The sequence below is a fragment of the Rosa chinensis genome, chromosome 5 (genome assembly GCF_002994745.2).
Source record: "Rosa chinensis cultivar Old Blush chromosome 5, RchiOBHm-V2, whole genome shotgun sequence".
Lineage (NCBI taxonomy): Eukaryota > Viridiplantae > Streptophyta > Magnoliopsida > Rosales > Rosaceae > Rosa > Rosa chinensis.
The window spans coordinates 67,511,519-67,640,036 of NC_037092.1; the positions used below are offsets into that span (position 1 = coordinate 67,511,519).

Here is a 128,518-nt window from a genome sequence, read left to right on the forward strand (position 1 = left end):
GGAATTGGCTTCGCGGCCGCTCGCTTTCGCTCGCGGCCACTTGCTTATCGGTCGCTTGCTCATAGTTTCGCTCGCTGCCATTTCTTTCGCGGCCACTCGCTTGCGGCCAGTCTTCGCGGTCGTCTGCTTTCGCTCATTTCCTTGCGAGCGCTCGCTTCACCGCTGATGTCCTCGCGACCATCTCGCTTAGCGGCCATCTGCTCGCGGCCCTCGCGCCCCTCGCGGCCGCTTGCTTTCGCTCGCGGCCAGTTGCTCGCCCTTGGCGGTCGCTGATACGCCGCACTCTCTTTTTGTATTTTCTTCTCTCTTTTTTTTTTATTTTTTTTTATTTTTTTATTTTTTTATTTTTTATTTTTTTTTTTAACTAAAAGAAAGATGCAAACTAAAAAATTAGAAGCAAATAAAGAGGCTATCATCAGTGCGTTTGGCTAACCTCTAGAAGGCCACGGGGGAGGCCATCTATGCCTCACTCCAAGCTCCGATGCATCAAAATTTATGGCATGAAAATCCCTCTCGCGGGAGCTTGGAAGAAAATAACAAAGATACTTCGCGTCGAAAACTTGGAAGAAATTTGGCTCGTAGAAGGAGTAGTATTGCCCCCCAAGTATCTTTGTTGGTTGACGAAGCATGATCTTCAATTGCAATTTTGGAGATGACGTTGTCCCAAGATCGGCTTTGTCGCCAACTACCATGTCATAAAACATGGTGTCTTTAGAATAAGCCACAGATTGGCTATTGTATTTGACCACTTGTTCAAGGCATTTGAACCGCTGCATATGATTTTTGGAACCAATAATTAAATTATAATTATCATCATATTCATCATAGATTGGCTCTGTGTCAAGACTGCACTTGGGGTCACCGAATCCTTCTTTACAAATCTCAAAGCCACTGACTGGCCTTGAAACATATATGAAGATCTTCAAATTGAATTGATTAATAAAGCCACAGATTGGCTTCTCAAGACCAAAACATAATTGATAATCAAGTTGGCCATGATTGTGATCACTCTTACCATGACGTCCAGCAACAAGACCAAAGCAAGATTGATGATGATAAGGTGGACCATGCTTTAATTGATAATTATGTTGATCATGCTCTTGACCCTTTGCATGGCCATGACGTCCAGCAACCATATAACAACTTAATTCATAATTAAGTTGATTGTGGCTTTGATTACCTTGGTCATGATGACGTTCAGGAGCAAGGCCATAATTAAATTGATCATACAGCTGCTTCTGGTTATTAGGGGGGTGAACCTGGACAATATCATGCCCCCCATGCATCTGATCAATAGCCACGTATTTGGCTTGATCAGTGGAGAAATCATATATTTGTTCTGAGACAATTATATTGTCAGAGGAACAATCTTGTTGACCATCTTCTCCATGCAAAGCCTCTATGTAAGGCTGTGATTCACCAGTGAGATCCTTAGGTTGATTGCCACCTATAGGCAATTCAGTCTCAAAAACCACCTCTTTGCATGCAGGTTCTAATTTGCTTTGATGTGAACTGACCTGAGTAGCCAAGATGGAATCTTCCTTGCGCGAGGTCGCGAACTCCGATGAGGTATGATTGTTTTGGCTCGCGATGGCGTTCAAAATTGTCTTATGACGCTCATCCTGTTTAGCAGCGATGGTTATAGCTTGCGCCTTCAAGGCACCCTCTGTTCGTGTAACCTGCTGCCTGGTACTCTCCGCGTATAGAGTCATACGCTGCTCAAACTCGCGGCGGAGCCTTTCTGATTTTGCAGTTTCTCTGGCAAGATCCACGTCCATCTTCTTGCGATGGTTCTCGACATTCTCCATAAGGATCGCGAGTGTCTCCTCGAAGGTCGCTCCTTCCGGGATAGGCTTCGAAACAAAAGCCTCTTCTGTTGTAATGTCGTCATTGGTGGCAACATTGGCCATATTTTCACTAAAGGAATCTCCTTTGGTAAAGATTTTCCTCTGGCATCCCAATGATGGTGAATACAAAAGACTCTAGCTTGGTCCCACTGGGCGTGCCAAAATGTTTGGCTCCAAAACCAGCTGGTGTGCAAACAGTCTCTTTTGGGCGAGTGGTTGCGCAGGCGTGCCAGCACCGCGGGGTGCAGTCGTTGGGGTAGTCCCGTGACCTGACTTCTTTTCAAGCGCTGTGGACGAGGAGAGCACCAACCTCGTCACAGGGTTCTTTTCTTGCCTTCCGGAGAAGGACTTCTTGCCTTACGCGGGTAAGGGCTTTGGTTGTGGTCTCTTTGCGTTCACTGAATCGATACTCAACTTGAAAGCCGAGCAGAGCAATCACTGGGAAGTTTGAGAGGAACACGGGTTTGCTAAAGCGTGACTTTAGCTTCGCTGGGTGCGAGGGCGTTACCCTTGCTTCGCTGGAAGTAACAGTGGCGGTTGTGCTCGCAGTCGGCTCCTGGGAAGACTGGGACTGGAAGTACGGTCGCCGGGTTGAACTGGTGATGCTGACAGTCGGCTCGCGAGGAGACTAGGACTGGCGGGCGGTCACCGGGTTTCAACGAGGTTGAGGGTTTGCTCCGGGGAGGCTTTGTAATCGCTGGGATTGATTGATTTGAGAGAGGTCCCTTTCTGTATCGTCTTCAGCCCCTATATATAGGCTACTGCAGATTCTCCTTCCAAATATGAATGGAATACTATATTTTAGGCCACAGTTATTGGCCTTGAATCAAATCAAAACTCTTAATAGTTTTGATAACTATCGTAGATAATAATTAATAATTATCCGCCTCTGTCGCCGCTAGAATATAGGCAAGGGTTAATTGCATCTTAGAGTCTCAGACGTAATCTTCCTCTTGGATGCAGTGGTAGGATATGTATTAATTATATGTATATATTCTCGCGAGGACTCTTCGCGAGCACTCATATTTCCATGCAATAGACTTTAATTGCACACACACAAATATATGTCACACACGTCAGCCACGTATTGGCTTTTTCCATGCATGTAACAATTATATATATATATATATATATATATATATATTCCTTGAAGCATGATTGCATGCAATTATCTCTCCCACGTCCAGCCATCCTCCATTCAAGCTTAGCTGGTGGCCCACCTTGACTTCTTCCTTAATTGATCAACCAAAGACCATAATTACATGGGAAATATATATATATATCTTCAGCTGCACAACATTGATTCCTTAATCAATAAGAGCCTCTGCTTTTACGTTTACAACCTCCCCCTTGCTCAATTTTGGTAAGCAAACCAACTATCCTTAATTATCAAATATATGATAATTAATGGTATATTAAGGAATATTCAGATTTGCTTCAAAATCGCTTGGCCTCCAAGTAGGCTTTATTTATGTTCTAAACAATATATTCCGAGCTTCTAGAAAATATATTGCTTGGGCCACGGATATTGGCCCGGATTTCGTCGAGTCCCTCTTATCGGGAAAAAATGTTATTTTGGGCTCAAACAGTCTCCATGTACCTTTTGAGCTCAAAGTGGAAGTGATTTTGACTTGCAGATTTCCAGGGTTAATTAACTACATGCCATCTACCACAAGTCTCCGAGAAGAGGCATGGAAAAGGGAAAGGGAAATACAACTATTTGCAGGCTATCAAGGACACAGATAAGTAAGGAAATCAAGGAATTCTGTGAAGCATACTTGGGACCAGGGCTTGTCCCTGTCAGCAGTGTAGGTGTAACAAGCGCGCCATATTTTGAAATCTCACCAAATTTGAGTTCTAAAGTGAACGTTCAAAGAGATTATAAAGAGACAGAGATTATATTACTATTCGATCAATATTTAAGAGATTCTTTTTTCTTGTACATCTAAACGATCTCACGTCGGAACGGAAAATTCTAATTTACCTACTTGTATGTTATTCATACATTTACATATATGACAACAAATTTGTTATCATTATGGCAACATGAGTTATTTTTTGGGTAATCTTAGTTCTGTTTGAAGTTTGTGAATAATTGATTGTTAATGTTGTAAACTTGCAATTTTGGCCTATTAGATGTAAATAGTGTTAACGGAGGCTCTAGGCTTAACTTCAACTAAACAAACACTCCATTGAGCAAGAAATGCTCTTGCATGCTAAAGAGACGAAGGGAACCAAAGACTCAGCCACTACTAAACTCCACTAGTCGGCACCTGGAGAAGGGGATCGAAGATCTCATAACCGATCGATAAGCTGCCTAGGCCTGGGCTCGGGTCGGGTCGGGCCCGAAATTTGGTGAAACCGAGACCGAGCCCGAAACAATCGGTTCGGGCCGGTTCGGGCTTTTTCAAAAGTGAAACCCGATAGAAACCGATCCCAAACTGGCCGGTTCGGTCTTTGGGCTTTTTGGGCCCAAATTCCCAGCTTTATCTGCAAGTTCAATAATGTGCAAAATATACCCAAAATTCGGTAAGAGGTGAGGTTTGAACCGCCGACCTCTAACACGAAAGTATTACTCCCAACCACTAGAGTACAAGATGCTCTTGACATTGTGGCTGCAAAGTTTATATTTATTTTCTCCTAGGCTGCTTTTCTTGGTTGCGGAGACCAAGAAAGTGGAGACAACTTTCTTTTCTTTCCTTTCTTTTCTTTTCTTCTCCTCCCTTCCACCCGTCCTTTCTTTTCTTCTTCTCCTTGGTAGTTGCAGCAACTTGTCTTTTGTTTAATGCTTGGGAGGCAGCTTTTCTTGGTGGTGGGAGACAACTGACAACTTTTCTTTTCTTTTCTTTTCTTCTCCTCCACTTCCACCCGGTCCTTTCTTTTCTTAGCTGCAGCAATTCCCATTATGTAGTTTCTATTTACCATATATTCATCAAATCAACACCATAGATCATCCTCACCGAAAACCCATAATCCCCAGATTCTTTCTTCAGTTCCTTCCTCTTCCTCGTCTTTCATCAACTGCAAAATACTCTCATCTTTCTTCTAGTTCATTCTTCATCAATCTACTTCGATCTACTGCAATCTCAAGCTCAAGAGGCCATCAAGAAAAGCCGGGGCAGCATGGGAGAGAAGAGGAGTGAGGATGAGATTGATGATCCTAAGCTTAAAGAGTTTTTGCAGGTGATCCAACCTAGGATAGCAGAAGAGAGAGCAGAGGAAGAAGGGGAATGAAGAAAGAGCAGAGCAGAAGGATGATTCAGTCCGTATCGGTCTTTCGGTCCCAAAAAATATCAAGCCCGAGACCGACCCGATAAATTGTAATTCGGGTCGGGCTTTGCACCGAACCGGAATTTTCCAATACAAAACCGAACCGAATCGGGCTTTTTTGATCGGTTCGGGCCGGGTTCTCGGGTTTTCGGGTCCACACGCCCAGCCCTAAAGCTGCCCATAAAATTGGAAAATTAACGTCGGCATTCCAATACAGCTTGAGGCTTTGGTACGTTGGAGTAAATTGGGGCCAAGTCTTCGATAGTTCGATCACCTCATCCTCGTTAGTGTGGTCCTTAAATAACGCGCCTCGATCAATTCAAGTCAAGTGGTGTTGTCTGCAACCTGGCCCATCTCTGCGCTAGAGAGCAAGAGACGGTGGAGACCAAAGAGCAAGACATTGAGTCTCAATCCCTCCTACTTACCACAGCATCCCTTCACAATACCATCACCAGTTCACCACCTTCCGGTAGTTAATCACCAAACACATCAATCACAGTGAATCTGGATGCTTACGTTGTTTCATTTAGGAGGGTCAAATTTATAACACGTACAATCTTTTGTCAAAATAATAAATAAACAAATAACACATATTTCAAATCATGTTACTATATATATATATATATATGTCAGTATAAGAAAATTTAAGTGTAATATTTCTTGTACTAATGCGGAAATTGAAAGACCCTTAAATCATTTTAAATCAATTTTGGGTTTTGAGATGAACGCTAGATATACAAAAAAAATATGTGTTACTCCGATTTAGCATATCAACAAAGAATCTTAAATATACACATATGGACATAATGCCATTATGGGCATATATGATCAATAAGGTAAGAAAACCGTTGAAAATATTTATCTTAATTGGATATATGTAGTGTATTAATAGTGTAAAATATTATTGCATTCCATTAAAATTCAAGAATAATTAAGACTAATTAAGATAAATTTGTATTAAATTTTGAAAACTAAGACTAATTAAGACTTTTTGAAAAATTGAGAAGGGTCAATTTTATTTCATTCCATTAAGATTCATAGATAATTAAGACTAATTAATTAAAGATTTTTCAAAAATTGAGAAGGGTCAATTGACCCTTCTCACCCTAGGCTAGCTACGCCCATCTTTGCACGTGTCCTTTTGGATCCAACCTTTTGTTATCTGATTTGTTAGAACTTAGTCATCTCAAAAGTCTCTTAATTAACAGTGTATAATATAACCACGTGGTGTGGTGTGTTGATCGAGCTGCCTAGTTTGGAACCCCCAGGTCTAGAGTTCGAATCACAGCTCCATCCCGTGGCCAGCAGATTTGAGGGACCTGGGTTAGTTAAAACACCCAATAGTTCGTGCGTCTGCGGTGCAGTGATTAGTTTGGCCATGCTGGGATACATTGCATGGGTGTGTGTGTTGGTTCTATTGACGTCTTCCACTAAAAAAAAAATAGTGTATAATATATATTTATTGTGGAGTGTTCTTCTTTTCCTTTGTCTTTGAAAGTAAAGATTGGGCTGTAAGATGTGGACATAGTCACATACATTAATCACCTAGAGCAACTGTATATGATTACTTGTGAATGGAATAACCGAGATTGCATTAGATTCTTACCCTGTTGTAATAAGGAATTGTAGCTGTATGATAGGAGCACAAAGTGTGACGTTTTTAATATATATTTTCTCTCATTTGGCTAAGTTATTCTCTTAAAATTACTAGTTATAACATAATTTCTGTTTTTATGTACTTCATGGTCAAAAATGGTGAAAGGAGGTAAAAAAGAGCAGAAATGAGAGTAAAATAAGGACAAGTCATTTTAGAAACTTTCCTATTTCATTTTAGGAAATATTTCCTATTTTGTTTTAGGGAACTTTATTTGAACTTTCCTATTAAAGAGAGAATTTAGGAGTCCATCAAATTAAGAACTCTTGAGTGATGAATTCTAGGAAAACTTAAAAGAAAAATCAGGAAGAATTCAAGGAGATAAAAGGGAGTGTTTATAATCAATATTTATTCTTGATTATCTTATTTTCTATTGATTATAAACACCAATTAAATTCTGATTTTTCTTGATTTTAGGAGTTCATTATGTGCACAATTGGAAGAAGAAATTAGTGCAATTCAAAGGAGAAGAATAAGGGATGTATCTGGTCATTATTCAAGGAATATAGAATGAGTCATTAAGGGGAAAAAAGATCAGAAAAATCAAGGCTTTGTCATGAGAAAATCAAGCAAATTTGGAGAAGAAATCACCTCTAGATGATTGGCCATGATTGCATCACAAGAGAGGAGAATTCCACTATAAATAGCAGCCATTCTCTACTCCAAAATCATCACTTCTTCATACAAAATTCAGTTCATTAGCTTAGCTCTCTTCTCTCCAAAACCCTCTCCAAATATTCAGAAAAATCCTCTTGTCGTGAAGAGCTTTAGGACTTCTCCAAGGCTGTTCGTGTTCTTGAAGGCTAAGCCTTGTGTTCTCTTGATGTTCTCCAAGCTTCCTTGAAGATCAAAAAGTGTAATCCATGGCCCTTATTTCTGTTTTCGTACTCTTTAGTATTGAATTTCAGATTTTGATTATGAACTTTGTTATTGGAGTTGGATTTTTGTTAAGAATGAGTTTATGTTAGTAATTTTCAGATTCATTTCTTTATGTTCTTAAGTTGTTTATGATATCTTTATAATCTAATTTGGTGCCATCCTTTTATATCTTTAAGCATATGATTTTGGTTGAATAATGATGTTAATCTGCAGGTTAATAAAGCCAAATTTGTATTCTGATTCACCTAATCGTTTTAGGGCAGAAATTAAAGTGGTAAAGGCTATGTACAATGGTCGAGATTATATGCTACATGTTTGTGCGTTTGTAACTTCTTATGGTGCATACATGTTTGAATTCAGAATTCTAACTGCACTTAATGATTCATATTTAATGTTGACGGATGCTCTTCAGTATTAACGTGATGTTTTATATGAAGTATTTTAAGTTATGGACTTTTCCTAACTTAGTTGATTAAAGAAGAATTAAAGTGGTATTCGATCTCTTCAGACTTGTACTTTGAATTCATTTCTGATATTTAGTGTTGGCACGATTTTAGGTTGTATAGATTGAAACAACTCGTTGCATGTTGATATGGTTTGAAAATTCTGATTTGAGTGTGAGGAAGTCGATCACATGTATATAATTATCTCTTTGTTTTATTTCGTAGGAACTTAGAAACCAAAAGTTGAATCCCCCCTTTTATGGTTGTTTCTTGTGTAAATTTGTAGATAAATGTTTCTTGTGTAAATTTGTAGATAAATACTTATTAATACTTGTTTTAATAATTACTAATTTAAATTGACCCATCTTTGCAGGAATACCATCAATCCCTGGTTAGAACGATCCCTACTTGCTTATATACTAACGAATGACAACAGGGTTTTAAACTGAGTGCCTATTTTGGCCAAATCACTGTATCCTTATTATTTAGGGAACTTGATATACTTGTGGATCAAGTAATATATTGGTTCAAGATAGACGAATCAATTACTTGATATATTAGGATTCGTTAATGGGAAGAATTCTGATATCTTGCCTATAGTTTGGTCCCAGCATTCTCTAGACACGAGCAGGGGCGGATCCATTCATAGACTAGGACGGGCTTGAGCCCGTCCGAGATTTTGAGGCCCAAAAAAAAAATCATATGTATGTTTTTTTTTTTTTTTTTTTCATTGGGGTTTGTCCAGCCCACTGTCACTCTCTCGGAGTCTCCGTCTCATCGAGGCATCGCTACCACACTACGAAGTACGAACTCTCAGAGAGCTCATCGAGACTAGGCGACGCCGTGACAGAGTGAACGGACAGTCCCGGACTCTCACTCATCCAGACTAGGCGACGGACTCTCACTCATCCAGACTAGGCGACTGACTCTCACTAGGTGAGTAGGCGACGAACTCTCAGGCGACGGACTCTCACTCCTCTAGCCGTCTGTGGCTCAGCCAGCTCTCTCGACTCCACTCATCGACTACGGATCTACCGATCTACGGCCTATTCGAAGCCCCTGCCACTAGACTTCGTCCGTTCGTCGTCTCCAACTCTCCATCTCCGAGACTCCGAGTCTCCGACTACACCAGGTAGGCAGGTACTCTTTCTTTTTCGCTCGCTATCTAATTCTGAATCTAGACATCTAGTTCCTCTTAATCAAACCGATTCGTTACTGATTTGATTCAGTAAAATTGGGGATTTTGTTGAAATTAGGGCTCTGATTTATGGAGGATTGCATGCTGGCTGCTGTAGTCAAATTAGGTCTGTGAATCAGTGAATGTGTCAACTGGAGGATTGCCAACCGGTTCTCCCTTCTCCACTTCTCTCAGAGTCAGAGAGTCAGAGATCAACTGATGAAGATGAACTGATCAAGGAGGTAGGAGCTGCTTTGTTTAATTTTGTAAGTTCAATTTTGTTTAATACTTTAATTGAATCAATCCAATTTGGGGCAATTTATAGGGTTAAGAATTGGCTAGATTGATGTGAAATACTGAAATTCAATTTCGTAGGTTGTATTGGATATTTGGATTGAACATTGAAGCTTTTGTGGATTGAACTCATTGAAGAATGAAGGTTGCAGACTGGAAATGAGGAAATCAAGTAGGCTGTGGGCTGATTCGGGGTTTCGTTGTTTTAATTTCTTGTTCATTACATTCATGTGTGCATCTATGTATGATGTTGTGCTGTTGTGCAGGATGGAAGTACTTCTGGACTCCATTATTAGAGTAGCTACAATCTAACGCTTATTGCTTTCCAAGGTACTTTTTTTCTTTTCTTTTGATTGTGCATTTGTGCATATAAAATTGTGGCTTAGATTGTGGCTTTTGTTTTTGTTAAATTAGTTATTATGAAAAGTAGTTAATTCAAAGTTAATTTATTAATTTATAGGTGTTAATGTCTAAAAGTTCGGCGGTAGCTGAACCTTCGTTAACGCTGATTCGACGGGCGGTCGGTACCTGCAATGTTCTCAAAGCTTTCGCTATCTGTCAAATAAATTACACTGGGACGTCAGAGGGAGACCGCGTTGGGCGGTCTTCAACTCTCCGATGCCTAAGTTAGTCCATGTATTTATGTTGACAGAGTAACAATAGGTAAATATTGAATGCTTAATTAATGAGGAGAGAGGAGAGAACCTTTTATGGGTGAGGAAGAGGTTGACCTTCTCTTTGTTTTCGATGTGGGACTGATATGCTTCAGTTCCCCTTTTCAGAAGCCTCTGATGCCATCTTAGCGCGGCGCGTGGCGGCGCGTCGGCGGCGATCTGGATGTGGTCCGACGTTGAGGCTGTAGCCCGTCTGGCAGTGTGTTTGCATGTCATTCCTTTGGTTGGAATTAGTACCTTTGGCGGTACAATGAGCGTGGCCCATTATAGCTAATTATGCTTGCAAATGTACATGTATGTACAAGTCCCCCAAGTCCCCAGTCAAGGAGGGCAATCTTGGTTGGGGAGTTGTTCGGCGGTTTGAAGCGTTTTCTTCCGCTAGACTTTGCAAGAGCATAATTAGCGTCAGTGCGTTGTCAACCGTTGGTTTTACTGAGCAAACGCTTTATACCCTTTCGGGTGGGCCCATGCTGGGCCCCCAGGGAGTCCCCCACTCCCCGGCGAAGATAGACCTCCGGATGGTCGGCAAATTGTTTGTTGAGGGGGAGCTGCACGGAGCAGAGGGTGTTGGGTAGCGAGCCCAATGTTTAGCACCCAAATGACGGGGGTCAACGTGCCTGATCAGGGCCGTCGTAGACTGTTGACTAGTCCCCGTGTCCCGTAGGGACGGTCTGACTGTAACGCCACGTGGCGGTCGTTGTCAGAGTGAGGCGTGGCCTCGGGATTAGCCGTTTGGCGGGTATCCCCCAGCTAAATGTAGCAGGAAGCAGCGTCCGGTAGACGTGCCTGGCGGTATTTTGTTTGAACGACGTTGCGTTGAACAAAGCACGCAGTTTGCAAGTTGAAAAGGGGGTTCCGCCAGAGGTGTATAGCGGAAGACACCCCGCTTGCAGGATGGCTAGGGAGAAGTTCTGCTGGCGGGGTTTCGCTCAGCGGAGACTTCGTCACTTGGAGGGTGACAAAGGAGAAGTTCCGCTGGCGGGGTTTCGCTCAGCGGAGACTTCGTTAGTTGGAAGATGACAAGGGAGAAGTTCCGCTGGCGGGGCTTCGCTCAGCGGAGACTTCGTCACTTGGAGGATGACAAGGGAGAAGTTCCGCTGGCGGGGTTTCGCTCAGCGGAGACCTCGTCAGTTGGAGGATGACAAGGGAGAAGTTCCGCTGGCGGGGTTTCGCTCAGCGGAGACTTCGTCACTTGGAGGATGACAAGGGAGAAGTTCCGTTGGCGAGGTTTATCTCAGCGGAGACCTCGTCACTTGGAGGATGACAAGGGAGAAGTTCCGTTGGCGGGGTTTCGCTCAGCGGAGACTTCGTCACTTGGAGGATGACTAGGGAGAAGTTCCGCTGGCAGGGTTTAGCTCAGCGGAGACTTCGTCACTTGGAGGATGACAAGGGAGAAGTTCCGCTGGCGAGGTTTCGCTCAGCGGAACTTCGTCACTTGGAGGATGACAAGGGAGAAGTTCCGCTGGCAGGGTTTCGCTCAGCGGAGACTTCGTCACTTGGAGGATGACAAGGGAGAAGTTCCGCTGGAGGGGTTTCGCTCAGCGGAGACCTCGTCACTTGGAGGATGACAAGGGAGAAGTTCCGCTGGCGGGGTTTCGCTCAGCGGAGACTTTGGACGGTTGGTGAAGTCATCCCAGTGGTTACTTCCACCAGACGCTTCGTCTGGTGGTGGTTGACACGTGTCCAACCCGCAGGGGGTTAGCGTGCGGAGGCTTGTCCCCTAAGCCTGGCTGTCTTCTCGCCATAAATAATAGTAATTATGGATTTCGCAATCGAAGCGACGCCTCGATTAATCCGGGTAGTAAGTGGAGGTCTGTGACACGTGTATGGCTGTCGTGTGATGTCGTTTTTTAGCGGACGGCGGAGAACGCGCTGATGTTGACATAAAAGGGGGGGAAACCCAGCGAGATTTGACACTTTGGTAAAAGCTTCAAACTCACAGTCGTGTTCTTCTCGCTCTGCTTGTCCGAGACTGAAGAAAGAGGTTGCCGGAGCTTGGAGATACCGTTCCCGGAGAAACGACGATAGCACCCCCCTAAGATTACTGTGCACCATCGTATCGTAGGCTTCATCACCGAGGTTGGTATCCGGATTTCCTTTTTCCTGTTTCATTGGATCTATTATTTTCTGGGTTTTGTTGTTTTTGTCTTTCTGGGATGATTCCTGTTTTTCTTTGGCGTGTTCTGAGGTGTAAAATGAGATTTAGGGGGGGTTGGATTATGGTGGTTGGCAAAGAGTTGGTGTTTAGGGATTTGTTAGATGGTCGAATCTGGGTTGAGTGCGTTTGTTCCTACTTTGGGATTTTCTGGGTTTTGCTCTTGATGCCCTTGGCTATAACTGATGTAAGAATAGGCTAGATCTGTGTTTGTGCTAACTGGTGTGGGTTTTAGGGTTTGGGATGGCTAACGTCATAGAGATTTCGAGCAGTGAGGATTCCGGGTCCAACGTGTCGTTCAGCGCGGCGAATAGGATTTTTATTGATTCGTTGCGTCCGTCTGCCCATGCAGGAACCTCACTGCCAGAACCGCTAGAGGTTGAGCCGCTACAGACCATACCTTGGGAAGTAGCTATGGGTCGTGGTCCGCGTCCAGAGAGCTCTAGGGCGGGTGAGGCCGCTGCTGCCAAAGCTAGGCGCGACGAGCGTTTGGCGAGCAATAGTGCTGCCAGCGGCTCCGCTGGGGAAGAAGAAGCAGCGGGGTAGAATGCTGAGTCAGCGTGGTTCCTCCAGGATGGCACCGCCGTCGACGAGGCAGGAGGGCTGATGAACGTCGCCACTGTCACTCGAATGAAGCAGACGTTCCGGTTGCCGGGCTCGGTGAAGCTGCGCCCGCCGACGGCGGATGAGAAGGCGTCGATTCTCCCAGTGGGATTTGCGGCCGTGCATGAGGCGATATTCCGCCAAGGAGTGACACTCCCGCTGGTGCCAAATCTCCAAATCCTGGTGTGCGAATTTGGCCTTGCCTTCGGTCAGATTTGCCCCAACATGTGGCGGTTGATGTTGGCAATGAACTCACTGTGGCGGTTGTCCGGGTGCGAGGGGCCTACTGTGGCGGAAGTGCTTCACTTCTACGAGCTGGTGTACGTGAAGCGCCGAGGTTGCAGAGGGCAAGTGAACCTGAGCCGCCGTCAGGGAGCGCCCAAACTGATCGAGAATCTAAGGGACTCAATGTCCTACTGGCGGGGGACCTTCTGCGTCGCCACAGAGGGTTGGGAGTATCACGCCAGGTCGAACGAGGAAGGGCCGACATTTAAGATTAAGTCGGAGTTCCAACCCATCCGAGGTTAGTAACCGGTTTCCGCTGAATGTAGTTGGCGAGTTCATGTATTTGCAGACTTGTATTCTTACTAAAGATTACTGTGTTTGTGCAGCGGGACTGATGTATACTCTAACGAGCGAAGAGGAGTGTCGCGTAGCGAGGATCAGAGGTTGCTGGCGGAACCGCAATTTGTTGGACTTCCGACTTCTGACCGGTTGGGAGTTACTGGTCGAACAACGGCTAACTCGCTCCGTTGGTGAGAAATCTCCGCCATACCGTTTTTTTTTTGTAATAAGTGATCCGGACTGACGGGTTTTTTTAATATTTTTCCCACAGACGGCGGCAATGTTAATGTCTAAAAGTTCGGCGGTAGCTGAACCTTCGTTAACGCTGATCCGACGGGCGGGTCGGTACCTGCGATGTTCTCAAAGCTTTCGCTATCTATCAAATAAAATACACTGGGACGTCAGAGGGAGACCGTGTTGGGCGGTCTTCAACTCTCCGATGCCTAAGTTAGTCCATGTATTTATGTTGACAGAGTAACAATAGGTAAATATTGAATGCTTAATTAATGAGGAGAGAGGAGAGAACCTTTTATGGGTGAGGAAGAGGTTGACCTTCTCTTTGTTTTCGATGTGGGACTGATATGCTTCAGTTCCCCTTTTCAGAAGCCTCTGATGCCATCTTGGCGCGGGGCGTGGCGGCGCTTCAGCAACGATCTGGAGGTGGTCCGACGTTGAGGCTGTATCCCGTCTGGCAGTGTGTCTGCATGTCATTCCTTTGGTTGGAATTAGTACCTTTGGCGGTACAATGAGCGTGGCCCATTATAGCTAATTATGCTTGCCATTATAGCTAATTATGCTTGCAAATGTACATGTATGTATAATAGGTGTTAGAGACTTAGAGTAAAATGTCAAATCATTAAGAATAAACTTAGAAACAAGATGGAAGATGAGTTTCTTGGTGATTGTATGGTCCTTCACATTGAGAAGGAATATGCTAAATCTATTGACAATGAATCGGTGATCAAAGACTTTGAAGCTTGTGGAACTCGTAGAGTTAGATTTAGTTAGTTTAGGCTCTTGTATTGCATTGCACGTTTATTTGTTGTTGATTTTATTTTTTAGTTTTCTATAGATATACATTTGAGGGGTAAGGCTCACTACGTCCCCCCCTGACTAGGTGTACCTTTTTTTTAAAATTAATAAAATTCTCTCGCACCGTCGAGATTCTCCATAATATATATATATATATATATATAATTTTTTTTTTTGTTTAAGAAATCCAGCCCGTCCAAAGTTCCAATCCTGGATCCGCCATTGGACACGAGCATTGAGGAATTCAGCCCCATTAAGTGTAAACTCAGACTTAGAGCAACAGTAGAAGATCAACCTTGCGTCAATAGCCTTCGACTCCTTTTCAGCATCAGGTATGTCCCCTATTCTAATTAATATACACACACACTAGTTAACATGCCTTTAGTCTTGTGTTTATATACATGTGAATGTGCTATATTAGTGATTACTCAGAATTGATTCACATGTGCTATAATAGCCACTTTACATGTTTATAAACCACTATGGAAAATTAGGGGGCAGATCCGTGGCATCACAAATTATAGTTTTAATTATACTTCAATTACCAACCATTAGATTAAAAGATTATCAATGGATGAGATTAGTGATAAAGAATAAATCATTACCTATTATTTTTCTTTTCTTTTCTTTTATTTTATTTTTAATTAATTAATCAAATCTATTTATTATGACTTAATAAAAATCAATAATTGCTATTCTGATTTGGAATACAATTAAGGAATCAAATCTTTCAATTGTTTTCATATTGAAACTCATCTACTTCTTAGAAAAGAAAAAGAAATCGATCAGATGAGGCCTTTGACGAAGCATGATGAAAACTGATTGAATTCTCTACCTCTTTCTCACCTTTTCCTCATCAAGATGACAGAGCAAAATCAAGATTCATCATATTTTCAGTGCATATCTCCAGTATATTACCCTTAATTCTTTTATTTTTCTTTCTATTTGCTCTAAATATTGTATAGTTCATGCCATTTGTTGATGATAAACATCAAGTCTCATGATTTCTAGTTGACGTTGTGTGAAATTCTTTCATGTTCATTTAGTTTGTTAAAGTTTTCATTTGTTTTCATAATCACTACACATCATAGTATTTTTTATTCTAGATATGTGGGTTCTACATGATCATGATTGTTATGAGCATGATTATTATGCTATTCGAACTCAATCTTCAGTTAAGACGAGATCACATTCGAATGATGTGACTAGTTGCCAATTCTTTTGTGCACATCAGGGAAAATATGTCTGGAACAAAAAGATAAATGAGGAGTGGAAAAAAAACCATCACGGATACTTCATTGAGGACTAATGTGGTTTAATGTTTTTGTAGGGATGGTTAAGATCTTTGGAAGTGACCAAAGTTGCTTGAAGAGTCTACTGATTGATTTTGTAGCTGCATCCCTATTTAACTTTTAAAGTTGAAGATCAAGTGGTTTTGAAGTTGTATCAGTTCTGAAAATATTGGGATGAAACTAAAAAGCCGGGGGGGGGGGGGGGGGGGGGGGGGGGTGGTGGTAAATAGATTTTCCCTATAGAAACCACAACTTTTCCTTAATTCAAAAAACTCCAGCAAGAAACGTTAAAGGATTGAAACACAGATATGAATCCTTGAATATAGCAGTGTAGATAAAGTGCATAAAAGAAAGGTAAACACAATCACATATCAATCAAGAGACACCAGAATTGTTTGCGCAGTAAAAACCTCAAAATGAGGAAAACAACTGCGGGACCTTAACTCTCTAAAGCCCTAGTGAAAACCAATTCACTTAATGGAAAGATACGAGTTCTCTTACAAACAACCAATAGCACTGACCTTGGCTATACTTACTAGACATTTTAGAAGGTTGTATGATCACGTCTTCGTAAATCTTCTCCACTGATGAACTGCTCTTACTGGTAGGATTGACAGGTACTTACCTCGACCTTCAATCTTCTTTGCACATCAACAGCTCTAACTGACCTCGAGAGTACTTGATATGCAGTATATGATTGATAAATGAAAAAGTGTTTGACTCAACAATCTACTACATGGAACAAGTAGATTATTGATACGATTTGAAGCACATCACTATTCAAAGATGAATGAAGCCTTTTCTAAATCACGATGGATGAACACAATCTTTTTCACGTCAAAAAGGCCTACAAAATGAACGCATTTTCTTTTTAGTTTATAATATGCAGACTCCCCTAAAAACTTGGACAATAAAGACACCAAAACCTAATTGACTCCTTATATGGAAGGGACATATCGTAAAAAGATATTATACAAATAAACATGATTTTATCCCTAATAAAAAAAGATAGACTTAACTGAACAAATCATGTAGAATAAATATCCTTTTACAACTTAATGACTGATAGCAATAATGCACAAAAGATCTCCGAACTAAAGAAATTGAACACAGACCAACTCACATATTCTGACCTAATCAGGATTGCAACACATTCATCAATCCCAGTATGCATAAAGACACAAAACGTATGAGATGCATATACAATTACCTATAAAGTATCTTGAGGAGTCAGCTAAAGCATTGAGTGCATTGAGTTTTTTTCTTTTTATTTGACTAGGTCTTCACTCCAATGATTGGCACACTTCTAACTTAGACCTAAGACCCTAGGTTTTGTATTAGGAATGCCAATATACAATAAAATCTATACTAACAAGTTCATTGTCATTGTAACTCATTTGAACAATTAGCTTCAACTGGTTTTTTTTTTTTCCTTCTAAGACTTTGTATGACTTTTTATGGAAGCAATTTCAATTGATTTTGACGATCATTGATGTAGGCGTATGTTGATGAAATAACTAATTTTGGTAATTATTGATACGACCAAACAATGTGCACATAGTGCTTTCTTTATGGGTTTGCAGAGGAAATAGGGTGAAAAGGTTCAGGGTCAGCAGTTCGATATATGAGGGACTATTGATGATGAGTTCAAGCAGTCCTTTGTTATGTACAATTTTTTGAAACCTGGGATGGAAGTTTATGTTTCTCACGTTTGTAGAAGGCAACTTCCTTCTTATGTGTTTCCTGATGGTTGTAACCACCTAGAGCTGTGACCCTGCAACATGATAATGAAGTTAGTTCGACGGGTTCTAGTGAGAGACACCTGAAGACGAAGAATGATTTAGTGGGGTTCCTCAATCAGATTTCATCATGCTTCATCAAAGGCCTCATCTGATTGATTTCTTTTTCTTTTCTGAGCAGTAGATGAGTTTCAATAGGAAAACAATTGAAAGATTTGATTCCTTAATTGTATTCTAAATCAGAATAGCAATTATTGATTTTTATTAAGTCATAATAAATAGATTTGATTAATTAATTAAAAAGAAAAGAAAAATAATGGGTAATGATTTATTCTTTATGACTAATCTCATCCATTGATAATCTTTTAATCTAATGGTTGGTAATTGAAGTATGATTTTAACTATAATTTGTGATGCCACAGATCTGCCCCCAGAAAATTATTCATGTTAAATTATTGGGTGCGGCTATTGCCACCCTACCATTTTCTTTGTTCACCATACTTGTTCATTACACCCTACATTTTAATTTCAATTATTAAATTTACTTATTTAACCCATTTCTCTTTCCAAGAATATCTTTTAGAAAATAAATATTTTTAATGAAAATCTCTCATTTAATTTATACTCATAAAAAAATTAAAATTTATTAAAGTTTCCTAATAAAATCATAATATGATTTTACTCCCATTTTTTTAATTTTTCTTTCAATTTCAATGTTTTTGTTTTATATTTTTTTTATCAGGAATTTCAATGTTCTCTATTTCAATCCATGTAAAAAGATTAGTAAATTTGCAACTAGGATCAATGAATAAGAGATTGATTTTTTTTTCTTCGTGTTTTAAATTTTTACTTTCAGTGTTCACAAAGAATATTTCAAAGATTTTGATGAAGTTAAAGATAAGGGATTTTGTCCATTTACCCAATTTCTAGGGATTTTTTTCCCACTTACCCCATTAAGTTTTTTTAATTCTCTCTTACCCAATACACTCTAAGGGAGTCTTCCCTAATACCTTTTTTTTTGTTTTTAATTTTTTTTTAATACCATTTTACCCTCACCCTCTTGTTACTTAGAGAGAGAGAGAAAAAATAGAAGAGAGAGAAACCATGGGAGACTTCGTCGGAGCCCGTCACCGGCCGCCGGAATCCGGTCACCGGTCGCCGGATTCCGGCCAACTTTCGCCGGAATCCGGTCACCGGTAGCCGGATTCCGGCCAACTTTCGCCGGAATCCGGTCACCGGTCGCCGGATTTCGGTCACCTACTGCCGCCCACCGGATTTTGCTGAAAATCTCACCGGAAAGTTTTTTTTGCCCCCAATAGACATCTATTGCCCCCTAGTAGATGGGCAATAAACCTCTATTGCCCCCAATAGACGTCTATTGCCCCCCAATAGACGTCTATTACCCTCCAATAGACGACTATCAGCCATGTATTGCCCCCCAATAGACGACTATCAACCATGTATTGCCCCCCAATAGAAGCCTATTGCCCCCCAATAGGACTTTCAGTTGCCAAAATGGGAACTAATCTCCCTAAATTTAGACAAATAAAACTTTGATTATTGAAAAAAAACAAGGAGATTACATCAATTCAAAACGTCTATTACCCCCCAATAGCCGTCTATTGCCCCCCAATAGACGTCTATTGCCCCAATAGTCTATTGCCCCCCAATAGACGACTATTAGTCATGTATTGCCCCCCAGTAGACCTCTATTGCCCCCCAATAGACGACTATCAGCCATGTATTGCCCCCCAATAGAAGCCTATTGCCCCCCAATAGGACTTTCAGTTGCCGAAATGTGAACTAATCTTTCTAAAATTAGACAAATAAAACTTTGATTCAAGAAAAAAATGAAGAGATTATATAAATGTAAAACGTCTATTGCACTCCAATAGACGCGTATTGCCCTCCGATAGACGTTTAAAACTTAATTTTCTTTCCTCAGGTTCCGTTACTTAAAAAAAAAAAAAAAAAAAAAAAAAAAAAAAAAAAAACTGATATGGGCACCCCCACACATCTTCTTCTCCCCCCCCTCCCTCGCCGGTTGCAGACCTGGGACCGGAACCCTAAGTGCTTCGTCGTCTTCAGGCGATGCTTTGCATTGGATTGCCAGAACCCCTAGCGCCGAGCACAGCCAGCAGTTCAAGTTTTCGAGCCTCGTCAGAATCGAACTGGGCTCGGAGTAGCACCGCCAGCAATTCACGTTCTCGAGCCTCGAAGTTGATTGAATCGAAGAGGCTCTGAGTTGATTGAATCGAATAGGGCTCGGAGTTGATTGAGTTGAACGGGGCGTCCATTCCGGCGAAATTGGACGAATCAGAGTCGTCTTGCTGCTTCGCGATTCGAGTCGATTCTTCCCGGTGAGGGAGTGACGGCGTCGGAGACCGTGGCGATGTGGTCGGTGAATACCGGCGTCATACCAGGTAGAGAGAGAAGGAGGGGAGAGAAGAGAGAGAGAGAGAGGAAGTCACCGGCAGAAAGCGAGGGAGGAGAGAGAGAGACAGAGAAGAGATAGCCGGCATAGAGAGTGGGAGAGGAGAGAGAGATGGCAGTATGTAATTTTTAAATTTCTGGAGCCCAAAATCGTCATTTAACTGTTAAATTGGGTTAGTGGGAACAAAATTCTCTTGGTGGTGTAAGTGGGCTAATTTTAGCCTATTTTGGTGCTATGGGTCAAGATCCCTAAAGATAATGGTTTTGTGAATTGAATAACGAATTAACGATGTTAACGATGAGGAAGCAACAAAAAGACAAAAAAATAGTAATAAATTCAAATTTGGGTTGAGAAGATAAAGATTAATATTATCCAATGAGAATTAAGTAGTATTTGTATTTAATTAATTACTTATATATTTATTTTTTCTTACATATTTAGATTTTAGAAAATTAGTGTACTTATTAGTCATTTTGCACTTAGATAATATAGTCTTTCAATAATTCAAATATTCGTAGGGTGAACTAAGAAGATGGTAAGGTGGCAATAGCCGCACCATAAATTATTTTGTATAAACTTAAAACCTTTTCATAACACCCAAAAAAAGGGAACTGTTTCGAGAAGCAAGCTAAAGCCTACCTTTGGTTATTCTGACCTCACACACACACATAAACCCAAGATCCATACCTGGCCTGTTAATCCAATAACAAAATAAAACTAATTTGACCAATGTTTTACAACAATGGTCATTAGTTTTGCTGGTATGCACCTTGGAGTTCATCAAGTCCCAATTTGGGGATTCTTTGATTTTACAATTTTAATGAATATTGTCTATGTATGCCTATATGTTTAGATGTAGAATTGGCAACTGATTGTTGCCTGCACTCTGTGAGCATCAATTTCAATTCTTTTATTTTTTCTCCCTGTGATTTTTGATGTTTACAATATGAGGACAATCAGTTGATTGATTTAATAGCTGAATATGATTAAGGAACCTAAATTTATAATATCAAATGATACTTTGATCTATGACTTATTGGGAAGGCTAAGGGAGAGGGAGCTGTAACACTTTTTCTTTAGTTTTCTTAGTGAGTCATTCAGTATGAACAAATTAAGACTTGTATTCTGTGTTTTAGAGCTATGATTGTAGCTTCTACAGAAGGTCTCTTCCTTACATAGTTTTAAGACACAGAAATAGCACATTGCAAATTGGGTGACATATATTCAGATATAAGAATTTCTTTTTCTGCCATTTTAGGTGATGATTGATTTTTATATACCAATGTGTTATCAGGTTTGGCATTGTGATTCAGCTATGCCATGATTTCTGCTCATATGCGATACTTGGCATGTTTTCAACTAAATGTATTATGGGGCTTTGATGCAATTATGTTTCTTGCATTGTGTTTGATTTATTTTGCTCAATTTTGATTATTGTTTTGTATTGGTATTTTCTGTGTTTGCTTGAATGCTGAAACCTATTCATAAAACTTGAAACAGAAAACACTTATTGAGCAGCTTAATCTTTAATCATAAAACTTTTGTTTGTATAAAACTCACACAAAATTGTAATGATTCCTATAGGTTCTCTTCCTTGTAGCTTCATCAACATACAACCATTGACTGGCTCCAACTACAAGAGATGGAAAGCAGACATACAGATTTATTTGTGTATTCATCATTTAGACTTGCCTGTGTATAAGGATCCTCCTGCAAGTCTTACCATAGATCATACCAGCGAAGAGATAAAATACCATGATGAGTGACACATGCTTAATAGGGTTTGCAAAAACATCATCAAAAGAACAATGTCAGAAACAATCAGGGGTAGCATTGAGAAAAAAGAGCAAGCTACAGAGTTTCTAGTTTCAATCGGTGAGAGGTTCACAGAAAGTGACAAAGCCCAAATTGCTACATTGTTAAACAAATTAATGAATATTAAATACACCGGGTCTAGGATAGTAAGAGATCATATTTTATAGTTCGTAGATTATGCAGCCAAGCTGAAGTAATGATATTGTTTTTAATTAAATGTACAATACCCTTGCATGTTTTGCATACATTATTCCAAAAATCAATCAATATGGAATGAGGATTCTACAATATTTGATCAAGCAACATGAAGTTTGAACGAGATCTGGCTACAAATTGATGATATGAATATTAGTAATTACTAATGAGAAGAAGTTAAAATCTCAACTGAGTTCTCCAACTATCTCTAATACTTTGACGACAGAGGGGACAGCGATTAGACTTAGCTAAACACTTCTGGAGGCATTCACGATGAAAAGTGTGTTGACACTTATCTAGCATTGCACACTTGTTTGCGTCCTGGAACTCCTCCAAGAAAATAGCACAGCCGCCGCCATGATATTTGAAATTCATATAGCCTGAGGACCGCTTGGCACTGGCATTGCCCTGCACCTGTTTTTTCAGTAGTTGTGTAAGTTTCGTCATCTTCGCCGAACAAAATGGGCATAAATCTTTTAACGACTCATATACGTAGCTCTGAAATACAGTCACGCAAAATAATTGAAGCCAATAGGTTCTTGTTATATTTGGACCACAAGTAAGTAACAACAAAGTATTGGGAACTTGATTATACATTTTATTAATCCTTGTGCGAAGTAGAGTAGTATAGGTTTGCAGGCGATAGAGTCCAAGTCCAGGCCTGCAGCGACATTGTATTAATCCTTGTATGAATATGATGGTGGTAATAAGCTAGGGGTCCGTAGACTATGAGATAGAGCAACAACACCTCAAAATAGCTGATCCTAAGTTGATCGAATTTTTCTGCAACAATAATCTCAAGCGCCCAAGCCATGACCAATGATCAAATTTTTTCTAGCATTCAAGTTTCAATTGCGTTAGGGCCAGATGGTATTGCGTTCTTATATATACCAGAACAAGGGAAAGTTAAAGCCTAAGAGGAATAGCAAAACCAAACACAATACTGATAAGGATTTTCATTAACAAATCAGGTTTAAGCCATCAGAGGCCCGAAAGCAACACGGCGATCTATACTGGTTCACTCAATGGATGTGATTAAGTTACAATTTCGGAGCCAGCGAGGATATTCCAATTGAAGAAACTTAGAGGTGGACGTTTATGAACAAACCCTAAACTAACCACTCCTATCTATCACTCTCTTGAATTCGAGTAGAGAAGACGAAAACAACACTCTTCTTTACATGAAGCTCTCCCGCTTTTCTTCGAAGCATGGCGTCGGCATTTGCAGATGTTGTGTGGCTGGTTCTGGATACCGTCTAGGCATAAACACATCATGTGGGTCCTCAGGAATACCGTCTAGACTTCAGGATTATTGAATGCAATTGGTTTGAACCTGAAATTTGATCCATAATGAGGAGTTCAGCCTTTGGGACTTTGATGTCACCTCACCTTGTTTACTTTCGGTTTCGGTTAAGTTAGGTATTGCTTGCTTCATATCTCTGTGATGACTTGAGGCTGTGAGACCTTTGATAGATAAAATCTCCTGATTTAGACCGGTGTGAGTTTTAGACAAAGATAGAATGATAGATCTCTAGGACGAGTGACATTTAGACAAAGATCGAATGATAATTCTACAAAGGATATGCAAAAATATTAGAAACTGCAATGAATGAATATCAAAATATGAAACAAATCAAGAGGAAATTAGGAACATGATGCTTTGGGTTTGTGAATATGTCATGCTTCGATGTATAATAGAAGGTTGAAGGCTTGAGAAACAAGTTTTGTAATGAACTTACGCTGTCTTTGCTCCCTTCCTCCTCATTAGATGATGGTCAAATAGGTTTCACATACACATCTTGTGTCGCAATTTGTTGCGACACAAGATGTGGTATTTTGAGATAAAATAACGTTGTCAACAGTGTATAGCCAGTGCAGCTCCATTTTAGATGCCAATGCCTTGCACATTCTTATGAATCTGATAATTGGAATGCATTTGATTCTGTTTCGTTAAGATAATGAGTTTTTCTATTGGAACCTCCAAATCTACTCACTTGACCTCTATGCTTTTTACACTTCTTATCAAATTTTCAAATACTAAATTTACTGACTAAACCTCACTAAACTTCCTCAAATAACCTCACTCATATAATTTGCAAACAAATTATTATCTTTAAAATAAAAAATTTATTCATTTCAATGATTTAATCACTCTACAAATCTTAACTAAATATACATTTCTTAATCAAACTTGAGTTTCAAAAATTAATGTCTAATCAATAAGAAAATGTCATGAACTATTCTGTTTTTTTTAATTTTTTTTCTATTTTAGCTGTGCAAAAAAATATATGAAGAAATCATTTGTTTTTATTCTCAAAAAAAAAAAAAGCATTTGTCTTTTAATGTTTTTTTTTGTTTTTGCTGTATTTTTTGTACCACATGATTAATTATTTAATTTTTTTATTTTTTTTTACAAATATAATGGATTGACTTAGATTTAGGTCATAAATCATAAGAGGATTTATTTTATTTTTCCCTCACCAATATGCGTTCAACATTTCTTCGAAAAAAAAAAAAAAGGTGTTCAACATATATATCATATATTTTTATGTCACATGATCTTAATCATATTTTTAGTTCTTGTTAAATATATATGAATGCTTTAATGAGTATGTATTGAAATTGGAAAATGAAAATAGATAAGGAAAATAATAGGAAATACAATCTAATATTATTCAATTGGAAAGTCCACATAAAATAAATATAATATTTTTTGGTATAATTATTGTCTTTAATTGTCATTTTATAGTAGGTTATATATGTCATTTAATAATTCATAATAGAGTGAGGTCAAGTGAGCAGATTTGGAGGTCCCAATAAAAACTCTCTAAGATAATCTGTGTTCCTATGTGAGAAGCTACATGTAATGTTTTTCTTCTGGTTCCGTGAAGAATAAGAAATTACTAGGGATAGTGAATATCTTTTTCAACATGCCCTTGAATAAGAAGACGGTAATTCTGTAAGAAAATAAGAACCAGATACAAAACGAAAGCTCTATTTTTTCCTTCTTGAGTATAGAATGGTCTACCATCATGATATTATTTTAAAGATAACAATGGATAAGTATCATCGTAAGAAAGAAACAAAAGCACCTAATGAAAACTTCATAGATTGCAGTTGTAGATGCAGAGCAAAGGTGACTTCTATGTATATAAAAGTGATCTTTTTTTTTTTGAAACGATAAAAGTGATCTTAGAGTTTAAGTAATTTGTTATAGCAAAGATACATGCAATATAACCTATTCAAAAAAAAAACAAACAAAGATACATGCAATATAAAAGTGAACGTAAAGTGGTAATTGTTATATCAAAGATATATGCACTCTAAAAAGTCAAATCAACAACAAAGAAACCACCATGATATGTATTGTACATGTCATCAACAAGTTGTTATGCTAACTATCACAGTGACCCTAGTGAACCGAGAATTAGAATCCATCACCTACAGGCTACAGCGCAACATTACAACATACTAAAAGAGTAGCAATCTTTCCAGAGAAATAAGGTTCAACAAAACATTACATACTAATTAAAGATAAAAGAGTAGCAATCGTTTGAGGGATATAAGGTTCAACAGGACATTGGAGTTATCTTTAATTCGACTTTGAAGTAATCAATCATCCTGTGGGATATCCTCGGCTAAAGCAAGAGCATTCCTCAAAACACTAAAAGTTTTGTTAGACTAACAAGAGAAGAAAAGGATTAACTCATGATTACACACAGTACGCATAATCACGCACACACACACAGATCATGTATATAATATGTGTGTGTGTGTGTGTAGAGTGAGAGGGATCATACGGCATCTGTCTTAGAGACTCTTCTTCATAATTTTGTCCTCACAAACATCCTGACGCTCACGTATGATACTACTTTCTCCCTTACCTAGACATTCATAATTTATAAGAAAAAAAATTTCAGTACAAAGTACAAACAGTGTGGCCCAGTATCATTTGGTTTAATGACATAGTTCTCCTATTCATAAGTGGGAGTCATGAGTTCGACTCACAATAAATTAATTGTTGTTTATGAGTTGTTTTTTTTATAGTAGAAGATGTCATCCATTAGACTCACAATAAATTAATTGTTGTACATGAGTTACTTTTTTTTTTTAGTAGAAGATGTCATCCATTATGCAGCTCAGCAAGTAGTACAAAAACGATCCCCCTTATGAGGGTGATAGAAAGAACCGTTCTGTAAAAACTACTACAAAACCAACTCTAACTAAAAAAGCAAACCAAATTAGTAATCTCCTAGTACACCCACTTTCTAAGATTAAGCCCAAACAAAGAAAAGTAGAGCCCCGAGGAATAAGAACAACGCCCCGAATAATCAAGGCCTAACGGGGCCTCTCTTTACTTTGTGATCTTTTCTCAAAAAAAAAAAACATAATCAAATTCCCCTTAAACAAAAGAGGAATAATGACCAAATAAAAACTAAAAAACAAAAGGCCCAAAAACCACTTGTGAGCCCAATAAGCCCATGTTGTTGTATATGAGTTATTTATTTGATAAAAAAAAGTACAAAACAGTGTGAGAGATGGCTGACTTGAACATTTGCTGATCAAATTTGTCATAAAGCCTCGGTGCTTTGCAACTTCAGACTTGATGAGATTCTCACGCTGCACATACATACAGAATAATATAAACAAAAAACCATAACAGCCAATCACATTGAACGAGCAGAAATTGATTTGATCGAAGATTTTTCACAAACCTCTTTGGAGCTCTCCGCAAGCAACTTGGTAAAAGTTCCTTTAGCAGCGGAGTAATACAAAAGCTTCTATCAGTACACATTCTTCAACAACAAGTAAAGAAAACAGACAAACACTCCGACTTTGAATTTACCTATCCTTATGCACTTCACTCTTCATCTCATCGATCAAATACTTCACTTCAACTATCATACTGTACACAAAGGCATAACTAGTAACTAAGAATATGATTAATTACAAAATATCCCCCAAACTATGAGGCTATTTTCATTTTTATACCGAACTATCAAATTTTGATATTTGCATACCTTATGTTTCATTTCGTTAGCATTTTGATACCTGACCACTAACCTCATTAAAATATGCTGATATTTAAGGACATTTTCGTCAATTCATCATCTTCGTAATCAAAATTAAAACTTCCTCATTGAATTATGTTATTAAAACTAAATGTTTAATTGGGATTGTTTCTGGGGTTGCTCAAACCCAAGAACGCTCGTTTGCTGATGCACACCAAGATCAATGGGTTGTTGTGATTGAATTGTTTCTTATTGGCTTCTAGTCATTTAGTTATTTTAGTTTTGGTCTTTTTTTTTTTTTTTGCTTAACATATTTATTCCAAAAATATATATATATACACCAATTGTTGGAGTCATTTTTCATCCATAATAATATATGTTCACATAATATAGTGTATTATAATTTTAGTGTTTGTTCAAAAAAAAATTTGTTAAAGTAAATGTCAAAAATCATAAATTCAATGAAGCTACTGAAATGCCTTTGAATTTTAACGGTGTTAGTGGTCACATTATCAAAATGTTAACGAAAGAAAAACTTAAGGTATGTAAATGCAAAAGTTTGATGGTTGAGTATGAAAACAAAAATAGCCTCATAGTTCGGGGGCTATTTTATAATCAATCCCTAAGAATAGTGTAGTAATTTAGAAATCCCTAACTAAAATCCATAAAAGCCATGACCAATTTCATGAAAATCTAAGAAACATTTGAAAATTTGAAGTAATAAAATTATCAGCTTAATATCATGACTGTTTGATATGCAGATCAATCGGCAAAGGAATTACTACTCAAAGGCTCAGAGCTAGGGATTTGGTCGAATCCTCACCTGGAAATAGTCTCTTCCTTGTTCGACTTCTTATAAATTTATTGCAACACAGACTTGATAAATCCATTGATATACCTACATTTCAATTCGCAAATCTCATACGACCATTGCTAAATCCACCAACACCAACCAAAATACGAACGAAAATTAAAGAAAAACAAACATGCCGCAGGGTATGGCAATCATGATGAACAATCTGAAACAGAGCTCAGTGTAGGAGGTTTCTCTGAGCCAGGGAATGGCAGAGTCGTTTGCCCATTCCAGAAAAAGCTTCATGTGACAAGACCCACCCCGAACTCCACCCTGGAATCCGAAGTGGCCCTGCGGGACCCACCTTTAAAGGAGATTTACCAAAAATTTCGGCATAACCTCCCTTAAAAATGGTTAACCCAAAAACCTGCGGAAAACCAAAATTCACTTCTAATTATCCAACCACAACTCCTGGAGCCACCCTGCTCCCAAATTCAAACAATCATCCCAAAGCTAATATCATCATACATAATCTCTAAAGGGTACAAGTTACTACAATCACCAAAGTTAGGTCATCGACCTCAAATATAATACATATAAGTTGGGTCACATATCCCTTAGTAATCAGAGCATTCTAGGAATATAAATAGACAAGGAATACAGTAGGTTAACCAGGTAACCTACAGAAGGTGATGGCGGAAGCAGGTGCGGTCACTATGGCTCACACTCGTACACCGAGCAACAACACTGCAATCTGGGCATTTGAAACCGAAGGGCCCAGGGAAAAGTATATAAAAACGTTAGCGTGAGTGGACAAAAATAAATAATTGAAAGAAAAAGGGTTTTATACTTTTCCACAATTATCTCAATAAAACTCCCGATGCATGCAATAAGAAAAAAAAGACCGACTAGCCCCGCTAGTCAAGAACAACAACAAAAGAACATGGGGAAAATGGGTTCACCATACGGGAATGGAGCCCCTCAGGCTCAACCTACCCTCGACTGCCACTCACACATAGATTGTGCGAGGAGGAGAACTAATAACCTCAACTTCCATTCACACATAGATTGTGTGAGGAGGAGAATATCACCTCGACTACCACCCACGTGAGGAGGAGAAAGCTACCTCACTGCCACTCACAAACACAAAGTAAGTGAGGAGGAGACCTATTCACATGACCCGCGTATGGTGAGGAAGGAGATCGTCCAAAGCCAGTAAATCTGTATAATTTCCCCACTTATCTCACGAAATAAGAATCCAAGTGTATAAAGACGTGACCCCGCACGCCAAGATCATCTCAAGTTCCAATATAAGTAGGGTATAAAGACGTATAAAGTTTTGCTTCCTCGAATTCTTATTTCGTAAATCTCATAAAAAGCTCAAAGAGCTGAATATAAATATAAAATCAATAGTATAAATTCCCGAATCCGCATAAAACAAAAATCCTCACATCGAGCATAACGAATCTTAATTCAAAAGTTCAAACCAATAAGTCATTCAATAATCCAAACCAAAATAAAATGCTCGATAAATAAGTTGATAAATCGATAAACTCAAGATTTGCGGAATATAATTTGCATGCATCAATTAAAATCAAAGGTCCACTCACTATAAGTGGTCAATCCTGACGTCGCTCGTGATTCTCCTCGTATGGAGACTCCTCTCGTCCTGTACGAATAACAATCATAAATATATATATAATCCACAAGACGGAATTTTAATTTCACGATACTTAATTGGAAATTCAAAACATCCCCCTTCCTAACATCCGACTCCTCAACCCTCTGCAATATCCATCCTTAATGCTCCAACATTAATCTGTCATTGATGCAATACCTAGAGTGAATTCGAAAGGAATCCGGCGATCGAATTCACGATAATCAATAATTAATCATTTAAACTCAATTTGTAAATCCTCCAATTTCCACCAAACTTCATGCATTACATTCTACAATCATTATAGGGTATATAGGATTAAAACGACAATTAAAACACAAGTCTACGCGCCACCACACGCTACCTACAGCCCACGCGCCGGTGGCGACCTTCTCCGATGACCACCAAATTCCGGCAACAACATCATCTCAACAGACCCAAACAACTTCTCAACTACAACATTGATCAATTTTACCTCTAAGTGGCCGAATCGAGCTGGTGAAGGAAAGCCCCGAAGCTCCAAGAACCCTAGAATGGAAAATTGTCAATTCGGCTTCTACAATGAAAATTGGAACGAACCACCTTAGGGAAAATAATCACCATCAAAAACCGTACCTTCGATGGGAATATGGCGGCCGGAGGTGGCCGGAATGGCCGGAAATCGGCAAAATCCCAAAACTGCAACCGGGGAGGAATTTCCTTCGATCCGAGCTTTTCCGGCCAAATCGTCCAAAGATACCTCCACAGACGTGACCGGGGGAAGAAACCGAGCTTAGGGGTGGCCGGAAGAGGAAGAAATCGAAGGGGAAGAAATTCGGCCGAGAGGGGAGGAAGAGTCGGGGAGAGAGAGAGAGAGAGAGGGGGGGGGGGGGTGGGTTTCCGGTTTTGGAAACCTACCCTGGTAAGTTTCTATTTTTATCCAAAAATTACCATGAACAGTAATTTTCGTAATTCACTCATAACTTTTGCATACGAACTTCGATTTTTACGTACCACATATGCACGCGCTCGGTTTAACGCCCTCTACAACTTTCATGAAGGAAATTTTCTCAAATTATTAACTCACAAAAAGTCAATTTTTAACCACCCCCTAAACGTTAAAATTATAACCGCGAACGGTAACCAAAAAGATTTTCATGCAACTCAGTAAAAAGGGTATCTCAGATATAGGGTGTAACATCATGAATTTGGACATTTTTGCGGGCGATAGGGGTTCAGTTTCTCACTCTACTTCTTTATTGAGGCTGCTGAGAGTGTATAACAGAAACATTGGTCTTTTTGGTTATTTTATTAAGAATGCCCAAAATTGTCCCTTCTTTGAAATACCGGAGGAAGTAAAATGTTTAAAGCATTAAGGGCAAGATAGTAAAGTTATAGTCTTATAGAGTAAGACAACAAAAGATAAAATTTTTGTAATACCCTCTAATTATTAAAGTTTATCCAAATTAAAATGACTAAATGTGAAGATTTGGCCATTGTTATTAGGAAATATCTTAGTAATAAAACTTCAGAAATTTTATTCACACTTCTTTATTCACTTTATACATACACGCCCATAATATTTGGAAAATTTTTAAATATTGTTTTACCCTTTAACAAAAATGGCGTTTGGTTTGATTAAAAAAAATATGTGTATGACTAGGAGTGAAAAAGAGGCTAGCTAGGTCAAGAACACTTACCGACAAAGAAATTACTTTGCTAGTAAGATATGAAAAGGAACTGTGATGGTCACATTATTTTACAGGCCTCTTACATCAAGAAATATGAATGTTACGGTTTTTTTTCTTAAATTTTCCAAAGAAGAACGCGCCTCATAAGAGGAGAGAAAAAAGAACAGAGGATAGTGAGTTTGATCTCTCCCGGTCGAACAATGCCAGCGCTCCTGCCGTTGCGTTCTGGTCTGAGAGAGGATAGTGGTTTGGGATAGAGGCTTGGTTCTTTGGTAGAGGAGTGGTCCAGGATGGAGAATGGTTATTTGATCTCGGAATGGATAGATCGATTTGATATGTTCTTCTCAGATCGTGGGCGAGGAGAGGCGCCGGAGTGTGACTTGTTGGCAATGGGTTCTGGCGTCATTGATGCAACCGAAATCTAGGTAGTGTCTGGTATTTCGATCTCATGGTATAGACGAGCCCTGAGGGAGTCTGTTTCTTCTTAGGATACGCTCTCGGACATCAGCCGGATTTTGGGGCAGTCTACGACTTGGCCAGGCGGTGCAGCAGCGTAGGGATGCGGCGCAACTATGCAAGGCAGAGTGCGCTGGCAGCAAGTTTGGTTTGTAACGCTGGGTCCTTGGGAGGAGTGGTGGTTGGGTCGGGCATTTGCTTTAGGGTCTTGCTGGTTTTTGTTGCTAGTTCTTTATTGTTTAGTTGTTTTTTTACCATTATTGTTTTGTTGTAAATAAGTCTCTGTCATGTTTCAGTAGGACACAGTGGGCTTTGTGCAGGTCTATGCACCTGTGTGCCTTGTCTGCTCTAGGTAAGGGGCAAGTTCCTTGCATTGGCAAACAGTTGCAACTTCCTGGTAGCAGTAATGTGTCTGCTCTAGGTAGGTGGTGAGTTCCTTGTTTGGTCAAATGGTCACAGCCTCCTAGTGGCATGGTGAAACTAAGTGTCGTCGGTATTCTCCGACAACAACATAGTAGGAAAGCTGTGCGATTTGTAATTATGCTACATTGTAATCGAATTAAATATTGAGATATCTTTCCGTTATGTCACCGCTATGTCAAAGCAAATAGAGTAGACAGTAGAGCACTCTTTGTTAGTTGGTGCTTGTTAGAATACATGTATTTTGTAGAGATTCTTGATACCATTTTGGGACATACTCCATATGCTTATTGTAATTAGGGGTTTAGGCTTAATGTCCTCCCCCTTGTATTCGACAGTTTCATTAATTAAGACTTGAGGGCAACCGCACTAGCCTCTATTCAAAAAAAGAAATATGAATGTTACAGATAGATAGCGTTGCCTCAAATCGGCTGCATAAACAAAATGAAAGAAAATTGAAGTATATCAATAGTGCCAAAGAATAAATCAATGGGTTACAAAATTCTTGGGGACATGTTTTGATCAGGTTCAGAGGTTATATATAGAATATTAGAATGAGTAGCTAAACTTCTATCATCAGCATTTAGGAAGATCCAGTGGTGGAGGAAGCAACTTTTGATTGGGAAGCTCTCCATCTAAGACTACCCAAGCCATCTTCAAGCCCCAGCTAGTGTGAATTTCCAAGTGGCAATGCATGAACCAGACACCTATATATTCACACACCATCCTTTAATTTCGTACTCATGAAAATCAACATAAATAAAAATGGGTCCCTTGATTCACAAGTAACGACATATGAACAATATGATTCAAAGAGTTTATGCTTGACTATTTTAATAAATTTACTATATTTCCAATAAAAATGGTTAATGCGCGCGTGATCTTATTATAGTTCTTTGCTAGCTATATATATACCTGGTGGATAATAAATATATGATCTAGGCTATTACTGATTACATCTCTTATAAAGCTAAGTCACACTAGATTCACCTAATATATCAGAGGACCTCTAGCCGGTTATAAGGATCTCTTCAGTTATTTAAACAAACCCGCCTGATTATCCCCAACTTCTTTTGACACAAACCAAGAAATTAATGTTGATCATGGCCTAGATAGCTTCATATATAAATACATAATGAATTAAAGGAACTTCTCTATCGGTTTATAATGTTTTTACCTGGGTTATCTGCTAGAAACCGAATGGCAACCCACCCACCAGAGGGCACACTCACCGTGTTTCTTTCAACGGGGTCAACCAGATTGAACTTCCTAGGGTCATAATTCTGGTCAAAGTTGCCAAACCCTTGACCAACAACAAAGAAGTTGAATCCATGAAGATGAAGAGGATGGCTTTCAGCACCAAGAATACTAGTGTCTTGCAGCACCAACTCCACACTAGTGTTAAACGGAAGCACCATAAGTTTTGTACCATTGCTCACATTAGTATTGTTCAGCTGGGCCCCTGTGTAATTAAATGGAATTGAAGGGCTGATCGGAAAGTCAGGGGAATAAACTCCCTTTGATTGGCCAGAAAAGTGGGATTGGAGTAAGGCAGTGTTTGGCATAGTAAAAGAAACGTTGTTGATTGAAGCAGCAAACATGGTTCCATTGGGTCCTTGGCAGGTTTGGTTTTTGTGCTGCTGCTGGCTACATGGGTTGGTTCCAAGTCCTATTGTGAAGAACAAACGCTTGTCAACTTTCTGCGGGACGTTCGCTGGGAACTCTGGAGTGTTTAAGCTGCGGAGTTTGCTGGCGAACTTTGTTGCAAACGATGTGTCGTTTAGAGCTGGGAGAATTGGTTTGTGGAGCGGAAGTTTGTTCAATGGGAGGATTGAGTGAAGTGTAGTAGTTTCGTACTCTAGAATGGCAGCAACAGTGGAGTTGTCAAAGGTGCCTAGACCAGTCACGTATGGCCTTGCGGTCATGAGAAATGTGGCATTTGGGAAGTTAGGCTTGGTTTTGAGGAGAACATTTGTAGTTTGTCCCGGGGCAATGAGAATGGTGTTGGTGTCGAAGGGCTTAACATAAACAGCGTCTGTTTCGACTACTTTGAGGGTATGATTTGCAATGCTGAAGAAAAGTTCGTCGTTCAGTGCTGCATTGATCAAGCGCAGAAGGTATGTCTTCCCAACTACTTGAACCTTAAGCTTGAATGTATCTGCATAAAGACTCATATATACAAAATGATCAACATTTCTCTTTAAGATCACATACCATTATATTTGCGGTATTTTTTTTATTGAAATTTTGTCAATCTTTTGTCAATTCTATATACTGTTTTTGCTTTCTCCTTGGAGTCTGGTTTTTGTAATCTTTTTCTTTGTTCAATAAATTTGTTTCCAGTTAAAAAAAAAATTAATCGTTCATCAATTGATGTGATAATGTATCTTTGTAGAATTGGACTCACTATACTTTTATAATTAACATAATACGTTATTTGATGAGCAAAATTTAGTAATTACGTACATTTTACGAGCAATTTAGGAAAAAAAAAAACACTTAAAATTTGAAACAGTTTGTTAGATGATTTTCATACCTTTGGCAGAGCAGTTATACAAAGGTCCTGGGAGGCCATTAATCGTATAAGCATCAGAAACATTTGGTCCTCCCCCAGTCTGCAGGGCCTGGTTTATGACTGCTTCAGGATCCACATTCCACCATTCTCCTGTAGTTTTAAACATTGCATGCTTATATACTTTGGTAGTTGGTAGTATAGACTATAGAACAGTTTTGTCATTTTGTAGCATAGACCAGTAAAATATAATGATAGATCATTTTGAAATATTGCTTGGCTCGTCATGTACATGTTAAAAGTCCTTCATTCTAACTAGTTAGGAAGTAGGAACTCAAACGCGAAATGTAATTTGTCACTGATTAATATGAAATTCGTCGTCCCATATACAAATTATAGTTTATCACTTACCAAAGATGATGGGAACTTCCTTGTAGGGTTTGGTAAATGGATAAGGAACACCACGCTTGGGAAGAATGATTAAGGGGCCATAGGTGGTTGATCTTAGCCATGAAATGTGAGCATGCCACCAAAGCGTGCCTCTTTGGCCTATAATGGTAAAGTTATACACATAATTGTTGCCGGTTTGCATCGGGCATTGAGTAATGTATGCCGGACCATCGGCCCACCCGGTTTGAAGCTGTCGAATCCCATGCCTACCGATTGAATATATTGACCAGTTAGTCAACACTCACTCTGTTAAATGCATGCATGACTAGTATAATTTAACGAAAAACACTATACATATATTCTTAGATAAGGTATATGGAGGGTGTGGTTATGAAACTTGACATAAGAATTTTTTTTTTTTTTTTAATATAATAATATAGATTGTCATTCATTACCAATGGATGGAGATATTGCTTTGAACATGGTTAACCACTTTAATGAGGAGGTGATCACCCTCCCTAGCAACAATTCGAGGCCCAGGAAATTGTCCGTTTACGGTTACAATGCTCTTGGTGTGGCACAGCCTTGTCACATTTTGCAGTTGGATCTATAAAGTCAATTCACATTGTTAAGAAAGAAGACTAATGAACTAAGAAAAAAAAAAGTGCATATGAAAAGTAAATTTCACATTCATAACAAGAATTGGCTCCATCTGATGATGATTTTAATAGCCAACACATAGCTGGTAATTAAGACTGTCTCTTGAAGCAAATTAACTGTTTAACATAGATAAAGCATATATGAATGCAAGTCTGTGACGTGAAATACACATACATCAAATTTGTAGTGCCTTGTTATGCTTGCAAGAGTTTGCTGATGAGGAATGAGACCCAATGTGATGAAAAAGAGAACAAAGTGCCTAACAAGTGAAAGAAGAGCAACACCCATTTTCCTTCTCTATTTTTTTGTTCTTCTTGCAGAGAAGAGAGCTGTGATGCTGCTCCAATTAAGTGTGTGTTGAAAAGGAGGATTTGGCTTATGTTTATATAGAGGTGAGGAAAGAGTTTAGTCGATTAGATACAAGTTTGAAGTAGCTTATAGAGGAGAAACATAGCAGCTTAAGAAGATTGAGCAATATGTTCAATAAGCTAGCTATTTTATTAATCAGGAAGGACGCAGTTGTTTGAACAAATTTGGAGTGGTGTCGAAGACAATCATACTATTGACCTCCCAGCCTTACAAATCCATGAGAAAAGGGAAAATCCGCAAAAATGGATACTCAACTATTTCCATGCTGTCAAGGACATAATTATGTGAAGCGTTGTCAGGACCATGGCTTGTCCCTGTCAGCAGTGTTGGTGCAACAAGCCGTACTTTGAAATTTCACCAAATTTCAATTCTCATTGTAAAGGTTGTAAGGAATTATATTTTTTTTGGAGCGAAGTTGACATGTTAGATTATTCAGTTGCGTTTGTTCTAATTAGTTTCTCTGATACTATTCATTAGACACTTTATACAAATTTACTAAAGTGGGCTTGATTAGGTTGACTTGCACCTTTAGATCCACCGATAACTACAATCAATATATGGCACTCTCGAATTCCCTGATATTTACATGATGGGCTGTTGTATATATCGCACGTTCTCTAACGCCCTATACCGTATGTATGAATCACGTAACTATACGTTAGTTCTACTATATATGATAAACTAATAACTAGTATGTTAATAGTGTCGAAAAGTTTAAATCCGCCTTCTCCAAAATAAAAGTTGAATAACAAAAAATATATCAAGATAGGAGATATCTAAACACTGAGTCAGGCTACTAGGGTTTTACTTTTCAAGTACCGAAATGCACCTTTCTCAGCCGTTAAACTTGTTAGTGGTGACAAATTAAGCAAATTAGGGGTTGCTTTCAAGATGTGGTAATTCTCAATCAAGTTTGTCTGGTATGTTCTAGCGTTGATGCAATAATCGTAAGAATGAAACTAAAGAGATTGATCTTGTAGTTGCACCAGCTAATTGTTAAATCTCCCCCATGGAGATGTCTGCCAACTTCAATTTTCAGGAATATAATATACCTAAAGCTTTCCTTGTGGAGGGTGGAGAGGGGAGACTTCATAAATATAAGCCAGAAATGAAAGTTAATTCCGAGTAATTGCGGAGTTCGGTGGGTTTTTCAAATTGAATAGCCTGACTCGTTTAATGAAATGTAATCTCCATGTTTTTTCTTTTCTCTTTCTTTAAATCTCCACATTACTCATCAGTAAAATTTAATTCCGTAATCTTCACGATATTAGTTAGACCAGCTAGTCAATAGACCACGTAGAGTTCAAATATATCTATGTTTTTGGTTGAATGCAGTACCAAATCAGAAACATAAAATACTAGAAATTTCTGAATTAATAGATGATCATCTTCATTGCTTTTGGGCTCCCAAATTAACTGATTTTTTATTCTCAAAAAAAAAAAATTAACTAACTTTTTTTGAGACCGCAAGGAGTCATGAGCTGATTAACATAGAACAGTATAGCACAACTAAGCATGAGTATTCCACAAAATATATACATAGGGAATATGTAGCCCACTACCATTTGGTCTAGTGGCATAAGTCTCTATTTTGTAAATGGGAGGTTGTGAGTTTAACTCACAAGACTAATTGTTGATATGATAAAAAAAAATATATAGGGTCATATGCCTTCTCTTTTTACTGGTTATATGTTGGTTAAAAAAAAAAAATTAAAGTTGTATGCTTTATGAGATTTGAAACAGATCATCGTTATATACGACATTCAACTAAGATACATCACACCTAGAGAAAATGTTACCGAGTGTTGATAACATTTGTGAGTGCTAGCGTCAATGGCATTTACAAATGTTACTGCTAGTCAATAATATCATTCGAGCAGAATGAGCGAAGCAATTTGATGATTAGCAAAAAAACAAAGAACATGCTTGCACGCGCCCTAAACCCAGAGTCCGGCTTCTGTGCAAGTGCGCTTGTCTGGAGAAGCACGACGTCTGGGAGGGCCACCGGCTTTTCCCTAGTTTCATGGTCTACTACCAGACGGGTGGTTTTCATCATGGGGCTCGGGGATGTTTGTTGCTACTTGAAGAGGCCTTGTTGAATAAGTGAGCATGAATACCGTCAAATAATCGGACCTAATCTATGTATCGCTGTGGTTTACCACAAACTCTTTATCTACGTACCCATAGATAGTAGATGGAGGATATGTAATGGTCTTTTTTGGCCTGAGTATTAATATATCAACATGATATTATTTCAAAACTAATATCATCCAAGGAGGAATAAATATTTCCACAATTTTTTGGTCAATGATAACCTAAATAATAATAATAACAAAATGCCACGGGAAATTGGTGCAAAGGGATATGATCTTATTATATGGTTTCCACCTAAAGAAGGGTGAATGGTCTCTTTTCTGTGCTACGTAGCTGCATATTTCATACCTACGTTTCCCTTTTGAATCCCAGATGGTGCTAAGCATGGAAGTTGCTATAGCTTGGTCAACATCAGGTCTACTCATGCATGAAAGCACATAAAATCTTAACAGGAAATATTCAAATATTTGACTTGAAAAGAAAGGAGGCTACCTGAAGAAAATTAAATTTGATTGTCTTTCACATTACTCTAAATAGTTGTTCTATCTAACAACTAGAACTTAGATATAGAGCCATGTATATCTGAAGCTTAGCTAGCTTCTGGTTTGTCCTACGTACTCTTTAAACCATGTCGATATCGTTTTCTGTCAATTACCTAAACAACGAAACAGACCCTTTCCTCATCACCCCTAGCTAGCCTGTATATATATATATACGCAATCCACAAGCTTTGATCAACACAAACTGAAAGAAAAGAGCAACGTACTTCAATTTCCACAGAGAGAGAGAGAGAGTAAAATGGGTGTCTCTATTTTTTCATTGCAAGCGTTTTTCAGGCTCTTTCTCTTCTCTTTCATAACTTTGTGTCTCAGTTCTGAGCCTGCAGTTGCAAGCATTACCAGGCACTACAAGTTTGAAGTATGTGTTCTATTCTTTAATTTGTTTTTGAATTTTTTTTTTCTTGCCTTTCCTTAGCTAACATCGTTATTGTTGATTTTCAAAGATCAAACTGCAAAATATCACAAGGTTGTGCCATACAAAGAGCGTTGTAACAGTTAATGGGCAGTTTCCCGGACCTCGGATTGTAGCAAGGGAGGGCGATAATCTCCTTATTAAAGTGGTTAATCATGTCCACAACAACATCTCCATCCATTGGTAAATATATGAAGACGTTCTCTACTTCAATTTTAAAACCTTATATGTGTGTCATATTTATTGATTACATTCCTCATCATATCTATTACGAAAATGAGATTCATCTGCAGAGACAGTAATTAATTTAAACTAGTAAAAGATATGACTAAATGGTGATTGGTAACTATATATATTTTACAAATAATTTAATTATGACGTTAAGTTCATGACTTAATTTGAAAGTGAGTTGGATTGACTTGAATTAGGCATGGGATTCGACAACTTCGATCCGGGTGGGCCGATGGGCCGGCATATGTGACCCAATGTCCTATACAAACAGGTAACAGTTATGTGTATAACTACACGATTGTAGGACAAAGAGGCACCCTTTGGTGGCATGCTCATATTTCATGGCTCAGATCAACTGTCTACGGTCCTCTAATCATTCTTCCAAAGCGTGGTGTTCCTTACCCATTTATCAAGCCCTACAAGGAAGTACCCATCGTCTTTGGTATGTAATTGGCTATAAAAAGTTAAATAGAGGGACGAGAAATGAACTATTTACCTGTCAAAAAATCATTAGTTATTTTAATTACTAACAAATATTACCTGCAATGCTTCAATTTACAGGAGAGTGGTGGAATGCAGATCCTGAAGCAGTCATAAACCAGGCACTACAAACTGGTGGAGGCCCAAATGTCTCAGACGCCTATACCATTAATGGACTGCCAGGACCATTGTATAACTGTTCTGCCAAAGGTATAAAAATTGGTCATCTCAAAATTTGTTTCTATGTTTTATGGAAAGGCTCGTCATATTCATATCATGTGTCTTTATATTCATATCGAAGTGAAACTACGTGACATCGATCATTTGTTGCACAAAATTCGGTAAAAAAATTTAGTGGGCCGTAAAAATATATTGTACTTTAGATTAATGGATTCTCTTTGCAGATACTTTCAAGCTGAAGGTTCAAGCTGGGAAAACATACCTTCTTCGCCTAATCAACGCAGCACTAAATGACGAGCTCTTCTTCAGCATTGCAAATCATACCCTCAAAGTGGTCGAAACAGACGCCGTTTATGTCAAGCCCTTCGACACCAACACCATTCTCATTGCCCCCGGACAAACCACAAACGTTCTTCTTAAAACCAAACCCAACTTCCCAAATGCTACATTTCTCATGACCGCAAGGCCATACGTGACTGGTCTAGGCACCTTCGACAACTCCACTCTTGCTGGCATTCTAGAGTATGAAACGACCGCATTTCACTCAAACCTCCCACTGAACAAACTTCCACTCCACAAACCAACTCTCCCAGCTCTAAATGACACATCGTTTGCAACAAAGTTCGCCAGCAAACTCCGCAGCTTAAACACTCCACAGTTCCCAGCTAACGTCCCACAAAAAGTTGACAAGCGTTTGTTCTTCACAATAGGACTTGGAACCAGCCCATGTAGCCAGCAGCAGCACAACAACCAAACTTGCCAAGGACCCAATGGAACTATGTTTGCTGCTTCAATCAACAACGTTTCTTTTACTATGCCAAACACTGCCTTACTCCAATCCCACTTCTCTGGCCAATCAAAGGGGGTCTATTCCCCTGACTTTCCGATCAGTCCTTTAACTCCATTTAATTACACGGGAGCCCAGCTGAACAATACTAATGTGGGCAATGGTACAAAGCTAATGGTGCTTCCGTTTAATACTAGTGTGGAGTTGGTGTTGCAGGACACTAGTATTCTTGGTGCTGAAAGTCATCCTCTTCATCTTCATGGGTTCAATTTCTTTGTTGTTGGTCAAGGGTTTGGGAACTTCGACCAAAACAAAGACCCTAAGAAGTTCAATCTGGTTGACCCTGTTGAAAGAAACACCGTAGGTGTTCCCTCCGGCGGGTGGGTTGCAATTCGTTTCCTAGCAGACAACCCTGGTGAGTTAAACTAGATAATCTAATATGTTTATTTTTCAGTTTGTCAATCTAAACCATTGATTAAGTGGATTCTTATTGTAATATGTGGTGAAAAATTGACGGTGGTGTTACGATGACGTGTATTGTCATAAGAATATAACATGAGATCTTACGCTGATCTTATTAAGAAGATAGCATCGCTTCATATGCTCTTATATATTTACTGTTGCTAATTAATGTAATTTTTCTCCATTAATGATTAGGTGTATGGTTCATGCATTGTCACTTGGAGATCCATACTAGCTGGGGCTTGAAGATGGCATGGGTAGTCCTAGATGGAAAACTTCCCAACCAGAAGTTGCTTCCTCCACCGTCAGATCTTCCCACATGTTGATTGATGTTTAACTCCTCGAGTTGCTTCTTGAATTTTGGGACGAGGACTTGCTGACTTTATTACCCATTTTTCCATTTTCTTTTGCTAATTCCATTTTAATTGCTCTGTTCTATTTTGGCCCATTCAGTTTGAATATTTCTTGTATTTATCAATGTGAGGTTTTTGTTGATTTGAATTTATACATGTTGAATTGAGGAAATAAAAAGGGTCAGACAACTGTAACCTTGTAAGATTTACAAATGATATATTGGAACCTCTTGCGTATCTGATAGCTTATGCTTTTGTGGTTGAAATTTTCAGTGTGTTGGGGCCTTTATATGATTCAAAGACACGATATATATATATTGCACTTTCGATCGATTTCTAATTAACAAGGGCTACAACAGCATTAAAAAAAAAAAAAGGAGGGGCCTATCCAAGATTAGAACTTTATGAATCGGTGACGGAATAAAGTGTTAAGTCTGCTAAAGTGCTAAGATGAGAAGCATTAGCACTAATAAAAGATGCTTTGCTCTAATGCATGGCAAATCATCCTTTAGAGAGCGAAAGGCCAAGAAAAAAAGAAAAGAAAAAGCTTTAATAGAAAGCAGATAGTATAAGTAAAAGTTAAGGAACCTCCTTAAGTACATAAAAAAGCACCAGTACAAAGCTGAATATGCCTTTTTAACTATGCCAAGGAAAGAATATTGAAGCCTTAGATGGAGAACGTAGGCTATAAATTACATATTAGTACATTACAAATGTGTGATTATGATACTTAAAACCATTCTTCTATTTGTTTAAAATGGCAACAAAGGATTATGGAGGATCGTTATTAACATGCTGTGTGCTTTTGCTTGCGTTGTTTGCCGGAGGTGAAAGTTTCGCGCCAACGAGCAAGGTGATCATCATAACTTCATAAGCTATTGAAAAAAAAAATTGTATCTATGTTGTTGCCAGTTGCCACTATATGCTATTCCAGTCTTGTATATAGATTCATATGAGAATTATTTCTAAATTCTAATACTTAATTTAATTGACAGTTTGACAACATAGTATATCATACTATCTGACAACAAATTATAATGAATGAATAAATAAAAAATGACCATCTTCTTTTTTTTATATCTCACATACAAGCTTTGTCTGCTCATCTAATTATTCTTGCATAAATCTCTTTGAAGCAATCCGTTATTTTTAATAATTTGGAGTACCCATAAAAACCATATTCTTTTTAAAAAATTTTCCTTTCCTTTACCCCCTTTTGTGTGTATATCAATCAACTTTCTAAGACAATCCAATATTTTGCAGATTGAGATTTGCGTATACAAATATGGTTTCTCTGTTTATATGAGTTTAATTACTTTTCTTTAATTGTTTTTCATACGCAACAACACTTTCTACATGTTATTACTTAACAAATACATATCTTATTCGTAAGAATGAAAATAACCAAAACAACTTAGTGACTAAATAAACAAATCAACTCTTTATTAATATTTGTTAATTTGCATTTCATTTCAACAGGAAAACTGTACATACGCAGTTACAATTGAAACAACATGCACAAAAGGCGCTTCAACCTCAAACAACATTAGCCTAAGATTTGGCGACACAAATTCTAATGGCGTTTTGGTAAAGCACCTAAACTCCAAGCACATAAGAAGGGTGGATCCACTAGAACCCCAAGTCCTTGACGATGTGCCTAGAAAACCATTTCAAGCTTGTGTTGTGGATCAGTTTCAAGTGAAGGGTCTATGCGTTGACTCACCCATCTGCTATTTGTATCTCAAACTGGCTGGAACTGATGACTGGCGGCCTGGTTTTGCTCAAGTCCATGTCATGGAGGGATCTCACTCTCATCTTAGCTCCGATTACTTCTACTTCCGCCGGTACCTGCCTCGCCGTGCTTGGCATGGTTTGGATGCGTGTGACAAAGAGGTCACTCCCTTTGGGATTAAGCAAAATAGGAAAGTCTTTGTAAAGAAACAAGGGAAACATATGTCCTTGCCATGACTAACTTATTATTAGGTCGTCATATATGGTATATATGAATATGTCCTCAATATATATATATATAGAGAAGCCAATTAAACAGACTGGGTGTAAAAGAAAAAACTATAGAGGCCAGCTTTTTATGTGGCGAAAGGTGTTAAAATGATATAAAAGAATAGATTAGTGAATGTTTATTTCACGGGACTATCATGCCTCACCTTAATTTCTACAACAGTCCTAGATTTCTCTAACTTATAAAATGAGCTACTCAGGAGCTTGATGAGCCGAATATGTCATAATTCAAGCTCATGTTGTTTTATTATTGAGCTTAATATTGATCTCAAACTCAATTCATTTATCTTACGAACACAAGCCAAACGAGTTAAAAACACGTCGAATACGAATTGAGCTCGAGCTGTATGAGCCTATTTATAGCCATAAGTATTAGGATAACATAAGCTAATTATTTCATGAGTAGCTCATTTTATTTCATGAGTAGCTCAAACTTGTTAAAATTCGACTCATGAAAATTTATAGTATTAAAATATAGGGCCAATTACATATAACTATATAAGGCCATTTTTCAATTTTTTTTTTTAGCTATAAGGCCATCAATTATTTTTTTTCCTCATAAGGCTACTAGATTAAAAATTGTATTAAATTTTGGATATAAAAACCAACATATTTACGTAAATGTCATTAGAGTAAAAAGTCATCAATCATTCTCTCTCTCCTCTCCGGTGAGGTCTCTGACAACTTCCGGCGACCACAAAAGCTACTGTCATTAGCAACAAAAGCTACACTGGTGAGATTTCCGGCGACTTTCGACAAGGTCACAAAACCTACTGTAACTAGCAATAAAGGCTACTATCACCAACAAAAACTATGCTCCCCAAAACTAAAAGCTATTATCCCCACCAACAAAAGATATTGTCACCAACACCAAAAACTACTCTCACCAGCAACAACAGCTATTCCAGTGAGATTTCCGGTGAGGTGAGAAAACTATTGTCACCTACACAAAATACTACTCTCACCACCAAGTAGAACAAAAGCTACTCCCTGAAGTTGAGACTAATAAAACTACTCCCAATGACTGAGAAAGTTATTACCAACCAATACAAAAGTTACTTCGAAATATCAAAGCAACTATAAAGTGAAAATGTCAAATACTTAAATCAAATTACTCTGATTTCAACTTCAACCAAACACAACTCAAGAACTTAATAAAGTAATCATCACATTTATCCATAACTAGAACTTGATAGTGGTTTTTGTTGTTTGTTAGAGTAGTTTTTGGTGCTGGTGATAGTAGATTTTGTGACATCGCCGGAGGTTGACGGAAATCTCACCAAAGTAGATTGTGTTGATGGTGACAATAGTTTTTGGTGTTAGTGATAGTAACTTTTGTGGTCGCTGGAGTTCAGCGGAAGTGGCCGGAAATTTAACCAGAGTAGCTTTTGTTGCTGATGACAGTAGCTTTTGGTATTAGTAACAGTAGTTTTTATGGTCGCCAGAGACATCGCCGGAGTTAGTAAGAAGTCGCTAGAGATCTTACAGGATACCCTCGCCGGAGGTCAGCTAGAAACCTCGTTGGAGAGGAGAGAGAATGATCGTTGACTTTTTACTCCAGTGGCATTTACGTAAATATGTTGGTTTCTATATATAAAATTTAACACAATTTTAAAACTAATGGCCTTATGAGGGGAAAAATTAGTTGGTGGCTATATGGCTAGAAAAATATTCAAAAATGGCTTTATATGTAATTGGCCCTGAGTAATAACTAAAAGTTTTAAAAACAAAAGCATGTGAAATTTTTTTTTTTTTTGTTAGAACAAAACATTTTATGAGCATATGCTAACCCTCAGAAGAAGTAGCCTAATTCTAACAGACATGCAGTGGCAGAGCCAAGATTTTGAAAGTACCGGAGTTCTAGTAAAAGCGTCTTTCTCAATATATGAAGTCAAGCAAATATTCTCTTTAGGAGAACTACAGCTTTTATACATGAATGAAGAAAATAGGTGCAGTGAAAAAAAAAAAAAAAAACTACGACAATACACAAAAAAAATTAGCTCAAAATGCCTATCATATATACCTATATAGACATAAATTACCAATACTACATTATATTTTACTGATCATAGACTTGCAAGTGAGCACTACAACCGTTGTATATTAATGGACGAGACCCAATTGAAGTATTAAGTGTATAAGTATATTAAATACTTTCAATGTTGAGTAGTAATATTAGTAAGTATTACATAAGTATTTTAATTAATATATATATATATATGTTAAAATCACAACAGTGAAGGCCTTCGAAGCGATCTCTAGAGCAAAACCTTGGGTTTTGCCTGTTGGCAGTGGTGAAAGCAAGTTCCCGAGACCAAAGCATCAGCGAGGCTCCAGCGTGAGGGTGACTACGAGGTGACAGCGTGACGACGGGCAAGGGCAGCGAGAGTTCCAATGGTTGATCACGGTGGTGGTTCTGTTCAGAGTCGTATAGATATCAGGATTAGGCGACGGCTTCATAAGACTCTGACGAGGTTTGTGGAGGGGGTTGTGTTCCTCTAAGGCGGTCGGAGATAACCAAGGCCTTCAAGAGCATGCAGGTGCAGGTTTTCTCAGTCAGCGGCGGAGGTATCCCAGGCCTCCGTTGATCATTTTTAAAGTAGGCTTCCGGGTGACTCTAAGAGGACCCATAGATGGTGGAGGGGAGATAGAGGCCGCCGGAAAGGTGAATGACGGGGCTGCCTTCTGGGAAGGCTGGTCTAGTCCGACTGGTGTGAGGAAGATGGATCTTACCAGTGAGCGTGGGCCTCTACCTTGCTGGGTTGTGGTTGCAGACTAGTGACCTAGGCCATATTTTTGGCCCAGCTCTCCTCTTTCCTTTTCACTTAGTTTGGGCTAGACTAGGCTTTTGGGGAGGTAGTCAGTTTATTTTCTAGCCCTATTGGATGTTACCGTGTGACTGTGTTGATTTGTTGCGACATACACCATTTGGGGTCTTAGGCATCAAGATGCTCAAGACAGCGGTTCCATCTTCAAAGAGGGTAGGGTTAGCGAAGTTTTATTTTTTGCTTTTCTTTTCTGCAGTTCCTTTAGGTTTTAGTTTTGTTGGCTAGTAATAATTTGTACTCTACTTTAGGCACATCTGCTTTGTGCTGACTTTATCTATTCTTTGATTTGTATTATGAGGGATTTTCGAATCCCTCTAGCTTGACGCAATGACATCGTTGATTTATTGAATGGAGCTCGACTCTGCTCCCCTAAATATATATATATATATATATATGTGTGTGTGTGTGTGTGTGTGTGTGTGTGTTAGAAAGTTGACTGGGGCACGAGACCCACTAGAACCCTTAGTGGCTCTGCCCCTGCACACGTGCAATACCAGATCTCAATAGCTTAAATCAAATCCTAAGTAGATGGGTTTAAACGGAAAAGAAGAGAATGAAAGAAATTAAAAGGAAAAAAGAAAAAGGAAATTGAACAGGGGTATAGTGGACATTTGACCATCCACCTAGCTTACATGCACTGACGTGGCATCTAATTGTATGCCACATCAACTAGTTAACGAAGCATTTGGATGACGAAGACCTATTGGACGGAAATTGTGACTTCAGGGACTTTTCAGATTAAATTAGAATGTCAGGGACTGAAACAATAGCGGAATCATAGTACAGGGACTAAACATATTTATATATATATATATATGAGTAAAAAATATTAGCAGATTCGATTTAAAACCGGTTGGTTTGGTAGTAAAAATTAACCGGATCCAAATCGAGCTTAATCGATTCGGTTCGGTTTTCTTCTTTTCTACTTCTTTTTTAAATTGGTTTGGTAACGAAATAAAAAACCAGTCTGATTTGGCTGTTTTTAAGGTGGAATATGTTATTTGCCACCCTTAGCTTTTGGTGTTGATGAGAATATTTTTTTGGTGTTGGTGAGACTAGTTTCTAGTGATGGTGGGAGTAGCTTTTGTGACATCGCTGAGATTGCTGGAGACCTTGTCGGAGTTCACTGGAGACCTCACCGAAGAAGAGAAAGGAGGGGCAGAGAGAGAGAGAGAGAGTGATTAGTGGCTTTTTACTCTGGTGACATTTTCGTAAATATGTTGATTTTTAATATCTAAAATCTAGATAATTTTTAATTAGTGGCTTTATGAGGAAAAGAAAAAGGTTGTTTTTCAATGAGAAAAAGGAGAAACTACAAACAAAAACCACGTAAACAACCTGTTCCTACAATATCGAACAAAAGGCCTGACTATCAGAAAGAGGAAGAGCACAAGACCAGCTGAGTTGGAAACCATGACCAATTTTGGCTATATCATATACCAAGAAATTGACTTCTCTATGAGTATGTCGAAACGAAGAGACTTTGACAATTCTGGCAAGAGCTCTGATCGATGTCCAATAATAACTGCTTGATTTTATATGGAACAGAACTTGTATCATTTAGACTATCAATGAGAATCTTGGAATCGCCATGGCCTTCAACTTCAATGTTAGTAAGACCATGAAGCCAATTCAAGCCTGCTCTTAAGGCTAAAGTTTCAGCTAACGTACAGTATATCTTGAGAGCCCAAATTATTGCTTGCCGCTAAGACCGGACCCAGTTGAGTTACGAAAAACAAAACCTGCTGCTGCATTTGAAGTTGCCAGTACAGAACCATCAAAGTTGAGTTTTAAGAAATATTCTGGAGGGTTCCATTTAATAACAGAAAGAAAACGTCTCTTAGGAGGAGAAGAATTAACACGCTGATAATTTAACCAAGTTCTAGAAGCAGCATGAATTACATTGGAAGAAGAAAACATAATGCTTCATTGCTTCTGAAAATTAAGTTGTTCCTTGATTTCCAATGACTATAAGCTGTGATCAAAGTAACACTAAAGCAATTATGAGATAAAAGTTGACGGCTGCAGTGGGATAATATAACATTAAAAAATGGTTGTATATGTAATTATATTAAATTAATTTTTAATAAATGTGGAATATAAATAATAGAAAAGCAAAGAACAAAATAATTTGAGGCAAATAACTTTCTATCTTTCTTCAAAAAATATTTTTTGCTTTTTTTTTTCTTTTTCTTTTGGGTGGTTCTATTTGAACCCAGCAAATATTTAAGTGCACCCAGCACTTAAAAAATTATCCAATAGTTCCTACTTTACCCATATATATACTCAGCAATATAATACAAACCCAGCAAATGTTCACAATGCAAACCCTAATCTCTTGATGAATTCATCACATCTGAAGATACTATCAACCTGAAATCAATCTTGAAGAGGAAGAATGATCGATCAGCAGTTAGGTTTGACCTAGAGTAAAGATGATTGCGATGAAGAGCATGATGGATCTAAAGACATACTTGTGAAAAGCCTTTAAGGTGGAGATCATGTGTCTGCAGTTCCAAATTACATTGGGAATCCATCAAGATATACACATTATACATATAATGAATTGACATGGATGAGGAAGTTAACATGCAATCTTATATGGATTTCTGTAATCTTTTGGGAAAGTCAAATACTATGGAAGCAGAACCACCCAGGGATTTTTCAAAACCCGTCATATTCACACAAAACAAAAAAAAATCAACGATTGCGACAATGCTAGAAATTGATAGGTAGGAGAAACCAGTAGGGATCACGATTCATGAAGACAGTGATGTGCAGTGGGCGAAGATGAACCGGAGACAGAAAGCAGTGGAAGAACAAGTTTATAGAGGATTGGTCGCCAGTTTCGCACAAGAACTAGTTAAAGTTGGATGAGTGATTGTTAAAATCTCTTTTTGAAGTTGATCTTGTATTTGTTGAAAAAGCTATTTGCATGCATGTCATGTTGCTGCTCCCCACTTAAATCCCTCTATCTCATTCGTATGTAGATTGCAATGCCTTTTGATCAAGGATGCAATTGAATCTGGTGTACGTGTTTGCTCCTCTGTCTCAAAATGAAACCCTCTTTACATGATGAATTACTCTGGTCAATTGCTCTCACATAATCATCCCTTAATCGCGCTCAAGCTTAAGTGGGCAAAATCACTATCGTAGAAATAAGATGGAAGAAAATGGTGATTACAGAAAAAGATGATTGTCGGTGAAAGGATATCAAATGTAATGTTTCGAAATATAAAAAAAACCAATCCTTTTTTGCCTGATCTCAATTTTGATGATGAGGCCACATGTTCTGGGTGTGCATTGTTGATGGGTATAATCAAACAAGGGTACAATTGGAAATATACAGGACAATTTTTTAGTGCTAGGTGCAGTTAGATATTTGCTGGGTATATTTAGAAAGACCCTTTCTTTTTTGTTAATGAAACAAATTTTCTTACATATACAGAGCATGTGGTTGCAAGTCAGTAATTACTTGATATTTGCTAAAAATGAATTAGATAGTAATAAATATCAATGGAGATAGTAATAAATTCATTGTTATCCTATAACAATCCTGTTTTAAGATATCACGAAATACGCTTTTTGTTTTGGGTTGGTTAAGGAGTTGATACAAAAGGGTGGCCAAGCTGAGGTCACCAATGGGCTGGGGGGATCTGTGTTCACAGTGGGTTGGGTCCATAAGCCTATATAAGGTCTGTTATAAGTTGGAAATTGAAGAGTTTAGAAGAGAGAAGGATCCCAGAGAGAAAGAAACCAAAACAGAGAGCCAATGCCAATGCCAATCCCTAACCATGGCAAGATCTGGGCGAGTTGCCGGAAGGCGTGGTGATTATTAAGGCTCCCGAAGACTATACCCCTCCTCGTGGTATGTAATTTCCATCGTTTGATTATTAGGGATTCGAGAATTGCATTATATGTCATACTGGAGCGATTGTTTGATTTTGTACCTAATATTTGTCTTAACAGGAAAAGGGAAAGGGAACAAGGGGAAAGGGAACCGAGGGAAAGGGAACCAAGGGAAAGTGAAAGCACAGGTAAGTGATGATAAGGAAGGACCACCATTGGCTAATTACATCAAACTAAGTGAGTATTCCTTTGCATGTAAGATGTGTCCGAATCCAGATTGGCACCGGACTGTTCACTGCCCCAACCTCACTCCTGGTATGTCTGCTTTAAAATTTTTGTTTTAGGGTTTGTCATGAGCAAGATTATGTCAACTTTACTGCCTGCTGCGTTAGTCAGTCATTTGTAAATGCAACTATTTGTTGATTGGGTCGATGATGTCATTCCATTTAATCTGCAGTTTTTCTATTTTTAGTTTTATCAACAATATGATTCAGTTTTGCTCTTCTTATGAGGATAGATGCTGATATATTTGCACTATATATTGTTTGTTGTCACAGAGCTCAAGGAAAGGCTAAAAGTAGCAAGAAGCAGGGATCGAAAACTTAAAGCTTTCCACCCTGATGACATGGCTTGTCATATTTGTCTAAAGACAGACCACTGGTCTTCAGAATGCTCATACCTGCTCGAATATCCGAGGGGTGCAATTGTTGGTCGTTTTGCTCAAATAATTTGCTTGTGTTGTGGTGAGGAGATGCCCCACCCTGGTGTGCCTGGTCTTGACTGGAAAGCAAGAGTTATTCTCAAGCCTGCTGTTACTTATCCCAGTATCAAGGAACAGCTGATGGAACTGACACTGGCATCAGAAGGCGCAGCTGATGGCAATGGCAACAACGCAAGTACATCAGAGGGCGCAGCTTATGGCACTGGCATCAAGGCAAGTGGTTGAAAAGCCGCAGCTGCTGGCACTGCCACCTTCACCTCAACATATATATGATGAAAACTTGCTTCGTTCAACCAGCCTTTTTGCGGAGGATACGTAGGAGCCTGACTTGCTTGAACTTTTGCAGATTGTCTTACTAGAATAATACATGGGTCAAACAAGAGAAAGTGTTTCTGGTCGTTATATGGATGTATCGGTGTTTATATCAGACATAATTAGCAGTCGTGTGTAGTTGGTTGGACAATATATGATTCGGATTGCTCACCGTAGCTGCTTCTTTCTCATCAACAGTTCCACACTTTGCTTTTTTCTTTGATTGTTCTTATGTCTTAAGGGGAAGGACCTGTCAATAGACTGGATTTTGCTCCAGATCTAGTCTCAATTTGCTGTTACTGAATGAGTTTTGGATTTTGATGATTTGATATATTAACAACTAGTTGCCGTAATCCGTTAGTTTTATGGAATAAATACGGTCTAATTCAGTTGTTCCCATTCGTAAATAACTTGTATCTGTATATAAATTTTACTTTTAAAATATTAAAAGAAATATATATGGTCTAGACAAAAGATATTGTACAAAACTAAATATATTAATATTGTTTGAATCTTTCGTTATAATTTAATAACTATGGATCGAGTCCGCGCGAAGTTGCTACTTGCTGTTGAAATTCACATGACTGAGCAGGTAAACCAAAGGCAACCAAGCCAATTTAATGTTCAAAGTTTAGGGGAGAGAACATGGTATACTGGAATAAAAAGACATACAAAACCTAGCGTGACAATAACTTACACGAAACCTGTAGCATTATTCCCTGCCGCCGCCACACTCTGCTCAGAAATCCTACGGCTCTACTTCCTCTCTCTTCTCTATTTCTTTTCAAGTCTTCTACTTTGGTAGTTCACTACTTCACTTGTTCTGGAGGTATATTTCTAAATATACTTTTAAATATCTTAGTTCACCCAATAATCTTTTTACATGTAACAATTTTTTTTTATGAAATAAAAAACTCATATACAATAATTCATCTATTGTAAATTCGAATCACAACCTCTCACTTACAAAGAAAAAATTTATATCATTAGACCAAATGTTATTGGACTAATTTTTTTATTTTATTTTATTTTTATCAAAATTTCTAGGTGCACCCAGCACGTTTTTCTAAAATGCCCTTTTTAAACAAAAGTGAAGAAAAATCTCCCCCTTCTCTTTCAAAACAAAGAAATGAAATTTTCTATAAGTGGGAAAAAAAAAATTAGTGAGTTGTGTAAGGGAGAAAGAAGTCCCTAGAGTCTAGCTAGGGTTTGTGGAGCGGCATATCTTTGCGTTCGTCGCATCCTACTGTCTCCATTCATGGAGCTTTCTTCAGGCTTCGGTCTCATCTTGTTTGCCTTCGTGGTCGTGGGCACAGTGTGTGTTGAGGGGAATCTTGGTCCTGGTGTTGCTCTATCAGAGAGCCAAGAGAGTGTTGGGTCGGCAGTGAAGGGTGGTAGAGGCTGGCGGGTGGAGTGGGATCTGAGCAGTATAGGATCCGGATCATTGCAGCGATCTGCGTTAGGCTTGGTGGCTGCGAGAGCGGGGATTAGAGGTTGTCAGTTCGTTTCTTCGGCGGTTGAGGATGACGAGATCAGAGGCTTATGCAGTCCTTCTTGGCTGGCGGAGGTCATTAAAGGCGGACTGAGATTAGGTTTTGACGATGGTGGTAGAGGCCATCTTGTTGGTGGTGGAAGGTGGGATCCGGGAGGGTCGGATCTCTTGCTTTTCTTTCATGGTCGTCTCAAAGGGCCGACTAATCTCGGTGAGGATGGTGGCAGTTTGTGTGTGTTGTCGTCGATCAGAGTGGGTTTTAGCCGGCCAAATTACCTGACGAAGCTACTACCAGATTGTGGGTTCGCGACTTGTGACGTCGACTTCTTCTTGACAAGTGATGACCTCCGTTGATGGAGTGGTACAGACAATGTTGCAGGCGACAGGCCACCGGGTAGTTTGGTGGACGGATGGTACGTCGACGGCTGAAGGTTTGAACGCCTTTGGACTCTAGGCGATACTTGGTGCTGGGTTTGGTGGACGGGACTGGGCTGGATCCGGATTGGGATCCGGGTGGGTCTTGGATCCGACCTAGAAGTGTGACACAAATTTTTTATTGGGCTCCCTTTCGATTATTGCATTGGTTTTGGGATCTTGATGTTTATTTGTATTGGGTCGGGGACCCGAGATTATGGTATTTGTTCAAAAGGGATTGTATGCCAACACAGTCATGTTCTGACACCGTTGGCCAGCTTCGATTTTTTGATGGAAGATTGCCCTCTGTTCTTCTTCAAATTGACTTTTGTCATTTTGTGAGTTGGATATGCATGGGTAGTCATATATACCATCGACTACAAAATTCACTACACGATAGCATTCCATAGTGGTAAAACAACGTATGCGCTATTGCGATATTCCTATTTTCTTGTATTTTTGGTGCATTTGTTGCATCTTTTTTCTTATTTAGAAAGCTTGTACTCTGAGATATTTCTTGATTATCAATAAAGTCTGACTTCGTTCAACTCAAAAAAAAAGAAATGAAATTTTCTTAGATATGTGGATGTCTTATTTGTAAAGACTCATTACATGTCAGATCCTCGTTACTATATAACAAATTAGTTCGGGTCGTTTGTAACTTCAAGTCGAATTCAATCTGTTCGTTTAACTAATTATCTATATTCATGTTTTGTGGCATTGTAATTATGATCGGGAGGTCATAAACCCCCTTATGCCACAGAGTTCAAAGAACCAAAAAAAAAAAGAAAGGCAGATTCGTTCTCAAATATATGAACTACCCCATCCTTGGCGATATGGCAGGCTATAGAAGGGAAAAACAGTAATAAAAGAAAATTAGTTTCATGAGACATTTTTTCATTGAACTTTGCAAAATTTTTATCTTACAGTACCAGTTCATTTTTATGTGGTATCATAGGAATGTCGAAAAGAAATGATTACCGCATGCAGGGCCATTGGTGTGAGGGTCCTTAAACGTTGCGTATGCCATCACTATTTGTGCCCAGATGATGCATTCTTCATCGTCCAATTTGTGGTAATCACTCCTGCATGAATTATAAAATTTTCATAATAATAATGAAATAAAGAACCCAACATGAATTTATACTGAACTCAATTTTGTCTCTGAACCTAGGACAGTAATCTATGAGAATGATGTTCACATATATTCCCACTTTGGCACCTTTATTTCTTTTTTTCCATTTCTGGCACAAAAGTGTATATACTGATGCAATCATAATATGTGGAGTAAAGTCTATCTCTGCCTCTTTGCAATATCTGTAAAACTGTGATGGATTCGTTTCTTTCCAAAAAGGTAACAGAATAACTCCCATTCATCCCATTTTAGCTGCTCTCACAGCCAATGGTTTAATCCCGTTTGGACTTGGACTCATAATGGCAAAGTTCAAACTTCCTAGATGTTTATAAGTTTATTGGCCCTCTAGGTTTTTGTTTTAAATGGATGTTTCGATTATTTGTGAGTATAAAGTTTATGTATTGATGTTTAGTTTCCAATAAACATTTTAGGTTTCTATAATTCATAAATGGCGATTTTAATATGTGATGATATTGTTCATTGATTTTGTGCTTCAATCCCACCTTTTATGTTTTTTGTGTTCTTTGGTTGCAAACTTAGAATATTGAGCATGTAATTGAATCCAAATTAAGATATGCTAGCGTTCTATGTCTTAATTGCTTAAGTGGAAAACCTATAATTCCTTAGGTAAATCAACAATGAGTCTTGCATGCTTGTACGGCGTTCCAACTTGTGTTCTTAGCTTAAATCAATCAAACTTTCTAAGTGTTTAATGCGTTAAATAAGTTTTGTTAATGAGTATCGTTTTATTACTAGCATTGCATGTTTAATAGGGTTAACTATGGTGCGTTCATCTAGTTAATTTAATTAAGGGAAGTAATAAGAACTTTGTATGCCTTCATCTCTGTTCTTGATTGATTTCTTCATTCACATATTTTGATCCATGGTTTATGGTTAGATTGTCTATTTTCGTGTTAATGATTGTTAACTTCATCTCTACATCTTATCCGTCCATCTTTTCCTTGATTCATGGTTGACGCTCTTAAAATTTTTTCCTTTGTCTTGTCGTCAACTCCTTCAACATTCGCAGTTGTCTTTAAAAAGTCGAAGGCGAATCTTGCTAGTTCTTTAATGGATATACGTCCAGATTCTTCAACCAGCTTATAGATCGCTTTCTCCATCTGTTTACAGGCCCAATCATTGCCAGATTTTGTCCCAACTATGTTGGGCAAAATGCTATCGAAGTTCAAATACTTGTAGGCCCCGTCTAGAGCTGAAAACATGAAACTTTAATAATTAGTGAACAAATATGTTGTTCAATATAATTACCAAACAATGACAAAAACTTACTAATGTTATGATCTTTCTCGTGCGTCGACCTACAGTCAACAATAGCAAATACACTTGTTCCATTTGTGAATGCGAAGTTGGTAGTCCCACATGAATCAAATAAATCCTGTGATGACAGAAAAAAAATGACTTAATGTCCAAATTAATGAGATGACACCAACTCAAATAAACGTACACTAGTACAAAATCAAAAATAGATAACAGTTCCTCACCGTTGTCTACAAAAATATATTATCGTTGTCTAGCTGAGTGTTGTCTTTTTACATTTCACTCCGCAACGATACTTCACCGATGTTTAAGATAATAAAGCACAACAACTTTTAGATAGAAATCATTGTAGTTATACACATCACATACCATTAGCAGTAAATACACCGTTGTGTATGTAATTATTCAACAACAGTTTTTAGTTAGAAATAGATGTGGTAATACAGTTTACACATTACTTTTGGCCTTCAACAACTTTAAAACACAACCGTTCTTAACAAAAAAAAAATGTTGGCTTGAAGGATTCTGTACATCGGTTTTTAGTTGAAAAATGTTTTCCAACTTCATTACACAATAGTTTCTTGTCAAAAATGTTGGTTTTGAGGAACTGTTACATCAATTTCTAAATTGACAACGTTGTAGATGACGATGAAGATGGTAAATTACAACGATATTTAGGAAAAATCCATTGTCTACTAGGCAGAGAGACGACGATTTTTTTCAACCATTTATGATCTAATGCATCAATTCAAGAAATTGGAATGAAATTGCAATATATTAATAGAGAATTACTTCAAGTAATCACATTTCCAATGCTTTTGCAATTGAAATTTCTTGAGTAAACTTTGCAATAGTAAAAGAAACTAAAATATACTAGCCGTCATATAATGGAAAAGGCAGTTTTGCTACAAATTAAAGAAGCTTCACTATAGGTACATGGTTAAAGCATAGAACTGAAGTCTCAAGTCGTATCACTAACGAATTCTGCCCACTCATCACGGAATTCATCGATTTCTTCTTGAAGGTGGTCTCCATAACTCCTTTCCACTAAGAAAAAGAGAAATTAAAAAGAAATAAAAATTATAAACATTGGAGCAATGATACACGGAAGTACTTGAATAAAACACACAAGCTATGTCCAGAGTAAAACATAATGCAAAATTCTCACACAAGATGCATTAATCATGCAATAGTTACCTAAAAAAAAAAATCAGAGTCATGCCACAAGTTACAATCTCAAATTGGAAACCTTCTCTTCACAAGCTAAACTAAATTTCTTTTAAAAACATAATGCAGCAAGATGGAGAACCAATCCAGGCCAAGCAACAATCCCTTCGATTATCACTGTTATGCTCATGCCAAACCTTGTCTCTACGAGCTAAACTAAATTTCTGTTTTCCCATAATGGCACATACCTAGTGCGTGTCAAGAGACTAGTAAATCGGAAAGAAAACCGTAAATACCAGCAAATTTATTGTAGAAATAAGAACACAGACAAGGCTGTCAAACCATATATAGGGTATTATTGTCAAATAATTGAAGTACACGGCCACACAAACTTACTTTCCTAGCCTAGCTGGTATAGAGGCCCGTTACATGGCATCTAAGTCATTCACAAGTGCTATCAGAATCAAGAAGATGTCAAAAAATAAGTTGGACATGAGCTCATCAGTCTGAGACTCTCAACAACACATGCTTGTCATTCACAATCAATTTGGCAAGGATCACAATCTTCTTAGTAGACTCCTAAAAGATTCAAACACAAAAGAAAAAAAAAATTATTTGGAAAAAAAAAAAATGGACATGTCTTTGCAGGCTTATTAGCTAGCTCCGGTAATTAAGAAGTAATAATAGTCTGATTACATTCCTTAGCTTCAATAATGCATAGGCTAGGCAATATCTGAAGTAGTCAATAATTGCCAACACCAAAACTGAACCAAACACAGAGTTCAGTATTGTAAACTTTGAAAAGCATATTTGAGGCTCAATTTTTTTTTTTTTTTTAAATTGCCCTTAAGGATCAAAAGTTCCATCTTCCAATCATACATATATACAAATATAGCTAGAAAAACAAAATTAAAGTTCTGACCTCATTAAAAGTTGTAAACGTCAAAAATCAATACCATATAGGTAAAAGCATAATTTTGATGGTAATGAGCACAATGGGAGAGTCTTATTCTATTTTGGGGTTCCTCTATTTGATTCCAGTGAGTCATGCATATTACCAAAACAACTACATTCACTTCCACTAAAGTCCAGATTAGAAAATTAAGGTGGTAAACAAGCCAACTATGAACAAATTTCATACCTTCATGTATATATGCACAACCAAAAGAAAGAAGAAATACAAAGTTAGCGGCGTTCATGGCATAAAACTAATATAAAACACAAGTTCTATGGTGGAGAAACTCTTACCTTGGATATAGTACGTTGAGAAACTTGTCTTCTTGATCCAACTCGGACAATTTTTTGGCCTGACATATCATAACAACACCCTCAATTAGAAAAAAGCTAAATCCTGAAGAAAGCTAAAAACAAAGCCCAGGTTGCAATAGATACAAACTCTAAGGGTGTGTGAGGTATATATTTATGTGCAGATGACCTAAACCCTACTATATATTTTCCCAAATTGAAATCTTTTTGCAAAAGTAGCGAAAAGATGCGTTATGAAGAAACAAATTGTGAAGGAGAATGAAAGACAGTGATTATCGAGTACTATCTACTGAACTCATTCTGGTGTAAAACTGTCTAATGAACTAAACTAACCCTTCAAGTATTAAACGTAATCCAATTTCAGGCTTCATCCGTGCCAATATACATACTTTGATATTAAAACTCTCCTAAAGAACAATTGCAACAATATACACATACAAACTCTATGATTGCTCTACCACAACTCTGACCTATCCTTTTCTCTGCATTATAGCTCCAAATTGTATCTAAGCCAAACAAAATGAACGAGAGACAACTTTACATTGATAGCCAATTTATAGACAATCTTAATAACAAACTGGACACCTCAGTTTGTTCATTCTCAATGACCCAGTAATAAGATAAATGGTGGGTGGAATTTAACCCAATCAAGAAAATTAAACAGACACACAAAAAGTATCTCTGACACACAAACACACACAAATGCATATACATACTCACATTCTTTGTTACTCCTAAATTGGGGTTTGATTTGATGACTTTGATAAATATGAATGAGGACCAAATAAAGGAGAAGACAACAAACATTGAATAGAAGAAAAAACTTACACTGTCTAATGAATTCAAGCATCCAATTGTGAAATCTTTCAGTTGGGTGTACAAATATCTCAAGCCAAAAGACCCCTGTAATCGCAATAATCCAGGACAACAATAATCTGGAATTCTGGAATGCAAAAAATTCAAAAGAAAAAGCATGGCATCGATGCAGATTTCCAAGAAGGAAACTCAACCAGAAACAAAATACTGTAAATTGAGAGAGGGGTGAATTGTGATGATGCCATATCTACTCTTATCACCTCCCACGTCGTCTTCAATCTCCTCTCATTGTGCGTGCAGTTGTACTTTCCTCTAGAAATCGGGCTAACTGCACGCAGTTTTTTTCTTTCCATTCTTTTTTCCGCTGCATATCCAATGGTTCCGTATCTATATTTTTCTCATTTGTTTTTTGTATTTTACGTTGCTGATATCCTCTAGTTTTGTTAGTGTCATGGACAATATAGAGAGTTTAAAAATTTAATCATCATTTAAATAAATAAATTTCTTATCAAGGCCCAACACTATTAATATTTATAGATCGATAATGCTTTTGAGTGTACCGTTGTATAAGTTAAATCTACAAAATTCTAACCAATGGACCAACACTGGGTTAGTATCTATAGATAACGATTTCGACCACACCGTTGTGCAAGTTAAATGAGAAAACTTCTAACCAAGTGACCAACACTCTATTAATATCTATCGATAACGGTTTCGACCACATCGTTGTACAAGTTAAATGAGAAAATTGCTAACCAAAAGACCAACACTTTTTTAATATCTACAGATACGGTTTCGACTATACTGTTGTAAAAAAAAAAAAAAAAAAACCACAACGTTTTTTTATTAAACCGTTATCTAGATAACGTTGTCTATTTTTGATTTTGTACACACCCCTAATTACTTAATACACACCCCTTACTCAATACACCAACCATTTAATTACTCATTCTAATATTTTACTAAATACACAACCCAAATTACCTAAAATATCCTTAACCTAAAAAATCATGAAATACACTAATATTTAACTACATTAAGGCTACTATTTAATTTGATTAGTATATATTAACATATTAGTATTTTATAATTGACCATATTAATTACTTGTGTTAGTTATTGAGAAATCCATAAGGAATTATTATTGTTCCCTTCAAATAGATGCTTAGAAATAGGTTTTGTATTATTTAAGTTTTCATCCACCAAACACCATATTGATCAAGTATAAAATTTTGAGTCGAACATTCAACCAAGACTGTATCAGTAGTTTCTCCACAATGGTGGAACTACGAAATTGTTATTGGATGGTCAAACAAATTAACAATTACAAAATTTTATACTTGTGATTTTTTTTTTATGAGATAATAAATTGACTAATCATAACTTTTAGAAAAAAAAAAAAAAAACTAAAAGTGAGAGTAAAGTGATTTGTTTTAAAAACATTTAATGTCATTGATTTTGTAAATGATATGGTTTCTCACCCCATTTAATTACAATTTATTTAAGGAAAATTTAAATTAGATGGTTTCTAACTTTATTCTTGTTTATAATTATATAATCATATAAGGAAGATATGATTATTATTTTTTTTTTTCTTCTAATATATAAATGTCTATTTTGGTCATTTAATCTCCCTATAAAATCTGATTTGAAATATAAAATAATAGAGATGTGTATTAAGTTGTTTGGGGTGTGTATTTAAAATTTCTCGTGGTAGTCAGCTGAAAATAATTCTAAGCACTATTCATGTTTAAACACTACAGAAAATCTTAAAGGGAAAAGGTCAATTAGGAAAAACAGTCCATCAAAATTAGTGATATAAAAGTCAGACAATTGACACTGAGATGGAACTAATGGTGTTTCAGACCTAGCTTAGCAGAAGTAAGTCCTTTAATATTATAGAGCTGTTAAACTTACTCTACAGCTAAGTAACGTCTTTCTAAATGCCGGAAGGAATCACTATCGCTATAGGCAAAAGTAGTATAAAATAAAAGGCCAAAGCTGATGCTCGAGAAGAAAGTACAAAAACCAACATTCAGCTATATGCATCATTCTATAAACAATATAGATGCCGACCATTGTGGTGGAAGCAAGGATAGTCTAAATGCACAGTTACTGAAAATAAGCTAACTTTACAGTGGAAGCAACATAATCAGCAATAATAACAGGACTCTCACTCACATAAAGACAAACAAAAGACTTTCTGAAAAGAAACATATAGTTATATATTTTATGTACCACAAATGCAAACAATGGTGAACAACAATAAAAGGTTGACTAGGATATCATTTCAAGAAGTTCAATACTATGGAAACTAAGAATCAACAATACATCACATCAATTCAATTATTCACTCACATGGTCAGCAGAGATGTCCCTGGCAACTTATCCCTCTGGCCTGCTGAAATCCAGAACTAGCAAAGGCCATCCATCACCTTCACAAAGAAGTTGGTCTAGCAGATTTTGTTTCTCATAGGGATCCTGAGAGTGACAGTCCAGAACTTCGAGCTTACATAAGCAGCTCAAAGATGTCAATGTGATGGAATATAATATCCGGTCAGAATCTAAAAAACAGGATGCACATCCAGAACGCTCCAGGTTAGTATCATATCTGATAACACTATCTCGCTGCTCGGAGAAATATTCATCGTCAAGCAATGCAAGTAACAGGTCAAGACAAGCATTTATGGAGCAACTACTCCCACTGAGACACCATCGAACAAAACTTGCTTTGAACACATGCAGGAATGTATCTTCCACCATTGGTCCAACTCCAGAAGCCAAAGGCCAACTTTCACCATTCTGCATTGCTTGTTCTCCAAGTAACAATATAAACTGAATAACTAATTCGGCATACTCACTTTCTCTTTCCATGTTACTAGCATGCTGAAAGAAATTCTGACAATTCTCCTGAAATTCTGCAGAGAAAGCTAAGAGCAAATCATGCTCCAGCAAATAAATGCCTGAAAGAACCTCAACAATGCAGTTTACCAACTCTCTAAAGTAGCTCATTGGGTACGTAATTTTCAATGTTTCAACTGTCTTCTTGTCGGAAGCTAAACCAATTTCACATGAATCTGCTGATAATCCCAGGGATGTTTGCTCCTTATTTTGTGAGCTACTAGAGAAAATGGACTCTTGCCACAAAAGCTTTACCAGAACATTTTTAACAATAGTTGCTCGAAAATCACTGATGGAATCCACTCTATTGCAATACCTGGTATCAAATCGAAGAACAACTTAATACCAGTAACATATGAAAACACCAGAGCCAAATTAAACTTTTGGGAAGATAAACACATCAGCTGAAAATTCACTGAACAAAAAAGCAGCTGGGTACAAAAGAAACAGTAAACCATGAAAAAGTAAAATCAAAAGACTCTTACCTTGAAACATTATGCAATGCCCAAGGAAAGCAGTCTTTAAACGCCCGGAAAAATGCTAGTCTATCTACATTCAAGGAATGGGATGGATTCCTTCCTGCCAAAGGTTCTTGAAAAGTTCAAGGAAAAAAGTTTCTTTTACAAGCCTCTTCAAATGCAGAGCAACACCAGTATCTTGTTCCTGCATAACCTACAGATGAAAGTCATAAAGAAAGAAGTTTACTTTCTACAAACTCCTTTTAGCATAACTGGGAATGGGTGGATCCACCACTTTTATCCCCAGTGAAATCCACAAATGGAAACCAGAGCTTGTTGTGCCAATTTCTAATTGTCATTCTGGTAGCTACTAGTTGCAGTCAAACTCTATACATTTAGTAGGTTTGGTAATCATTTGCAAAATGAGCCAAATTTTAAACACTTGCAAAGATCTTGTTGCAGCAAGACTAAAATAAAAACAAGTATTAGAAAAGAAATCACAAGAATCTTGCAAAAATCTTCATCAATATACCTGTTAACAACCTGTCATCAATCATACACTTAAATTAAATGAAACTCTCACTTTCCTTCTATTTTCTAGCTGATAATATAGTATTTGAAGGGGAACAAACCTGCTAAAAGTGATGCAACTTATGTAATTTTCTTGTATAGACAAATAAATGATTTTAAATTAAACTTAGAACAATTTATTGCAAAACATTGAGCTCACTCACATTACAAATATCAAGACCCACCTAAAGACTAGAAGAAGAAATTAAATAGGAAATAACCAGAAAATAAAGTTCAAAGTTCTGAATTCAGTATATTTATATGCAATGGGGAACTAGAAACCAAAGTAAAATACGACTTCACAAAACTTCCCGGCTTTCCCACATAAAAAAATCACTGTCAAATGCACCATTGTTCCTCTCCCCAAATAACACCACATTCAGCAAACTTGCCATGACACTTAATTATTGCCACTTCCAAAATTTCCTAGAATGTCAACATCTCTACCCTGACAAATACATCAATAAATAAACCCCACTAGGAGGGAATAAATCCTAGCCACCTAGTAGTGTAGCAAGCAATTCAACATATGCCAACCCAAAATCATAGGGAACTAGAAATATTAGAAACTCAGGAAATACTTATAACTGTGTCACCAGTAACTGTGGAAGTTGGATTAAATTAAAGCATAGTTTCTGTCTTAATTCATATAGAGCATTCAAGTGGAGAATGAAATGAAATGGTAAAAAATTTCGGAGTCAACTCTCAAAGCTTTATGACTGAGCACAGCCTTAGATGGAATTAAAGGTGTAGCTACTGGAACTGGCAGATGTCAAAGTCTTGGAAGTATTTTCAATTGACATCACAGAATCATTCAAGTGTTTATTGAGAAAAGCTGCAACAAGCTTTTCTCACTAGGAAAACTATCTTAAGCTACCATAGAAAAGGCATTGAATTTGGTTCCCACTCCCCACACAATCACAAGCTTGTACCTTGTTTATTTCTTGTCGCAATTTGCCCATAGTTTCTGTTTTTCTTGGCTTCATCATTGGACCCATTAGAGATAATATGTCTAGCCCCGCTTGAGATCGTGCAGAGTTACATCCTGTTAAAGAATTACATAAGCCCAGATTCAACATGTATAGACGAGAAGAGAATTCTGTTAACTGAAATTGAGCCTAATGAGAATATAAATAGAGGTCAAGAAGAATTGGTCAGAACCATCAGTCTTCATGGATTTAGGATGAGAGGCACATATATGGTTATTTCAGATGGTATACCAAGGGAATGTTAAGTGTCCATTTCAACAAACTTATAATGCCAAAATTCATTAGTAATCATTACAGCCATCAAGTCCAATAACTCAATAAGCAAAATGTTCAGCATAAAAGAGTAAAATTTTGACCATGTTTCATGAACGTAAATTCCTATATTAATCAACTAAAGAAAAAATAAAAAGCACATTATTAAAAAGACAAATGCATCATGGCATGATACATGTTCCTTTCAAAAAGATCTAGTACCACAGGGCAAGCTAGAATGACTCAGCAATCTACTTACTAATTTGGCTACTAGAAATTAAAAACCATCCAATGATATTACGATACATTATAATGCAATTCAGATTACAGAACATTTATAAAGAGAACACAGTTCGCTTGAACCAACCTGCACAATCTCCTCTTTGTGAACCTCTCCTTTTGGAAGTGGAACATACTCTTCTGCTTCAAGATCGAATTCTGCAGTAAATGCATCAACTCTGCCTACCCTTTTTACTGCCCCACTGTTTGCTTCAATGTATATAATATCACCAACAGCAACCTGCATGTTGTATCAAAAAAATTGTAAAAAACATATAAGAAAAAAAAATGTTCAAACATTTTAATATTTACCTACAATAGCTTCACAGAGAATTCAAAGTAAGAAGTAAAATACATGGTATACGAGGCAAAACAATATCTTTCTATTGTACACAAGAAACGATATTAAAATAGCTTACCTTTTCCTTAACCAATGCGTCATAAGCAGTGGGATCCAACTTAAGTTGCTTGGTTCCTTTGACAGTTTTTAATCCAATGATTACATGGCCAATGCTTTTACCATAGCCACCTGTAACACTCTCTGTTTCTTAGGTTTCTTCTAGTGTTAGTTCTGTCACCTAAAATGTCACTATCAAAGCATCAAGAACTGTAACCAAGCAAATCAAATGTGAAAATAAATACACTGGCGTCCATCACTTTTAAAAGGAATTACAGCAATCATTTACAAAGGCAGGAGGATATGATTAGAGACTTGCCTCTCCTTCATAGACCTCTTTATTTTCCTTGATAAGTAGATCAATAGCCCGTCTAAAATTTTCCATCAGTACCTCTGTTTTCTTAACTTCTGATGAATATACTTCAGACCCAACCATTGGGCAGAATGGAACCTACAAACAAGAACCGTCAAACACTTAGAACCAGAACAAAAAGTTTATCCCTAGGACTATTCAAAAATCAGTAAAGAATACCTTGTCAACATAACACTGTCAGTGATCCAGGTGGAAACCACTCTTAGGATAGAAAATTCATGAATTATGCACTAGTGAAGTTCGACCAACATTAATCTCTTGCATTTGCAGTTTCCAGAACAGATTCATTAACCAGTTTACTGCACCTAAAAGGGGCAGTATACTGGAACTTTTTGATATGTTGTTTTTTTGCCTAGCCACAGGTATATTTATTCACTAAACTACCATCAATATAATATAACCACGTGATAAACAATTTCCTTGATGTGAAACTCAAACATGCATCACACCTGGATGTGAGTAACTTCCAATATGCATGCATTTTAGAGTACTAAAGTATGTAACATCAAAGACAAACCAAGAAGATTGGCAGAAGATGTAGCGTCCCTAGACTGTAAAACCTAAACATTTTACAGCAGATAAAGAAAGAACCTTGAGATAGTTTGAAATATCAAAACTGACTCGGTTTTTCTTCATGGATAATCGGTATAATCAAGGGGAAAAACATATTGACATGGAAAGAGAGAAACCTCAAGACCAAGGCCTTGGGTGTGTGTGTGTGTGAGTAGCTATGCGCTGCTTCTTGGTAGGTGACTGAACCTCTTCTATTTTCACCTTGTCCATCTCTCTAACTCTTCTGGGTTCTGCAGAGAACTCCCAATACTGCTATGAACATAAGTTTTGCTTTTTAGTCTGTAAGGCTGAACCGTGCAGAAAGACAATGGAGCTATGAAATACTACATGGGGCTGAATAAAGTGACGCCATATAGAATATCTCTCGAACTAGGACCTAGGCATGGAATTGATAAAATACAAGAAATATATTCATTTCACCTCCCTATACTTTTACACTGAGAATCATTTGTGCTCCCAAACTTATAATTTGATCACATCTGCCCTTGTACTCCCTAATGTGATAATTCATAGCCAATTATTATCTAATCCATCTCAACTTCTTTATGAATTGTTGGCGTGGCGATCCTTAAACTAGTTTCAGGCTATGTGTCACACAAGGAACACCCCATTTACATCGTCAATGCTAGTGGACTTGATGTATCGAGAATTCAACCTAAAAATAACAGCAGAAAACTAAACCACTTAAAAGCAACCATCGAGGAACACTTGAAGACGTACAATGCAACCAAAACAATTCAAAATTAAACAGAATCACCATTGATACACCATTAAACGTGAGTTGCAATACTGAACCAAACCCCTCAATCAATCATCATACAAGTCTTTTAAACTTTAGAAAGAACCCTAAATCACGAAAACACAGTCACAGAGCAAAATTGTCATCCTAAATCCGCAAGTAATGAAAATGCCGTTAATCCCTAAAATGGTACAAGACTAAGGTGATCAGAAAAGAATTTACGATGAAACCCTAGCTTTCACACGAGGAAGAGCAAGAGCAAGCAAAAAAAGTAAGAAGCTGATGAGAGAGAGAGAGAGAGAGAGGAGGATTAATTACCTCTAGAGAAAAGAGAGAGCAGCAGCAGCATTTCTTGTTTACCGAAAGAAGAAGCTTCAATGGAGTAGGAGGGACCAAGTGATCGTCTTTGTTTCGGTGCTTCGACCCGGTTTGAGTTGTTAAGCTAATCGTGGCCCTTGCTTCATCAACGGTTACGATACAGGCTACGCATGCATTATTACCGAGAATTGTTTCTATTTTTCGAAAAGTTACGGAATTGCTCTCATTTTTCTCATCTCAGTTTTATTCCTCCGCCCACTTTTTAATTTGTTAATTTATCCCGATTTACCCTCTACAAACAAATTGTCTTCTTTTATTCAAAAAAAAAAAACAAACAAACAATTTGTCTTCTCTTTTTCAAGTGTTAATTTTACCAAAAGAATTTAGTATGTGAGCATATTTTCATATAACATTTTTCATTAAAAGAAGGGTCTAGACTATCAAAAACACATATATGAGGTTCTTCCCTCTACTCTCCGTTAGATATCCGTTAATTCCAATGACAAAATGGCAAATAGAACATTTTTTCTTTAGTTTGGCCTCTGAAATGACTCTTCAAACCTCACATTTCCTAACCCACACATTTCCCTCCTTTAACTCTTATCTTCCCTCCAAACATCCATTTGAATTTCCCTCCAATAACTATTCATTTAATACTTGCCTTTATATTTCCCTCCAAAATACTTCATTTTTTTTATTATCTAAAAAAATGAAGTATTTTTTAATGAACATCTAACACCTACATCACCGAAAAGTTTTATATAACCTTTTATTTTATGGGGCCTTGACCCAATACCCAAATGTGGGTCAAAATACCTCTCACTTAATCTAGCAAAATATTTTAATTCTCACTCACTCAATTTAAGAGCAAAATGTCCATTTTAGGCTCTAAAAAATCATAAATTACGCACTACCACTAAACTCTCTCTCTCTCTCTCTCCCCCTCTCTTATTGCCACAAATTCCAATAGCCAAACCTTCGTCTTCAGGTTGAATTGAGATGTGATACTTTGAAGGTCTATAGAGAATTTCAAGAAGAACAAAGCCCAGTCAATATCTCCTTCCAATTTAGCCGTAGTTGGTTGCAATTTGAAAAAGATATCGGAAAATGGCCGAAGCGTCTTTTCTTCAATTCGTTGTGTATGGTGAATAACATGGTGCAGGACATATATGGTTGGAAAGATGATTCAAAGACGAAGAGAATGGGACAAATTTCATGGCCAAAGGTGGCTAGACGAGACGATGGCAACGCCACAAAGTTCCAAAGTCAAAAAAAAAAAAAAAAAAATCTAGGTTTGGAGCTAATTTTTTCAAGTTCCCAAAATTACAAAAATGTCAATAACTTAAATCTTTTATAACTCCAATTTTAGCGTGTCACATATCCACGGACTCGATTTAACGTCATCCACAACTTTCATGAGGAAAGTTTATTCAAAAAGTGAACATAAAAAAAATCAACTTTTAGTTTATTGAACATCAATAAAAGGTTTTGAATTTATGTAATCTCTTTATTTTCTTCTTCAATCAAAGTTTTATTTGTCTAATTTTAGGGAGATTAGTCCTCATTCCCATACCCAAATTTTATTGGTTTTATTGCCCCCCAATAAATTTTTATTATCCTGTGATAAAAGGTTTTGAATTAATGTAATTTCTTATTTTCTTCCTCAATCAAAGTTTAATTTATCTAATTTTGGGGAGATTAGTCCTCCTTTTCCCAATAAACTTTTATTGCTCCCAATAAAAAAATTTTATTGGGAAGCAATAAAAGTACATTGGGTTTTATTTGGAGGCAATAATAGTATAAGGTAGGGGTGGGTTCGGTACGGTACCGGATCTTGAAGCCCAATACCACGTACCGTACCAAACTAAGTTGGTACACAAAAAAGCCTACCATTACCGGCCACAGAAGTCGGTATACCAACTTTTCGGTATACCGATATCTCGGTTCGGTTTCGGTTGGTTGGGCCTAGTACCGAGTTTAAAATTGGGCCAGATTTCAGCTAAGTCCCAACTAAAATTTTAAAAGCCCAAACCTGTCAACAAATGAAAAAAATGCAATCCTCACATCAATTTGAAGGGCCAACCTGGAAATGAAAAATAAACTAAAAACTCTCATACATCAACTTCACTACTTGAGTTCATCACTTATTCACTGATACATCAACTCCCTTCATCACTCCATAGTTCATACAATTTTTAAGTCAATAATTCATAGTTCACAATTCACCCAAGCGAGGCCTTGATTAGTTGATTCTGCAAATTCAGTTGAGTACCTATAGCTGCAAAAAAGAAGATAGAAACAAAACATACAAACATCAAACATAAATATAACAGTTCATAATAGCTTTCAGTTTCTGTCAAATGCACCTATCATCAACCTAACGAGGATATTATTCCTACCATTTCATAAAAATGGAATCTTTCACTGTATTTCATGCTTTTTCCTAAGCACACATTTGGCAACAGACACAAACCAACTTCAACTTCTTCTACAAAAGTTCAAAACTTCAAATATCTTAGAAAACCACAACACAGGTCTATCATAAAACTAAAAAATCCACAACCTTTCTCACAAATTCAAAAATTTTGATGCATTACAAAGCAGGAAACGAAAAAAAATAAAAGAACAAGCTTTACCAACAAAAAAAAAGCACATACCCAGAGCTGAGGCTTCACTCATCTGAGAGCTCCTCACGTCTCTCCTTCTCCATCAACCTAAAACAACCAACAGCAAAAAGAGCACATAAAATTAGTAAAACTATTAGAGAATCCATAAACAACCGGGTGCTCAAGCAAAAATCCAAAAGGGTATTCCAATTCACAACACCCACCAAGCAGGCAAGCAGAATCAAGAAAAACAAATCCTGAATCTAGAATTGAATCAAAAAGATTAAGTCTTTGGATATCAAACTGGTATAAAGGGGACAAAAAACACAAAAAACCCAGAAAAAAGAAACTTATTACTAGCATCTTCATGAGTCAAACAAAGATCTGAGCAGCAGCACTGACCAAAAAGAGAGTAGAGGACATGAATCGAATGAATTGATACGAGATTTTCTGGGTTTGATTCGAATCGAACTTCAAAGGAGAGGTCCAGAGGCGGAGAGTTCTGGGTTTGAATCGAAAGAACTTCAAAGGAGAGGTTGAGAGGGCGGAGAGGCAGAGATTTCTGGGTTTGAATCGAAACGAGAAGCAGAGAGAGGGCGGAGCCGCGGAGAGGCGGAGATCGGGAGATGTCTGGGTTCGAGCCTTCGAGGCCTCGAGGGAAAGAGTGGCTGAGGGGAAGAGTGAGTGAACTGGATTAGGTTAATAGGTTCTGTACTCTAATCAACGGTTATAATAAGATTTGAAATCAAACTATTAATGATCAACGGTTCAGATCGAAAGATGTAAAATATATTTAAATAAATAAATAATATATATAATATATGGTACGGTACGGTATACCGTATTTATCTGAAAATCAGTACCAATACCGTACCATTATCTGGAAATCGGTTCGGTACTACCGTACCAAAGTCTCGGTAACCAACATAGTTGGTTACCAACATTGTTGGTTTGGGTGGTAATCGGTTGGTTGGTTTGGATCGGTAGAATTTGCCAGCCCTAGTATAAGGTGACCTATGAGATCTCCGACAGCTCTATGGAGACAACCGGTGACCTCCGGCGAAGTTTTCGATGACTTCTCTCTCTCTCTCTCTCTCTCTCTGTAATAGGGAGAGAGGGTAAAATGGTCCTAAAAATAAATAAATAACATAAAAATAAAAAACATAATTGGGTATTAGGAAACAAAAAGAGTAATCTTAAGAACTTGCAACTGAGCCTGTTTCTTCTTGAATGCGCTTTAAGCATTTTTATTAAAAAACCTTAGCCGTTGCCACTTGCCAAACGTATTCACCAATTGGCCCGTTGGCTTCGCTTTCTCTGCCTTTTCTCCAGTTGATTGAAGGTACTTGTGGCGAACCCTGCATTCATGTTCTCTACTCTTCCATATGTAAGCCACGAAGCTAGCGACTAATCGATGATTCAGTGAAAACGTACCAAAAATGATGGTGATATATCCTCTGATCTTGAAGCACTGCATATGGAAGACCTCAATTCCACCTCTAACACACTCCTACACTACAATCTGATTTGAGCTATGTTAGCAAGCTGAAAAATCTTGCAGATCGGTACTGACAGACCATGATGGATGATTTTGAATTCACTGCTGATGACTGCGTCTACACCCAAGGCAAACATGGTCAAAACTTCTCATTCTCTAAGAAGGTACACAATAAACTTGATTATGATTGGTGTTGTGCTGTAGTTGTTAAGATAATGGGTAAACCAAATTCTATAAACACTTTTGATTTCATGCTTAAGGGTTTACAAACAAAATGGCAAGTTGTTAGCATTAAAGCCACCCTCAAGTGCAAGAGGTACAAGTTATAGAATAGGGGGATTAAGTAAGGATGTCGAACCCACGAGGATTGGTAAATCCTTTCCTAGCTAGGGAAAACCTAAGGAAAAACTAGAAGAATATGCAAATATACAATCACAAACAAAGGCTCACAAGTGAACCAAAGTTCATGGTGAGTATGTGCAAGATGGTGTGTAGAGATTTGATTTTGATTTTGAGATTGGTTTCTATTCAAATTGAAACAATGAAAGCAAGTAATATAAACTAAGTTAAACAAAACAAGTTGTTATCAAATGGATGGGAGTTAGGGCATCGGGTTTCACCTTTTGCCTCCCTTGCAAGCATTAAAGCAATTGAATATGAATGATGCAAAGCTAATTGTCCAACTACCCTCTTAGCATCCGGATAGGACTACTAAGGCTTAAACTCCTTTCATTTTATTAACTCTAACCGGATAAGTCTAGAGCTAACTACCTAGAGACAAATTCAATTACCGGATAGGTCTCAATCATTTGCCCCTAAATGCATAAAGCTTAGAGTTTAGGTAACCAAGCAAGCAAACCAATCCTATCTCTAGGTGATTTTAGCTCACTACCCTCACATGCACACATGGTGTGCTTTCATGCTCCCTTTTTGGCTAAAGGTAATCAATCTCTAGGAAAAACTTCATGTCATGGCAAACACATAACTCAAATTGATTAGGTCTAAGTAATGCATTCAACTATTGACTTAGCATGTGAGAATGACAACATGAATTTGCATCAATTTATAAACAAAAGCATCAATCCAAGCAAGTTTGGCTAGGGCTTTCAACCCTAGCCCCAACTAGTTCACTACTCACACATAGCTAGATACACAAGCTTCAACATTCTATTAAACATCAAATACATAAAGAGATAGGGAGTAAAGGGTGACTATTGATGATGCCGGAAGAGGTGGTGGAGATGGGTCTCCAAGAACATGATGTGGTGGTAGTCACATCTTTCTCCTTGCTCCAAGCTCTTGATATTGGTGAGAATAGTGAAATTTGGGATCTATAAGATGAGTTGTGGTGTTGAGTGGTGAAGGAAATGGAGGATGTAGTGGTGGAAATGGAGGTTTTAGAGGTGGAGATGGTGGTTTTTGTGGTGGAGATGGTGGTCTCTTCTCTAGAGAGAAAAATGGATCTTGGATAGGATGAAGATGATTGAATGGAATCAAGAATTCTGAATAATTCCCCTTTGGCCTCTCCTTGATCAGCTATGTGTGTCCTCCTTGGTCCCAAAGTGTGCAAGAGATGCTCTTACACCTTGTCCCCCAAATGGTCCCAAATAGACAAGGTGACAAAAGGACAAGGTGTAGGGAGATATTTGAATTTCAAGTGATGGGATATTTTCACAACCATGGTCCTCCTTTGCTGGAGAAAAGACCCTCCATGAGTGGCGGCTCGCCGGAAAAATCGCCGGAAAAGTCGATTTGCAATTTTCTTCCAATCTCCGTGTCTTCTTCTCCTAGCTTCAAATCTCCACATTTCAAGCCTCAAATGGTCATTTTATTCTCAATGCAAGGTTTCCTACAAATAAAAGAAAATGGATTAAAAAGGGTAAAATGGAGTGGAAGACAAATCAATTTTCATAATTATGGGGCACAATTGCATAAGTAATTTGTGACTCAACACAAGTCAAAGGGGGTTGGCACCTTGTTGACCTTCCTAATGACTTTTACATTGTGAGATTTAATCTGGAAGAAGATATGAACAATGCTCTTGTGGTAGAACTCAGATTCTGGCTAGGCAAACTAGCTCTAATTATTAGGAGTGGAGGCCAAACTTTGATCCTCTGAATGAATTTATTGGGATGATGGCTCTGTGGGTGAGAATTTATGGTTTACCTGTCAAATACTTTAAGGATTACACTGTTACTGCAATTAGAAAAATTCTTATTGATGTTGTTAAGGTTGATTAACTTGCTATTGGCCAAGCTAAACCAAAAAAAAAGTTAAAAAAATAATTATTCTAAATTCTCCCAATTTACCCTCTGCAAACAAATATTTGTCTTCTGTTTTTCATGTGTTAATTTTACCTAAAAAATTTAGTACGTGAGCATTTTTTTTAATAAAAGGAGGGGTCTAGACTCTCAAAAATACATATATGAAGTTCTTCTCTCTACTCTTCGTTAGATGTCTGTCAATTCCAATGGCAAATAGAACATTTTTCCTTCAGCTTGGCAATTGGAATGACTCTTGAAACCTCACATTTCTTAGCCAACACATTTCCCTCCTTTTCCTCTTATATTCCCTCCAAATATAGATTTGAATTTCCCTTCAATAACTATCCATTTATTAATGCCTTTAATTTCCCTCCAAATTGATTATCTAAAAAAAATGACTTATTTTGTAATAAACATCTTCTTCTTACACCACCAAAAAGTTTTATCCTTTCAAAAAAAAAAAGTTTTATATAACCTTGTAAAAGTAAATTGATAATTGGAATTGGTCTTCTCATTTCATTTCATAGTTCTTTTATATAGGGAGAGAATTACAACGGAAATATCAATTACAATGATGACATTAAATACTGATTGATCCGTAATTGTGCTGATTGATGGTAATTGTTGATTCCTTAATTCCCTCTCCGTCAATCGCTTTGACGAAGACACATAATATGTTTTTCCTTTAACAAACCTTTTATTTTATACCATTTTTTGTTGTTTGTTGGAGGAAGAGGTTCTAATGAGCACCACTAAAATGATGACTTCATGAGCACTTTTTAATCAACACTTTAGAAGACCCACTATTTTCGATTACATTACCTCAAATCAACTATTTGATGTTTATGTATCCATTAGTATATCACTTTGGAAAATTTTCTTTTAAATTGCTAGTCGTTAAGGTACCGAGTTAGATCAAATAAATGGACGAACCAAATCTATCAAACCTGAAATGTTCATATTCATAAATAATAATTATATAAGATTATGAATGCCTTAACAATTTTAATTCAGTTGAAAAATTGCATAAATAATCTACACATAAATATCTAATGGTTGATTTGTAGAAACGTGAAAACAAAATAGGTCACACAAGAAAATTCTCATGAAGTTCTCATTTTAGTGGTCCTTATTAGAAGCGGGATATACATCTAACCATGAATTACTCAACATGCAATTTTAATTTGTATAATTATATGAACATAAATCACTATATCGTTGAACACATAGACAGTCTTGTAAGTAAAATATCAAATACATTAGTCTGAATACAAACCATTTAACATATTGCCAATAGAAACTCCAAAAACATTGTCTTAGTACAAGGATTCTCAAATCATTACTACCAATCACTAAAAAGTGGGTGGAGGATGAGACGAGGAGTACGTGTATGCATATTTAATTTCTGTTTTCCTCAATCAATTCACAATACTGATTGAAATACACACACTGTAACACCCAAAGGCATCAACTGCGCGCAGCGTGAGTCATGCATATATGATATATGTACTTGTTTGTCTTTATCTCTTTCTATTAGATATATAGATGAGGATCTACTACTACCGGCTACGTACTGGAAGAGACACTTGCAAAATGAGGTGAAGTGAATGATCGAGGATTGAGACAGACGAAAATGACAGAAGAAAAAAAAAAAGGACGGACGAAAATGGGAGAGAGATTTTTATAAGAGAATGAGATTGGGCCTAGAAGAAACAGAGATGGCTGACTACCAGCAGGCATCCAATTGATGAAGAATTGAATGTAAATGTCTTCCACTCTACCAGGCAATATTAGGCAACTTTGGCAACCTGAAAATGAAATATTAATTTCTATCGATCAGAAAAATCGGAGGTGTTGGTAATGGAAGCGTGGTCGTTCGAACAAAAATTTAGGTAATAAGTGGAGAAATTCAGACACGTGCCTACTTTTAGTATCTCAATGAAGAGAATAATTTTCATTCTCACACGTCTAAAATGTAAGAACACTTGAACCAAATATGTGCACAACTTATATAACTATAATTCAAACTATTTGGACGTCCACATTGTAGATGAGAAATATGAGGTGTTATTGCAGTAATTATCTTTGTTTAATCCAAACGACAAAAGCATTGTCCTCACTTTTTTTTGAGTAGGGAGTTGGCCTGGAAGAAAGAGTTTCTAAATGGGAACTTCAATTACAAAATGCTCTCAACAGAGAATGCTATAGCTGTAGCCTTCAAATTTTTCGCACTATTTAACTTCATGATTGAAAAATAATTTCTTTCGTTTGTCTGTATTAATAATAACTAAATAAGTCCTATATCATATCTGCCACTGCATGGTGCTGTCGACAATTTTCTGATATGGATTTTTGACAAATGAATGGTTGAGAGTGGGAGAATGTTGTCAGAGAAAATTAGACCAAGAAAGTCAAGAGAAGACATGTTACTGAATCTTTTATGCATTTACGAATGTCATATGTCTGGTTCTGGAAATTGAAAGCTTACGTTTTCATATCTAAAGACTACAGTAGTGTTGAAACTGTCGGTTAATGGTTGATAGCTCAATCTGTCTGGAATGGATTCACATTATAATACACGAAAATTCTACCTTGGTAGGGGCAGGGAGACGTTCTTTTATAATTAATTGAGTTTGGTTTTTTTATTTTTCCTAACTGATTTGATTCTTTCAAATTAAATTAGAAAGTAAGATCAAATATTCTTGAATGATTCATGTTGGGTGTGTGCTGTTGATGGGCAAAGATTGCGAATGACATGATTGGCATTTGAAGCTCTCTTTGGGTAGATCTTATTAGCTAGCTTTACTGTTAAACTTGCATTTCACCGGTAGAACTGTTTGTTTACACGATATTCGTAATATATAAATCAAGATTTATCCTATTAAGTTTTACTACAGCAATGTGGTAAGTAAATACAATACACAACCTGAAGATCACTACGCAGTTCAAAAATTCCCTTATATATATAGGTGCATGAAGCTAATTATATATGTAGTCATTTTCCGGCCGGTTTATGAAAAACTGCATGTCTCACGTTATCGATCAGCCGATCAATATAATTTTTGCACATTTTGTCTAAACTTCTTAATTAAGAACTTTCTAATCATGAAGCAGCGGATAAAAACTTGAAACTAAAGTCAGAAAACTATGGCTTAGTCATGAACCGTTTTTTATTTATGATGCATGAAACTTCTCTTATTGCGATGGCAAAAAGATTGGGTTTTCCGAAAGTTTGGCTCATACAGTAAGGGTGCTTTTTAGGACTACCGGATCCAAACTTATGATCAGATGAGGGTGACTCTCAGTGACATTATTAGGAAAATCCACTACCCCTACTTTGCATTTGTTTTATTTAGTGTTAGAATAAATGAATTTTATAGCGGATATTTGTGCTAGTATTACTCATAGTGGGAAAACTATGGCCTAGTCATGAACCCTTTTTTATTTATGATGCATGAAACTTCTCTTATTGCAATGACAAAATAATCAGTTTTCTAAAAGTTTGGCTCATACAGTAAAGGGTGCTTTTTAGGACTGCCGGATCCAAAATTTTGATCGGATGAGGGTGACTCTCAGTGACATTATAAGGAAAATCTACTACCCCTACTTCTCATTTGTTTTATTTAGTGTAAGAAGAAGTGAATTTTATAGCGGATATTTGTGTTGGTATTAATCATATCAGTAAGATGATCGAGAAGCATAAACATTTTCAGGAAGGATCCACTATTTCAAATGAGAGGCTCTCTCCGGCTTCAATTTCAATCCTGTAATTAAGATCTAGTGATAGTCCAGGTTTTCTTTTCTTTTGTTTTTGTTTTTTTATATACAGTACTAGTGTGTGTTGTGATTCTAAACAATTTAGGTGTGTTCTATACAATTATAGCGTCACTTACTTTTTTTGTCCTTTTTGGTTCTGTGCATTAAGTAAAATTATTTGGTGATGATGACATAATTATTCAAGTACCTTATACGGTTACACCCATACCCCACTCTCAGTACTGAAACTTACACTTGAATGCCCCTCTCAGTGAACTGAAGCATCAGCATTGACAAGTCTGCAGCACCGCTGCTACTATTCAATTTCTTTTAACCCCACACTATTTTCTGTTTGCACCCCTCTTTTTGTCTCTCCTCCCTCTCTATATCCACTGTTTCTTTCTCTCTGTCTGTCTACATATACCCTCGGACCCCTCCCTCTGCGTTCAAACCTCCTCCGATCCACTACAATTCCAATTGATCAAGTCATTCCAAAGGATTTGTTCAAATATTAATCAATGTCTCCTGCAGCTAATTTTTCTGCTTCTTTTTCTTCTTCTTCATCCTCAAGATGGTGCCCAACCCCAGAGCAACTGATGATCCTTGAAGAGATGTACAGGGCTGGAGTCAGAACTCCAAATGCTTCCCAAATCCAACAAATCACTGCCCAGCTCTCTTTCTATGGAAAGATTGAGGGCAAGAATGTGTTCTACTGGTTCCAAAACCACAAGGCAAGGGACAGACAAAAGCTTAGGAGGAAGCTTTGCAAGCAACTTCAACTTCAACAGCAACAACTCTATCATAATTATTACCATTGTCAACATCATCATCAACAGCAGCTAATGCTCAACCAGCAGAGCCTTCTAGGTTACCTTGATCAGTCCCCTTCTGCTTCTTCTGTTCTTCATCAGCCGCTTTGTTGTCATCATCATAACTTATCAGCTGGCTTTCTTCCTCAGGTACTATATATATATATATATATATATATATATATATATATATATATATATATAGGTATATAATGTCTCTAGCTCTGAATTGATGTTTATGCAAAAAAAGAAAAAAAATCTTGTCACATTCCATCAAGTCGATAGATCGATTCTGGTCATTGACGAATATTGTGAGAGAAAAGTTGTGTGTCTGTAGTCTGTACACACGCACACACACAAGAATCTATCATTTCATAAGCTTTATTTTTGTATAGCTTTTACAAATTGATGAGCTATTCTATGTATTAGAGGGAAGAGAAGATATTCTTGTGTGTGTGTGTGTACACTAGAATCTATTTCATATGCTTTATTTTTCTATAGCTTTTACAAATTGATGAGATATTCTATGTATTAGAGGAAAGAGAGGATATTCTTCATAATTATTGGGTACATTTGAATACTGTTTCAGCTTAATTCCTAGAGTTGCTAAATTAGTACAAGGCAGTAAATCTATCGTATGAGACAAAAATAGAAGTTATATGGAAAAAGATACTACTGGAAAGGGTAAAACTGTTGTTTTCTATTCTATTCCGGTGTGCTTTTTAAAGCATGTTTCTGGAACATGTAACTTCTTTAAACACCAAGTTTGTGATGAAATTAGGGTTTTCAGTTTGGTATAAATTCTGTTTTGCCATATATAGGTGGGAGTTGAAGATGCATTGATGAACTACACGCGCAAGGTCCATGAAATCCCAGCGGCAGCAGAGAGATTGGAGATGGAGAAGTCGGTGCTGAACATGTATGGCCATGATTGGATGATGACGACGAAGAAGACGATGGATGTGGGCCCACCCGCATCACCTGCATGTTGTACCAGATCAGCTGCTGCTGCTACTCCTAGACCCCTTAAAACACTCCAACTCTTCCCCATCAAGTCCCCTAATCTCAGATCTGAAGATCATGAAGAAGAAGAATCTACATCTACACCATCCAACCCGGCCTAGAAACTATAATTAAGTAAACCTAGCCAACTGCCTAATGCATGTGTCTCTCTGATCTCTCATGTTCAGTATTTAGCTGCAGAGATCCTATAACTAGACTTAAAATCTGTGTCTGTGACGACTTGTATTAGTTTCTTGGTCTGTGTGTTGTGTTTTCTTGAGGTGTACGATGTGAAAGATCTGAATTGTCTAGTGAGTTAAAAAGGATCCTTTAGCCTAGTTGCTATCATGAACCTATTTAACCTAACCTCACCAACTGTTACTGCAACTACTGCATCTGCAATGCATATTATTGCTGAGAAATATTGGGTTTTAATTAAAATGGGTGGTGGTTATTTATTTATTATTTTTCTTTGGTTTTAAACTTTTAATTCTCAGACCAAAAAAAAAAAATTAATTCTAATTAATTATATTGTTTGTCTGTTATGTAGCTTAAAGCTGCCATATTGCGAAGGCCGTGCAGTAAGTACTTGATGGACATGTAAATATGTAGTCACGTAGAAGTCAGCTTTTTAGTATTTACTCGGGTCTTGGACCTTTCGAACAAGCCAATGCATGCGGGCAATATAATTCAGCACATTGCCACATTCCGTCTACTGTTTCGTTTAAGATACATAAACATTTCCCAAGTTTGTTTGAATAGGCGAAATTGGGACACATGAATTGAGAATGCATCTATGGAACTGATCGGAATTTTGTCGAGAGCGGCAAGAAGATTTGCTTTTCTGGCTAAACATGAATCAAAGTGTCACAAGGAAGAAGATGGACAAAAATTGGAGTTGCTTAAATAACCTCACGTTAATTTAGGCAAATTGCTTTTATTTTTCATTCATTGTTGGGTTCTTCCCCATATTGAAATTGCTTAGGTGTTTCAATCTGCCTTCCCATATGAGTGATATGACCCAAGGTGAAAGAATCCAAGTTTTGATTCTTATTTGAAGTTGGAGTTAAAACTCACTCCAAATCGGCTGTTGCAGAGGAACTAATATCGCATAATCTTCTATTTAATTAAAAAAAAAAAAAAAAAGAAGAAGAAGAAGTTGGAGTTAAAACTTAAGATTATGTACTTTGTAATCCCTATAGGACTTTTATTATCATGAATACACACAACTATTCTCCCAATTCTCTCTACATTCCAATTTCCTTAAACATTGCTTAAATAACGTCACCTTAATTCAGGCAAATTACTTTTATTTTTCATTCATTGTTGGGTTCTTCCCCAAATTAAAATTGCCTAGGTGTTTCAATCTGCCTTCCCATATGAAAGGTGAAAGAATCCAAGTTTTGATTCTTATTTGAAGTTCAAGTTAAAGCTTTCGCTTTGATTTTAAGTCTCTTCTCTTCTTTAATGTGAGTAGCTATATATTAGCCTCTCGTCATCCATGCTTTATTAAGTTTTGAAATACATAGGAATGTCTTTTGGATGAACCATGCATAGTCTCGATCATCTTAACGCCTTAGTTATATAAAATCCATTGCAATAGTGGTTAATCACAGCCGTCTTAGCTCAGCTGGTAGAGCGCGTGGCTTTTAACCACGTGGTCGTGGGTTCGATTCCCACAGACGGCGTTGCTGTGAAAACTTTCTTTAGCTTCCTTCTTTTTTAATATTTTCGCACTACATCTCAAACCAGAACCATTTGACCTTTCATGATAACCACGAAGACAATGGGAGATTACTGAGAACAGGTAAATCTGTTAACAACAGAGGTTAAGTCTTTTTTTGTGATGAGATGTTAATGGGAGATTACTGAGAACATGTAAATCCGTTAATAACAAAAGTTAAATCTTTTTTGTGATGAGATGTTTCTTGATTGTTTGGAAGGAGATTATTCTCTTTTCGTATTATGCGATTGAGATATTTATGTGTGTGACGATTTAACTCTCTGTATTATCATAATTTTAAACTTCTAAAAAATAAACAACAATATGCATCAAACAAATTAATTCTCAAAATTAAAACACCTTGGGAGTTATAGTCAACTTTAATTTGTTCTCACTTTCTCTGTTATTGTATGTATACACTTTCTTATTGCTTCAAAGTGCAATGTTTAAGTTCAAGGGGAGAGGAGTGAGGTTCTACATATACATGTCCTGTAGTGTGGTAGCTATTCTAGAAATTCTCCTTGTGGAACTGGAATCGGGTTGATGAATTTAAGCTAAATTCTAGGCAGAGCTCCTTTAGTGTTTTAATCAGTGTTGGACTTCCACAGTAGAAGACGCCTGCAACAAAGAGAAGAAACAGAACCATCTCATGCTCAAAGTGCAGAAAACTTTGTAGCTTGAAGGGTTCAGTATTCATCATAATTAGTAGGCTTACCTATTCGAGACGATTGATGAGCTGCAGCCAAGTCCGAAAACACCTTTCTCCAATTAGGTCTTGAAAAATGTGTCCTTATCTGTCATAATTACAGTAAAAATGAGATATGGCTAGCATTAGTGTTAATAGTCAATCAACAATTCTTTGTTTATAAGGTAATTCTGGGTAGTGAATACCCGACTTTCTGAGACAACATCGACCCCATTCTTAGCATGTTGCAGTTTCTGTACCATGGTAATAAGCGCAGACCGTGCATCTCCTTCTTCGTAGACGCTTGTCAAGTAGGTGTGCATTTCTATCACTTGCTGCAACAATCATCAACTCACATTAGTGGATTATTAGTAGTGATGGTTCCTGTCAAACATGGCAGTTTGAAACTCACATGGTTGTCATACTCTGCAATATCATCCATGACGCCTTTAAACCATTCAAAGGAACCTTGTTCCCTTGTTAACCAATAAAAGTAGGCCCTTTCTGGAGTCCTTGTATTCGTTTCAAGTTGGTGGGTGCTTAGCACAGTTTCTAAGCTTCTTTCTTCACTGCCATGTGCTGACTCCTGCATAAGTTAACTAATCTGAAGTGTTGGTTACGATTTGCATCACATTTTCTATAAATTTAAGTCTTTTTCTTCTCAACTTACAGGCCTTTGACCATATCTATAGCTTATACGGTTTATGATATCTTTTGCGATGCTGATGAAAGGAGTTGCTCCAATTCCAAGACCTATGAGCAATAAGATGTCATACTTGGTGTAATTCTGAGCAGGGGCTCCAAAGGGTCCCTTTACTACAATCTTCGGATATCTGTCACAAGAAGTAGGAGTTACCAATATGTGATTCCATAGTGAACTCACTTTAGTGCAGCTAAAAGTCTGCTCACACTGGTTGTTCAGGATCGTAGTTTCCTTCAAGTTCATGCTTTTTTGATTTCACTCTAGTTTCTGTTCTAATAAGGGTTCCTTTTCTAGTAGTCTGAGTACATTGAAGCTGACTGCTGACCTGCATATGTTAAATGAAAGGATCTATAGAAGAGAAAACAATATGGGTAGAACAAACAAATTCAAATGAAAAGATCTATGGCCTAAATGTAACAGTAGGAAAAGAAAAAAAAATTATGAATTAGATGATATGATCTACAGTCTAAGAAAATGTAACATTGGAACAAAAGTAAAATAGACTAGATAATATATACAATTGTACTACCTCAGAGAAGATGTTTCTGAGCTCTGTAGTCCAGTCTCCCAGAGCTCGGATGTGGACACTCAAGTAATCATCTCCCGGGGCAGAAGTGATGGTGAAAGGATGCCTGTATTGAATGAAGTGCTTTGAGTATAATGATATTTTAGTTTCTGATCATGTCAAGAACTACGTGATATATTACCATTCGAAATTTGATAGATCAGGACACTTGAGAAACATGTACATTCCACTTTCGTACTTGAATCCTGGAGGTTTGCTCAAGTACAGTGCGAGAACATTTCCTGTATAAGTTATCGCCTGAAATGTTCCAGGAACTTGTGATGAACTTTCTATATATTCTAGTGAATTGGTAAAAGTTTCTGGTACTGACCTTAATGACAGAGACAGGGTGTGAATATTCTTGAAGAAGTGTGACCAAACGTTCAGTTGCATACAATAATACTGGAACTGATACATACATCCATGTCTGCAAAAAAAATTATAGTTCAGAATGTTTCAGCATTGCTTTTGCTTTACAGACTGTCATAAAATATGAAACCAGATGATTCTAGGACTGATTAGAAGGTGCTTGCAGATGCAGTTGAATCGGTGTTCGCAAAAATTCTGTACAACACCTAAGGAGGTGCTTAGGATTTTTCAGTTGGAACAAACACGATCACAAAACTATGCACAATCGCAGTTATTGATTCTATTTGGTCAAAGGAAATCAAGCTCAATGAAGTAGTTTACATACCGTCTTCTTGTACCATTGATCCTGAAATATTAAGAAAAAACCGTGTATGATGAAGAGCATATATGCCAATCCCAGCATTTGGTGTGAATACCAGAAGGAATTAAACCCTATCCAATTCTTGAGAGGCCCCGGCAAGTTGATGGCACTTTTCCTGAGTGAGTTTAGGGCGAGAGTGAAGGAAAATGCCATTATAACAATTATGATAATCCCAGTTATGCCTGGAGTAGTTGTAACCAGATCCATGTAACTTGGCTGCACAGAATTGAAATAACGCCCGGCAATGTCCAAGAACTGACCCCTTGGACATGAAATCAATCTTGGAAAATCGCAAGTTAGATGCACGATTCCATGTATACCAGTCCCGATTGTTATCCCCAATGCAATCAACTTATGGAAATTGATATTGTCATCAAAAGGGATCAAGTTACTTAAAAATGTTGATCTAAGGACTGTAAGAGTTCCCCTACAAACTGGAATGAGAATGAGAGCCATGTTGAACTTGAGGGTCTCAGCAGCACCCTTTGCAAAGCAGAGGCATCGACCCATGATTTTGAATAACGGATTTTTCTGGTACTGGCGGTATTTCCAAGCAAAGAGGCCCACGTTTACTGCTAACCACAACGAAATAACCCATATTTTCCTCCAGTTTTCATAAACATGTTCTGTGGTAGTAGATACGAATTTGCTCATAGGATTCCTGTATCTTCTGGGAATCATGGCTCTTGCGAGAGTCTGGGTTTTCTTGCAAAGTTTTGGTTTTACTTCAGTCTCAGCCATTGCCATTTCCCTAAGTAGAGTTTCTAACTGCCACATCTGGAGAAATAGAATACAAGTATTAGGCAACCATTATACCTAAAAGCTTTAGCTGATAGGGAATCAGCAAAAAGCTAATAGTGCAACCCCACCTTGCACCTTTCGAACTAACAAAGAAGTGGGGAATCTTGATTGAAATTTTCTACATGTGATAGAAATGTATATCAACTACAACTAGATGGTAAAAGCTTAAACTGATAGTGAAGGGACTGACAATGTATATCAAGCTGACGATAAGAAGATGACGAATTGAAGGAAATAGCTAGCTATAGAGCTGTGAACATAGTATTCACCTCTATATATCCGAGGTGGTCAGGATCAAGCTCTTCCATGATCAAAGCTGCATATGATGCTGCTTGCTGTTTAAGATTTGCCAACTTGTTCGTGGAGGCACTCAAAACTATAACCTTTTCCGTAAGAAGTTTTAGAAATCTGATTTATTAAGCGTAGAAAAAAAAAAGATACAGGAAGATAAAACATGTACGTATTGAGTCTCATTTCTTACCTCCGTCACCTCCTCCTCCGACAGCTTCCCGTCACCGTTCTTGTCACACCTAACAAAATCATCAGCCTCACTCATTCTAGTTTGTACTTCAAGCATGTTAAATCAAGGAACAAGAGCTTTGCCTTACATGTCAAAGAATATCTGAAGCCGGGCTTCGGAGTCTTCATTAGTCAAGTCTTCCCAAAACAACCTGAATTCTTCACAAGTAATCCCATCGTTTACATTTATCCTCCTCCTCCTACATAATGCATCAAACAGTTGGCCTGCAAAGTCCTTCGATTCTCGTCCACCCATTCCTGCGAAACAAAAGCGTCTAAATCCTCATATACATTGTGTTCCATGCATGTTCCATTTCAAGTACTTAAAACGTGTATAACTTACCAATGCAGGTCCCAAAGTTGTCCCTACTCAGCCTATTATCAACTGCATATTGATTAAAGCGCTTCTCCATAGGCTTCCAAGCATCTGATTCCTTCCCTTTGATATTAAGAAAATGTAGGCTCCTAATCCTTCCCATGCCACCACGAACATTTCCCTGAAACGCATTTCTCCTCCTGACACTGCTATTGGTCCTTTTCAATGCAGTGTCATTGGAATGATTTAAAGGCGCCTCAACCATGGGATCAATTTCGATGTTTTGAAGCCCCCATTTTGATGGGTCCTCCTTACCTTCATTTTCTGAGATGTTCATTGACACCAGGAAAAATTTAGCCTAACTCACATGTGATTGAAGATTGAAGAATGAAGATCTGGGAGAAAGGAAAAGAAGGACAAAGAAACTGCAGGTGGGGTTGTGGAGAGAAACCAAAGTTGAAATGGTCACAAGGGTTTGCAAAGGAGGGAAGAGCAACTGAAGGTCCAGTTAATTTAGCCATCTTATCTAATAATAGGAAACAGAACAAATTCACACAAGGATCTATTTAACAGTGTCTTATGCAATACCGCATCAAAAAAGAAAAAGAAGTCTCATACAATACCTTCATGACGGTCTATTTCAACCTCTTTTGTTAAGGTGTAGTGATGGAGCTTATTGAGGCGCCGGTTATATCGGGCATCATATTCTTGTGGTGACAATGAACGAGGTTTGGGGTGCAGTAATCTCGCTCAGATTGCAGTATGGGATAGCAAAACAGGGGGAGTGAACAAGGGGCAAGCGAACAACCAATTACACTTTGCACCCCCTTCTTTAGGAGATATTAGAAAGAAAGAGCTGAGTCCTAAATCCAACAACCCATGAAATGGTAAAAAGCGAAATGGAAAGAATTGAGAAAGAAAATAAAATTTGTGTAGACGAGAAAACTCTTTCAAATTCGATAGACCTTGTAGTGAGATATAACTAATGATTGATCCAACAGCATGTTGCCATGTTGTATCAAGTAACACTATGCTTTTTTCTAATTTTTTTTTATTGTTCAATCACACGGTGTCTTTAAAGGCTTCCTAGACCCAGAGACTAATCTGTGCTCGAAGGATCTTGTCAGAACGCTTCCTCCCCCCTGGCTACCAAGAATATATTGGGATTTAACTCCAATAAGCGTTGGTGGGATTCGAACCCGGGTATGGGGGTTCCACACCTGGAGGCTCTTACCAACTCGATCACCTGTGGTGGTTAAGTAACACAACGCTTTGTTACTCGTATTATTTTTTGCAATTTATGTTAGGTGTTTCAGTGTTCATTTATGGTTGTGTTGCTTATTAGTAACTCTTTATGGGAAAATTTTACAATATGTTAACGTATAACATGCATACAATTGCTTTAAAAGTAGTAAAATGAGTTCTCAAAATAGTAATATTAGTCCTTAAAGTGGTAAATTTTCTTAGTTACCACATGAGTACTCAAAATAGTAATATTAGTTCTCAAAGTGGTAACATGGGTCCTTAAAGTGGCAAATTTTCTTAGTTTACCATATACGTCCTCAAAATAGTAATATTAGTCCTCAAAGTGGTAACATGAGTCCTTAAAGGGATAAAAATAGTTAATGTATGAGAAATGTTAACATACCATAACAAAAATGATATCGTTATTTAGAATTACCATGTATATATCATGAATTTTTTAAGGGGAGTAAAATTCACACTGCTCATTTTACAATCCATACTCCATGTTTCATACTTTATTATCTCAACATCACATTTTTACAATCTACACTATAAAAACACAAAATTTATAGTATTTTTAATAGACTCTCTATTTTAGCTCTTTAGCTATTTTGGAGAGCATATTTAATTTTTATTTTATTTTTTAGGTAGGGCTAAAACGGCAGCCCTCAAGCCTTAACCATTAATGAAACCATAGAATACAGGGGGGGGGGGGGACATAGTGCCTAAACCCCATATTATAATAAACCTTGAGAGAATATCCTGAAATAATATCAGGAGTCTCTATTAATCTTGTGTATTCTAACAAGCACTAATTAGCAAAGAGTGCATGACTGACTACTTCATTTGCTTTACAATTTTGGCGACATATCGAAAAGATAATGCTCACGCGAAGCCATAATACACTACAAACAGCTTTCCCACTATGTTACCACCGAAAAATAAATTCAGTGACACTTAGTTTCATTCTGCCACTAGGTCAATCAGGACTCTGATCTGACCACCATTATCCCACGTGGAAGGCAGAGGTAGGGGTGTAGATGGCGGAAGGTGGGCGGCGGGATTCCATGGGAGAAACTGGTACGGTGGCTGTAGATCTGGACATGGGCTTGGGCTGAGAATTATGTGGGCTTGGGCATCTGCTTTGGGTCCAAACTATATTAACTTATATTTATGTTATTTGTTTATTTTAATTAGAATTGGCTTCAAGCCAGAAATAAGTCCCTACCGATATGTGTCAGGGCGACGTGGGCTTTGTCTCGGACTGCACACCTTATGTGCCTTCTGTGTCCTAGTGAAGTGGCGAATTCCTTGCTTTGTCAAATGGTCGCAACCTCCTAGTGGCAGGATGACGACACTCACGAATGTATATCAAGCTGACAATAAGAAGATGACGAATTGACGAAGCAAGGAACTCGCCGTTGTCTAAAGCCAGACATAGCACTTAGAGAAAGTTCACCCGTTGGGTCACTAGGTCACCTACTATTCATTACTTTTTAGTGTTTATTTTCACTATCTGGGTCACGGCACAGTTTCCAATAAGATCTGGATCACCAGATCAGCTTGCAGGTCATCAGGGTGACCAGAAAGTGACCCAGGATGACACAGGGCTTGAAATATACTGTGCCCGCGACCGAAAGAGTGAAAATACACTTAAAAAGTAGTGAATAGTAGGTGACTTGGTGACCCACGGGTGAACTTGCTCTTAAGGTGCACACAACGGGATAACACCCACCTCTCTCTACTAACCTATAGTAGAAATTTATTAAGGGCTCTAAGCCCCCTACAAATAAAAAGCAAAAAAAAAAGAAAAAACGAAACTAAAAAGCTAGGCCCAGATAGAACTACCAGGCCCAAATACAAGGAGGCCAACGTAGAGACCTGTACATCGTCAGCCGTCGTCTGAAGCTTTCTCACCGTCACCGTCACACCTCCACCAGCCCTCCTTCTGTCCCTGACAACACCTGACCACCAAAGAGCATAACTGATGTGATCTGAAGTCGACGTCAACCACCAACACCAGTCACAACCCTTCCACTGGTCTACCAAGCGAAGATATGAGATCAGACCAGATCCCACCACCCATACAGTGCAAGCCACCCAACTAACCAACCCGGATGTTGCCTACTTCGTCGTCGATGCCGAGATCTAGGTGTAGATCCCACAGCCCCATCGGCCTTCCACCACCCTCTGCCTCGGCTTTCCTTCCTCACCATCGCTTCCAAACAGCAATGGTAGGGCTCGCACAAGAGCCCTTGTCTCCTTCAATATGCAGTCCCTACTCTGACCACCATTATCCCACGAGGGACACCAACAGACAACCTCTACCTCCATGTTGTCTCCATCTTTATCACGAGGGACAGCATCAGAGTCCTGATTGACTCTCCATTTAAACTTTTAGCTATCTCACTTTTAAGTACAAAGAAATCTTGATCTCTATAATTTTTGTTTAATTCAAAACATTTCTTTTCAGTTATATTATGTAATTTATAAATACATTTAAACTATTTAATCTTTATTAAAAAATAATATAAATTCAAAACTAGTTAAAATAAAGAGAGCTGATGCAGACATAAGGAAAATACTTATATCTAAACCGGCTTGGACATGTGTGTCCAAACTCTCGTATATATTATAAATTTTTATGTGCTATATATTTTATGTATTATATTAATTATTAATTTTTTATGGGTTATTTCTTTTATGTATTTCATCAATTATTAATTTATATATCTATTGAGACCTAAATGATTTCCAGAAAAATTATTATCTTTTGCATTTAACAAGATTATTACACTGACTTGAGTTAGGACTGGAAAAGGTTTATTATTTAATTTATTGAAAATTCAATCATCAAAACTGTAAGTGTGAAGTTGGTTATAATTTTTCTAGTTTTTTTTTCTTCGGGTAAATGAAAAACAACCTCAATGTTGGAATAGTACATACATTGGTACTTTGCTACACTAAGTTACATTAAAGCACAAGAGACTAGCACTAACAAAAGAAACTTTGCCTTGTTACTAAACCTGCACCGAGTACGAAATTGTGGTATGCACGTTGAGCAACATTTCTAAGAAGACTCATAGAAGATCTTTAGCAAAGATGGACTAGGTCAAGGACCAAACTCTAAACAAGCACCATCTCATTTCCTTTAGGATCGATTGGGATCGTTATTAGGATAGGTGAAAGTAAGCACTCCCATCTTCTTCTTTTTCTCTACTGCCTTCTGTTATAACGTTTTGTAATGATTGAAAAAGCACTAGTTCCAATAGAGCTTTGGCAAATAATTTTAAGGATAAAAGGAACAATTATAAAACCTAAAAAATGAAACTCGAGAGCGAAAGCTCTCGCTGCCCTAGCACCGCGGAAGACAAATGACATCGATGGGAGCCTTCAGTGTCTCCCCACCAGCGGTCGCACTAGCGGCCAAGCACAGCAGCAAGTTTTGCCACTGCGCCTATCAGTTTCAAGCCGAGTTTTCTCCGATTCGGGGATTGTTTGTGGTTATGGTTGATGGTCACAATTGGGTTGGGTGACTTTTGGCCACGACCTAGACATGGCCGTCTCCGGCATCGATCTTTGGGTGGTAGTTGGCTCACCTTTTTGTGGCTGTGGTGGCTGTGCTGGGTCGCGACGGTACCTAATTTGCTGCTTGTGGTGGCAACGAATAGGGAGATTGGTGGTTATGGCTAGGTGTTCAGATCAATTTGGGCATGCATGATTGTTATCGCTGGGACTGATAGAGGCTTTCCAAGGAGACAACGGTCTCTGATTTGGTGGCTGGGATGGAGGTAGACGCCGTTTGACAATGAGGGGCTGCTAAGTTTGGGTGCCCTACTATAGATGTACATATCAATATGGGTTTCCCATATTTGGGCCTGCTATTGGGCCTATGTCACTCTTTTGGCCTATTTTCACCATTTCGTGGGTCAGACCTGTCCATGGGTCTGGATTTGGGACCCAGGAGATCTTCTACCGGTTTTTTTTGCTCAATTGTGCTATTTTTGTTCCTCTGGGTGTGCTGCTTTTACTTTAAGGTGGAATGCTCATTTCTAAATTCTACAAGGAGTTTTAGTATAATCACATTGTGAGTACCACAATTGAGTGACTTGGCGAGCAATATTCTTTATACGGGGACGAATTTAGTTTTGATTGGTCTACCGATTCTTTGCATGCTGGGATTGCAGATTTTAATGGTTGGGTCTACAAATCTCAAGGTCATAACAATAGTTCTATTGTTGGTAATTATCTTGAGGAGGCTGACGATTTACGTTCAATTTTTGTTAGTTTCTATAGAAATTTTTTATAACAATGTTATAATGTACAAGGACAATTAGTTGGTGTAGTACACCTTTTACAAGTGTGGACGAAGTGAGAAATAGTCAAACAGCTCTCTTTCTAGTACATCTTCTTTTGGTAAAGTTTAAAGTTCTCCTCTCTGATACATGTGTACTCACTAGTCACTACTGGGAGAAGAAAAAACCAATGCGGGGGGGGGCCCACATGCAACGCTCGGAAAAGTCGTTGTTCCATAAGTCCCCACTTAAAAAAAAAAAAAAAAAAACTTTAAGCAGAACGACGCCGTTCGATGGCCAAACGAAACGGGTCAGAAGAAAAGAAACGAAACGGTCCGTGCCGGGGGAATTGGGCGGTGAGTCGACTCGGGCTCCCTGCCTCGCTCTCCGGTTGCTTTCTCCAGTTTTTGCTCGTTCTCTCTGAGCTGAGCTTACACGCACACGCTTAAAGGGGGCCTCGTTCCGCTTTCCCGCTCGTGCCCCTTTTGGTCTTTTTGCACCTGCTCCCATCTTCCCCTCGTCGCCAAATCAGACGGGCCACTTCTCTCCACGTCACCATCGTCTTCTTCACCCCCCTGCGACCTCCTCTCTCCCACACACACATCTAAGAAAAATAATATCTCGCACATATCTCTATAACCAAAACCACCGCTTCTTCTTCTTCGTCTAGGGTTTCTCCTCTTCTCCCCCAATCGCCTTCTTCCTTTCGCAACCTTCAATTTCCATGTCTGGCTCTTCCTCCTCCGCCGCTCAATTGAAGCTCCTTCCAGGTAATTCTTCCTTCCAATCTCAATCTGCGCGAGTTTGTAATGTCGTAAATTTTTGGGGTTTTTTTCAATCTCGGTGTTATTGCTTCGATTTGTATGCTTTTTCAGTTTTGGCAGTCGCGGATTTTTGAGGTTTTTGCTTTCTTTTTTTGTTGTTGTGGAATTAGGGTTTGATTGATTGTGTGATGGTGTGAGAGTTTGGGGTCTGGTGAGATTGGAGGTGGCCTGGTTTTGAAATTTGTTGCTTTTGGCGGGTTTTGGCATTTGGTTGTGAATTTTTTTTAGGGGGAGTCTATGGCGATTGAGAAGAATAACTTCAAGGTTTCGAGGTTGGATTCGGAGGTCTCTCCTGGTAGTAGGAAGAGTGTCTCCAGTGACGATGATGAGCTCCAGCAGCGTAGCTCTGCTGCTGAATCTGATGATGATGATGAGTTTGATGATGCTGACTCCGGGGCCGGGTCGGATGACTTTGATTTGTTAGAATTGGGGGAAACCGGTGTCGAGTATTGCCAGGTTGGGAATCAGACTTGCGGCATTCCTTTCGAGCTGTATGATCTTCCGAGTCTGGAGGATATATTGTCAGTGGATGTGTGGAATGAGTGCTTGAGTGAGGAGGAGCAGTTCGGCCTTACTAAGTATCTGCCTGACATGGACCAGGAGACGTTTATGATTACCCTCAAGGAGCTCTTTACGGGGTGTAACTTCCATTTTGGGAGCCCCGTTACCAGGCTGTTTGATATGTTGAAGGGAGGTTTGTGCGAGCCAAGAGTTGCCCTTTACCGGGAGGGTTTGAATTTCTTTCAGCACCGGCGACACTACAATCTTTTGAGGAAGCATCAGAACACTATGGTTCGTAATCTCTGTCAGATAAGGGATGCTTGGCTTAATTGCAAGGGATACAGTATTGAGGAGAGGCTCCGGGTGTTGAATATAATGAGAATCCAGAAGAGTTTGATGTCTGAGAAGATGGAAGATATGGCCAGTGACTCATCAGAAAGAGATTCAGGTGAAGGTCTACGGAGTAACAAGATCAAGGACAGGAAAGTTGCACAGCAAATCAGTCGTCATTCTCCATATGGGGTGGGCTCCAATATGGATTTTGCATCAAAAGGGCGGTCACCGTCTTTGGAAGTGGCCAAATATGGGAAGCAGAATTCCAAAGGCATACTGAAGTTGGGTGGGTCAAAGACTCCTTTAGAAAAAGAGCCAGTGAGTTATACTGGACCATACAGTTCTGCAACTGTTCTTCCTCGGTCGAATAAGCTTGGGGCGTATGATTCTGGGGCAGCTCTCAGAATGAGGGATCAGATGATAAGTAGTGATGATGCTGAAGAAACAACATATGGAATTGATGTTCAACGGGATCGATTTGCGTCTCGTGGTAGCATGCCTGACAAGTCTGGTCTTCTGAAAGTGGGAAAGAATCTTATAAGAGGTAATGATGTAATCGCTGACAGTTTAATGGGTCTGCCTCTCTCTACAAAAAATGATGTACATGCTTATGCTAGGAACCGGGATGCAAACCTTTTGTCGGAGGCAAAGGTATTGACAGCAAAACCTCCTAACATGAGGGCTCCATATGATTTTGGTATAAAGACCAAGTATCCAGGAAATATTCAGCAATATGCAGTGGGCGATCAGATGAAATTCTTGAAAGGCAGACTTCCACAGGCACCTTTCAGAGGAGATCGATATGATTCATCCGATCATGCTGATCTATTCTGGAATAACAGGAGTGAAGGGGAGGCTTTCGCTATGGAATCCCCCTTTCGAGCAGATGATTGGAGTCTTAGGAGCAAGAAATGGAAGACTGGGAGGGAGTCTCCTGATTTAAATTACAAGTCCTATAGAGCCTCCCCGCCACAGATGAATGATAGATTTTTATCTTCTGAATTTAGAGCAAAACCATTGCAAGGGAAGATAAGAGGGAATAAACTACATAATGGAGGATCAGACATGGTGGCGTTGAAAGGTAATAGAATGTTTGTTAAAAATGAAGAAACAGAATCAGACTCATCAGATCAATTTGAGGATGATGAGGATAGCAACCCTTTGCTGAGGAGCAAGTTGGCTTATCCCAGTGGCGTTATGGAACCTTCTCCATCTTCATTGTTGATGCCCAGTCTAGATGCAAAAAGACCCAAATATGCGCAGAAAGAGATGAAGAATATGCAGGCCCTTGAGGGGATCAATTACTCCTCCAAAAAGATGGGTGGTTTTGTTGATCAAGGAAATATGCGTAGTTTAGATAACTATTCTTCCAAAGGAAAACAGAAGGGTAAGATGGGAGACAGTAGTCCCTTGCATTTGGAAGGGCGCTATTTCCCCAGCTTGGATAAACTTGACGACAATGATGATGATGAACTGAAGCCACTCTACAGATTGGGCAAGAATGCAAAACTTCAAGGGGGACCTGGTGAAAGGTTGCATATACCCTCACTCAAGACTTATACTGCTAGTGGAAAGCAGAAACGAGAAGTTGGTCATGACCATTCTGTTTCACAGTCTCAATACTTTGTTGATGAGGAAGATGATTCCCTTCAAATGCGTTCACTGGGAGATGGTAGTGCACAGGGTAGATCCAGAAACAAAGGCCAGAATGTCGAAGCATATTTGAGGGATCACCGTGAAAACATTGAGGTCCCAATACTTGGCTGCAGTTTGGTGACAAAGAAGCGGAAAGGGAAAGAGGATGCCATGGATATGAGTAGAGGAGATGAAGATCTACTGTCCAATCATTTGCAACGCAGTGCTGAGTCCCATTCCTTGAAGAAAAAGGTAAAGAGGAAGATGGAGACGGACACTGGTAGTTCAGATATGGAAATTTCTGAGCTCCCACTTACAGAAATGGGAGCAACAGATATGGAGCTGGAAACCAAGCCCCAGAAAAAGCCATTTATTTTAATTACACCCACTGTTCATACTGGTTTCTCATTCTCGATTATGCATCTTCTTTCAGCAGTTCGCTTGGCAATGAGTACTCCACTTTCGGAAGATACTTTAGATGTTGGGGAACCTATAGATGTGAAGAACAAAAGTCAGGAAGGTGGTGCCAATGGCGTTATTACTCATGAAAAGGTGGATGCAAATAATGGTGAGCATGCTGGAGAAGGGAGTACGCCTTTTGTAACAGTTCAGGAGATTGTGAATCGTGTTAGATCGAATCCAGGAGATCCTTGCATTCTTGAAACACAAGAACCACTTCAGGATCTGGTGAGAGGAGTTCTGAAGATTTTTTCATCAAAAACAGCACCTTTAGGGGCGAAGGGTTGGAAGCCATTAGCTGCTTATGAAAAAGCTACAAAAAGTTGGTCATGGACTGGCCCAGTCTCTCATAGTTCATCGGATAATGAGACCATTGAGGAGGTAACATCTCCTGAAGCATGGGGTCTTCCTCACAAGATGCTTGTCAAGTTGGTTGATTCGTTTGCTAATTGGCTCAAATGTGGGCAAGAGACCCTCCAACAAATAGGAAGTCTTCCTGCACCGCCTTTGGAGTTGATGCAGCCCAACGTAGATGAGAAGGAGAGGTTTAGGGACTTAAGAGCTCAAAAGAGTCTTAATACCATCAATCCAAGTTCTGAAGAAGTGAAAGCTTATTTCCGTAAGGAGGAACTTCTTAGGTATTCAGTACCTGACAGGGCCTTCTCTTACACCGCAGCTGATGGTAAAAAATCTATTGTTGCCCCATTGAGAAGATGTGGTGGTAAACCAACATCAAAAGCCCGAGATCACTTTATGCTGAAACGTGATCGACCGCCACATGTTACGATCCTTTGTCTTGTGAGAGACGCAGCTGCCAGATTGCCTGGAAGTATTGGAACCAGAGCAGATGTATGTACTTTGATAAGAGATTCTCAGTATATTGTTGAAGATGTGTCTGATACACAAGTGAATCAAGTTGTTAGTGGAGCCCTGGACCGCTTGCATTATGAGCGTGATCCTTGTGTACAGTTTGATGGGGAAAGAAAATTATGGGTCTATTTACATAGAGAAAGAGAAGAAGAAGATTTTGAGGACGATGGTACTTCATCTACAAAGAAATGGAAGAGGCAGAAAAAGGATGCTGCTGATCAACCTGACCTAGGAGGAGTGACAGTGGCTTATCATGGATCTGAGGAACAATCTGGATATGATTTGTGCTCCGATCTTAACGCAGACCCATCATTTTTGGATGATGACAAGGGAATGGAACTTGAATACGATGATGTGAGGCAAGATGCAGACGTTGATGTTGATACCAATCAGGGGTCTGAACAAGACGAAATGCGTCAAGACAATCCACTGGTTTGGGAGGGTCTTGACTTAAATCCTATGCGTGAAAGTAAATTGCTTTGTCAGGAAAATTCCACAAATGAAGATTTTGATGATGAAACGTTTGGCAGAGAAAGGACCGTTGGGCTCTTGAGTGCAAGCTTACTATGAGGTCTTCTTCAGGTAGTTGACAATAGCATTATTCATTATATTAAGTTTCATTGCACTCCTTGGCGTATTGGTTTTGGAAACTTTACTCTTTTGGTCGTATCTAATTGTGCTAATGGTGTTGGAAAATTTACTATTTTTATTTGCATTTGGATTTCTCTTTTTGTTTTGTCTGACAATTATATTAATAGAAGATACCATTTATAAATAGTGAGTGTTTGATTTTGAGTTTGATCATACGAAATATGAGTTTGTATCAGAAATAGTCGCTGCAGTGGGGTTTGGGAATCTGTCAAAATTGTATATTCTAAGGTTTGTTTGAACGTGAGCGATTACTGAAAGCAAAAGCTGTCTCTGAGATACTGTCTTGTTTTTTTCTCTTCTGGTGCATTGTATTGGTGTTACAGTGGTAACTATTTATTTAATGGTTGTAGCTATACTTATTTATTTACCTGGGTATACTTTATTGTACTCTGCCACCCATACTGTAAGTTTCTGATGGAGTAGAATGTTGATATGTTTTGCAGGCATAACGATCCTCTACATCCATCTCTGATTGTTCCAGATCAAGGAGTTTAGGAAATGTTGTCACATTGAAGGTGCAGTTTTTTTGCATATATATTGATTCTATCAGGAAATGTAGAGTAGAAATTTGATCTTGTTTGAACCATGGGGTTGGTACAGGTGGATATCTATATAGTTCCGCATTCCATAAATAAAATTTTGTCTCTATTTTAGATCATAAAAAATGGAAAGAGAAACTACTTCATCCTGTACATTAAGTTGAGCAAAGTGACTTATTCAGTATTTGGGCCGTCTATACATTTTTAGAGTTCAGTCATTCAAATGAGTTGTTTTGTCAAAACTAAATTTATTTAGACTATAAATGAGTTTGGTTAGTCATGAGTCCCTCCAATGATGAGCTGATGAGCTGTGTTTATACCCTAACCTGCTCATTTTTTTTCCTTTCTTTATCAAATCCTTAACGGAATCCAATTTTGTTTATTTCTTGTTCACTTAAGTTTTTCATTATTGTTCAATAGAGTTTAAAGCTTTCATTTGAAGAGGTATTGGATTCGGGTGCATTGTCTACAAAGGGTGGTGAAGGGATAGGAAAATGCTTTCATTTCACTTTTGAATTATGATGAGACAGGTATAATTTGGGATTTACGCAAAAGGTGTATACTGAATAAACTAGGGGCATAAACAGAGTCATCAAGGAAACAAAAATGTTTTGTTTGTTGGGAAAATTGTAGTGCATAGTCTGTTTTTAGCTGGATTTGGTTGAGCCAACAGATCAAACTGGTAGAAAAGCTGCAGATATGGCATACATGTACTTTAATATCTTTGAATTTCAATCCTCTAGCAAGAGTCGGAATGTAGTAAATGGTTTCTCTTTTATAATTTTGTTTCTGCCAAAAGAAAAATTCTTGTGATTCCTCTTTGTACACTGAGAAGTAAACAGAAAGAACATATCTGAGCGGAAAAGTTTAGATCTGTTGCTGCAATTGTATGCGTGAAATCTAATGAGTTGAACCAAGTGGTCTACCAAATCTAATTCGTGACACAAGTCTGTTTCATAAATCCCCTAAATCTAATTCAAAAGTTACATGTAGGAATATATTGAGAGCAGCATAAACTATGAAATTGGGGTTGCAAGAAAGCAATACGAGTGTTATGCTACTAGGTAAGTGTTGCACCTAGATCGCAAGAGTCCGTGCCTTTTATTCTATTTTTTTTAGGTAAACTAGCTAAATTATCTCTTAACTTTTCCAATATGATTTTTTTTGATAAATTGCACAACGTTTCCAGGTTTTGCCTAGTTACCCCCCTACAATTGATCTGTCATAAGTTTTCTGTTATTTCATCCAAACTTTTAATAAAACTCAACTAACATGTCAATGACGTGAAGGTATTTTCATAATTTACACTAACACGATAACTTTTGTAGTTTTACATCATCAATGAAATATTTAGAAACATGTCTAAATAACTTATTAAGATTGAAAAACACATTATCTAGCATGTGAGTTAAGATTGACAAGAAGTTTGGATGAAGTATAGAAAAATTGACCTCAAATTGATGATATGGGGTCATTTAGAAATTGAAATAGTGAGGGTGCAATTGATTGATCAAAATTAAAATGTCAAGGGATAAATTAACTAACATAAGAAAAGTCAGCGGGTAACTTGACTATTTTGTCATTTTTTATGAGAGGCCTTAGTGATTAGAAAAATTGTTGGTAAACCGTGATTCCTGTTTTTTATTTTTTTGTTATAAGAAGTTTTTACCGAAACTTATTTGTCAGCAAAGGCGTATTCATTATCTTTTTATGAGTTGACTTTTGGCGACTAAATATTTGTCCCTAAGAGTGTCTCGGTTTGTATTTTAACTTCTCATAAGAAGCTTTTACTGACAACGACGTCTATGGTACAATTTTGTCTTTTTTTTTGGGAGACTTTTAGGGACAAACTTATCAACTAAAGGAAAGTAGGGAATTCAGTTTCTTAGCCAGGGTGTATAGGCAATGGTGTGAACCAGACTTCATCTCCTTATTTCATCATGTTGCACTAACCTCCTCTGCGGATGAGCTGGCGTTGTTTAGCACAGTGACATGGTTAGTCTGGAAAAACATAAATGCTTGCAAATATGGTGAAGGTTTTGATGAGGGTGAGCAGGTTATCTTCAAAGCCAAAGACTGGTTATGGAGCTTTATGGATGTTTCTGCTAATTCTAGGGAGTCACTTTCGACTCAGGGTGGGAGGATAAGTACTGCTGATTCCAGGTGGAGGCCTCCAGATCAATAGTACGTATTTGAAACTGAATGTTGACGCTGCATGTGACTTCAGTAAGTGCAAGGCAGGGATAGGAGCAGTTGTTCGAGACTCAGAAGGCAAACTCAAAGGAGCCTTGATGTTACCTCTTGCTGGAACCCCTTCTGTATGATCTTCTGAAGCTCTAGCAGTTCTTCATTTCAGCATATTGAGGTTGAAAGTGATGCTATTAATGTGATTCATGCTTTGAACATATTGAGGTTGAAAGTGATGGTATTAATGTGATTCACGCTTTGAATAAGGAGGGAGCAAATTTTAGTATGGAAGGCCTGATGTTTGAGGAAGCTACGAAACTGAAAAATGATTTTGAGGCAGTTTCATGAACTGTAATAAAGCCGCTCTCACTCACTAGTTTGAGAGGCTTTCTCAGTTGATAATATTAGTTTTTGGAAAGAGGCTGGACCTCCTTGGCTCCAGACTAGAGGTGGCAAACGGGCCGGTCTGGCTCATTTTAAGCGGGCCTAGTCGTGCTTCGTGCCGTGCTTGGGCGGTCCATTTATTATCGTGCCGGGCTCGTATCGGCCTATTTACTTAAACATTAAGCCCGGCCCGGCCCATGGCCCGAGCCCATATTGTGATGGGCCGTGCTCGTGCCGGGTCAATAACGGGCCGTGCTTGTGCCTACCCACTATAAAACACGATTTTAAAATCTTAATTTGAACAAATAAAAATTAATTATAACTATTTAGAAAATTAAAATAAATTAAGTTCTACAACGTTTTTCTTAATCTTAGCTTTTTAAGATTAGATTTCTAATAATTTTTTATATTCCACTATAAGAAAGAAAGAAGAAAAAAAAAACTCAAAATATATTGTTTTTAGTATATTATTGTGAGATTAATCTTTATTAATATAATGAAGATTTAATATCTATTATTCTTTCCTTCATTCTATAGTTGTATTATTATGAGATTAGTCTTTATTAATAAACATATATTTGTTGTAAATATTTGTGGATAATCATGTAAATAGATGATGAGTAATATGTGCCTATCCCTATAGATTGGTGATTGATAGGTTGTAATTGTAGGAGTGATTTGATTGTAATTAAGCATTACCCTTTTGTGTACACCATGTAGTCCTATATAAGGCTCCTCATGGTGAGATGAATAAGACACATAATCTGATTCTCTGTGTCCAAACTCTCTCTCTCTCTCTCAAAATTTTTCTGTTTTACAACACGTTATCAGCACGAAGCTCTAACCCAAGCCCTAGCAAGGAAAAAAAAAACCCCCTGCTGCAGCCTGTTTGCACGCCCCGAAACCTCTTGATCGGGACCTCAGATCAAAATCTTTCCTTCATCAAAGTTGTTCGTCTCTGCCTCTTCTATCTGACCTCCAAATTTCAGCCCTATTGGAGTCGTTTTGAGACCTGTACACCATTCGAAGTGGGAGCTGTCCAGAAGAGGCGAATAGCTCTTGGATTGGCTGAGAAGACAACCTTCTCAGTTCTGCACACATAAGCTGAAGATTTATCCATCCTTCATCAAGTAATGTTTTCCAAAACCTAATTTTATATTCCAAAACCTAATTTTATATTCATGCTTCTTGCTTATTGAGCCTATTGATTGAATATGAAAAATCACCATAATGCATGAACCCTAGCAAATCCTACATGATTTATTTACTTGGTATACGTATTTGTATATATTTGTTCATGTATTTGGGATTGTTTGATTGGAAAAGAAAAGAGAAAAATTTATGGATTGCAACTATATATCTGTATACTTGGTCCAGTAGTACCAAATCAATATCAGTAACATCAATTCAACAAGAAAGAAAAAAAACAGATTATTGATAGGAGCATAAAATGCGACGTTTATAATGATGAAACCCTATATTTTGGTAAGTTATTTCCTTTATCTTGATCAATTTAACTTAGTTAGTGTTTTTCAGGTAAAATGGAGTCTCAAGGTCCAAAAATGGCTAAGGAAGCATAAGTGGCGCAGAAATGGAAAGAAATGAAGAAATGGAAGTTCTCCCAGTTTGACTAGGAAAAGGAATCCTAGTTGGAGTAGGAATCAGAAGCTGACTTAGATTCAAACTCTTAAGTCGCGGAAATTAGGAGTTCTACTTGGACAAGGAAACCCAATTCTACTCAGATAAGGAATTCTAGTGTGACAAGGAGTCCCTGTTGAATAAGGATTACTCAAGAAGGTTCCGGAAGAGTCCAGAGTATTTCAGCAAAAGGAAGCAGTATTTGACTAGGAAACCTACTTGCATATGGAGTTCTACTCATACTAGGAGACCTGTGGAAGCTAGGAGAACCAAAGGAGTATTCATGAAGCATCTAGAAGTGGCGTGAAGGGCCTGTGAGAGGCATGTGATGGCAAAGGAAACCTAATTGGACACAAGTTATGCTTTAAAGTCAAATCCATTACAGATTCCGAAATCTGCCTGTGCAGATCAGTCAACTTCAACGGAGTGTCATAAATCGTTCAGAGCTCAGAAAATTATGATCTTTAAATTTGGAAAGCTACAGATGTCTAGTTTCCATAACTTTTTACAGATCGTCAATATCTATTTTCTAGAGAAAGTTATGGCCGTTTTAGTGCACTGAGGTCAATCCTGCCGGAAATCTGTTTTGTGTCAAAGAAATCCTAGATCAACAAGAACTTGGAGAAGTCAAGTAGAAACGAATTGGGAGTGCCTTGGGACGTCCTCCTATAAATACCTAGTGTATTTGATGTCTCAAGGTGACACTTTATTCTCCACAATTTCGTTTCTCACCGGTTTGCTCTTGAGTTTCAGGTTTTCGCATCTTGCAAGTTCCTAGCCGTGCCATCCTCCATCTTTGCCGTGATCTTCACTTTGTGCCGCCGCCTTGGATCTGCGTTGGACCTTGGGACGTGTCTAAGGGTTGTTCTTACCATCTTCATCATGTTTTCTTCTCGGTTTTGTAACTTGTTAGATAGAAATTCTGTTTTTGTTTTTCTTTGTGTAAAACCGAAACCATGAGTTAGTTTTCTGATTTTTGGATGCGATTTGGATAGTCTTTTCAATGTTTGATGTGTTTATGTATGTTTGATTCTTGTTAATTGCCGATTTCATGGAATGATGATCTGATTTTGTTTTATGGAAAACTTTTGCATGTTCTTGTTCTTTGGTTCGAAACTTAGAGTGATTGCATGTAATTGGAGCTAGTTATTAGGTTTATGCGTTGTAACCCTAATTCACTTAAGTAGTAAAAGTTTTGGACAAAGGTCGAAATCAGATTATGCATGTGATGAATTGACTTGCGTTGAGTACTTGGATTTGCATGTTCATTGACCAAACTTTCACTTGTTCTTAATAATTCGAATGCATGAGATCATGAGTTGCGTTGATTGTGTGATACCTGCGTTTGAAATATGTTGGATTAAGTGCGTTGCTTAATTGACTAAGTAAAGGGAAGTAAAATAAGGGACATTGGTTGCGTTGATCTTTGTTTCTTGGTTGATGATGTTCCATGGTAACTAACAAGATTAAGGGATGCATGAATATGTTGTTCTTGATTAGTTCTTGAAAAATTGTTCTTCAAAGATTCTTCTTTTCCCACCTTTGTAAATAAAAACAATTTTAATCTTTGTTTACTTTCTGAAAATTTCGATTTCAATCTTTAAAAAACTCCCCATCTTTACTTTTTTTTGTTTGTGTAAATAAATAAAATTAACTTAGAATTTTTAGGTAGCATGTTAACTTAGCTAAATAATAAAATAAATAAATAAAAAATGTTTTTAAAAATTCATGAATAGTGTCTCCGTGAATAGTAAATATGTGTTAGTGTTTTCTAGGAATTAATTTGGTGGTTTTTAGAAGTTTGTTATGTGTTTGTTATGTGTTCCTATTTTTTAGGGATTTGGTTCCTAATTTTTAGGGAAAGTAGTTAGAGTTAGTTTTGACTTAGTATTCTTTGTTTGACTTGGTCAATAATTTGCTTTCTTAATAATTAAGTAATCCTAATTAGTATATAACTAGTAATCCTTGTTGTATATGCACTACTAGAATTATGCCATCAGACATCACCACTATTAAATCGGTCGGAATTGCACGCGATGTAAAAAATACATCCTAACATCGGTTTATGAAATATCGATTTCTATTGTGATTATAAACATCGGTCGTTAAATTAACCGATGTGTAAAGTGTCGTTCAAAAATTTTGAAAAAACGCGGAGGGACTAAGTTAAAAAGTTTGAGAAACGCGGGGTTCAAAATTTTAATTCCCCCCAACACTCGTATTTTTTTTCACTTGTCTGAAACTTTCGAACCCCAACTCTCACTTGACTACGATTGACACCAGCACAGACGCCTCGAGCTCGTTCTCTGGCCTGAGCTCGTTCTCCGGGTTCAGCTCTTTGTTTCTCACTCTTCCCTGAAACCCGAGTGCTCTCCTGCTCTCTTTCCACGGCTACTGTCTCTCCCTCGTTAACCGCCTTTGTCCGCTCACCGGCGCCATCGCCTCTGACAACGCTTCTCGTCTAACGCCACCACGTCCTTGCTCCGAGATCTGAACCCCAACTGGTCCAACCGGCCTCCAAGGAGTCTATCGTCCTCGATTGGTGCGACTTCGAGCACCAAATGCCCGGGACGGATGACGACGGCGCAGCCGACATCAGGTGCTTTGTTATATGTTTCCGGGTTTGCAAATTCTGGGTTCTTCCTGCTTCCTCTCTGTCCCTACCCATCTCTTTTCTGCTTAAAGATAAAATTGCATAATTGCAGTAGCCATGGCCACCGCGTCGCCCTTGGATTCTCCGAAGACCGACTCTGAAGCCGCCGACAAGGAGCCAAACCTAACCCTAATCCTTCAAACGCATTGTTCCCTGTTTCCCCAAACGGCTTTGCTGTCTGCCTTCTCAGGTTTGCTGAGGACTCCGGCGATGCATTCATGGACTCTATCTTTGGCTATGGTTTCGCCTCTTCCTCTTTCTCTTTCTGTTTTTCTGCCTATAGCGTGGCCTATGGGAATTTGAGTTATTTTGGATGTTGATTTTGAATTTTTGACAAGATAATATATGCAGTTTTCATTTGGGATTTTGCTCTTTCCTAAGAATAAAAGGATTGTTCTTTTTGTTCAATACTGCTTATTTTTAAGTATGCTAGTGTTTGAAAGTTTGATGTTATGGTTTGTATGGTGGAATTGAGTTAAGGTACTTAATTTGATGCATGAGGGTGTGATTTGTGTCGCGAACGGATGAATCAGTAATTGGGATTAAGTTGTTAGAACTTAAAACAGTATCAAAGGTTAGAAATTGCACGAGTCTAAGGTTGGAGATGGATTGGTGCAGGATACATGACTGGTTTTGGCCTATGGTGTTATTGGTTATGTAATACCATGTTTTTCCCAATGCAAGTACCAAACCTTTAGAATTTGTCATGCAAGACACTTGTTTTTTACAGTGTTTTTTCAATCATTGACTCTATCATGAATAGACAGCGTCATTGATTTATGGGTAATCATGCACACATGGTAAGGGATGAAGAACAAACCATCCCTGTTAAATTTGGCTTTTGATTTGAAAGTTTGTACTTGTAAAAGGAAGAGATTCAAGGATATAAGTTTAGCTCGAAATCAAATATGCACAGACCCTTCTTAAGAATCTATGCTCAACTATCTCGGTTAAATTGTTATATGTATATATGCAGTACATAGATCAAACTTTGAGAAACTTTTAAGAGAGATACATGTAAATGTGTCTGTGTGCCCATGGTTATATCATTATAGTTCGATGTTGTAATTCTGGTGGCGAAATCTTTTCTTTATCAACTATGTGATTATCTGTGTAATTCAGTACTTACTGTGCAATTGCATCAGTATTCTTCTATGAATGTTGTGTCTCAATAATTCAAACTTCTTCACTACCTGAGTCATGGGATTTTGCAGGAAGTGTAAATACAATACTGCGTTTCTTTATATCATGTATATAGTTATTATTTTCTCTTTATGTTTTAAATATGTTAGTCTGGGAGTTCATCATGTACTATCAAGAGTTGCTTTTACAGTAGAAATAGACAGAGATGAATCCGCATGCATTGTCTATTTGTATTGCTAAAATTATTCTGTATCACATCTGTAGATGCCATTCTCTGGAATGCATGATGTTGCTCCTTAATATTATCCTTCTCGGGGCAGAAGCTTTAATGATTCTGAACCTTATATTAACAACAAACAAAGAAGAAAGGGCTCGGTTACCAGAAAACAACCTCCTGAAAATTTTTACAGCTGACAAAGAGAAAGCCAGTTTGTGGTATGTTCTATCTATTCCTTAATAAACTCTTAGGCTCCTATCCTGCCATCCCAATGATACTTATGATTTTGGTATTTACTTGAAACAATTTGCAATGCCAGTGAGACTACCAGGCATTTGTTGGTTCAAGTTATGAAGGGGCTTGATTTGGTTAAAGAGAAAATGGTTGCACTTCCATATCTGCCAGGCCTTTCAGAATCTGTTTTCATTTTTTAATCAGTCTTGTAATGGTGTGAATGCAGGTGCACAAGAGACCACTTAACAAAAAGGAATTGGCAATGAATGAGGAAGACATAATAGACACACTTTCCAACTCTGTAACAGTTCATGAGACTAAGCTCAAGGTAACTGCCACTTAATGGTAAACAACTTACTAGAGAAAAGATGTCTTATCTTTGCCAACGACTTGATGAAATAAATAGACAAGTATATTTGTTGCAACTAGAGCCGGCTGAATACAGATGATGCCTCCTTCTTTTACTTCTTCCTGCCATTGGGATGTAAAAAGTAAATAACAGTTTGTATATGCAAAATCAGAGGTATATTAAAAAACTTTCATACAACCTAGCTACACTAGACATAAGACTGGTAAAAAATGTCATTACATACCCGTACTTGCTGATAGTCTGATAATTAATGATGGTTGTGTAAATATTTGGTATCCTTAATTCATTTCTCTCTTCTTTTTTTTTTTTTGCAACCCTAGAACATTTTTGTTTCCCCTTCCCCTCTTTTCTCCTGTTTAGTCTGATGCTTAGCTCATGATTGTACTCATAATTCATATTTGGTTAAGAGGATTTTTGAGTTTCTGAGTTCATTCTCTATGTTCTGCAGGTTGACAACATATGTGGAGAAACATGAGTTTGTTTTTGATGCAGTGCTGAATGAGGAAGTGTCTAATGATGAGGTTTATACATATATATTTGCATACATGTTGCAATTAAACTTGGAGTAGAAACAAGAATTTGAAATCATGTATAAACATTAGTGGTATTCAGAATATTGGTCTTTAATATGTTTAAGGTTACTTATCAACTGTTGTCATTCCAGCGGTTCTCCACTGCGGACGTCCGCAGTTTTTCAATCCGTACGGATTTCCAGTTTTGACCAAGTTTTCGATCATATTTTCACATCTTAACCGTTCAGTTTTTAGGTCTTAATGTATAGATCACCTCAGCAAAATTTCAGCTAAATTGGTGATCGTTAAGGCATCCAAAATTGCAATTTACAACAATGTACACGAACGGTTCCGGTTCGGCAGATTCGGTTCGTTCGTGTAAATTGCAGTTTTGGATGCCTTAACGATCACCAGTTTGGATGAAGTTTTGCAGAGGTGATCTATACATTAGGACCTAAAAACTGAACGGTTAAGATGTGAAAATATGATCGAAAAGTGGATCAAAACTAGAAATCCGTACCTTTTTTTCTTAGGTGCGGATATCCGCACCTGAGCAAAGTTCGTTGTCATTCTATACTAATATGTAGGCTTTGTGCTCAACTTGGAAGGATGATGGGGCGACTGTCTTCTCTTGAGGCTGTGACAAGCAAGCTAAGATGTGGTCCTTGGCTACTAACCAAATAATGACTGTTGCTCTACATGATGCCCCCATTAAAGACATGGCTGGGATCCCCAAGTTGAACCTCTTAGTCACTGGAAGCTTGGACAAGACTGTAAAGTAAGTAATACACGTAAATGTTTTGAAAATGTTATGAGCTTGAACCTGTATAGCTGTCTTTCTAAAATGTTATGAGCTTGAACATTTTGGTCATTTAAAGCAGAAATATGGAGCTATTTGTTGCTTGCTAATGCTTGATTTTCTTTATTAAATTTTATTTGCAGGGGCTTTCACAGCATTATTTGCAGATGCAGTTGTATTCACAGTTGTATTGGCCATCATGTCTTCGCTTTCTGGTTTTCTTTGGCCTCATTGTAGTTGGAGGTGCCAACATATGATTGGGAAGGCATGGCATGGTGATCTGGTCTTTCACAAGCATGTCTTGATCCCTTTACGTCTCTGTGTTTCTGCTTGTATAGGCTTGCTCGACAAATAGTAAGATTTGCCAAATCCTTTAAAGCAACAATTGTGGTCCTGTTGTTTGCAGTATTTTCCTACTGCTGTTTCTTATGTGGACTCCTATTTTACTTTTGTGGCTTTATCTACTTGAAAAAGGAAAACAAAAGACATATACTTTGTTTAGTTAATTAATTTGGTAACTAAATGCTCATTTCTTTATGCAGTCGTTTCTGTGGTAAACATTTGCAGTTATTTTTTAAATTAGCCACACTGTTAGAGTTTTTGTTCAGTGGATAATGTAGTGAAAGATGGTAAAGTAGTAGTCTAGTACCCAAGTTTTCGTGGGCATGATTATTTTAGTGAATATTGAAATGTCCAGTCAGTCAATCTTACCAAGCTGTCAGTTGGTTTGAATTGAAGCTGGCTTCAAGTTTGTAGGTAAATAGTGGTCTAGAGGTAGATATATTCTTTGCAATCTCTCTGTGAAATTTAACTGCTCATATTCGTTTGTAGGTAAGCCTTGATATGGACCAAATGATGAGGCTGCTTCATTACTGTGGATTACCAGTAGACGATGTTGACTTTATCAACTCTGATGGGAAGACAATGAACAAACTATTATTGAAGTGGTCGACTACTTACAGACTTTGCAGTAGATTCCGACTAGTTTCTTGATTTTGAGTAAGGCTTGTGATTGTTTACCTTTTTGTAGTAGATGAAGTGACTGCAGCAATTATGAACAAAACCGCAATAGTAATTGCTAGGCTAGCCTAGCTTGTAGTAGGTTAATTGGGGTTTTATTTTGCCTATTTTGTGAACTGTCAAGGATAATGATTTTGGATAGAATACCTCAATATTCAAATTACTCTTGTCAAATGTGGATTGCATTTTATAGCAGCAGCAGCAGCTACATATTTTGTTGATATCATCCTCATCTAAAGAACATGATGTCTGTACATAAAGTTTAAATCAGTTATTACCATAAAGACTGATGTCCATTGAGAGAAATACATCAGTCTCAAAATGAAAATCGATGTCTCATTAACCACAGGAGATCGAATTATTATGGTGGAACCGATGTGCCACAAACTAGTGCACATCATGTTTTAGATAGAAATCGATGTCCAGTATAAGTATCGTCATCGATGAAGACTAGAAAACCGATGTGTGAAACAGTATCAGTCATCGTTTTTAAATGAATAACGATGTTAAAATGCATAGTTGTGCTATAAGATCTATATTTCTTTAAGCATTAAAGGCAATAAAATGAGGTTTAACAATATAGAAACATACAAATTTGTTATCATTTAAACGTTTTTACATCGATTTATAATGAGGAACCGATGTGTATAATGATACTAGACATCGGCTAAAAACCGATGTCTGGATTTTCTGGACCTTTCTCATCACCCACTAAGACATCGGTCGGAATTCTTTTTCTCATCGGTTTTTGGCCGATGTCTGAGGCCATAATTCTAGTAGTGATGGTTTTCTACTATGATATGGACTTGTAAAATGTATTTAAGTAGGAGTAGGATTTCTAAAACCTTTTCTAACTTGAATTCTTTGTTGGTTTCGAATTCTATGTATATATATACTTGTGATTTTCGATTATTTCTTCATTCTTTGTTCTCTAACTTTGTGTTAAATGTATGTCTCTCTAATTCTCTCTAATTTTCGTGTGAACTTGTAAATGTTCTTGTATTTTCGTAATTTGTGTATTGTTTTATTAATTTGTTTCTCACATGTTAGCACCCTCAATCCCCGGTTTTGAACGATCCCTGCTTATTCTATACTAACAACTACATTTTTCAGGGTTTAAATTGGCGAATGCTTTTGCCGTATCAATTATGCAGTTGCTGGGATTCGAACCCATCTACAATAGGTACCAACTCAACATGTTGTCCGCTGTACCAATATGGCAAGTTAGTATGTGTTAACACTATTTAGTATTAATTCTGCCAGAAGCAGATTTGAGGCCAATTAATTGGTGATTGATCAACCCGTGATTTGATTTTATCCAAAGCAATTACCATTGTAATTTATGCTCATTACCACAATCACTTCATTATCACATTGAGACAATTCTGAATTATTGCGTGAATTATGATAGAAGAATTATGGGCTTAATTTTTGGTTACACAAATTTGAATCTGCCATTATAATTCTTTATGCTAGAAGCATTATGGGCTAAATTATTACGCGATTATTACATAAAAATTGTGCCAGAAGCATTTGCCAAATTTATTACCTGTACATAATGCCAGAAGCATTAATGGGATTTGAACCCATTTCCTTAGGTATATAACCGCTGCATTGATTTATTTATGTTACGATTTAATAACATATATTGAATTTGGTTATGTTATAATTGTGAATATTAATAGAGGCTGTGTCAGAAGCTCAAATCAAGCCCAAAGTCATAACAACAAATTCGAGCCAGAAGCTCAGGCCCAAGTTGCAAGGCCAGAATAGAAGCTTACTACATGTTACCATGACAAAAGTTATGAATCTTCTCAAACTAGGCTCATCCAGTTGGATGAGATGTCTAGGAAAGGTTCAGATGAGGCCGTGTACTTAAGCGAGCCTCGCTCCACCTAAACCTCATCTTTCCTTACCTGGTTGTATTCAATTGGAGTTACCGAAAGGGTTGAGTAATAACTTTTCAGTCCTTGGCAGACTAGCCTGAGCCCAGCAGGCCCACTCTCCCTCTGCAGGACCCAGCAGCCCAGCAGGCCTCACAGACTCTTTGACTAGCACATGAAAGCCTACTAAGCCCGATAGGCTTCACTATCAAGCCCACTCCTTTGGTCCATCAGAATCAAATAAAAGGAAAAATGATTTGATATTGTAAATAGATTCACCATATTTAATATGTGTAATTAATTGCCAGAAGCATTTATTCACATAATTGTGTGATAATTAATCTGTTATATTACTTGCATGCAATTAATATCTCAATTGATTTGTGATTTTCATTTAGCCAATTTGTGAGATATTATTACAATTTGCTCTATTCAGTATCATTTTGTTACTTGCCAAATTTTCGCATTAGAATATATGTGTAGAAAATGCAGGTATCTGATGAACCAGTAGTTCATACATAAATCGAACTTGTAGTTTCGATAATGCCATTTAAGAAACTTGAAGTTTCCTTCATAAATTCACCACACATGATAAAACTAGTAGATTTTACATGTCTAATCCGATTTTTCATACCATGTTATAGAACCTGAAGTTCTCATTACTTGCATATGGATGATATTACCCAAAGCACTAATATTATTTGTTCCTTTCCTGTAAGAAATGTCAAATCTCAACATGTTTGACTTTGTTGCTTTGGAGGTCTCCAGAAGAAACTATCTAAAGTGAACTCAAGGTGTGAAAATTCATCTGACTGCAAAGAAGATGAGATCAACAATCAATGCTAACAATGTCGTCATTGAGGCTTTTAATATGAGTGCCATAATTTTCAAAGGAAACATACGGAGAAAACACTCCAAGTTGAGTATCCGATGAAGAGGATACACAGACTCTTTGGGTCGCTCTAGAATAGCACTTTCACCATCAGATGACCATTTCTTGCTTGAAGCAAGACATGATTGGCAGAACGAAATTAACCCATATGACCATCTGCCACTTGGCCAAAGTCCAAGAGGCCACGTAATTAGGCTCCACGTGGTAGGAACCATGATGCCATAACTCAGCAAGCCCAAGTTGAAAGGAACACTGGTCCGGCCTGTCACCACCAGAATCAGCATGATCTTTGTTATCGATGTGGAGGAATTGACTGCTGGTCCCACACCTGTTGTACGATAGCCGAAGCAGTAGATGAGTATTACGCCAGTCGCGGAACTCGAAATACCAACTTTATTGAAGGGTAATTTTCTATCGATTTCACACTAGAAATCATGGATTTTCAGGCAGTTACTGAACATACCGAGGATTAGAACTCGAAGACATGGATATAATTGGTCCCTTGTGTTATATCTATTTCATCTTAATGAATGAAACATCTTCGGATTATTTTTGGTGATTTATGTTTTCAATCATTTTGGATTATGAAAATGTGGTTATGTTCGAATGTATTTAATTCAATAAACTTATTTATACATGTGATCCATTGAATTAAATAAATGAATAGACATATTCTGTGGGGAAATTTGTTGTCTGGTTAAAAGTGTTATTACACACACCATACTCCCAGATCGGAGATGTTTTTCAAACTTATTGTCTATTCATACCTCTGTGACAACCGTATCAGGGCAATCCAATCTGATAGAGGGCTATGGCAAAACCCACTATATGTTATCCAATGGTACTGAACCTACCATTAATGAGGCCTTATAATCTCCACGTTCCAGAAGAACGTTATTGAGTATTAAGGATATTCGAACCAACGGTTATCACGCTGAAACCACTGAGAAAAATGCGTGGAATATCTTTGTATAACCTCCGAGTGTGCGGCCAGAAGCGTACATTGGAGAAATTGAAATCTGTTAGCTAGAAGCTAACTAATTCAAGCAACTACTTGCTATGGCATGACCTTTTGGCTCACCCAGGTCAAAGTATGATGCACTGTATCCTCAATTCATTGCAGGTGCACCCCCTTCTGAATAAGGGTCTTGTATATAATGACACGCTATACTAGACCATCATATGCAAAGACAAGTACATACACCACCATTTTTCTGCACAGAATGCAAGGGAAATTTGTGGACATATCCAACCACCATGTGGACCAGTTAAATATTAATAGTTTTAGTTGATGTATCGACAAAGTGATCACATGTTACACTATTGTCCACAAGAAAACGCTGCTTTTGCTAAACTCTCACCCAGATCATGAAATTGAGGGTTCAGCACTCGGATTATCCCATAAAGTCTATAAGACTTGATAATACCGGAGAGTTTACTTCGAAGTCTTTCGATGATTATTGCATATCCCTTGGGATTGATGCTGAACATATAGTTCCCTATGTTCACACCCAAGATGGTCTCGCAAATAGAATCTTGGTAATGTGCACCAAGCTCCTAGTTTTTGTGTGGGGCTATGCAATCTTGCATGTAGCTATGTTGGCCCCGTTGAGGCCCACTGCTACCCAACCTTACTCAGCGTTACAGTTGGTGACTGGGTATGAACCTGATGTTTCGCACTTACGCGCATTTGGGTATGCAGTCCTCGTGCCAATTGTGCCGTCACAACGTACAAAATTGGGTCCTCAACAAAGGATGGGCATACATGTCAATTATGAATCCCATCCATTATGTGCTCTTTCGAGCCCTTGACAGGCGATCTCTTTACCGCTAGATTTGCGGATTGTCACTTTGATGAGACAGTCTTCCCGCCGTTAGGGGGAGATAAGAACGTTACCGTTCCTGATGAACGACGTGAATTGACGTGGAATGTCCCCACTATATCTCATCTTGATCCCCGAACCACACAATGTGATAATGAAGTGCGGAGAATTCTAGATCTACAGAGTGTAGCCAAAATTTGCCAGACGCTTTCTCTGATCTAGCTAAAGTGACGAGATCATATATACCTGCTGCAAATGTGCCTGCAAGGATAGACGTCCCTGTAGGATGTGTCGTCCCAGATGGACGAGGTACGACCATGGCGGCTAACCAGTCATATGTCCCTGCCCTGAAGTGAGGTAGATCATTAGGTTCAAAGGATTCTTATCCCTAGAAGAGGGTAAACTTGGCACAAACGAATCCTCTTGACATCGCAATCTCAAACCGATTCATCTCACAAGATAAATCCGGATTATGGGTATGTCCTAGAAGAGACTATGTTGGGGGACGCTCCAACATTTGAACCCACTCCTGAGAATAGAGAAATCTCGGTAAATTTAGTGAGATTTGGAATCGGGTTGAGATTATCATCGATGATATATTAGTATTTGCGGTGGCCACCGAAACTATAATATGCGATGACCTCGAACCTTGCATTGTTGATCAAATTCAACGAAGAGACGACTGGCTAAAAAGGAAATAAGCAATCCAGGTCTAATTAGATTCCTTGATAAAGAGAAAGGTGTTTGGACCTGTTGTTCCTACACCTCCCCATGTTAAACCCGTAGAATTTAAATGGGTATTTGTAAGGAAGCGTAATGAGAAAAACGAGATTGTGATACACAAGGCTCGTCTAGTGAAGCAAGAATTTTCTCAACGCCCTGTGATTGATTACGAGGAGGCGTATTCTCCCGTAATGGATATCATAACGTTCTGCTACCTTATCAGTTTGGTAGTTTCCGAAAAACTGAATATGCAGCTTATGAATGTGGTCACAGCTTATCTCTATGGGGATCACGATACAGAGATATACATAAAAGTTCCAGAAGGACTTAATATACCTGATGCAAATAGTTCTAGACCACGGAACACGCTCTTCATTAGTTTTGAGGCGTTCACTTTATGGATTGAAACAATCCAGACGGAGGTGGTATAACCGTCTAAGTGAATATTTAATCGGGATGGGATATGTGAATAATAAACTATGCCCATGCGTGTTTATTAAGGAAACAAGTTCCTAGTTTGGAATTGTGGCGGTCTATGTCAATGACATGAATTTGATCGATACTCCTGAAGAGATCAAGGAAACCGCAAAGCACCTGAGTTGGAATTTGAGATGAAAGGCCTTGGGAGAACAAATTATTGTCTCGACCTGGAGCCCGAGCACAGTGCAGATGAAATTTTGGTCCATCAACCAAATTACATCCAGAAGATGTTAAGATGCTTTAATGAGAATAAAAGCAAGCACACCCATGGTCGTCTGAAGTCTAGAGAGAACCGTATCATCCTGCAGATGATAATGAAGAGATATTGGTGCCAGAAGCCCCATATCTAAGTGCAATAGGCGCATTATTGTACTTGGCTTAATGCCCTAGATAGGACATCTCATTCGATGTGAACTTGTTAGCTAGATATAGCTCTGCGCCAACATGCTGCCACTGGAATGGCATAAAAGACATTTTTCGCTACCTTAGAGGTACGGCGGATATGGGCTTATTCTATCCCTATGCATCAAGGAATGGTTCAAACCCCCTTGATCCTCAGAATGATGCTCGCCTTGTTGGATATGCTGATATAGACAATCTATCAGACCCGCACAAGGCATGTTCCCAGACTGGTTATGTCTTTACCATTGGGAATACTGCAATTTCTTGGAGGTCTACGAAATAGACGCTTGTTGCTACCTCTTCGAATCATGCTGAGATACTAGCTCTTCACGAAGCAGTATGTGAATGTACATGGCTAAAAGCTGTTACAAAGCATGTTCGAAGCACATGTGGACTGCATTCCACCACTGATGAACCAACCATTATCTATGAGGATAATGCTGCTTACATAGAGCAGATAAAGATGAGTTTCATCAAAGGAGATAACACCAAACATATTGTATCGAAGTTCTCCTTAAATTAGCTACAACAGGAGCATCAGAAGATTGAAGTTAAGCATATTTGATTTGAAGACAATCGTGCAGACCTCTTTACCAAGTCACTACCAAAGTCTACATTCCAGAAGCATGTTCAAGGTATTGGTCTACATAAACTATCTGAATTACCTAACATGTAATTTTCAGGGGGAGTCGAAATCAGGGGGAGTATCTTGAAGCATACCCACTTGACCATCGTGTACTCTTTTTGTCCTTCGTCCAGGGTTATTTTGTCCCACTGGGTTTTGTTACCTGACAAGGTTTTAACGAGGCACATCTTTAGCATGGTCACCCCACTTATACTACATCCTGAAGATGCTTTGATTCGACATATACATGCATTTGCTCATCTTTTCCCTTCGACCACGGGTTTCTCCCACTGGGTTTACCGGGCAAGGTTTTGGTGTAGCAACTCTAATGCATCCCTCTCGTAGACATTCTACCTACTTATGGTGCTGATAAGAAGACTTCACCTATCTCTAAAGCTGTGATACTGCTACTCCACACTCAAGCGCGTTGTGCTCTTTTTCTCCTTCGACCAAGATTGTTTTTTTTTTCCACAGGGTTTTTATTACTTGGCAAGGTTTTTACAGCGCTCAGCCTATGCAACACTATTGACATGGAATATCCAAGGGGGAGTGTTGTAAATATTTGTGGATAATCATGTAAATAGATGATGAGTAATAGGTGCCTATCCCTATAGATTGGTGATTGATAGGTTGTAATTGTAGGAGTGATTGGATTGTAATTAAGCATTACCCTTTTGTGTACACCATGTAGTCCTATATAAGGCTCCTCATGGTGAGATGAATAAGACACATAATCTGATTCTCTGTGTCCAAACTCTCTCTCTCTCTCTCTCAAAATTTTTCTGTTTTACAACAATATTTAATATTTAGAAAAAATACTTATGTCAAAACAAGGATATAATGTTTTGTTTCATTATTTTGACAATATAAAAGAAAACATTAGAAATTCAACATGGTATAAATATGCTGCATTAGTTTCAAACTCTCAAAGAAACCCTAAGAAGCAGCGGCGGTGGCTTCAACTAAGAGCTTGCTCTCGTCCGGTGGCGGCTCTTGCATTCGGGCGGGCCTGTTGGCCTCACCAATGACGCGTGATCTGCTGCCGGACGGGACTTGATGATAGCGTTCCAAAGGCTCGGGGTGTGGGTGTTGCTCGAAAGTTTTTGCAGGTGGTTTTTGGCTCCAGGTCGACGGAAATCTCTGGGATGGGTGCAGTTATGGTGGGTCTTGATGCAGATCAACGGCGTTGCAGATATTGAGGGCGCTGGGCGTGGCGGTTTCAACCTCAGCGGCTGCTTTTGGACCGTGGAGCGTTGGGTCGTGGCGTCGTGGAGGTTTCGACTTCGGCGGCGGCGTAGGATCTTGATGCGCTGGGTCGTGGTGGCGTTCCGTGGCGGTGTTTTGCGTCGTGATGACAGGAATTCTGCCGGAGCGGGCGTGGGTACGGTGGCGGCTGAGGCGAGTTTGGAGATGGAAGTTGGTCTGGGCCAATCTCGGCCTGTTGGGTTTTGGGTGAGCCTGCTTTTGGAGCTCCTTGGGACAAAAATTGATGGGCTAGGTTTTTGCTCTCAGCCTGTCTCTATGTTTTTAGTTTGTCTAATTATAATAAAGTTCCTTGCAATAGGAACACTCTGTGCTTCTAGGAGCAAATTTAAGTTGTGTTTTGTGACTTAGCCTATTTACTATACCTTTGTGTAGTTTATAGGCTCACTTGGAATGAGTGAGCATTGATCTATAATAGTGAGTGGTGCTAGCATATCGCTCGTCTTACTTGCCTATGTGCAGTGACTGATATGTATCCGTGCCGTTCTGGCTTTAGTGAATGCAAATCCTATTATTTGATTCAAAAATAAAATAAAATAAAACATTAGTGGAATTGCAATGAGATTTTAAATAAAAATCTCATATTCAAATCTCATCATTGTATTTTTTTAATATTTTTAAAAACAAAATGAAATTTTGTGTTTGTAACGGGCCGGCCCACAATATGTCGTGCTCGGGCCCATTACGGGCTCGGGCCGGGCCGGGCCAATGGGCCAATATTCTTAGGCCCAGCCCGACCCGTTATTCTAACGTGCTCGGGTCATGCCGGGCCATTAACGGGCTTGGGCCGTGCCGGGCCGCTTTTAAGCGTGTCGGGCCCGTGCCGTGCTCGTGCTTAATGGCCCGTTTGCCACCTCTACTCCAGACTCTTCTCCTAAATGATCTAAATACTTGATGTATGGAGTGTGGTGCTCTTTTATACTTGCTTTGATCGGGCAAGGGTTTTAATGAGGCCACATTTTAACCTTTGGATTATTCGACCAATTATTAATGAAATTCTATTTTCTGATAAAAAAATAAAGGCTGATAGATCACAATCCTTATCCTAGTAGGAAAGTGTAATTAAAACCTTTCCTAGTTTGGTTCAATGTTTCGCTTATAAAGAAGGGTTCTTGACCCAAAGCATCAAAATTGGCTAAACTTATTTCATTTATCCTAGCAACAGATTTTAATTTCCACTAACCCAATTTAAATTGAAATGACAATTTTGCCCTCAATTTAATTAATAAATTACATCATACCACTCATTTCTCTCTCATCTTGATCTCTCTCTCTCTCTCTCCTCCGCGCCGTTCCTCTCAGTTCATCTAATCTTTCCGGCAACAATTCCCACTGCAATTTCCTCTTCTCCTTCCTCTCTAGCTTCTTCTTCTTCCTCTAGTTCTCAAATGTGGCAAACCACTGCGAGTTCAGTAGTCTCAACTCGCCGTTGGACCCGAGGACCCGATTCGACAAAAATCTCAGCTCACGCACAACTTGTCCTCCACCTGGGTCGCGACCTTGTGGAGAATATCCGGAACGTTGGAATACGTTGGGCATGACTGGGGCCGTGGAGGGCGCCCTACTTGCCGCCAAAGACTCCAATGTCGAGATAGAGCAGCCCTTGCCGGAGGCCTCTTCGATTTGGCGCTCAGTGTTCTCTTACCATTAGTTGCCGCCGACTGGTTACCGGCCATGAAGCTCACAGCCCAACTGGCATGCAAGTCTAGTAAGCCTTGGGTTCTCGACCCTGTCGCCGCTGGTGCTTCCTATTTCCGGTTGAAGGCTGCCCCAAGGTAGTGAAGAAGACGTGGGTGCCCACAGCATTTTCTGGGTGCCCAAATCAAATTTTTTTTTTGGTAATAGGGTAGAAGGAGCAAAAGAAAGAAAAAAGGAAAAAAAAAAAAAGTTTATTGGGGGCAATAAACGTCTATCAGGGGCAATAAATGTTTTGAATTGATGTAATCTCCTCGTTTTCTTCCTTAATCAAAATTTTATTTGTCTAATTTTATAGAGATTAGTTCCCATTCCGGCAACCTAAAATTCTATTGGGGGGCAATACAGGTTTATTCAGGGGGCAATAAACCTCTCTGGCCCCATATGAGATCTACAACAACTTCTTTGGAGACGTCCGGCGATGTTTCATAAACTTCTATTGCCCTCAATAGACGTTTATTGGGAGGCAATAGAGATTTATTGCCCTTCTATTTGGGGAGGGGGGGGGGGGGGGGGGGGGGGGGCAAAAGACATTTATTTGGGGGCAATAAATCTTTTCGGCGACCTATGAGATTTCCGACGACCTCTTTGGGGACCTCCGGCGAGGTTTTTAGAGAAGTCCTATAGGCGGCGGCCGATGACAGGAATCCGGCGACTAGTGACCGGATTTCGGCAAAAGTTGGCTCGAATCCGGCGATCGACGGCCCGTGACGGGGCTCCAGCGAAGTTTCCTATGGTTTTTCTTTCTTCCATTCTCTCTCTCTCTCTAAGTAACAAAGGAGTGAGGGTAAAATAGTCTCAAAAATAAATAATAAAAAAAAAACTTAATGGGGTATTAGGGAAGACTTTCTTAGAGTGTTTTGGGTAATGGGGAATTAAAAAAACTTAATGGGGTAAGTGAGAAAAAAATCCATAGAAATGGGGTAAATGGACAAAATCCCTATAAAGAATTCTTCTCATCAACCTTCGCAGTTCAAGTTTTTGCCTCAACGTTCCCATGGGTAGTGGCCACTCGCTTCTCTCTATATTTTCCCCTACAGGGGATTAGCCTTCTTTAGATATAGTAACCGACGACCATCGGACCAAAAGAAAAGAGAAGCGAAGAACGATGGACGACATGAACAAAGAAAGAAAGAGCAAAAAAGGTCGACGGTCAACCTTACCAAAGAGAAAAGGATAAAAAGGACTGAACATGATGTCGACGCAGCTCGTAAGGTTCACGCAGCCATCAAGCGCACGTCATGTCCACCGTCGACAGTGGTAGTAGGCTTAAAGATCTAATAAGGTTGACCGATGGTATACCTGAGGGTGGAGATGAATGAGCCCAAGTGTGTTGAGTATTTGAACAAGATACATATGACCAAATTGTTAAGCTAAACAAAATAGGATCAAAAAGAAAAAAGCAGCAAAGTGGTCTGAGCTTCCCACTGAGCTTCTAGAGTCCATCTTGAAAAATCTTATACCTTATGAATTTGACATCCATGGCTTTAGATATTGTTAGAATTTGTGGCTTTGATACCACTGTTGTAATTTGGTGCGGAAGCTTATGATAGTAGTGGGATAAGACAATGTGTTTCAGACAAAGTATTGAGGAGCTAGAAATTGGAAGATGTTATTAGGACAACTATGTTAGGAGGATATGATTTGGAGGAGAAGTAGAGGAGGGAATGATAGCAATACTTTCAAACTTTCAATTGAATTGCTTAACTTGCTTCTTTTTCTTACTTTCTCTTTTCCTTCTTTCTTACATTCTTGATTATAATGCTACGTCACATATTTATAGACCTTGATGCATGGATCATTCTAGACCTTCCTAGACTTGTTAGATGTTTCTAGATCTGAATTACACTTACATGATTAGTCTAGAGCCTTACCATTCTTAATTACATGATAGTTCTAGAGACTTCCTATACATACTTACATGATAACTTTAGAAACTTCTTGCACTAGCTATCATGATCATACTAGATCATGCATGTTCTAGATTACTCTAGCAACTCTTAGGGCAACTCCAACCATTGGGTACCAAACTTGATTTTGGCCAATTATAAGACTTTGCATCTCCAACCATGGGTTTTTGGTGGATCTGGTCTTATAAATATAAGACTTGGGCTCATTTGAAGTCTCATATTTGAGACTTTTCGAAGACCAGGACTCGATCACTGTAGATGGGGGCCAGCAAGTGGGCTGTCTCAGCCCAAAGGATGAACGAACGCGCTGAGAAGAGGAAGTAAGGTAGACGCGCGCGCTAGCTGAAGGGAGGAAGAAGCACGCGCGACAGGGGCTTTGGAGAGAGAAATTTGGCACGACTTTGTCTGCTGTGGTGGGTCCCGCAGCTTGATTCTGTCCCCTGCCGACCGTTGGAACCCCCAACGGTCATGAAATGGATGGTTCTGATTAATCATGTTTGAATATGGATGGTTAGATGTGGGGTTTATTTAATTGTTTTGGATTTACTGAAACTGATCTATTGCAATATGAGGGCTGAGATTTGAGGTAAAATAAACCAATCAATGGCTCTTATTAAATTAAAAAAAACCAATTAATTAAATTAACATATTTTTAATATAATATTCATCAAAATTATACTCATATTATATTTTAGTCAAGAATAGTGAAAATAGCACCCCCATATAGCACCTCATTGTTAGAGATGAGAATTGAGTCCTATATGAATAGTGCAACAAGGGGGTGCTAAAATGAGAATAGCTCCTCCAAATAGAGCCAATGGTTGGAGTTGCCGTTAGACTACTCTGAATTGCTCTAGACTTCTCTAGATTGATGTAGATTATTTTATATGGTTCAATGTGCATTAACTTTCAACACTCCTCCTTAATGCACATTGATGATACTCCGAATAATATCGTAGTAATTCAAGTCTCGATCTTGGAAGTGCCTTGGCGAAGGTGTTCTCGCTCTTGCTTTCTTTTTCTATAGCCTTCCTTTGGCTTTCTTCTTCCATAGCCTTTCTCCGACTTTCTTCTTCATTGCAACTTCACAACTTTTTGGTTGTGGAGGATTTGAACTTCCTTCTTTATTTGCTTGACGTGGTCGAGTCCTCAGCTGCTTTTCTCTAGGCCAATGTTCTTCTTCTTAACTTCCACTCTCATGGCCATTTGTTGCTATTGAATTGGAAAATTTCTGTTTTCATCCTTATTTTGAATATCATTGTTTTCTTGTCAAATATTTTGCAGAAGTCTCCACGAAATAATATAGCATATCCATTTTTCTTCATTTGTCCGACACTTAAGGAGACTATGCTCCAGGCTAGGAACTAATAGAACAACATTAATATATTTAGCTCCTAAATTTGTCAGGATGGAAATCATACCTTTTCCTTTTGTCTATACCAAGTTCTCCATTTTCCAATTTCACTTGAGACTTTTGTGAAGTATCAAGATTGGAGAAAATGGATGTGAGCCCCAGAAAAATGCGAGCAAAGTTGAGATTGTTTGGGAATTTTGTCACGATCTAATTAATTATTAAAGTGCTCGGGAATATTTTTCAAAAATTTTCAACATCTTTTATTTAAGGGTCTAATAGTGAAGTGCGCGACATGACGAGTTTGTGGGTATTTTCGGGGAATTTTTCAGATACATGAGCAAAATTCAATGCATACTAACCAATCAGTGAGAGATGTTGATGGCTTGAGAGCAAAGAGTGGCACTGACTTCCTTGCGTTCGATCCCCTTAACCTCCGGAGAGTTAGCTACACCGGTCAGACGGTGAGCTATCGCAATAACGACCCGGTAAAGTGTGTGTAGCTTGGTAGTGGACGCTCTTGAAAATTGTTTCCCAAAACTTGTTGAAAGTTAGTCTTGTATCGAAACATTGCTAAACTCTTATTTCTTGATGTTCGTTATCTTCCGAGAAATCTGTCATATCAAGTTCTGGACGAACAAGTTTAATTTACCAATTTAAAGTATTTCACCTCAAAGGTATTTACAAGTTTCCATTGTGTTTTACAGAAAATTTGTTAAACAAAATGCCTTGCGGTTTCTAGGATGTGAATTGAGCATTTGTTTTATGTTTTAGAGGCTCGCGGCGCTGTGACGTACTTAAGCTGGTGAGGTGCAGTTTAGGGCGTTACAACGGATCTGTCTCCTGACATGTAATTGCTGCAATTGCTATCCACGTACCACTTCTTATTTTTCTCTTCAAGAACCGAGTGACATGTATAGAAGAGCTGTTCATCTTGCTCATTTTCTTTTGAAAAGTGTGCTCGGTGATTTTTCTTGAGGAAACAGTTTTCCTCGATATGACCAAACTTGTTGCAGTTTCGGCATTTCGGTTTTCCCCGAAACCAAAAGTCTATTTCTCGATGATTATTTTTGTGGCAAATTCCACATGGAGAATAATTTCTTTTCTCCTTTATATCTTTTTTGTTTGCCCTATATTTGGGTTTGTCTCCTCCTCTAGAAAATTCTTCAACCTTCTTTTCTTTTTCATTTTTCTAAGATCGAATATTGAGTTTAGATTGGAATGCACTTTCCATAGGACTTTCATTCCGACTACTCAATCTTTCCTCATAAGCTTCTAAAGAGCCTATCCATTATGTCACCGAAAGATTCAATATGTCTTTTGAGTGTTCGATGGCAGTTACTATTGGATCATGTTTTCAGTGAGGCTAATGAGTATTTTTTTCAACTACTCTAGTCTCACTAATATTTTCACCATAGGCTCTTAATTGATTTACTATTTCCTTAACTCTAGAATAGTAATCTTTTACGATCTCAGAATCTTTCATTTTCAAATTTTCTAGATCTCTCCTCATAGTTTGTAATTTGACATAACGTACCTTTGTAGTTCCTTGAAACTCCTCCTTTAGTAGATCCCAAGCTTCTTTTGATGCATTAGCTCCCATGATTCTTGAAAAATTTGTATCGTCCACTGCTTGTTGAATGGCGAAAGGAGCACTAGCATCTCTTAGTTTTTCTTTCTCTTCTTGCCATAACTGCTCCACTGTTGGATTTTCTAAAGTCAAGAACCCTTTGTCTACTATGTCCCATAGATCTTGAGACATGAAGAAGGTCCTCATCTTGATACTCCAAAAGTCATAATTTTCTCCCTTAAAGATGGGAAGAGGAATTGATGTTTGGTTGGAGGTGGAGGTAGACATAGTGAAAGACACAATCAACTCCCCAAATAGATGATCGAACGAGCTCTGATACCACTGTTAGAATTTGTGGCTTTGATACCACTGTTGTAATTTGGTGCAGAAGCTTATGATAGTAGTGGGTTAGGACAATGTGTTTTGGACAAAGTATTTAGGAGCTAGAAGTTGGGAGAAGATGTTATTAGGACAAATATGCTAGGAGGATATGATTTGGAGGAGAAGTAGAGGAGGGAATGATAGCAATACTTTCAAACTTTCAATTGTATTGCCTAACTTGCTTCTTTTTCTTACTTGTTCTTACCCTTCTTTCTTACATTCTTGATTACAAGGGTACAACACATATTTATAGACCTTGATGGATCACTCTAGACCTTCCTAGACTTGTTAGATGCTTCTAGATCTTAAAATCTAGAGCCTTACTATTCTTACATGATTGTTCTAGAGACTTCCTACACTTACTTACATGATAACTCTAGAAACTTCTTGCACTAACTATCGTGATCATACTAGATCATGTTCTAGATTACTCTAGCAACTCTTAGACTTCTCTTAATTGCTCTAGACTTCTCTAGATTGATGTGGATTATTTTATATGTTTCAATGTGCATTAACTTTCAACAGAGATATTCTATATTCTAAAACCGTATGTTATTCCTGGAGAACCGCTTCTAAATCTTGTAGCTCTTATGTTCCGTTGCCTCGAACAGTCGAACTCTATGTCTCTTAAAAACTCAAAGAAGATACCTTACAAATATGATTGTAGTGCTCCCCTATGAACTATAAAACTACTCTAGAAACTGATAACGAGGATCAGGAAGAAGAAATTGTGCGGTGTTAGGAATTAGGGTAGGGTAGTAATAGCATTGATGTTCCATCTGAAGAGTTGGTCACATTGTGGAAAAATGGTATCACTGGGGTTGGACAGGAGTTCAAAAGTGTTCATGAATTTCGTGATGTACTGTAAAAATATGTCATTGCTTATCATTTTATGTATAGGTTAAAAAAGAATGATACTAACTGTGCAAATTGCATATGTATTGCTTAAGCCTGTTCTTGGAGAATTCATGCATCCTGGGACTCATGACTCATCTATGGAAAAGTTTAATTGTGATAAAGAAGATGGAGAAAAGTAGGGCTGGGAAAAAAAACCGATAAACCGAAGAACCGGGCCGAACCGACCCGATTTTGGCCGGTTCGGTTCGGTTTTGTCTCTTAATTCACTATTTATTTTCGGTTTGGTTCTAATATAGTACATTTCGGTTCCTCAATTTTATTTCTTGTTTTACCCGAACCGAGAGACTATAGCATATATTTACACTTTTCTCTACTTTTTATACTATTTTTTCTCTAATAAAATACATACCCTACTGACCTACTCCCATTTCTCTCTCTCTGTCGGCCCACTACCTCCCTTTCTCTATTCTCTTTTTGACTTTTTCTCTATTCCCTCTCTCTATTATGTTCCTTACCTATCAGCACGTGATGTTCACTGACTTCACTCCAATTCCCTAGGTTTCTCCAATAGAAAATTGCCAAGAAAATCAAAAAGTCTCCTTAAGCTACTCCCCACTAATTCTTTTTTTATTTTTAGTCATACCTACCCCCATCTCTTCCCTCTCATAGCCGCAGCAGCCATATTCTTCTTCTCCTCCTCTCCTCCTCCTCCTCCAGTTCTGGTGTGTTCTCTAATGGAGAAACTGAGAAAATTGCATAACAAAATGTGGCTGGGAAGCTGAGAAACTGGATAGGTTTACATGTGTACAGGAACCGGTTACAAGCTGTAACCGAACCGTTCCAAGTCGGTTCCGGCAAAAAAACGCAGCAACACAGAACCGGAAAAACATCATCGGTTCCGGCAAAAAAATCGAAAAACAGAACCGATCCCAGCCCTAGAGAAAAGGCATACATGTGAAAGGGAGTCCTGGAAATTTTATCATCCGGAAAAAAATTGGTTGGTTAGTATCATTAAAGACAGATTAACAGACAACCCCCATCTAAAGCCAAAAGAAATTGTTAATAGCATTCTTCAGGATTTTGGAATTACAGTGATTTTTTTTTTTGGGTTTTTGTCCATTTACCCCATTTCTAGGGATTTTTTTTCCCACTTACCCCATTAAGTTTTTTTAATTCTCTCTTACCTAATACACTCTAAGGGAGTCTTCCCTAATACCCCATTAAGATTTTTTTTTTTTTTTTAATTTTTTTTAATACCATTTTACCTCTCACCCCTTTGTTACTTAGAGAGAGAGATAGAGAAAATGGAAGAGAGAGAAACCATAGGAGACTTCGCCGGAGCCCGTCACCGGTCACCGATCGCCGGAATCCGGCCAACTTTCGTAGGAATTCGGTGACCGACTGCCGCCCACTGGAATTTGCTGAAAATCTCACCGGAAAGTTTTTTTGCCCCTAATAGACATCTATTTTCTCCTAATAGATGGGCAATAGACGTCTATTGCCTCAATAGTTGATTGCCCCCTAATAGACGTCTATTGCCCCCCAATAGACGACTATCAGCCATGTATTGCCCCCCAATAGACGACTATCAGCTATGTATTGCCCCTCAATAGACGTCTATTGCCCCCCAATAGACGTCTATTGCCCTCCAATAGAACTTTCGGTCGCCGGAATCGAAACTAATTTCCTTAAATTTAGACAAATAAAATGTTGATTAAAGAAAAAAAACGAGGAGATAATATCAATTGAAAATATCTATTGCCCCCCAATAGACGTCTATTGCCCCCTAATAGACATTTAATATACCTCTATTGCCCCAATAGAACTTTCTTTTTAAGCCAATAACAAAAAAAATCATGCTTCTAAATTTTTTTTTTTTTTTTTAACCAAGCTTCTGATACAGCATTCAATAACAAAAAACCAAATGTCCAAAATTGAATCCTAATTCAAAACTCTGTCAAATCCAATCTATCTAGAAATGAATAAGCCTTAGAATGCAATAATAGTCTGATCCTAAAATCAAAAACGAAAGAGTGATTTGGGCACCCAGAGAATTGATTTACGCTCCTAGATGCACTCCCTCAAGTACCCGACGGCGATCATCTGCTCTGTGATGTTGAGGAGGTCAATCACTGCATCGGAGGGGATGAGATCAAGCTCCCGGAGGCTACCGGTGGACGTGTAGCTAGAGGTGTTCGATGAATCTCCGCGGAGGAGGAGGACTTGGGAGTGGAACCGCCGTCATCGTTGGCGGAGAAGTCGTCGACTTCGAATTCGGCGCTGTGATCTGCGGAGAAGTGGTGGCTGGAGGAGGCGAAGGAGCCTGGTCAACATCCCCAATCTCCGATTCACTTCCTTCAGGTTCAGCATTCTTCCGATCTGGATTAGGACCAGCTAGTCGTCGAGGTCGACTCCGATCTGGACCGAGTCGTCGAGGTCGATTCCTCTGGTGACGACGCTGTGGTGGGCGGCCCGAATCTGGAGGAGAGAGGTAGACTGCCTAGGTCGAGCGCAGGAGCTGGAGACGGCCTGGCTCATGCGCTGGAGACGGCCTGGCTCATGCGCCGGAGCCGGAGGTCAGTAGGAAGGGAGGGAGGGAGGGAGAGAGATATCGGGACTAGCTAGAGAGAGATTGATATTGAGTGGTAGTGGTTGTAATTATTTAATTGATTTGAGGGTAAACTGGTCATTTTGTGTGAAATTGTGTATGTGGGAAAAAAAATCTGTTGCTGGGGTAAGTGGGAAAAGTTTGGCTCATTTTGGTGCTTTTGGGCAAGAACCCTTTTTTTTTTGGTCAATGGTTGATTGTATTAGAAGATCCAAATGATCAAACCAAATACAAGAGGCACAGGACCTCAACAAAAGGCACATAAGCCTAGAGGCACATAGGCCCAGTAAATGAGGCACAAAGGCCCAGCAAACATGAAATAAAACCAACAATGGGTCTAACCCAAATACAAGACAAAAGCCCAAAGAAAAAACGCCTATCAAACTGCCACCGAGGGATATGCAATAGCAAAATCCCGCCGCCAAATTCGAGCTATTTCTTAAACAAAATCAACCATCGTAGAGCCATATCACACTACTTCCTCCACCGATTGAAACACACACAGGGCTCAAGAACATCCAAGAGAAAAATAACCGAAGAGGGCATGATTGCCAAGGCAATCTGAACAACCTCTTTAAAGTGGACAAAAATCGGCCAACAGGTGAAAGCTTGCCTAGATGTGGTGGGGAAGTAAGTAGATCTGGAAGCTACGGTAGTCAAACCATCCAAAGAAAGAATGAACAAAACTCAGCTAGATAAAGAAGAATCTGGTGGCTTGAGAGGAAATTTGGTTCGTGGTGATGGAGAAGGAGGAAACGTGGAATGGAGAGAAGGTGAAAGTGGTGATGAACAGAGAACTCTCCATCACTGGAAATGTCATGAGAGGAAAGAGAGGGAGCTGGTAGATGGTGAAGTGGGCAGATCTGGTCAAGCAAAGAGGTTGGGTGAAGGTGGAGATGAAGGTGAAGGTGAAGGTGATGGGGGAAGTGGTGGAGGTGGTGGTGGGTGGGAAGGGAGTGGTGGTGTTGGACTCTCAAAATGGCAGATCTAGAGAAGATTTCTAGAGAGAAGGAGGAGCCTCTCTCTAGAGAAATATTCTCTCACGACAAGTTACAGTGAACTATACTCAAGTACGTACGGCGTGGAATTGAAGATGCAAAGGAACAACTCTTGGGTTCTTATAAGGAAGCTTATAACCAGTTACCTTGTTTTTGTGAGAAAATGGCAGAGGCAAATCCTGGTAGTAATAATATGAGGCTTTACACTGGTGAGGATGGGAAATTTCAGCGTCTCTTTGAATGCTTTCATACGTCAATACATGGCTTTCAGAATGGTTGCCGACCTATTATTTTTCTTGATTCTATGTCCTTAAAATCAAAATACCATGAGACATTTTTCGCAGCTACTGCTTTGGATGGAGATGATGGTGCTTTCCCGGTTGCATTTTCCATAGTAGACACTGAGAATTTTTGGAGCAATTAAGATCAGCTGTTTCAACCACACAGTCCTTAACTATTGTCTTTGATAGAGAGAAAGGACTGGAGAAATCAGCGACTGAGATATTTGAGAATGCCCACCGTGGCTACTCTATGCACCACCTTTTAAAAAGCTTCAAGAAAAACTTTAGGCCCCCATTTCATGGAGATGGGAAGGGTTCTTTGCTAAGTTGCTTTGCGGCTGTTGCCCAGTCGCACCGACTTGATGGTTTTAAGTATTTTACGGATTAAATTAAAGAGCTTTTTACCAATAACTACAAAATAACACTATTATTTACCAATAGCAGACTCCAAAACCAATAGCCCATGCGGTCAGATAGATGAAACAGGCTGTCAGCCCATTTTTAGAAAAAACACTCAAATATTAAGAAAATTACGAAACATGCCACTGAGACTCACATAACCCATTTCTCCCAAAATCAGAACGGTTCCAAAATTGAAACCATCCCAAAATCCAAATCCTCTCTAAATCGATCTAGGGCTCCTACGAAGGTAGGGGATGAAGCAGCTGGCGGATCGAGGAGGCGAAGCAACCGGAGAAGCAAGGCTGCGAATCCGACGAGGAAGCGCGAAACCCAGGCGGAGAAGTGAAGCCTTTGACTGCATAGGAATTGGAGCAGTACGAGTCCATTTCGGAGTCCTCCGACTCTGACTCCGACGACGGCCTCGAAGACGAGGAAGAGGACTGCGACGAAGACGAGGATGACTACGACGACAGGGATGATGACGACGATGTCCAGGAGGTCGTACAGTCCTCCAGTGGCCCTCCGGTTCAGTCAATAGACGATGAGGACGACGAAGAAGACGAGAAAGACACTGAAGGAGGCGATGACGACGGCGACGGCGAGGGAGATGACGACGACGGTGAGGGCGAGGATGAGGTAATTAGCCGAATCTTTCCTTTATTTTCCTTATTTGTTAAAGTAGCTTTCAGTACTGTCCGGTTGAAAATTTTCAGATCTGGTCCTATTTGTTGTTTTGTTTTCTGTTTTACTAGTCGGATTTACGTTTCTCAGGTTACCGGAGCTCTGAGAGCTGGGGCGGTGGAGTACCCCGAGCAACTGGGCCATCCTGTGTGCCAGGTATTTGGTTTGTGTAACTGAATTTGATGCTTGAGGTTTAGGGTGATATGAGGCAGATCACATGTATTGGGTGGAGTAATGTCTAATGTGGATCATTTCATGCTTTTATTTGTTTGTTTGTTATTGCTAGGAAATTATGAATTTAGCTAGTTTGATTGTGCTTTGCTTCATTCTTATTGGATTGGTGGTGTTGTGTATTGCTTTAGTTTTGTGTTTATGATACTTTCTTATTGGATTAGGATGGAGCTAATGAAAGCAATGTTGAAGTGAGCAAAAGCGAGAAGGCCAGGCTAGTATACTACTCGAGGCCAGTACACTACTGCGGATCAGTACACTAAT

At 38.3% G+C, this 128,518-nt stretch overlaps 8 protein-coding genes, 2 long non-coding RNA genes and 1 other non-coding gene across 18 annotated transcripts; 8 read left to right on the plus strand and 3 right to left on the minus strand.

The window, feature by feature from the left end:
- The first annotated feature begins 30,367 nt into the window (after positions 1 to 30,367).
- LOC112201336 (laccase-17) lies at positions 30,368 to 41,802 on the plus strand. 2 transcript variants are annotated; one of them, XM_040519440.1, is made up of 7 exons: positions 30,368 to 30,389; positions 38,879 to 39,018; positions 39,104 to 39,255; positions 39,501 to 39,745; positions 39,865 to 39,993; positions 40,188 to 41,165; positions 41,408 to 41,802. In XM_040519440.1, the coding sequence occupies exons 2-7, from the start codon at positions 38,899 to 38,901 to the stop codon at positions 41,536 to 41,538; spliced, it is 1,755 nt and encodes a 584-aa protein (XP_040375374.1). In that variant the 5' UTR covers positions 30,368 to 30,389; positions 38,879 to 38,898; the 3' UTR covers positions 41,539 to 41,802. The 2 variants fall into 2 exon arrangements, with proteins under 2 accessions (XP_040375374.1, XP_024197987.1); XM_024342219.2 differs by lacking the exon at positions 30,368 to 30,389 and having other exon boundaries at positions 38,828 to 39,018.
- LOC112201337 (laccase-17) lies at positions 32,446 to 36,037 on the minus strand. The gene is made up of 6 exons (XM_024342220.2): positions 35,812 to 36,037; positions 35,433 to 35,584; positions 34,999 to 35,243; positions 34,612 to 34,740; positions 33,253 to 34,233; positions 32,446 to 32,782 (listed from the first exon to the last, which is right to left on the minus strand). The coding sequence occupies exons 1-6, from the start codon at positions 35,923 to 35,925 to the stop codon at positions 32,652 to 32,654; spliced, it is 1,752 nt and encodes a 583-aa protein (XP_024197988.1). The 5' UTR covers positions 35,926 to 36,037; the 3' UTR covers positions 32,446 to 32,651.
- A 459-nt stretch (positions 41,803 to 42,261) lies between the features above and the next one.
- On the plus strand, positions 42,262 to 43,614 carry LOC112201593 (embryo-specific protein ATS3A-like). The gene is made up of 2 exons (XM_024342499.2): positions 42,262 to 42,418; positions 43,045 to 43,614. The coding sequence occupies exons 1-2, from the start codon at positions 42,323 to 42,325 to the stop codon at positions 43,531 to 43,533; spliced, it is 585 nt and encodes a 194-aa protein (XP_024198267.1). The 5' UTR covers positions 42,262 to 42,322; the 3' UTR covers positions 43,534 to 43,614.
- Positions 43,615 to 50,132: 6,518 nt separating this feature from the next.
- On the plus strand, positions 50,133 to 51,647 carry LOC112167073. Its single transcript, XM_024304034.2, has 3 exons — positions 50,133 to 50,280; positions 50,382 to 50,576; positions 50,819 to 51,647. Exons 2-3 carry the CDS (start codon positions 50,522 to 50,524, stop codon positions 51,205 to 51,207), a joined length of 444 nt encoding a protein of 147 aa, XP_024159802.2. The 5' UTR covers positions 50,133 to 50,280; positions 50,382 to 50,521; the 3' UTR covers positions 51,208 to 51,647.
- Positions 51,648 to 56,380: 4,733 nt separating this feature from the next.
- LOC112202702 lies at positions 56,381 to 64,885 on the minus strand. Of its 2 annotated transcripts, XR_002937528.2 has the most exons (8): positions 64,731 to 64,885; positions 64,400 to 64,552; positions 63,724 to 63,836; positions 62,249 to 62,435; positions 61,221 to 62,079; positions 58,875 to 58,949; positions 58,029 to 58,087; positions 56,381 to 56,660 (listed from the first exon to the last, which is right to left on the minus strand). It is a non-coding gene; the product is annotated as an uncharacterized LOC112202702 (long non-coding RNA). The 2 variants fall into 2 exon arrangements; XR_005810778.1 differs by lacking the exon at positions 58,875 to 58,949.
- A 12,417-nt stretch (positions 64,886 to 77,302) lies between these two features.
- Positions 77,303 to 78,917, plus strand: LOC112163897 (WUSCHEL-related homeobox 3). Its single transcript, XM_024300160.2, has 2 exons — positions 77,303 to 77,794; positions 78,466 to 78,917. Exons 1-2 carry the CDS (start codon positions 77,354 to 77,356, stop codon positions 78,766 to 78,768), a joined length of 744 nt encoding a protein of 247 aa, XP_024155928.1. The 5' UTR covers positions 77,303 to 77,353; the 3' UTR covers positions 78,769 to 78,917.
- Positions 78,918 to 80,261: 1,344 nt separating this feature from the next.
- On the plus strand, positions 80,262 to 80,334 carry TRNAK-UUU. Its single transcript has one exon. It is a non-coding gene; the product is annotated as a tRNA-Lys (tRNA).
- Positions 80,335 to 80,724: 390 nt separating this feature from the next.
- Positions 80,725 to 85,186, minus strand: LOC112202343 (putative respiratory burst oxidase homolog protein H). 4 transcript variants are annotated; one of them, XR_005800663.1, is made up of 14 exons: positions 84,716 to 85,186; positions 84,462 to 84,630; positions 84,335 to 84,383; positions 84,123 to 84,236; positions 83,017 to 83,829; positions 82,654 to 82,749; positions 82,465 to 82,580; positions 82,287 to 82,389; positions 81,964 to 82,082; positions 81,725 to 81,887; positions 81,467 to 81,640; positions 81,266 to 81,389; positions 81,085 to 81,163; positions 80,725 to 80,987 (listed from the first exon to the last, which is right to left on the minus strand). XR_005800663.1 is itself a non-coding variant. In XM_024343328.2 (14 exons), the coding sequence occupies exons 1-14, from the start codon at positions 85,023 to 85,025 to the stop codon at positions 80,878 to 80,880; spliced, it is 2,544 nt and encodes an 847-aa protein (XP_024199096.1). In that variant the 5' UTR covers positions 85,026 to 85,185; the 3' UTR covers positions 80,725 to 80,877. The 4 variants fall into 4 exon arrangements, 3 of the variants coding, with proteins under 3 accessions (XP_024199096.1, XP_040363107.1, XP_040363108.1); XM_024343328.2 differs by having other exon boundaries at positions 81,261 to 81,389; positions 84,716 to 85,185; XM_040507173.1 differs by lacking the exons at positions 80,725 to 80,987; positions 81,085 to 81,163; positions 81,266 to 81,389 and having other exon boundaries at positions 81,473 to 81,653.
- A 5,386-nt stretch (positions 85,187 to 90,572) lies between these two features.
- Positions 90,573 to 96,775, plus strand: LOC112166812. 3 transcript variants are annotated; one of them, XM_024303717.2, is made up of 4 exons: positions 90,574 to 90,998; positions 91,163 to 93,525; positions 93,556 to 95,432; positions 95,945 to 96,775. In XM_024303717.2, exons 2-3 carry the CDS (start codon positions 91,290 to 91,292, stop codon positions 95,418 to 95,420), a joined length of 4,101 nt encoding a protein of 1,366 aa, XP_024159485.1. In that variant the 5' UTR covers positions 90,574 to 90,998; positions 91,163 to 91,289; the 3' UTR covers positions 95,421 to 95,432; positions 95,945 to 96,775. The 3 variants fall into 3 exon arrangements, with proteins under 3 accessions (XP_040362970.1, XP_024159484.1, XP_024159485.1); XM_040507036.1 differs by having other exon boundaries at positions 90,573 to 90,998; positions 91,163 to 95,432; positions 95,925 to 96,775; XM_024303716.2 differs by having other exon boundaries at positions 90,573 to 90,998; positions 91,163 to 95,432.
- Positions 96,776 to 104,149: 7,374 nt separating this feature from the next.
- Positions 104,150 to 106,040, plus strand: LOC121053173. Its single transcript, XR_005810956.1, has 4 exons — positions 104,150 to 104,480; positions 104,723 to 104,824; positions 105,315 to 105,387; positions 105,966 to 106,040. It is a non-coding gene; the product is annotated as an uncharacterized LOC121053173 (long non-coding RNA).
- A 20,297-nt stretch (positions 106,041 to 126,337) lies between these two features.
- On the plus strand, positions 126,338 to 126,652 carry LOC112163898 (glycine-rich protein DOT1-like). Its single transcript, XM_024300161.1, has one exon. The coding sequence runs from the start codon at positions 126,338 to 126,340 to the stop codon at positions 126,650 to 126,652; it is 315 nt and encodes a 104-aa protein (XP_024155929.1).
- Positions 126,653 to 128,518: the final 1,866 nt, after the last annotated feature.

What these genes read in the sequence shown, in the direction of transcription:
- LOC112201337 (XM_024342220.2), bottom strand. Translation starts at nt 35,925, where the DNA reads ATGGGTGTTGCTCTTCTTTCACTTGTTAGGCACTTTGTTCTCTTTTTC. An exon ending in CAAGGCACTACAAATTTGAT is followed by an intron (nt 35,585 to 35,811) that starts GTATGTGTATTT and finishes TTGACTTTATAG; the next exon opens with ATCCAACTGCAAAATGTGAC. An exon ending in AGCAATATCTCCATCCATTG is followed by an intron (nt 35,244 to 35,432) that starts GTAATGAATGAC and finishes TTCAATCGGTAG; the next exon opens with GCATGGGATTCGACAGCTTC.
- LOC112201336 (XM_040519440.1), top strand. Translation starts at nt 38,899, where the DNA reads ATGGGTGTCTCTATTTTTTCATTGCAAGCGTTTTTCAGGCTCTTTCTC. An exon ending in GTATAACTGTTCTGCCAAAG is followed by an intron (nt 39,994 to 40,187) that starts GTATAAAAATTG and finishes TTCTCTTTGCAG; the next exon opens with ATACTTTCAAGCTGAAGGTT. An exon ending in TTTCCTAGCAGACAACCCTG is followed by an intron (nt 41,166 to 41,407) that starts GTGAGTTAAACT and finishes ATTAATGATTAG; the next exon opens with GTGTATGGTTCATGCATTGT.
- LOC112201593 (XM_024342499.2), top strand. Translation starts at nt 42,323, where the DNA reads ATGGCAACAAAGGATTATGGAGGATCGTTATTAACATGCTGTGTGCTT. An exon ending in GTTTCGCGCCAACGAGCAAG is followed by an intron (nt 42,419 to 43,044) that starts GTGATCATCATA and finishes TCATTTCAACAG; the next exon opens with GAAAACTGTACATACGCAGT.
- LOC112167073 (XM_024304034.2), top strand. Translation starts at nt 50,522, where the DNA reads ATGTGTCCGAATCCAGATTGGCACCGGACTGTTCACTGCCCCAACCTC. An exon ending in CTGCCCCAACCTCACTCCTG is followed by an intron (nt 50,577 to 50,818) that starts GTATGTCTGCTT and finishes TTGTTGTCACAG; the next exon opens with AGCTCAAGGAAAGGCTAAAA.
- LOC112163897 (XM_024300160.2), top strand. Translation starts at nt 77,354, where the DNA reads ATGTCTCCTGCAGCTAATTTTTCTGCTTCTTTTTCTTCTTCTTCATCC. An exon ending in CAGCTGGCTTTCTTCCTCAG is followed by an intron (nt 77,795 to 78,465) that starts GTACTATATATA and finishes TGCCATATATAG; the next exon opens with GTGGGAGTTGAAGATGCATT.
- LOC112202343 (XM_024343328.2), bottom strand. Translation starts at nt 85,025, where the DNA reads ATGAACATCTCAGAAAATGAAGGTAAGGAGGACCCATCAAAATGGGGG. An exon ending in CTTCAGATATTCTTTGACAT is followed by an intron (nt 84,384 to 84,461) that starts GTAAGGCAAAGC and finishes TGATTTTGTTAG; the next exon opens with GTGTGACAAGAACGGTGACG. An exon ending in GATCTATCAAATTTCGAATG is followed by an intron (nt 82,390 to 82,464) that starts GTAATATATCAC and finishes CATTCAATACAG; the next exon opens with GCATCCTTTCACCATCACTT.
- LOC112166812 (XM_040507036.1), top strand. Translation starts at nt 91,290, where the DNA reads ATGGCGATTGAGAAGAATAACTTCAAGGTTTCGAGGTTGGATTCGGAG.
- LOC112163898 (XM_024300161.1), top strand. Translation starts at nt 126,338, where the DNA reads ATGAACAAAACTCAGCTAGATAAAGAAGAATCTGGTGGCTTGAGAGGA.